At 46.3% G+C, this 144179-nt stretch overlaps 1 protein-coding gene across 2 annotated transcripts; it reads left to right on the top strand.

Annotated features, from left to right (window-relative positions):
• Nucleotides 1–75638: 75638 nt before the first annotated feature.
• GAS2L3 (growth arrest specific 2 like 3) lies at nucleotides 75639–137624 on the top strand. 2 transcript variants are annotated; one of them, XM_069764300.1, is made up of 10 exons: nucleotides 75639–75770; nucleotides 111002–111061; nucleotides 111936–111988; nucleotides 123560–123728; nucleotides 124097–124215; nucleotides 125555–125696; nucleotides 128335–128398; nucleotides 128496–128631; nucleotides 129480–129587; nucleotides 135380–137624. In XM_069764300.1, the coding sequence occupies exons 3-10, from the start codon at nucleotides 111971–111973 to the stop codon at nucleotides 136637–136639; spliced, it is 2016 nt and encodes a 671-aa protein (XP_069620401.1). In that variant the 5' UTR covers nucleotides 75639–75770; nucleotides 111002–111061; nucleotides 111936–111970; the 3' UTR covers nucleotides 136640–137624. The 2 variants fall into 2 exon arrangements, with proteins under 2 accessions (XP_069620401.1, XP_069620402.1); XM_069764301.1 differs by having other exon boundaries at nucleotides 75652–75770; nucleotides 111939–111988; nucleotides 135380–136778.
• The last annotated feature ends 6555 nt before the right edge of the window (nucleotides 137625–144179 follow it).

Genomic DNA, 144179 nt, shown 5'->3' with positions numbered 1-144179 from the left:
ATAAACACTGCCTTAATTTTAACGGAGTAAAATATATAAATTACTAGTTTTCGTTCTTCATGCTCTAAAACGCACCCTGTCTTCTGTAGGGAAATACGCTACTGTGTTGGGTTAGCTTCGGACCCGTTTAATCGAAGCTGGTGGCAGCGATAGTGTGCAGACTTTTGGGTGATGCTGTAGCGACTACAGCGTTGATAATTATTGTTCCTGCCTGAGTGGGAGTAGTTTATCGCGTCGCTGCAGCATGCCCAATAGCCAGTACATAGCAGGCAGCCTGTCTGGCGACCAATTACCCAGGGTGCAGTACCTAATCTGACCTGAGAGTAAGGGGGGGACTGTTATGAAAAGCAATTCAGTACCACAATGGACATAGCGGTCAGAGCACATACAGTGATCTGACAATAACCCAAAATAATAGAACGAACTCTGAGACGTGGGAACTCTGCAGACCGCAATCCCTAATCCTCTCCAAACAACACTAGAGGCAGCCGTGGATTGCGCCTAACTCTGCCTATGCAACTCGGCACAGCCTGAGAAACTAACTAGCCTGAAGATAGAAAATAAGCCTACCTTGCCTCAGAGAAATTCCCCAAAGGAAAAGGCAGCCCCCCACATATAATGACTGTGAGTTAAGATGAAAAGACAAACGTAGGGATGAAATAGATTCAGCAAAGTGAGGCCCGACTTTCTTAACAGAGCGAGGATAGGAAAGATAACTTTGCGGTCTACACAAAACCCTAAAGTAAACCACGCAAAGGGGGCAAAAAGACCCTCCGTACCGAACTAACGGCAAGGAGGTACACCCTTTGCGTCCCAGAGCTTCCAGCAAAACAATTAGACAAGCTGGACAGAAAAAATAGCAAACAAATAGCAAAGAAGAACTTAGCTATGCAGAGCAGCAGGCCACAGGAATGATCCAGGGAAAAACAAGTCCAACACTGGAACATTGGCAGGAAGCCAGGATCAAAGCATTAGGTGGAGTTAAGTAGAGAAGCACCTAACGACCTCACCAGATCACCTGAGGGAGGAAACTCAGAAGCCGCAGTACCACTTTCCTCCACAAATGGAAGCTCCCAGAGAGAATCAGCCGAAGTACCACTTGTGACCACAGGAGGGAGCTCTGCCACAGAATTCACAACAGGGGACGCCAGAGAGCTGCAAGTGTTAAGGGGAACTGTAAGCGGGATATACATAAATCCCTGCAGTTCGTGGTATATTGAAAAGCAGTGGGATACCTAAAATAAGCCCCTGCTGTAAACTGAGAGGTCAATAGCCTTGTGTGTGATGTTTCATCACATTGTGGAGTGGAGGGATAACTAAGATAAGCCCCCCTGCACATGTGATAGCCGTCTGTTGGCCTAAAGTCACCCCAACCCGTGACGTAGGGGTGACGGTCACGGTGTGAATCGTGACAAATTGGTGGCAGCGGTCAGGGATTCCTGACACTGGGCAATATACTACGTGGCTGGACAATATACTACGTGACTGGGCAATATACTACGTGGCTGGGCAATATACTACGTGGCTGGAGAGGAAACCTTCATAGGAATATGACGAGAAGACAACCAAACCAGATCCCCAACACGAAGTCGGGGACCCACACGGCGTCTGCGATTAGCGAAACGTTGAGCCTTCTCCTGGGACAAGGTCAAATTGTCCACCACATGAGTCCAAATCTGCTGCAACCTGTCCACCACAGTATCCACACCAGGACAGTCCGAAGACTCAACCTGTCCTGAAGAGAAACGAGGATGGAACCCAGAATTGCAGAAAAATGGCGAAACCAAGGTAGCCGAGCTGGCCTGATTATTAAGGGCGAACTCAGCCAAAGGCAAAAAGGACACCTAGTCATCCTGATCGGCAGAAACAAAGCATCTCAGATAAGTTTCCAAGGTCTGATTGGTTCGTTCGGTCTGGCCATTAGTCTGAGGATGGAAAGCCGAGGAAAAAGACAAGTCAATGCCCATCCTACCACAAAAGGCTCGCCAAAACCTCGAAACAAACTGGGAACCTCTGTCAGAAACGATATTCTCTGGAATGCCATGTAAACGAACCACATGCTGGAAGAACAATGGCACCAAATCAGAGGAGGAAGGCAATTTAGACAAGGGTACCAGATGGACCATCTTAGAAAAGCGATCACAGACCACCCAAATGACTGACATCTTTTGAGAAACAGGAAGATCTGAAATAAAATCCATAGAGATATCTGTCCAAGGCCTCTTCGGGACCGGCAAGGGCAAAAGCAACCCACTGGCACGAGAACAGCAGGGCTTAGCCCGAGCACAAATCCCACAGGACTGCACAAAAGTACGCACATCCCGCGACAGAGATGGGCACCAAAAGGATCTAGCCACTAACTCTCTGGTACCAAAGATTCCAGGATGACCAGCCAACACCGAACAATGAACCTCAGAGATAACTTTATTCGTCCACCTATCAGGGACAAACAGTTTCTCCGCTGGACAACGATCAGGTTTATTAGCCTGAAATTTTTGCAGCACCCGCCGCAAATCAGGGGAGATGGCAGACACAATTACTCCTTCCTTGAGGATACCCGCTGGCTCAGACAAACCCGGAGAGTCGGGCACAAAACTCCTAGACAGAGCATCCGCCTTCACATTTTTAGAGCCCGGAAGGTACGAAATCACAAAGTCAAAATGGGCAAAAAACAGCGACCAACGAGCCTGTCTAGGATTCAAACGCTTAGCAGACTCGAGATAAGTCAAGTTCTTATGATCAGTCAATACCACCACGCGATGCTTAGCTCCTTCAAGCCAATGACGCCACTCCTCAAATGCCCACTTCATGGCCAGCAACTCTCTGTTGCCCACATCATAATTTCGCTCAGCAGGCGAAAACTTCCTGGAAAAAAAAGCGCATGGTTTCATCACTGAGCAATCAGAACCTCTCTGTGACAAAACAGCCCCTGCTCCAATCTCAGAAGCATCAACCTCGACCTGGAACGGAAGAGAAACATCTGGCTGACACAACACAGGGGCAGAAGAAAAATGACGCTTCAAATCCTGAAAAGCCTCCACAGCCGCAGAAGACCAATTGACCACATCAGCACCCTTCTTGGTCAAATCGGTCAATGGTTTGGCACTACTAGAGAAATTGCAGATGAAGCGACGATAAAAATTAGCAAAGCCCAGGAACTTTTGCAGACCTTTCAGAGATGTCGGCTGAGTCCAATCATGGATGGCTACAGAAAAGAGAAAGAGCCACTCCAAAACACTGCACACCACAATACGTAATCAAAAATATAACAAGACAAACTTTATTGATGTATAAATAAAAACATTTAAAATCAACAATGAAAACATCAAAGAACCCCACAATGATCCATAAAGGTATTAATAGCCAAGCAGAGGCATGTATCCTATGAAGAATGCATATAATGGTAAGAAAATATAGTAACCATACATAGAATACAACACATCAAGGTAGCCACGTATGGCAATGCCTCCTACATATACACACACTGCCGCCAAATAACTAATGTATGTAAAGGAACAAACCTAATACCAAGGTGGAAACAGAGGCTATCGACACTGATCAGTACCTGAAGCAATATGGCCACCTATCTGGGACAGCGCCGGGTAAAGATGAAAACACAAATACAGATATACCCAGCGCTCTAACATATGGAGCTGCAATGCTTATGAACCCAAGGCATATAGACAGGTACCAGGTCCAGCCATATGGAGCAACAAAAGCCGAGCCGTAAGAAGGACAGACAGCGGGGAGGCTAGGATCAGAGTGGGGATAGACCCCACGCGTATCGCCGTTACAAGGACGGCTTCGTCAGGGGAAGGGTGATGTGCACATCATCAAAACCAGTTTAAATACCTTCATATCAGGTCAGGACAAGAGCGCAACACGCCGAGGGCCGGAACCGGAAATGACGCGTGTGAGGGCGGAAAGGAATGTACGGCAGACGTCTCTGCCAGAACTACACAATGCGCATGCGCCCGAGTGTTTCAGCGCAGCGCATTGTGTGTAATATACCATGGATGTACAGGAAGGGGGCAGGTATCTGAGGGCAGCAGAAAAGAGACCCCTTGTAATGAGATTATACCGGGACATAAACAAACCAGACATAAAGGCTACAGACACACACAGATATGAGTCACACACAAGAGAGAATAAATAAAATAACAACAAACACAAAAAGAATATGGGAACAAAATAAACCATAAAAGAGAGAGTAAGACAGCATAATGCACAATAAGTGCCACAGATGAAAAAGTACTATAAACTATACAAAAAAAAGAAAAAACGTAAAGAATGAAAAATAATAATGTATTAACAAACAAATTAAATATTAAAAATAAAAATAAATGCATAAAAGTATAATCTATACATGGACACCATGCCAACTGCAAAAAACAAACAAAAGTTTAATCATGGATGGCTTGGACCTTAACAGGATCCATCTCGATAGCAGAAGGGGAAAAGATGAACCCCAAAAATGAAACCTTCTGCACACCAAAGAGACACTTTGATCCCTTCACAAACAAAGAATTAGCACGCAGGACCTGAAAAACCGTTCTGACCTGCTTCACATGAGACTCCCAATCATCCGAGAAGATCAAAATGTCATCCAAGTACACAATCAGGAATTTATCCAGGTACTCTCGGAAGATGTCATGCATAAAGGACTGAAACACTGATGGAGAATTGGCAAGTCCGAATGGCATCACTAGATACTCAAAATGACCCTCGGGCGTATTCAATGCAGTTTTCCATTCATCGCCTCGCCTGATTCGCACCAGATTATACGCACCACGAAGATCTATCTTGGTGAACCAACTAGCCCCCTTAATCCGAGCAAACAAATCAGATAACAATGGCAAGGGGTACTGAAATTTAACCGTGATCTTATATAGAAGGCGGTAATCTATACAAGGTCTCAGCGAACCATCCTTCTTGGCTACAAAAAAGAACCCTGCTCCTAATGGCGACGATGACGGGCGGATATGCCCCTTCTCCAGGGATTCCTTCACATAACTGCGCATAGCGGCGTGCTCAGGCACGGATAAATTAAACAGTCGACCTTTTGGGAATTTACTACCAGGAATCAAATTGATAGCACAATCACAATCCCTATGCGGAGGTAGGGTATCGGACTTGGGCTCATCAAATACATCCCGGTAATCAGACAAGAACTCTGGAACCTCAGAAGGGGTGGATGACGAAATTGACAGAAATGGAACATCACAATGTACCCCCTGACAACCCCAGCTGGACACCGACATGGATTTCCAATCTAATACTGGATTATGGGCTTGTAGCCATGGCAACCCCAACACGACCACATCATGCAGATTATGCAATACCAGAAAGCGAATAACCTCCTGATGTGCAGGAGCCATGCACATGGTCAGCTGGGTCCAGTATTGAGGCTTATTCTTGGCCAAAGGCGTAGCATCAATTCCTCTCAATGGAATAGGACACTGCAAGGGCTCCAAGAAAAACCCACAACGCTTAGCATATTCCAAGTCCATCAAATTCAGGGCAGCGCCTGAATCCACAAATGCCATGACAGAATACGATGACAAAGAGCAGATCAAGGTAACGGACAGAAGAAATTTTGACTGTACTGTACCAATGGCGGCAGACCTAGCGAACTGCTTAGTGCGCTTAGGACAATCAGAGATAGCATGAGTGGAATCACCACAGTAGAAACACAGCCCATTCAGACGTCTGTGTTCTTGCCGTTCAACTCTGGCCAAAGTCCTATCGCACTGCATAGGCTCAGATTTAAGCTCAGGTAATACCGCCAAATGGTGCACAGATTTACGCTCACGCAAGCGTCGACCGATCTGAATGGCCAAAGACATAGACTCATTCAAACCAGCAGGCATAGGAAATCCCACCATGACATCCTTAAGGGCTTCAGAGAGACCCTTTCTGAACATAGCTGCCAGCGCAGATTCATTCCATTGAGTGAGCACGGACCACTTCCTAAATTTCTGACAATATACCTCTATCTCATCCTGAGCCTGACAAAGAGCCAGCAAATTTTTTTCTGCCTGATCCACTGAATTAGGCTCATCGTACAGCAACCCAAGCGCCAGGAAAAACGCATCGATATTACTCAATGCAGGATCTCCCGACGCAAGAGAAAACGCCCAGTCCTGAGGGTCGCCACGCAAAAAAGAAATGACGATCCTAACCTGTTGAACTGGGTCACCAGAGGAGCGAGGTTTCAAAGCCAGAAATAGTTTACAATTATTTTTGAAACTCAGAAATTTAGTTCTATCTCCAAAAAACAAATCTGGAATAGGAATTCTCGGTTCTAGCAAAGAATTCTGAACCACAAAATCTTGAATATTTTGAACTCTTGCCGTGAGCTGATCCACACATGAAGACAGACCTTTAATGTCCATTGCAACACCTGTGTCCTGAACCACTCAAATGTCTAGGGGAAAAAAAAGGCAAAACACAGTGCAAAGAAAAAAAAATGGTCTCAGAACTTCTTTTTTCCCTCTATTGAGAATCATTAGTACTTTGGGCCTCCAGTACTGTTATGAAAGGTAATTCAGTACCACAATGGACATAGAGGTCAGAGCACATACAGTGATCTGACAATAACCCAAAATAATAGAACGAACTCTGAGACGTGGGAACTCTCCAGACCGCAATCCCTAATCCTCTCCAAACAACACTAGAGGCAGCCGTGGATTGCGCCTAACTCTGCCTATGCAACTCGGCACAGCCTGAGAAACTAACTAGCCTGAAGATAGAAAATAAGCCTACCTTGCCTCAGAGAAATTCCCCAAAGGAAAAGGCAGCCCCCCACATATAATGACTGTGAGTTAAGATGAAAAGACAAACGTAGGGATGAAATAGATTCAGCAAAGTGAGGCCCGACTTTCTTAACAGAGCGAGGATAGGAAAGATAACTTTGCGGTCTACACAAAACCCTAAAGTAAACCACGCAAAGGGGGCAAAAAGACCCTCCGTACCGAACTAACGGCAAGGAGGTACACCCTTTGCGTCCCAGAGCTTCCAGCAAAACAATTAGACAAGCTGGACAGAAAAAATAGCAAACAAATAGCAAAGAAGAACTTAGCTATGCAGAGCAGCAGGCCACAGGAATGATCCAGGGAAAAACAAGTCCAACACTGGAACATTGGCAGGAAGCCAGGATCAAAGCATTAGGTGGAGTTAAGTAGAGAAGCACCTAACGACCTCACCAGATCACCTGAGGGAGGAAACTCAGAAGCCCCAGTACCACTTTCCTCCACAAACGGAAGCTCCCAGAGAGAATCAGCCGAAGTACCACTTATGACCACAGGAGGGAGCTCTGCCACAGAATTCACAACAGGGGACGCCAGAGAGCTGCAAGTGTTAAGGGGAACTGTAAGCGGGATATACATAAATCCCTGCAGTTCGTGGTATATTGAAAAGCAGTGGGATACCTAAAATAAGCCCCTGCTGTAAACTGAGAGGTCAATAGCCTTGTGTGTGATGTTTCATCGCGTTGTGGAGTGGAGGGATAACTAAGATAAGCCCCCCTGCACATGTGATAGCCGTCTGTTGGCCTAAAGTCACCCCAACCCGTGACGTAGGGGTGACGGTCACGGTGTGAATCGTGACAAATTGGTGGCAGCGGTCAGGGATTCCTGACACTGGGCAATATACTACGTCACTGGGCAATATACTACGTGTCTGGGAAATATACTACGTGGCTGGACAATATACTACGTGACTGGGCAATATACTACGTGGCTGGGCAATATACTACGTGGCTGGGCAATATACTACGTAGGCTGTGCAATATACTACGTGGACATGCATATTCTAGAATACCCAATGCGTTAGAATCGGGCCACCACCTAGTATATATATATATATATATATATATATATATATATATATATATATATATATATATATATATATATATATATATATATATATATAATGAATGCAGAGCTAGATAGCATAAAAACCGGTAATTCAATTGCCAGCTTTTGCTAATTCCTACCAAACTTGACAGAATATGAGACATGGTTTGCATACAGTAAACCATTTCATATCCGTTAGATTTTTACATATTCCTCACTAATAATGTTATTTGTGTGCAAAATTTGGGAGCTCTAGGTGTTAAAATAAAGGGTTAAATCACGGAAACCCTTTATTGCGTGGGCTCCCGCACAATTTTCTCCGCCAGAGTGGGAAAGCCAGTGACTGAGGGCAGATATTAATAGCCTAGAGAGGGGCCATGGTTATTGCCGCCACCACTGGCTAAAAACATCTGCCCCCAGAAAAGGCGCATCTGTAAGATACTCCTATTCTGGCACCTAGCCACTCTCTTCCCACTCCCGAGTAGCGATGGGGGTAATAAGTAGTGTTGAGCATTCCGATACTGCAAATATCGGGTATCGGCCAATATTCGCTGTATCGGATTTCCGATACTGAGTTCCGATATTTTTACGATATCGGATACCGGAATCGGAAGTTCCTATAGTGCAATGATGCACTATAATGGAGTGTGGGCGGAGACTGCGTGTCTGTGTGTGCGGGCGGGGTCTGTGCGTGACCGTGGGGGGTTTATGCGGGCCTGCCGGGGGTCCGTACGGGCCTGTCGGGGTCTGTGCGGCCTGCCGGGGGTCTCTACGTTCTGCCGGGGGTCTGTACGGGCCTCTCAGGGGTCTGTGCGGCCTGCCGGGGGTCTGTGCGGCCTGCCTGGGGTCTGTACGGGCCTCTCGGGGGTCTGTGCAGCCTGCCACGGGTCTGTACGGGCCTCTTGGGGGGTCTTTATGTTTGTATACAGGTATGGTCCGATGGGACTACAAGTCCCATCGGGCTATGCCTGCTACAATGGCAGTGATTGACACTGTCACGATATGGTATGAAATATCATAAGTATTTCTCTTGCTAGCCTGCGTGGGCTAAGCCCCCCTTCTTGGAGTGATGCTGCAACAGTGTAGCTTCAAATTCCTTCCTTTTTACTCAGCCAAGAGCTGCTTTGCCAATGTACTGGGGGGAGTTTTATGGCCGAACGGTATTTACGACCAGGTTAGAATCTTCCACTAGCTGGAACTGGAAAAATTTTCCAGAAATACATGAAAGTCCTTTGCTTAGTATTTGTACGGTTTTAGGCACCCCGTTTACGTTACGAACACGAAAATATATATTCGTATTCTCACTCGGTGGACCTACCCATTTCCCGAAACACGGGCTTCTAACTCCGTCTGGTAAAGAAGTAGGGATTTCTCTGTAAATATGTATCCCAGATAGGACATATTTGATCTCATTAGAATGCTCACGTTAATTTGAGATGAATGTTGGGGTTGGTATGACTCTGACATGTTTTGTAGTGAAGTTATAGAACTCAGAGAAAATAGTTTAAAGTTTAGTCAGAATGTAGAGAGAGGAGGGTCTGGATAAGCCAGCCTTTCTGTGATGTCACAGCCTTAAAGTTTTAAGTTTGTGGCAGGCCCCCCAGCTCAGGCTTCTGCTTGATTTCTTCTTCTGGACTTCTTGTCTTCTCCTGAAGCCAGCAGCACGTCCAAATGAGCTGGGACGTATGGTTGCCTGTCATGCTTTGAACATGTGAGTGTTACTTTTTCTCATTTATTCCCTGTTTATTTCATAATTACCCTTGTACATATTTGCAATTGTCTCAATTGTAACATCTTTATAAAATATTTTTGATAAAGCACTGCCTAATTTTTTTAATGGGATATACTATTATATGTTAGTTCATTCTCCATGCTCTAAAAACCGTACCCTGTCTCTTGAAGAGAATTATGCTACTGTTACTGTTGTGTTGGGTTAGCTTCGGACCCGTTTAATCGAAGCTGGTGGCAGCGAGAGTGCGCTGACTTTTGGGTTACGCTGAAGCGACTGCGGCATTGATAATTATTGATCCTGCCTAAGTGGGAGTAGTTATTGCGTCGCTGCAGCGTGCCCAATAGCCAGTACATAGCAGGCAGCCTTTCTGGCGACTAATTACCCAGGGTGCAGTACCTAATCTGACCTGAGAGTAAGGGGGGGCGCCAGAGAGCTGCAAGTGTTAAGTGGAACTGTAAGCGGGATATACATAAATCCCTGCAGTTCGTGGTATATAGAAAAGCAGTGGGATAACTAAAATAAGCCCCTGCTGTAAACTAAGAGGTCAATAGCCTTGTGTGTGTTTTCTCATCACATTGTTAGCAGTGGAGGGATAACTATTATAAACAGGTAATTCAGAACCACAATGGACATAGAAGTACAGAGCACACAAGTGACCTGACAATTACCAAAAATTAAGGACGAGCTCTGAGACGTGGGAACTCTGCTGACCGCAATCCCTAATCCTAACACACCACACTAGAGGTAGCCGTGGATTGCGCCTAACGCTCCCTATGCAACTCGGCACAGCCTGAGAAACTAACTAGCCCTGAAGACAGAAAAATAAGCCTACCTTGCCTCAGAGAAATTCCCCAAAGGAAAAGGCAGCCCCCCACATATAATGACTGTGAGTAAGATGAAAATACAAACACAGAGATGAAATAGATTTAGCAAAGTGAGGCCCGACTTACTGAATAGACCGAGGATAGGAAAGATAGCTTTGCGGTCAACACAAAAACCTACAAACAACCACGCAGAGGGGCAAAAAGACCCTCCGCACCGACTAACGGTACGGAGGTGCTCCCTCTGCGTCTCAGAGCTTCCAGCAAGCAAGAAAAACCAATATAGCAAGCTGGACAGAAAAAATAGCAAACAAAAAATAACACAAGCAAAACTTAGCTTATGCAGGATAGACAGGCCACAGGAACGATCCAGGAGGAAGCAAGACCAATACTAGAACATTGACTGGAGGCCAGGATCAAAGCACCAGGTGGAGTTAAATAGAGCAGCACCTAACGACTTAACCTCATCACCTGAGGAAGGAAACTCAGAAGCCGCAGTACCACTCTCGACCACAGGAGGGAGCTTGGCCACAGAATTCACAACAGTACCCCCCCCTTGAGGAGGGGTCACCGAACCCTCACCAGAGCCCCCAGGCCAACCAGGATGAGCCACATGAAAGGCACGAACCAGATCGGCAGCATGGACATCAGAGGCAAAGACCCAGGAATTATCCTCCTGACCATAACCCTTCCACTTAACCAGATACTGGAGTTTCCGTCTCGAAACACGAGAATCCAAAATCTTCACTATATACTCCAATTCCCCTTCAACCAAAACCGGAGCAGGAGGATCAATAGATGGAACCACAGGTGCCACGTATCTCCGCAACAATGACCTATGGAACACGTTATGGATGGAAAAAGAAGCTGGAAGAGTCAAACGAAAAGACACAGGATTAAGAACCTCAGAAATCCTATATGGACCAATGAAACGAGGCTTAAATTTAGGAGAGGAAACCTTCATAGGAATATAACGAGATGACAACCAAACCAAATCCCCAACACGAAGTCGGGGACCCACACAGCGCCTGCGGTTAGCAAAACGTTGAGCCTTCTCCTGGGACAAAGTCAGATTGTCCACTACATGAGTCCAAATCTGCTGCAACCTATCCACCACAGTATCCACACCAGGACAGTCCGAAGACTCAACCTGCCCTGAAGAGAAACGAGGGTGGAACCCAGAATTGCAGAAAAACGGCGAAACCAAAGTAGCCGAGCTGGCCCGATTATTAAGGGCGAACTCATCCAAAGGCAAAAAGGACACCCAATCATCCTGATCAGCAGAAACAAAACATCTCGGATATGTTTCCAAGGTCTGATTGGTTCGTTCAGTCTGGCCATTTGTCTGAGGATGGAAAGCCGAGGAAAAAGACAAATCAATGCCCATCCTAGCACAAAAGGCTCGCCAAAACCTCGAAACAAACTGGGAACCTCTGTCAGAAACGATGTTCTCTGGAATGCCATGTAAACGAACCACATGCTGGAAAAACAACGGCACCAAATCAGAGGAGGAAGGCAATTTAGACAAGGGCACCAAATGGACCATCTTAGAGAAGCGATCACAAACCACCCAAATGACCGACATTCTTTGAGAGACGGGGAGATCCGAAATAAAATCCATAGAGATATGTGTCCAAGGCCTCTTCGGGACCGGCAAGGGCAAAAGCAACCCAATAGCACGAGAACAGCAGGGCTTAGCCCGAGCACAAATCCCACAGGACTGCACAAAAGAACGCACATCCCGCGACAGAGACGGCCACCAAAAGGATCTAGCCACCAAATCTCTGGTACCAAAGATTCCAGGATGACCAGCCAACACCGAACAATGAACCTCAGAGATAACTTTATTCGTGCACCTATCCGGGACAAACAGTTTCTCGGCTGGGCAACGGTCAGGTTTATTAGCCTGAAATTTTTACAGCACCCGCCGCAAAGCAGGGGAGATGGCAGACAAAATTACCCCCTCTTTGAGAATACCCGCCGGCTCAGGCAAACCCGGAGAATCGGGCACAAAACTCCTAGACAGGTCATCCGCCTTCACATTTTTAGAGCCCGGAAGGTACGAAACCACAAAGTCAAAACGGGAGAAAAACAGCGACCAACGAGCCTGTCTAGGATTCAACCGTTTGGCAGACTCGAGATAAGTCAAGTTTTTGTGATCAGTCAAGACCACCACGCGATGCTTAGCTCCTTCAAGCCAATGACGCCACTCCTCGAATGCCCACTTCATGGCTAGCAACTCTCGATTGCCAACATCATAATTACGCTCAGCAGGCAAAAATTTCCTGGAAAAGAAGGCGCATGGTTTCATCACCGAGCAATCAGAACTTCTCTGCGACAAAACAGCCCCTGCTCCAATTTCGGAAGCATCAACCTCGACCTGGAACGGAAGCGAAACATCTGGTTGGCACAACACAGGGGCAGAAGAAAAACGATGCTTCAACTCCTGAAAAGCTTCCACAGCAGCAGAAGACCAATTGACCACATCAGCACCCTTCTTGGTTAAATCAGTCAACGGTTTAGCAATGCTAGAAAAATTAGCGATGAAGCGATGATAAAAATTAGCAAAGCCCAGGAACTTCTGCAGACTCTTCAGAGATGTTGGCTGAGTCCAATCATAAATGGCCTGAACTTTAACGGGGTCCATCTCGATAGTAGAAGGAGAAAAAATGAACCCCAAAAATGAAATCTTCTGAACACCAAAGAGACACTTTGACCCCTTCACAAACAAAGAATTAGCACGCAGGACCTGGAACACCATTCTGACCTGCTTCACATGAGACTCCCAATCATCCGAGAAGACCAAAATATCATCCAAGTACACAATCAGGAATTTATCCAGGTACTCTCGGAAGATGTCATGCATAAAGGACTGAAACACTGATGGAGCATTAGAAAGTCCGAATGGCATAACCAGGTACTCAAAATGGCCTTCGGGCGTATTAAATGCTGTTTTCCATTCATCGCCCCGTTTAATACGCACAAGATTATACGCACCACGAAGATCTATCTTGGTGAACCAACTAGCCCCCTTAATCCGAGCAAACAAATCAGACAGCAGCGGCAAGGGGTACTGAAATTTGACCGTAATTTTATTTAGAAGGCGGTAATCAATACAAGGTCTCAGTGAACCATCCTTCTTGGCCACAAAAAAGAACCCCGCTCCCAATGGCGACGATGACGGGCGAATATGACCCCTCTCCAAAGACTCCTTCACGTAACTCCGCATAGCGGCGTGCTCAGGTACAGATAAATTAAACAGTCGACCCTTAGGAAACTTACTACCAGGAATCAAATCGATAGCACAATCACAATCCCTATGCGGAGGTAGGGCATTGGACTTGGGCTCATTGAATACATCCCGGTAATCAGACAAGAACTCTGGGACCTCAGAAGGGGTGGATGATGAGATAGACAGAAATGGAACATCACCATGTACCCCCTGACAACCCCAGCTGGACACAGACATTGATTTCCAATCTAATACTGGGTTATGGACTTGTAGCCATGGCAACCCCAACACGACCACATCATGCAGATTATGCAACACCAGAAAGCGAATATCCTCCTGGTGCGCAGGAGCCATGCACATGGTCAGCTGGGTCCAATACTGAGGCTTATTCTTGGCCAAAGGCGTAGCATCAATTCCTCTCAATGGAATAGGACACTGCAAGGGCTCCAAGACAAACCCACAGCGCCTAGCATACTCCAGGTCCATCAAATTCAGGGCAGCACCTGAATCCACAAATGCCATGACAGAATAGGAAGACAAAGAGCAGATCAAAGTAACGGACAAAAGAAATTTCGACTGTACCGTACCAATGGTGGCAGACCTAGCGAACCGCTTAGTGCGCTTAGGACAATCGGAGATAGCATGAGTGGAATCACCACAGTAGAAACACAGCCCATTCTGACGTCTGTGTCCTTTCCTTTCAGCTCTGGTCAAAGTCCTATCGCACTGCATAGGCTCAGGTTCATGCTCAGATAATACCGCCAAATGGTGCACAGATTTACGCTCGCGCAAGCGTCGACCGATCTGAATGGCCAAAGACATAGACTCATTTAGACCAGCAGGCATAGGAAATCCCACCATGACATCCTTAAGGGCTTCAGAGAGACCCTTTCTGAAAATAGCTGCCAGTGCACATTCATTCCATTGAGTGAGCACGGACCACTTTCTAAACTTCTGACAATAAATCTCTATCTCATCCTGACCCTGACACAGAGCCAGCAAATTTTTCTCTGCCTGATCCACTGAATTGGGTTCGTCGTACAGCAATCCGAGCGCCAGAAAAAACGCATCAATATTACATAATGCAGGATCTCCTGGCGCAAGGGAAAATGCCCAGTCTTGAGGGTCGCCACGTAATAAAGAAATAATGATCTTAACTTGTTGAACTGGGTCACCAGAGGAGCGGGGTTTCAGAGCCAGAAATAGTTTACAATTATTTTTAAAATTCAAAAACTTTGCTCTCTCGCCAGAAAATAACTCAGGAATAGGAATCTTAGGTTCTAACATAGGATTCTGAACCACTAAATCTTGAATATTCTGTACATTTATAGCGAGATTATCCATCAAAAAGAACAGACCTTGAATGTCCATGTCCACACCTGTGTTCTGAACCACCCTGATGTAAAGGGGAAAAGAGAGACAGAACACAGTGCAAAGAAAAAAAAATGGTCTCAGAACTTCTCTTTTCCCTCTATTGAGAAGCATTAGTACTTTGGGCCTCCAGTACTGTTATGAACAGGTAATTCAGAACCACAATGGACATAGAAGTACAGAGCACACAAGTGACCTGACAATTACCAAAAATTAAGGACGAGCTCTGAGACGTGGGAACTCTGCTGACCGCAATCCCTAATCCTAACACACTAGAGGTAGCCGTGGATTGCGCCTAACGCTCCCTATGCAACTCGGCACAGCCTGAGAAACTAACTAGCCCTGAAGACAGAAAAATAAGCCTACCTTGCCTCAGAGAAATTCCCCAAAGGAAAAGGCAGCCCCCCACATATAATGACTGTGAGTAAGATGAAAATACAAACACAGAGATGAAATAGATTTAGCAAAGTGAGGCCCGACTTACTGAATAGACCGAGGATAGGAAAGATAGCTTTGCGGTCAACACAAAAACCTACAAACAACCACGCAGAGGGGCAAAAAGACCCTCCGCACCGACTAACGGTACGGAGGTGCTCCCTCTGCGTCTCAGAGCTTCCAGCAAGCAAGAAAAACCAATATAGCAAGCTGGACAGAAAAAATAGCAAACAAAAAATAACACAAGCAAAACTTAGCTTATGCAGGATAGACAGGCCACAGGAACGATCCAGGAGGAAGCAAGACCAATACTAGAACATTGACTGGAGGCCAGGATCAAAGCACCAGGTGGAGTTAAATAGAGCAGCACCTAACGACTTAACCTCATCACCTGAGGAAGGAAACTCAGAAGCCGCAGTACCACTCTCGACCACAGGAGGGAGCTTGGCCACAGAATTCACAACAGATAACTAAGATAAGCCCCCCCTGCACATGTGATAGCCGTCTGTTGGCCTAAAGTCACCCCGACCCATGACATAGGGGTGACGGTCACGGTGTGAATCCTGACCCATTGGTGACAGCGGTCAGGGGAATTGTGACAATTGGTGGCAAGGCGGGGGGATATCTTAGAGCATTAGTGATTTGGTTTGAGTAATCATTCCTCTCACTAAAAACTTGCAGAAAGTTCTTGCGAAGACTCTGCGCAAATAAGTTTGGAGAACGAACTCAGTGTTTTATTAGTCTTGAGACAATTGCGTACTGGTAATTATCCCCTCCCTTTCTCTTCGTTTTTCTATCCTATCTTTTATTTGGCAACCATGGCTGCGAAAGGGGAAGCCTGGTACAACCAGCAGAAGAAGGACATTCTTGCTGGGATATGCATGTACCATGGCCTGAACCCCCAGGACAAGTCCAAGGCTCAAATGGTCGCTGACCTGGTGCAATTTGAAGCCGACCAAGCCAGGCCACAGAGCCCAGAGGCCGCAGAAGCCAGCACAAGCGAACATGGTGCTGCAGCAGAGGTCCAACCACTGAATACGGGCCCTACTGGCAACCAGGGGGGCGCAGACCTCCTCCTGCAGCTGGCTCTGCATCAAGGCTCCGCGGATGACCTAGAGAGACGTCTGCAGCTGATTCAGCAATACCGGCAGGAGGCCCAGCAAGCCGAGAGAGAGGCCCAGCGAGCCGAGCGGGAGGCTGAGAGAGCCGAGCGCCAAGCCCAGCGAGAACATGAACTGGAGATGCTCCGGCAGGGGGGGATGCCCTCCACCGCCCAGAGACGTGAGCCCAGCAGCGCTCAGATACCTAAGCCCCGGCCCGATCACTTTCCTGTTATGGAGAAGGACGGGGACTTGGACACTTTTCTGCGGGCCTTTGAGAAAGCCTGCAGACAGTACCGGCTGCCTACAGATAAATGGGCCCGATACCTGACACCAGGGCTGAGAGGTAAAGCTCTGGAGGCGTTTGCTGCCCTCCCTCAAGAACAAGATGGTGACTATGAGGCCATCAATCAGGCTCTGATAGCCAAGTACCAGCTTACACCCGAGGTGTACCGTAGAAAGTTCCGGACCCTCCAACGTGGCCCACACGACAGTTACAGTGATGTGGTGCATGGACTGGGGACCCACTTTGACCAGTGGACCCAAGGACTGTCAGTGACCACCTTTGCACAGCTGCGAGACCTGATGATTAAAGACCAGTTCTTTCATCTTTGCCCAGCTGAGGTGCGACAGTTCGTGATGGACAGAGAACCCAAAGACGTGACGAAAGCAGCGCAGATTGCCGATCTCTATGAGGCCAACCGTAGATCGGAAGTGCGGAAGCCAGTCACCACCAGCTGGAGAGGGGGTAAGCCTGCAACCAACACCAGTACCCCTGCCAGCCAACACACCAGAGGTCCTGGCCCCGTGGCCAACAGCACCAGACCTACCACCGAACCTCGCAAGTGTTACACCTGCAATCAGACTGGTCATATCAGTCCCTCCTGCCCAACCAAGCAGAAGAACACCCAAGCCAAGGCCCCAGGGCCTACTGCAGCAGTTCTTTGGGTGGGTGGTGTGGTTGGGAGGGTGTGTGACAACGTACAGCACGTCACTGTGGGAGGCCATGTTGCTACAGGCCTCAAGGACACCGGGGCTGAACGAACCCTCATCCGACCCGAACTGGCGGCCCCTGAAGAAATCATTCCGGGGAAAACCCTAACTGTCACGGGGATTGGGGGCATCAGCTGTCCCTTACCGATGGCCCGGGTTTTTATTGATTGGGGTGCGGGGTGAAAGAAGTGGGGCTGTCTGATAATTTGCCCACTGATGTTTTGTTGGGGACTGATTTGGGGAGAATGGTTGCACACTACGTCCCTGACACCCCTCCCCAAACTACTAATAAGGGTAACGTTAACCCTGATGATGATGATGATGATGATGATAGGAAATCGCATGTGTTACCTGACCATGCTTTATCTTGTAATGATGCATCTAATAACCATTTTTTCCCTAGGATTGATGGTGAGAATGGTGTACCTGTGCCAGCTGAACCTGATAATGATTTTTCTGTGAAGGTTAATGTGTCCATAGGTACAGGCGTGCCCAGCCACGTCGCTCTGCGGAGTGAGACGGCTGAGGAACCCCTAACAGGGGCAAGTGTCGGTGCTACAGGAAATGGGGAGATGCATGGGAACCGTGAGGAAGGTGATGCCATGAAAGTGACCAGTGCCACCGAGGAAGGTAACTGGCCCATAAGTAGCACTGCCCCTGGAGTGTTGGGGTGGATGGGGAGGTAGAGCCCATAGCAGCGCCGGCTGATGGGCCTGTAGAAAACCCCGGGGAGACAGCCTACGTAGCTGCTGTCACCCGCAGTCAGAGTGCCCGGAACGCAGATAACTGTCTGCCTTCCGGACCCTCCTCAGTCATTACTGTGACTGAACCAGAGGTGGACCCAGAGCAGGTCCAAGAGGGTTCCCGTGGGGAAGGGACCCTGACGTCGCTTTTGGCTTCCCCTAGCCAGGAGTTTCAGGCCGCTCTGCACACAGATGCGAGCCTAGAGAGTTTGAGACAACATGCCGGGACGCACTTCTCCGAGGCTGATAAGGAGAAGGTGTTCTGGGAACGAGGAAGGTTGTACCGGGAGACAGTACCCGGAGAATCACAAAAGGAGTGGTTGAGGGAAAGACAGCTGGTCGTCCCGCAGCAATTCCGGGGTGAGTTGTTGCGGATTGCCCATGAGATCCCGCTAGCTGGACACTTGGGGATCAGCAAAACTAAGGCCCGGCTGTCTCAACACTTCTATTGGCCTAAGATGGGGACAGATGTGTCAAACTACTGCCGCTCCTGTGTCACCTGTCAAAGAGTGGGGAAGGCGGGGCCTGCTATTAAGGCTCCCCTGATCCCCTTGCCAGTGATAGAGGAGCCTTTCCAGAGGATCGCGGTGGACATTGTGGGCCCGCTGGCTGTCCCCAGCAGCTCTGGAAAGCGATATATTCTTACTGTGGTAGACTACGCTACCCGGTACCCAGAGGCAGTAGCTCTGTCGTCAACTAGGGCAGATAAGGTGGTGGATGCCCTGTTGGCTATCTTTTCACGTGTAGGGTTTCCCAGGGAATTGCTTACTGATCAAGGGACCCAATTTATATCTCGCCTAATGGAGGCTCTCTGTAAGAGAATGCAGGTGAAGCACCTGGTATCGAGTGCGTATCACCCACAGACCAATGGCTTGTGTGAACGCTTCAATGGTACCCTTAAACAGATGCTACGCATGCTGGTTGAGACACAAGGGCGCAATTGGGAGCGGTACCTCCCACACCTGCTGTTCGCTTACCGAGAGGTTCCGCAGGCCTCGACGGGGTTCTCCCCCTTCGAGCTCCTGTACGGCAGGCGAGTCCGGGGACCCCTTGGGTTGGTAAGAGAATCCTGGGAAGAGGAGCCGAACCCTTCTGAAGTGTCCATAGTGGAGTATGTCATGCGCTTCCGTGACAAGATGCAGACCTTGACGCAGTTGGTGCATATGCAACATGACGCAGGCTCAGGCTGATCAGAAGCACTGGTACGACCAGAACGCCCGGGAGCGGACCTACCACGTGGGTCAAAAGGTGTGGGTGCTGGTCCCCGTACCAACGGATAAGCTTCAGGCAGCCTGGAAGGGCCCGTACGTCGTCCACCTACAGCTCAACCCGGTCACTTACGTGGTCACGCTTGACCACGCTCGGGGTAGGCGAAAGGCCTTTCACGTCAACATGATGAAGGCTCATCACGAACGTGAACCTTTCGTCCTACCGGTCTGCAGCTTGCCCGAAGACGGGGAGGAAGACACCCTCCTGGACATGCTGGCCCAAGCCAAGGCCAATGGGTCCATCGAGGACGTGGAGGTAAGCGCCTCGTTAACTGAATCTCAGCGGTTGCAGTTGCAAACCACACTGGAACCCTTCCGGGTCGTGTTCTCCAACCGACCTGGGGGGACTGAGTTAGCAGTCCACGAGGTGGACACCGGGAATCACGCCCCACTACGGCGAACACCCTATCGAATCTCTGACCAGATGCAGCAGATTATACGCCAAGAGATCGATGAGATGTTACAGCTGGGGGTGATTCGACGGTCAAAGAGCGCGTGGGCATCACCTGTAGTTCTCGTGCCAAAGAAGGACCGCACCACCCTGTTCTGCGTGGACTACAGGGGGCTCAACGCCATCACAGCCTCGGATGCGCACCCAATGCCGCGCATCGAGGAGCTGCTTGAGAAGTTAGCTGGCGCAAATTACCTAACAATAATGGATCTGAGTCGAGGATACTGGCAGATTCCCCTGAGCCCTGAGGCACAGGAGAAGTCCGCCTTTATCACACCCTTTGGACTGTACGAGTCCACGGTCATGCCCTTCGGCATGAAGAATGCCCCTGCCACTTTCCAGCGGATGGTCAACCTCCTGCTTCAGGGACTGGAGACGTACGCCGTGGCGTACTTGGATGACATTGCCATCTTCAGTCCCTCCTGGAAGGAACACCTGCAGCATCTCGAGGAGGTGCTCAGGCGAATTCACCAAGCAGGACTGACTATCAAGCCGGGAAAGTGTCAGATGGGCATGAGGGAGGTTCACTACCTGGGGCACCGGGTAGGCGGGAACACCCTAAAGCCAGAGCCTGACAAAGTGGGAGTGATCATGAACTGGCCCACTCCTGTGACCAAGAAACAGGTGATGTCCTTCTTGGGCACTGCAGGGTACTATAGGCGCTTCGTACAGCACTATAGTAGCCTGGCAAAACCTTTGACGGACCTCACCAGGAAGAAGCTACCCCACATCGTCAACTGGACAGATGGCTGTGAGGGGGCCTTCCAGGCGTTGAAAACCGCACTGTGCAACGCCCCTGTGTTGAAAGCAGTCGACAGCAGTCGACCGTACTTGGTGCAGACCGACGTCAGCGAGTTTGGCCTTGGTGTTGTGCTCAGCCAGGTTGACTCGGAGGACCAAGAGCACCCGTGTTATACCTGAGCCGGAAGCTTTTGCCGAGGGAAGTGGCCTACTCCACCATCGAGAAGGAGTGCCTGGCCATAGTTTGGGCCCTGCAGCGCTTGCAGCCCTACTTGTACGGTCGCACCTTCACTGTGGTGACCGACCACAACCCTCTGCGCTGGCTAAACGCCATGTGTGGAACCAACGGCCGGTTGCTACGCTGGAGCCTTGCCCTTCAGCAGTTTGACTTCACCATTGAACACAAAACGGGCAGGGAGCATGGGAATGCAGATGGACTCTCCCGCCAGGGTGAACCTACTGAGGTGCCCATGGAGGCATACCGTGGGGTACTGCCTCCCTAGCGCACACCAAAAGGGGGAGGTGTCACGATATGGTATGAAATATCATAAGTAGTTCTCTTGCTAGCCTGCGTGGGCTAAGCCCCCCTTCTTGGAGTGATGCTGCAACAGTGTAGCTTCAAATTCCTTCCTTTTCATTCAGCCAAGAGCTGCTTTGCCAATGTACTGGGGGGAGTTTTATGGCCGAACGGTATTTACGACCAGGTTAGAATCTTCCACTAGCTGGAACTGGAAAAATTTTCCAGAAATACATGAAAGTCCTTTGTTTAGTTTTTGTACGGTTTTAGGCACCCCATTTACGTTACGAACATGAAAATATATATTCGTATTCTCACTCGGTGGACCTACCCATTTCCCAAAACACGGGCTTCTAACTCCGTCTGGTAAAGAAGTAGGGATTTCTCTGTAAATATGTATCCCAGATAGGACATATTTGATCTCATTAGAATGCTCACGTTAATTCGAGATGAATGTTGGGGTTGGTATGACTCTGACATGTTTTGTAGTGAAGTTATAGAACTCAGAGAAAATAGTTTAAAGTTTAGTCAGAATGTAGAGAGAGGAGGGTCTGGATAAGCCAGCCTTTCTGTGATGTCACAGCCTTAAAGTTTTAAGTTTGTGGCAGGCCCCCCAGCTCAGGCTTCTGCTTGATTTCTTCTTCTGGACTTCTTGTCTTCTCCTGAAGCCAGCAGCACGTCCAAATGAGCTGGGACGTATGGTTGCTTGTCATGCTTTGAACATGTGAGTGTTACTTTTTCTCATTTATTCCCTGTTTATTTCATAATTACCCTTGTACATATTTGCAATTGTCTCATTTGTAACATCTTTATAAAATATTTTTGATAAAGCACTGCCTAATTTTTTAATGGGATATACTATTATATGTTAGTTCATTCTCCATGCTCTAAAAACCGTACCCTGTCTCTTGAAGAGAATTACGCTACTGTTACTGTTGTGTTGGGTTAGCTTCGGACCCGTTTAATCGAAGCTGGTGGCAGCGAGAGTGCGCTGACTTTTGGGTTACGCTGAAGCGACTGCGGCATTGATAATTATTGATCCTGCCTAAGTGGGAGTAGTTATCGCGTCGCTGCAGCGTGCCCAATAGCCAGTACATAGCAGGCAGCCTTTCTGGCGACTAATTACCCAGGGTGCAGTACCTAATCTGACCTGAGAGTAAGGGGGGCGCCAGAGAGCTGCAAGTGTTAAGTGGAACTGTAAGCGGGATATACATAAATCCCTGCAGTTCGTGGTATATAGAAAAGCAGTGGGATACCTAAAATAAGCCCCTGCTGTAAACTAAGAGGTCAATAGCCTTGTGTGTGTTTTCTCATCACATTGTTAGCAGTGGAGGGATAACTAAGATAAGCCCCCCTGCACATGTGATAGCCGTCTGTTGGCCTAAAGTCACCCCGACCCGTGACGTAGGGGTGACGGTCACGGTGTGAATCCTGACCCATTGGTGACAGCGGTCAGGGGAATCGTGACAGACACATTAGCCAATGATGGGACAGTAGTAGTCCCATCATCCGGCTAATGTGTTGAATGTAAAAAAAAACAAAAAACCATACATACATACATCATACAATACATTCATACATTACATACAATACATACATATGTACGGCGGACATGTATGGGATATTGATTTTTATTTTACCTTTTTTTTTTCAGAAGATCGAGGGTTGTCAATTGGATTGAGAGTACAATAAAAATAATAAAACCCCATGTGTTTATTTCATTAATATACTTTATTCTTAACCCCTTCCCGACCTGTGACACCACGTAGGCGTCATGAAAGTCGGTGCCAATCCGACCTGTGACGCCTATGTGGCGTCATTGAGGGATCGCGTCCCTGCAGATCGAGTGAAAGGGTTAACTCCAATTTCACCCGATCTGCAGGGACAGGGGGAGTGCTACTTCAGCCCGGGGGGGGGGGGGGGGCTTCACCCCCTGTGGCTACGATCATTCTAATTGGCTGTTGAAAGTGAAACTGCCAATCAGAGCGATTTGTAATATTTCACCTATGAAAACTGGTGAAATATTGCAATCCAGCCATGGCCGATGCTGCAATATCATTGGCCATGGCTGGAAACCCTGATCTGCCCCCCCCCCTCACCGCCACCGATCTCCTCCGTCCTGTGCTCCGCTCCCCTCCGTCGTCGTGTCTCTGCTCCCCCGTCCTCCTGCCCGCTCCCCCGTGCTCCGTTCCCACCCCACCCCCGTACTCCGATCCCACCCCACCCCCATGCTCCGATCTCCCCCCTCATACTTACCGAGCCTCCCGGTGTCCGTCCGTCTTCTCCATGGGCGCCGCCATCTTCCAAAATGGCGGGCGCAGTACGCCCGCCGAATTTGCTGGCCGGCAGATTCGTTCCAGGTATATTTTGAACACTGTGATAAAACCTATCACAGTGATCAAAATAAAAAAAATAGTAAATGACCCCCCTCCTTTATCACCCCCATAGATAGGGACAATAATAAAATAAAGAAAATATATATATTTTTTTCCACTAGGGTTAGGGTTAGAACTAGGGTTAGGGCTAGGGTATGTGCACACGGTGCGGATTTGGCTGCGGATCCGCAACGGATTGGCCGCGGATCCGCAGCGGATTGGCCGCTGCGGATTCGTAGCAGTTTTCCATCAGGTTTACAGTACCATGTAAGCCTACGGAAAACCAAATCCGCTGTGCGGAAAATACCGCGCAGAAACGCTGTGTTGTATTTTCCGCAGCATGTCAATTCTTTGTGCGGATTCCGCAGCGTTTTACACCTGTTCCTCAATAGGAATCTGCAGGTGAAATCCGCACAAAAAAACACTGGAAATCCGCTGTAAATCCGCAGGTAAAACGCAGTGCCTTTTACCTGCGGATTTTTCAAAAATCGTGCGGAAAAATCTCACACGAATCCGCAACGTGGGCACATAGCCCTAGGGTTAGGGTTGGAATTAGAGTTAGGGTTGGAATTAGGGCTATGGTTGGAAATAGGGTTAAGATTAGGCTTGTGGTTAGGGTTATGGATAGGGTTAGGGGTGTGTTGGGGTTAAAGTTGTGGCTAGGGCTGCGATTAGGGTTGGGGTTAGGGTTGGGATTGGGGTTACGGGTGTGTTGGGGTTAGGGTTGTGGTTAGGGGTGTGTTGGGGTTAGGGTTGTGATTAGGGTTATGGCTACAGTTGGGATTAGGGTTAGGGGTCTGTTGGGGTTAGGGTTGGAGTTAGAATTGAGGGGTTTCCACTGTTTAGGCACATCAGGGGTCTCCAAACGCAATATGGCGCCACCATTGATTCCAGCCAATCTTGCGTTCAAAAAGTCAAATGGTGCTCCCTCCCTTCCGAGCCCTGACGTGCGCCCAAACAGTGCTTTACCCCCACATATGGGGTACCAGCGTACTCAGGACAAACTGGGCAACAACTATTGGGATCCAATTTCTCCTGTTACCCTTGCGAAAATAAAAAATTGCTTGCTAAAACAATTTTTGAGAAAAGAAAAATTATTTTTTATTTCCACGACTCTGCGTTATAAACTTCTGTGAAGCACTTGGGGGTTGGAAGTGCTCACCACACATCTAGATAAGTTCCTTGGGGGGTCTAGTTTCCAAAATTGGGTCACTTGTGCGGAGTTTCTACTGTTTGGCACATCACGGGCTCTGCAAATGCAACGTGACGCCCGCAGACCATTCCATCAAAGTCTGCATTTCAAAACGTCACTACTTCCCTCCCGAGCCCCGACGTGTGCCCAAACAGTGGTTTACCCCCACATATTGGATATCAGGGTACTCAGGACAAACTGGGCAACAAATATTGGGGTCCACTTCTCCTGTTACCCTTGTGAAAATAAAAAATTGCTTACTGAAACATAATTTTTGAGGAAAGAAAAATGATTTTTTATTTTCACGGCTCTGCTTTGTAAATTCTGTGAAGCACCTGGGGGTTCAAAGTGCTCACCACATATCTAGATAAATTCCTTGGGGGGTCTAGTTTCCAAAATGGGGTCTCTTATGGGGGTTTCAACTGTTTAGGCACATCAGGGGCTCTGCAAACGCAACGTGACGCCCGCAGACCATTCCATCAAAGTCTGCATTTCAAAAGTCACTACTTCCCTTCCGAGCCCCGATGTGTGCCCAAACAGTGGTTCCCCCCCACATATGGGGCATCAGCGTACTCAGGACAAACTGGACAACAACTGTTAGGGTCCAATTTCTCCTGTTACTCTTGGGAAAATAAAAAATTGCAGGTTAATAAATAATTTTTGAGGAAAGAAAAATGATTTGTTTATTTTCACGGCTCTGCATTATAAACGTCTGTGAAGCACTTGGGGGGTTTAAAGTGGTCACCGCACATCTAGATTAGTTCCATGGGTGGTCTAGTTTCCAAAATGGGGTCACATGGGGGAGCTCCAACGTTTAGGCACACAGGGGCTCTCCAAACGTGACATGGTGTCCGCTAATGCTATTTTTCATTCAAAAAGTCAAATGGCGCTCCTTCCGAGCCCTGCCACGTGCCCAAACAGTGGTTTACCCCCACATGTGAGGTATCAGTGTACTCAGGAGAAATTGCCCAATAAATTTTAGGATCCATTTTATCCTGTTGCCCATGTGGAAATGAACAAATTGAGGCTAAATGATATTTTTTGTGAAAACAAAAGTACTTTTTCATTTTTTAGGATCAATTTGTGAAGCACCTGGGGGTTCAAAGTGCTCACTATGCAACTAGATAAGTTCCTTGGGGGGTCTAGTTTCTAAAATGGGGTCACATGGGGAGCTCCAATGTTTAGGCACACAGGGGCTCTCCAAACGCGACATGGTGTCCGCTAAAGATTGGAGTTAATTTTTCATTCAAAAGTCAAATGGCGCTCCTTCCCTTCCGAGCCTTGCCGTGTGCACAAACAGTGGTTTGTGACCACATATGAGGTATCGGTGTACTCAGGAGACATTGTCCAACACATTTTAGGATCCATTTTATCCTGTTGCCCATGTGAAAATGAAAAAATTGAGGCTAAAATAAATTTTTGGTGAAAAAAAAAAAGTATTTTTTCATTTTTACGGATCAATTTGTGAAGCACCTGGGGGTTCAAAGTGCTCACTATGCATCTAGATAAGCTCCTTGGGGGGTCTAGTTTCCAAAATGGGGTCACTTGTGGGGGAGCTCCAATGTTTAGGCACACAGGGGCTCTCCAAATGCGACATGGTGTCCGCTAAAGATTGGAGCCAATTTTTCATTGAAGAAGTCAAATGGCGCTCCTTCCCTTCAGAGCCCTGTCGTGCGCCCAGACAGTGGTTCCCCCCACATATGAGGTATCGGCGTACTCAGGACAAATTGTACAATAACGTTTGGGGTCCAGTTTCTCTTTTTACCCTTGGGAAAATAAAAAAATTGTTGCTAAAACATTTTTGTGACAAAAAAGTTAAATGTTCATTTTTTCCTTCCATGTTGCTTCTGCTGCTGTGAAGTACCTGAAGGGTTAATAAACTTCTTGAATGTGGTTTTGAGCACCTTGAGGGGTGCAGTTTTGTGTAAATCAAGTTTATTAAATGAAATCACTTATACAGATACCATCAAAGTGAAATAGCAGATTGATACAACTTAGGATGACATTTGGATTGTTAACACTGTAACCAAAAGAAAATGCAGTAAACATTACCCTACAATCCCATACAATGACTCCATTGTCTTCTTTTGGAAAAAAGGGCTATTCTAGTAACACTTTAGAGAGAACCATAAATCAGTGGGTTAATTCTAGAGTGGGCACCCAAGGACACCCACCCTTTAACCGTGTATTAAGTTATTACCAATGGCAATGAAATACATTTATAGTATGGATCCATATCTCCGGAACCCATATTAGCGACTAGATTCGGGTATATTGCCGGAGTAGGTTATCCGAATTGGTTCCTAATCATAGCCATAACACATTTATAACCAATACAACAATTAACGGACAAAGAGAGGAAAGTGAGGAGAAGCAGAGAGAGAAGAAGAAACAAGAGGGGGGAGGGTGCGGGGGGCAGTTTCCGCTATCCCGTCCAACTCAACCTGGAATTAATATTAATGCATATTAGTTCACAGCCCAAGAGACCATATCCGAAGAAATTAATGGTTTGAGCCAGAGACTCCACTGAGCCATATGGTCAGCCCTGCGGACTCTAAACATTATCCAAGGGGCCCATATGTTTAGGACCTTGTCCAAAGTCCCGGTGTCCTGACCAACTACTTGCTCCACTCTAAAGAGGTGGTTCAATTCTGCCACAAGCTCGGATCTTGAAGGGAAATTCGTCTGCTTCCAGTAACGGGGTATTAAATTGCGTGCAGCTGTCAAAAAATGTCTAAGGAGGCCTTTCTTAAATTTGGCTATGGAAAGATCACAAATAGATAGCAGGGCCACCTCTATTGTGGGTCGAGCTTTGTGCATAGATAACTTATTATGAAGGTCAAAAACATCCTCCCAGAAACCTTTAATGGATGGGCAAGACCACAAAATGTGTGTGTGCGATCCCCTCTCCTTCCAACATCTCCAGCATGTATCTGGAGTATTTGGGAACATAGTATGAATGTTGTCTGGGCATCTACCACTGAGCCAAAAGTCTATAACCTCTCTCTTGATAGTCTCTTGGTAGCACATAATGAGGATCTGAGTGTATAGAGAAGACTCTTATTCCTGTCATCTGGCACTAACGATTTATTCAAGTCGATTTCCCATTTCAGAAAGAAAGCTGGAGGATCTAGTGTAGATATCTGGTACCCCTGGAACATTTTATATAAGAGTGATACTGTGTGTGATGGTGGGTCCCCACCCAGGCAAGCCGTCTGGAAAGAAGTAAGCGGTCGGAATAGATCAACCTGTTTGGATATCTTGAGAACATAGCTTTTGATTTGTTCATAAAGTAGCCATACCCCAGGCGGAGTTTCTGATCCCTCGAAAAAGGGAGTGCAGAGGTTTTACTGATGAAGGGTAATGTAATCATAGACTATTGGATGGCTATCCTTATGTTTATGAAGGAATATGATTTTATCTAGGCCCGCAGGGAAGTCCGGATTGTCGGAGATCGGGGTCAAGGGACCTGGTATAGATGACATATTAAGCTTTAGATTATTGCATTTAACAAAGAGAGTCAGATTTCTAGTAAGAAAGGGAAGGCTCCCCCCCTGAACCCCTGCACCCCCACCCTGCCAGATGTTAACTCTGGGATTGGCCACTGAAATCTTTGTTTCCAAGTCCACCCACTTTTTTTTAAGTTTATTATGATATAGATCTAGTAAACAGGTTCCGATGGAGGCATGATTATAGAGCAGGAAATTAGGCAGGCTCAGACCTCCCTCTTGTTTAGGTCTACTTAATAATTGATATGATAGGCGAGGGCGCTTGCCCGACCATATATATCTCGTAATTGCTGATTTGAGTCTGGAGAAAAAGGAAGCAGGTAGAACCATAGGGATGGTCTGAAAAAAATAGAGAAGACGTGGCAATAAATCCATTTTTATTGTGTTGATCCTTCCAAGCCAGGACAAGTGCAGTTTATTCCATCTCTCCAGATCAAGCTCAGCTTTACGAAGGGCCATTTTATGGTTAGATTCGTATAGTTGTGACGTCTTGGCAGTCAGAGCTATACCCAAGTTTCTGAGGGAGTCAGAGCGCCATTTAAATGGGAAGGATCGTAACTGAGAAGCTAATACAGGAGATAAAGAAATATTTAGCATTTCAGATTTGTGTGAGTTGATTTTAAAATTGCTCAATACCTCCCCACCTATCCTCCTCTGCTGACCTGCTCCTCAACCTCAAATCTGTCCTAAGAAAACATAAAACAAGTCGGCCACTCTCTTTCTCCCACCTGCTCTCCCTTTCTCTGCTTTTCCTCACTGCTGGAGAGATATCTACCAACCCGGGACCCCCACAGCTCATACCTCCCACTACTACCCCCTCCTATCGCTCCCTATCTAATATGAACTACCGCAATCTTTCCAACATAAAACCCGTGCCCCTGACACCCACCTCCCTGCTCCCTCTTTCTGAAGCACTTTGGAATGCCCTCTCAATCTGCAATAAGCTTCACGTGATTCACGACCTTTTTCACTCTCGCAATCTTGCCTTCCTTGGCCTCACAGAAACATGGCTAACACCCTCTGACACCGCCTCCCCTGCTGCGCTGTGTTACGGAGGCCTCCACTTCACCCACATCCCTTGACCCGGCAGCAAACATGGTAGAGGAGTGGGTCTTCTCCTTTCTTTTAACTGCACCTTTAACCCAATCCCACCTCTACCCTCCCTTATCTTCCCCTCTTTTGAAGTCCATTCTGTCCGCATCTACTCTCCCTCCAAGTGGCCATCATATACCGACCTCCATGCCCGGCCACTGCCTTTATTGACCAATTCTCCACCTGGGTTCTTCACTTTCTCTCTGCTGACATTCCCACCATCTTCATGGGTGACTTCAACATCCCCATTGATACTCTTCAGTGGTCCTCCGCAGCCACCCACACAGACAGACATATATTAGACCTGGTATTCACCCGTCTCTGCTCTCTATCTAACTTCACCACCTCCCCTCTTCCTCTATCCGACCACCATCTGCTCACCTTCTCATCCTTGTCCTCATCACCGGTCATCCATGTCCAGGAAAATGCACACCCCTGCAGAAACCTTGCACACCTAGACACCTGTTGTGAGTTCTGTTTTGGAGCTCCCTCCTGTGGTCATGGATGGTACTTCGGCAAGTTCTGTCCATGGGCTTCCTCTGGTGGCTGTGGGTGGAGCTGCTGGTTCTGGGATTCCTTCCACAGATGACCTGGTTTGTTCTTTGGCTGGCTGTTCTATTTAACTCCACCTTGATCGTTACTCCATGCCACCTGTCAATGTTTCAGTACTGGCTCTGTTCGCTCCTGGATCTTTCTGGTTACCTGTTTTCTCAGCAAGAAGCTAAGTCCCTGATTGTTAATTTCTGTTCATTGTTTTTCTTGTCCAGCTTGTTTTGATCATTGTGCCTTGCTAGCTGGAAGCTCTGGGTTGCATAGTGGCACCGCCGCACCGTGAGTCGGTGCGGGGGTCTTTTTGCTCACTCTGCGTGGTCTTTTGTAGTTTTTGTGCTGACCGCAAAGATACCTTTCCTATCCTCTCTATTTAGTTAGTCTGGCCTCCCTTTGCTGAAACCTGTTTCATTTCTGTGTTTGTGACTTTCATCTTACTCACAGTTAATATATGTGGGGGGCTGCCTTTTCCTTTGGGGAATTTCTCTGAGGCAAGGTAGGCTTTATTTTCTATCTCTAGGGCTAGCTAGATCTTAGGCTGTGTCGAGGCGTCTAGGCCTGTTAGGTACGCTCCACGGCTATTTCTAGTGTGTGTGATAGGATCAGGGGTTGCGGTCAGCAGAGTTCCCACTTCCCAGAGCTTGTCCTGTTTCGGTTTAACTATCAGGTCATTTCGGGTGCTCCTAACCATCAGGTCCATAACAGTACAGGTGGCCCAAAGTGTTAATGCTTCTCAATAGAGGGATAAGAGAAGTTCTGAGACCATTTTTTTTTCTCTGCAGTGTGTTTTGTCTTTCTTTTCCCCTTTACCTCTGGGTGGTTCGGGACACAGGTGTAGAGATGGACATTCAAGGTCTGTCCTCTTGTGTGGATCATCTCACTACAAGGGTACAAAGCATTCAAGATTTTGTAGTTCGGAATCCAATGTTAGAACCTAGAATTCCAATTCCTGATTTGTTTTCTGGGGATAGATCTAAGTTCTTGAATTTCAAAAATAATTGTAAATTGTTTCTTGCTTTGAAACCCCGCTCCTCTGGTGACCCAGTTCAACAAGTAAAAATCATAATTTCTTTGTTACGTGGTGATCCTCAAGACTGGGCATTTTCCCTTGCGCCAGGAGATCTTGCATTGCGTGATGTAGATGCGTTTTTTCTGGCGCTTGGATTGCTTTATGATGAACCAAATTTAGTGGATCAGGCAGAGAAAAACTTGCTGGCTTTGTGTCAGGGTCAGGATGAAGCGGAGGTATATTGTCAGAAGTTTAGAAAGTGGTCTGTGCTTACTCAGTGGAATGAGTGTGCCCTGGCGGAATTTTTCAGAAAAGGTCTTTCTGAAACCCTTAAGGATGCTATGGTGGGATTTCCCACGCCTGCTGGTCTGAATGAGTCTATGTCCTTGGCTATTCAGATCGATCGGCGCTTGCGTGAGCGCAAAGCTGTGCACCATTTGGCGGTATTCTCTGAGCATAGGTCTGAGCCTATGCAATGTGATAGGACTTTGACCAGAATCGAACGGCAGGAACACAGACGTCAGAATGGGCTGTGTTTTTACTGTGGTGACTCCCCTCATGCTATCTCTGATTGTCCTAAGCGCACTAAGCGGTTCGCTAGGTCTGCCACCATTGGTACGGTGCAGCCTAAATTTCTTTTGTCCATTTCTCTGATTTGCTCTTTGTCATCCTATTCTGTTATGGCGTTTGTGGATTCAGGCGCTGCCCTGAATTTGATGGACTTGGAGTTTGCCAGGCGCTGTGGTTTTTTCTTGGAGCCATTGCAGTGTCCTATTCCATTGAGAGGAATTGATGCTACTCCTTTGGCCAAGAATAAGCCTCAGTACTGGACCCAATTGACCATGTGCATGGCTCCTGCTCATCAGGAGGACATTCGCTTTTTGGTGTTGCATAATCTACATGATGTGGTCGTTTTGGGGTTGCTATGGCTACAGGTCCATAATCCAGTATTGGATTGGAAATCTATGTCTGTGTCCAGCTGGGGTTGTCAAGGGGTACATGGTGATGTTCCATTGCTGTCAATTTCGTCTTCCTCTCCTTCTGAAGTTCCTGAGTTTTTGTCGGATTACCGGGATGTATTTGATGAGCCCAAGTCCGGTGCTCTACCTCCTCATAGGAATTGTGATTGTGCTATTGATTTAATTCCTGGTAGTAAGTTTCCTAAGGGCCGACTGTTCAATTTATCTGTGCCAGAACACGCCGCTATGCGGAGTTATATAAAAGAGTCCTTGGAGAAAGGGCATATTCGCCCGTCGTCGTCACCGTTGGGAGCAGGCTTCTTTTTTGTGGCCAAGAAGGATGGTTCTTTGAGACCTTGTATAGATTACCGCCTTCTTAATAAGATCACGGTCAAATTTCAGTACCCATTGCCGCTACTGACTGATTTGTTCGCTCGGATTAAGGGGGCTAGTTGGTTCACCAAGATAGATCTTCGAGGGGCGTATAATCTTGTGCGTATTAAGCGGGGCGATGAATGGAAAACAGCATTTAATACGCCCGAGGGCCATTTTGAGTACCTGGTGATGCCATTCGGGCTTTCTAATGCTCCATCTGTGTTTCAGTCCTTTATGCATGATATCTTCCGAGAGTACCTGGATAGATTCATGATTGTATATTTGGATTATATTTTGGTCTTTTCGGATGATTGGGAGTCTCATGTAAAGCAGGTCAGAATGGTGTTCCAGGTCCTTCGTGCGAATTCCTTGTTTGTGAAGGGGTCTAAATGTCTCTTTGGAGTTCAGAAGGTTTCATTTTTGGGTTTCATTTTTTCCCCTTCTACTATCGAGATGGACCCTGTTAAAGTTCAGGCCATTTTTGATTGGACTCAGCCTACATCTGTGAAGAGTCTGCAGAAGTTCCTGGGCTTTGCTAATTTTTACCGTCGCTTCATCGCTAATTTTTCTAGTGTTGTTAAACCGTTGACTGATTTGACCAAGAAAGGTGCTGATGTGGTCAATTGGTCTTCTGCGGCCGTTGAGGCTTTTCAGGAGTTGAAGCGTCGTTTTTCTTCTGCCCCTGTGTTGTGCCAGTCGGTTGTTTCGCTCCAGTTTCAGGTCGAGGTTGATGCTTCCGAGATTGGAGCAGGGGCTGTTTTGTCTCAGAGAAGTTCTGATGGCTCGGTGATGAAACCATGTGCTTTCTTTTCTAGAAAGTTTTCGCCTGCCGAGCGTAATTATGATGTTGGCAACCGAGAGTTGTTAGCTATGAAGTGGGCATTCGAGGAGTGGCGACATTGGCTTGAAGGAGCCAAGCATCGCGTGGTGGTCTTGCAACCGAGAGTTGTTAGCTATGAAGTGGGCATTCGAGGAGTGGCGACATTGGCTTGAAGGAGCCAAGCATCGCGTGGTGGTCTTGACGGATCACAAGAATTTGACTTATCTCGAGTCTGCCAAACGGTTGAATCTTAGACAGGCTCGATGGTCGCTGTTTTACTCCCGTTTCGATTTTGTGGTTTCATACCTTCCGGGCTCTAAGAATGTGAAGGCCGATGCCCTTTCAAGGAGTTTTGTGCCTGACTCTCCGGATGTTCCTGAGCCGGCTGGTATTCTCAAGGAGGGGGTAATTTTGTCTGCCATCTCCCCTGATTTGCGGCGGGTGCTGCAGAAGATTCAGGCTGTTATACCTGACCGTTGTCCAGCGGAGAAGCTCTTTGTCCCTGATAGATGGACTAGTAGAGTTATCTCTGAGGTTCATTGTTCGGTGTTAGCTGGTCATCCCGGAATCTTTGGTGCCAGAGATTTGGTGGCTAGATCCTTCTGGTGGCCTTCCTTGTCACGGGATGTGCGCTCTTTTGTGCAGTCCTGTGGGACTTGTGCTCGGGCTAAGCCCTGCTGTTCTCGTGCCAGTGGGTTGCTTTTGCCCTTGCCGGTCCCGAAGAGGCCCTGGACGCATATTTCCATGGATTTTATTTCAGATCTCCCTGTCTCTCAAAGGATGTCGGTCATCTGGGTGGTTTGTGATCGCTTCTCTAAGATGGTCCATTTGGTACCCTTGTCTAAATTGCCTTCCTCCTCCGATTTGGTGCCATTATTTTTCTAGCATGTGGTTCGTTTGCATGGCATTCCGGAGAACATCGTCTCGGACAGAGGTTCCCAGTTTGTTTCGAGGTTTTGGCGGTCATTTTGTGCTAAGATGGGCATTGATTTGTCTTTTTCTTCGGCTTTCCATCCTCAGACAAATGGCCAAACCGAACGAACCAATCAGACTTTAGAAACATATCTGAGATGCTTTGTTTCTGCTGATCAGGATCATTGGGTGTCTTTCTTGCCTTTGGCTGAGTTCGCCCTTAATAATCGGGCCAGCTCGGCTACTTTGGTTTCACCTTTTTTCTGTAATTCTGGTTTCCATCCTTGTTTCTCTTCAGGGCAAGTTGAGCCTTCGGACTGTCTTGGTGTGGATTCTGTGGTGGACAGGTTACAGCAAATTTGGACTCACGTAGTGGACAATTTGACATTGTCCCAGGAGAAGGCTCAACGTTTTGCCAACCGCCGTCGCCGTGTTGGTCCCCGACTTCGTGTTGGGGATTTGGTTTGGTTGTCGTCTCGTTATGTTCCTATGAAGGTTTCCTCTCCTAAGTTTAAGCCTCGTTTCATTGGTCCTTATAAGATTTCTGAAATTCTTAATCCTGTGTCATTTCGTTTGGCCCTTCCAGCTTCTTTTGCCATCCATAATGTGTTCCATAGGTCGTTGTTGCGGAGATACGTGGTGCCTATGATTCCCTCCGTTGACCCTCCTGCCCCGGTGTTGGTCGAGGGGGAGTTGGAGTATGTGGTGGAGAAGATTTTAGATTCTCGTATTTCGAGACGGAAACTCCAGTACCTGGTCAAGTGGAAGGGTTATGGTCAGGAGGATAATTACTGGGTTGTTGCCTCTGATGTTCATGCTGCTGATCTGGTTCGTGCCTTTCATTTGGCTCGTCCTGATCGGCCTGGGGGTTCTGGTGAGGGTTCGGTGACCCCTCCTCAAGGGGGGGGTACTGTTGTGAGTTCTGTTTTGGAGCTCCCTCCTGTGGTCATGGATGGTACTTCGGCGAGTTCTGTCCATGGGCTTCCTCTGGTGGCTGTGGGTGGAGCTGCTGGTTCTGGGATTCCTTCCACAGGTGACCTGGTTTGTTCTTTGGCTGGCTGTTCTATTTAACTCCACCTTGATCGCTACTCCATGCCATCTGTCAATGTTTCAATACTGGCTCTGTTCGCTCCTGGATCTTTCTGGTTATCTGTTTTCTCAGCAAGAAGCTAAGTCCCTGATTGTTATTTTCTGTTCATTGTTTTTCTTGTCCAGCTTGCTTTCATCATTGTGCCTTGCTAGCTGGAAGCTCTGGGTTGCAGAGTGGCACCGCCGCACCGTGAGTCGTTGCGGGGGTCTTTTTGCTCACTCTGCGTGGTCTTTTGTAGTTTTTGTGCTGACCGCAAAGATACCTTTCCTATCCTCTGTCTATTTAGTTAGTCTGGCCTCCCTTTGCTGAAACCTGTTTCATTTCTGTGTTTGTGACTTTCATCTTACTCACAGTTAATATATGTGGGGGGCTGCCTTTTCCTTTGGGGAATTTCTCTGAGGCAAGGTAGGCTTTATTTTCTATCTCTAGGGCTAGCTAGATCTTAGGCTGTGTCGAGGCGTCTAGGCCTGTTAGGTACGCTCCACGGCTATTTCTAGTGTGTGTGATAGGATCAGGGGTTGCGGTCAGCAGAGTTCCCACTTCCCAGAGCTTGTCCTGGTTCGGTTTAACCATCAGGTCATTTCGGGTGCTCCTAACCATCAGGTCCATAACAGACACCAACACATTCTCTGACTTTATCCTACCACTGGCATCCATATCCTCACTCCACGATACAGACAGTTCCACTGCTTTCTACAATGCCACTCTTCTCTTGCATCAGCTATTGACACAGTTGCCCCTCTCGTCCATCGTACGTATAAATAGACAACCGTGGCACAATAACACCACTAAAAAGCTCCGGCAAGTGTCCAGGGTTGCGGATTGGCGTTGGAAGAAAACACACTTGCAAGACTACTTGACTGCACTCAAACAGGCAACACTCGCTTTTAAATCTGCTCTCACCTCTGCTAAACAGGTCTACTTCACAACCCTCGTATCTTCCCTATCCTACAACCCCAAAGTTATTCAAAACCTTTAACTCCCTCCTCCGCCCCCCACTGCCCCCTCCAACCTACCTCATCTCTGCTGAGGACTTTGCCACACACTTTAAAAATAAGATCGACCTGACAAGGCAAGTCTTCATTGTTCAACCACCACAACCTATTTGTATACCAGACCAATGCCCAAACCCCATAACCTCCCTATCCAGCATCACTGAAGGGGGGCTTAATTGTCTCTCCAAATCGCACCTCACCACCTGTGCGCTGGACCCCATCCCACCTCCTCCCCAACCTCACCACCACACTTATCCCATCCCTAACCCACCTCTTCAACCTATCACTATCTTCTGGCACCTTCCCTTCTGCTTTCAAACATGCCACAATCACGCCTTTCCTTAAAAAGCCAACTCTCGATCCAACTGCTATGTACAGCTATCGCCCAATATCACTGCTCCCATTCGCTTCCAAACTCCTGGAGCAGCACGTCCACTCTGAACTTTTCTCCCACCTCTCATCTAACTTGCTCTTTGACAATCTACAATCTGGTTTCCGCCCCCATCACTCAACTGAGACAGCCCTGACCAAAATCACTAACAACCTACTTACCGCGAAAGCTAATAAACAATACTCTGTACTCCTCCTTCTAGACCTGTCCTCTGCTTTCGACACGGTTGATCACTGCCTCTTACTACAGATCCTCTCCTCCTTTGGCATCAAAGACCTCGCCCTATCCTGGATCTCCTCGTACCTTTCCAACCGCACATTCAGCGTCTCCCACTCCCACACTACCTCTTCATCCCACCCTCTCTCTGTTGGAGTCCCCCAAGGCTCTGTTCTAGGACCCCATCTCTTCTCAATCTATACACTTGGCTTGGGACAACTCATAAAGTCCCATGGATTCCAGTACCACCTCTATGCTGATGACACTCAGATCTACCTCTCTGGCCCAGACGTCACCGCTCTGCTGTCCAGAATCCCAGAGTGCCTATCAGCCATATCCTCCTTCTTCTCCTCTCGCTTCCTTAAACTCAATATGGACAAATCTGAACTCATCATCTTTCCTCCATCCCATAGATCTTCCTTACCTGACCTATCTATCGCAGTCAATGACATCATGCTTTCCCCCGTACCGGAAGTCCGCTGCCTCGGAGTAACCTTCGACTCTGCCCTGTTCTTCAAACCGCACATCCAAGCTCTTTCCACCTCCTGTCGCCTCCAGCTCAAAAATATCTCCAGAATCCGTCCTTTTCTCAACTGTCAATCTGCTAAAATGCTTGTGCATGCCCTCATCATCTCTCGCCTTGACTACTGCAACATCCTTTTCTGCGGCCTCCCTGCTAACACCCTTGCACCTCTCCAGTCCATTGTTAACTCTGCTGCCCGATTAATTCATCTCTCTCCTCTGCTTCCTCCCTCTGCAAATCTCCTCACTGGCTTTCCTCAGCGTATCCAGTTCAAATTACTAATACTGACCTACAAAGCCATCCACAACCTGTCTCCTCCATATATCTCTGAACTAATCTCCCGATATCTTCCCTCACGTGATCTCCGGTCCTCCCAAGACCTCCTTCTCTCCTCCACACTTATTCGCTCCTCATCCAACCGCCTCCAAGACTTCTCCCGAATATCCCTCATCCTCTGGAATTCTTTGCCCCAACACGTCCGACTATCAACCACATTTGGATCCTTCAGACGGAACTTGAAAACCCATCTCTTCAGGAAAGCCTACAGCCTGCACTGACCCCACTGCCTCCTCATCACTACTGAAGCTACCGCCTCACCAACACCGGAGCTCCTGCAACCCTCAACCTACTGTCTCCTTCCCCATAATCCTGTAGAATGTAAGCCCGCAAGGGCAGAGTCCTCGCCCCTCTGTATCAGTCTGTCATTGTTAGCTTACTGTAAGTGATATCTGTAAATTGTATGTAACCCCTTCCCATGTAAAGCACCATGGAATCAATGGTGCTATATAAATAAATTATATATATATATATATATATATATATATATATATATATATATATATATATATATATATATATATATATATATACACATACACACAGTTAGGGCCAGAAATATTTGGACAGTGACACAATTTTCGCGAGTTGGGCTCTGCATGCCACCACATTGGATTTGAAATGAAACCTCTACAACAGAATTCAAGTGCAGATTGTAACGTTTAATTTGAAGGGTTGAACAAAAATATCTGATAGAAAATGTAGGAATTGTACACATTTCTTTACAAACACTCCACATTTTAGGAGGTCAAAAGTAATTGGACAAATAAACATAACCCCAAAAAAATATTTTTATTTTCAATATTTTGTTGCAAATCCTTTGGAGGCAATCACTGCCTTAAGTCTGGAACCCATGGACATCACCAAACGCTGGGTTTCCTCCTTCTTAATGCTTTGCCAGGCCTTTACAGCCGCAGCCTTCAGGTCTTTCCGTCTTAAGTCTGGATTTGAGCAAGTGAAATGCATGCTTAATTGGGTTTAGATCTGGAGATTGACTTGGCCATTGCAGAATGTTCCACTTTTTGGCACTCATGAACTCCTGGGTAGCTTTGGATGTATGCTTGGGGTCATTGTCCATCTGTACTATGAAGCGCCGTCCAATCAACTTTGCAGCATTTGGCTGAATCTGGGCTGAAAGTATATCCCGGTACACTTCAGAATTCATCCGGCTACTCTTGTCTGCTCTTATGTCATCAATAAACACAAGTGACCCAGTGCCATTGAAAGCCATGCATGCCCATGCCATCACGTTGCCTCCACCATGTTTTACAGAGGATGTGGTGTGCCTTGGATCATGTGCCGTTCCCTTTCTTCTCCAAACTTTTTTCTTCCCATCATTCTGGTACAGGTTGATCTTTGTCTCATCTGTCCATAGAATACTTTTCCAGAACTGAGCTGGCTTCTTGAGGTGTTTTTCTGCAAATTTAACTCTGGCCTGTCTATTTTTGGTATTGATGAATGGTTTGCATCTAGATGTGAACCCTTTGTATTTACTGTCATGGAGTCTTCTCTTTACTGTTGACTTAGAGACAGATACACCTACTTCACTGAGAGTGTTCTGGACTTCAGTTGATGTTGTGAACGGGTTCTTCTTCACCAAATTAAGTATGCGGCGATCATCCACCACTGTTGTCATCCGTGGACGCCCAGGCCTTTTTGAGTTCCCAAGCTCACCAGTCAATTCCTTTTTTCTCAGAAAGTACCCAACTGTTGATTTTGCTACTCCAAGCATGTCTGCTATCTCTCTGATGGATTTTTTCTTTTTTTTTCAGCCTCAGGATGTTCTGCTTCACCTCAATTGAGAGTTCCTTTGACCGCATGTTGTCTGCTCACAGCAACAGCTTCCAAATGCAAAACCACACACCTGGTATCCACCCCTGACCTTTTAACTACTTCATTGATTACAGGTTAACGAGGGAGACGCCTTCAGAGTTAATTGCAGCCCTTAGAGTCCATTGTCCAATTACTTTTGGTCCCTTGAAAAAGAGGACGCTATGCATTACAGAGCTATGATTCCTAAACCATTTCTCCGATTTGGATGTGGAAACTATCATATTGCAGCTGGGAGTGTGCACTTTCAGCCCATATCTAATATATAATTGCCTAGAATACTGCTTCCTGCAATTTGTGCCAACTTCCGTGGCTTTGTCCGGAGCTAATGTCCGGAGATTAATTGCCTAGAATACTACTTCCTTCAATTTGTGCCAACTTCCGTGGCTTTGTCCGGAGCTAATGTCCGGAGCTAATGTCCAGAGATAAGTGACGTCAACAGTGTCCAGTGTCTGATTGGTTGCCGCCTGCTGCGAGCGACCAATCAGAAACGTGCCGTACTGTGACACACTCCGCCCGCCATTTTGGTGTGATTTTTGAATTTTTACCTCACAGCAAGTTTCTACTGCGTGGAGGCGGGCCCAGTGACGTTGCTCTTCAAGCTCCTGCCGAATTTCAAGTATATATGGATTCTAGACTCCCGATTCTTTAGAATCGGGCTGCCATCTAGTTATATATATAATTGTATTTCTGAACATGTTTTTGTAAACAGCTAAAATAACAAAACTTGTGTCACTGTCCAAATATTTCTGGCCCTGTGTATGTATGTATGTATATGTATATATATATATATATATATATATATATATATATATATATATATATATATATGTATATATATATATATAGACTGTATATGTTTTCAAGAATATTTGAGCCCATGGATCCATTATATGTCCATTTTGCTAGCTGCCGACGAAATCTCATCAGACAGATGTCAAATAAACGCCCAGATGCGAGGAAATCGCATCCTCGCATTCCAATGGGATGACAGAAGGATCACTGTTCAGGAAACATTTGTGCGATTCTCGTCCGTCTAAAACGGACCGATTTTTTTAGATGTGTGTGATTCCAGCCTAAGGGCTTGTTTCCACATGCGAGGAACACGTCCGTGTCTCGCATGTGGAAACGAAGTTCTGGCGCCGGCACTCCGGAGCAGAGCGTGTGGCCGCATAGGAACACATGCAGCCGCACGCTCCGCTCCGGCGTGCCGGCGCCAGAACTTCGTTTCCACATGCGAGACACGGACGTGTTCCTCGCATGTGGAAACAAGCCCTTAGAAGGAAAGTAGTATGGTGCTAGTTAAGTGTGTGCAACGATAGGTGCAGGGCAGGAGGCATGTTCACATGCACCTTGAACAGGGGATTGGCTTGCATGCAGAACAGCAGAAAAAGCAGTGGTGTCACCCACAGACACTGTTCCTGGACCCTGGGGTTCGGCCCACAAAGTCTGGTGCTTTGCTGCCATGTGCCTGACCATGCTGGTGGTGGTCAGGCTGTTAGGTTTGCTACCCCTGCTGATGCTGGCCTGGCAGGTGGTACAAATGGCCTTTTTGGGGTCTTTAGAGTCTTTAAAAAACAACCACTCGGGAAGAACTAACAGTTGTACTGGCAACTTCCGTTGTGTTGGTGTTACGGGGAACGGTTGCCCACCTTCTGTCTGCGGCTACCACACTGCTTCTTCCTGCCTGTTGGGGTGCTATGCCTCCCTCTCCCTGTCTGCTGCTGTCCTCGCTCTGCATGTCCTCCTGCAAGCTGGGCCATTTACTGTATCGTCCACCACCTCGTCTTCCACTTCTGCACCCTGGTCCTCCTCCTGACTTTCTGGCAATTATGTCTCCTCATGGTCCACCTCTTGTGACACTTTCCCACTGTCACCTTCGTGTGACCGTGGCTGCTCAAGTATTTGGGCATCATTACATACGATCTTCTCTTGCCCCGCTTCAAGTGGACCGGGCAAGAGGCCCGAATCTATATATGGAAAAGTGAACAGCTCTTCGGAGTATCCAAGTGTGGGATCAGTTGTCTCCGGGCACTCGGCATGATGGGAGGAGGATCAGGGTGAGGAATATGCAGTCCAGAGTCACGGCTACTGATACTTGACCGTGTGGAAGTGGCAAAGTGACATTATCCACTATCCAACCAACAACCTTTTGACACTGCTCTGGGTTCAATAGTGTTGTGCTGCGGTCCCCTAGTAATTGGGACAGGAAGGTCGGGTGAGAAGATATGGGTGTTTGTTGAGGAACAATTTCAGCTTACCCACGGCCTTGGTATGCACCATCACATCCAGTTTCCCGTCCCTTGCCACGCGCCTTGCCCATTTTAAAGGGCACCTGTCACCCCGAAAATCCCGGGTGAGGTAAGCCCACCGGCATCAGGGGCTTATCTACAGCATTCTGTAATGCTGTAGATAAGCCCCCGATGTTACCTGAAAAAGGAGAAAAAGACGTTATATTATACTCACCCAGGGGCGGTCCCGCTGCTGGTCAGGTCAGATGGGCGTCTCCGGTCCGCTGCGGCGCCTCCTATCTTCTTTCCATGACGTCCTCTTCTGATCTTCAGCCACGGCTCCGGCGCAGGCGTACTTTGCTCTGCCCTGTTGAGGGCAGACAAAGTTCTGCAGTGCGCAGGCGCCGGGCCTCTGACCTTTCCGGCGCCTGCGCACTGCAGTACTATCCTCTGCCCTCAAGAGGGCAGAGCAAAGTACGCCTGCGCCGGAGCCGTGGCTGAAGATCAGAAGAGGACGTCATGGAAAGAAGATGGGAGGCGCCGCAGCGGACCGGAGACGCCCATCCGACCTGACCATCAGCGGGACCGCCCCTGGGTGAGTATAATATAACGTCTTTTTCTCCTTTTTCAGGTAACATCGGGGGCTTATCTACAGCATTACAGAATGCTGTAGATAAGCCCATGATGCCGGTGGGCTTACCTCACCCGCGATTTTCGGGGTGACAGGTTCCCTTTAAATGGAGGACAATATTTTCCACGTTCACTACAAATGGCTGAATTTGGAGCAAACTTATATGTGATCCGTGTGACAGACAAACCACAGTTTTAAATGTAAATCAGAAAAAGGAAGTTATAGGTTGTAAAATAACAGAATTTTATTGAAACAAAAATATTAAAAACAATTAAGAAAGTAGTATGACATAGGGACAAAATATGCAAGATAAGCCACCCATTAATGGCAATGTGCTGCTAATAGAACAAGTGTAAAAAAAACCATCTCAAATAAGATTATAAATAGGCCTAAAAGTGTAATAACTCTATAGAGGGAGTTAAAACTAAACTTCCTATAATAAGTATAATGGGCCAGAAAAGGGATAGATGGAGATCGGGACACTTAACAAAAACCAGTAACACAGAATTAATCTAAAGGTTCTGGCAAACAGGTGGCATAAATCATAATTAGCAAGTAAACAGTGTGTGGTTTTAAAGCACAAATGTGTCAATAATAAAGTAGCCAAGAGAACCAAATATGAACAAGATGCATGAGAAAAGTACACTGGCACATTACCTGCAAATGGTGGCGATACCCCGACGTGCGTTTCGCGTATAGCTTTATCTCGGGAAGTGTGTGACTGACCAGGTGCAGTGCTTATATACCGTGTTCTTATCACTGGTGACAGCTGCTTGACTGCGGCGCTTCCGCCGGTAAGGCCAGCATGACATCACCACAGGTCGGTGGCATGTGATGCCAGATCACATCCTCGCTCGAAAAGCAAACTGGTGTCAATGACTTCGCTAACACACTGCAACAAAATTTAAATGGAGGCCAGAAATGGCAGAGTTTTGAGTGCAATTATATGTGATCCGTGTGACGAACAAACCACAGTTTTAAATAGCTGGCCTGTGGGTAACTATTTTTTAACAGCAAACTGGTGTCAATAACTTCGCTAACACACTGCAACAAAATTTAAATGGAGGCCAGAAATGGCAGAATTTTTAGCGCACTTACATGTGATCCGTGTGATGTCCAAACCACGGTTTTAAATAGATGGATTTTTAGCGCTGTAATATGGAAAGGATCTCGCTGTATTCTGCAGTGCGAACAAGCAAATGGAACAGAAATACGGTGTTCTCTGGATTGCTTTTTAAGCAAATAATCAGGATTAAGCTGGTCCCTGATACCTGGGGCTATGTCTTGAAATACCTGTAATAGCAGCAGCAGACAGAACTGGAATGGACCCTCTTGCTATATGCACTGCAGTCTGCCACATACACTGCCTAGCACTGATATCTATGCAGCTGGATTAATCTTCAAAAGGACTGTTAGTTGAAATGGATGTGTGTATAGTACACCGTGTTCCAAATTATTATGCAAATTGGATTCAAGTGTCAGAGATTTAATTGTTTTGGTTTTCAAATAAACTCATGGATGGTATTGTGTCTCAGGGCTCAATGGATCACTGAAATCAATCTTAATTCTTAAACACATGTGATAATTAGTTTTCCAGGTGATTCTTATTAAAGTAAAAATATTTAAAAATGATGTTCCATATTATTGAAGGGAACCTGTCACCCCGTTTTTTTAGATTGAGCTATAAATACTGTTAAATAGGGCCTGCGCTGTGTGTTCCTATAGTGTATGTAGTGTACCCCGATTCCCCATGTATGCTGAGAAATAACTTACCAAAGTCGCCGTTTTCGCCTGTCAATCAGGCTGGTCAGGTCGGGAGGGCGTGGTGACATCGCTGGTTCTTCCTCAGCTTTACGTTGGTGGCGTAGTGGTGAAGACACAGCGCGCGATCTGCGCTGTCATCCCTTTCGTCGGTGGGGGCGGCCATCTTCCTGGGGCCGCGCGTGCGCAGATCGAGTGCTCTGCTGCACGGGGCTTCAGGAAAATGGCCGCGGGATGCCGCGCGTGCGCATTAGAGATCGCGGCGGCCATTTTCCCAAAGCCGAGATGCAAACTCGGCTTTGGGAAAATGGCCGCCGCGATCTCTAATGCGCACGTGCGGCATCCCGCGGCCATTTTCCTGAAGCACCGTGCAGCAGAGCACTCGATCTGCGCACGCGCGGCCCCAGGAAGATGGCCGCCCCCACCGACGAAAGGGATGACAGCGCAGATCGCGCGCTGTGTCTTCGCCACTACGCCACCAACGTAAAGCTGAGGAAGAACCAGCGATGTCACCACGCCCTCCCGACCTGACCAGCCTGATTGACAGGCGAAAACGGCGACTTTGGTAAGTTATTTCTCAGCATACATGGGGAATCGGGGTACACTACATACACTATAGGAACACACAGCGCAGGCCCTATTTAACAGTATTTATAGCTCAATCTCAAAAAACGGGGTGACAGGTTCCCTTTAAGCAGGCCACAGGTTTCAAGTAATATGGGAAATAAAATCTCTGCTGCTGAAAAGCGTTAAATAGTGCAATGCCTTGGACAAGGTATAAAAACATTAGATATTTCACAAAAACTTAAGAGTGATCATCATACTGTCACTGTGAAAAGATTTGTGACTGAAACAGAGCACAGACAGAATTCATGCAGATAAAGGCATAATGAGGAAGGTTTCTGCCAGACAAATTCATTGGATTAAGAGAGCAGCTGCCAAAATACCATTACAAAGCAGCAAACATATTGAAGCTGCTGGTGCCTCTGGAGTCCCTCGAACTTCAAGGTGTAGGATCCTTCAAAGGCTTGCTGTGGTGCATAACCTACTATTCGGCCACCCCAAAACAGTGTTCACAAGCAGAAACGGTTGCAGTGGGCCCAGACATACTTGAAGACTAATTTCCAAACAGTCTTGTTTACTGATGAGTGTCGAGCAACCCTGGAAGGTCCAGATGGATGGAGTAGTGGATGGTTGGTGGATGGCCACCATGTCCCAAAAGGCTGTGACGTCAACAGGGAAGTGGAGTCATGTTTTGGGCCGGAATCATGGGAAACAGCTGATAGGGCCCTCTAAGGTTCCTGAAGGTGTGAAAATGATCTCTGCAAAGTATATAGAGTTTCTGACTGACACCTTTCTTCCATGGTATAAAAAAACAGAAACGTGCCTTCAGGAGCAAAATCATCTTCATGCATGACAATGCACCATCTCATGCTGCAAAGAATACCTCTCAGTCATTGGCTGCTATGGGCATAAAAGGAGATAAACTCATGGTGTGGCCACCATCTCCCCCTGCCCTCAACCCTATAGAGAACCTTTGGAGTATCATCAAGCAAAAGATCTATAAGGATGGGAGGCAGTTCACATCAAAACAGCAGCTCTGGGAGGCTATTCTGACTTCATGCAAAGAAATACAAGCAGAAACTCTCCAAAAACTCAAGTTCAATGGATGCAAGAATTGTGAAGGTGATATCAAAGAAGGGATCCTATATTAACATGTAACTTGGCCTGTTAGGTTGTTTTGGAGTTAAATAGCTTTTTTGTTCAGTGAATGTGACCTCCTAATGCTGCAAATTCAACAAATGAGCATTTTCAGTTCTTTAAAACATCAAATGCTTAGAAATTCTACTGGGCCTAATAATTTGGAACAGTGCATTTTGAGTTTATTCATTTTGGAGATTATACTGTTATCATTGGGAGGTTTCTTCAATAAAATTTGATGTATAATCTAACGGATGATGACTTTTATTAGACTGTCATTTGCACCGACTATTTAGGAAAATCTGAGAAAAATATAATTTGCATAATAATTTGGAACATGGTGTATATTGCGGTATACCAACACTAAGAAACAAGCAAATGTCTCCCTAGCTCAGCAGCACCTCTCCTTACACTGCCTGATTCCGGCAGGTTTAATATAGACCTGATGACGCTGTGCGGCCAGCCAATCACTGTAATGCCACAACCAACATGACTGCGGAATTACAGTGTGTGGTAGACAACCCCTGCATGTTCATTGGCTGTCTAAAGAGCGCCAAACATGCAGGGAGGGGGACCAGAGCTCCCACCGAACAACCCCTGAAATACTCGGCGAGCTCCGAGCATTTTGAGCAATGAGATGCTCGGGCGAGTACCAAGTAGTCGTGAGTATGCTCGCTCATCACTAATCCTGACCAAGAAGGTGGGAGATGAAACCATCCAGTGGCTTAGAGAGAACGTGGTCATGATGAGAGGTTGTGGGAATTCAGGAAGAAGAATGTGGCTCCATCTTCTCTGCAAGGAGTCATCGGAGGGGCTTGAGGAAAAGGAGCCGTAAAGGAAGGATAGTGTAACATCTGCTGGTGCCTCCGGATGGTTCCCCTCCCCCACCATGTGGGGATGCTGGCTCACCACCCTGGCTGTAGAAGCGTTCTTGTGTGCCTCTCCTCCCCTGAGCACAGTGCACTGTGTTCTGGCGGCAGGCCTAGTGTGCACGCACCCCTGCTATTAAACGGGCATCTCGTGCACATGGTAAAATGCACCCCAGCTAACAGCTGGGAGGTATTTAGTTAAAGTGATCATCTGCTAGGTGTCTCCCAGACAATAGCTGGGAGGCATCTTGTATAAAAAGTTCCTCCCCATTAGTGAGGTGCATGAGCAACCCTTATAATTTAGTCTCAGGGATGTTGGTGTGTGCACCTGTATGTTGCCAGGTTGCCCATCTCTAGTCTTCTATAGTTATTCCCATGTAGAGTGTCCCGTTGGCCTATTATACCTTGAAACTGAAACCGTGTCTGTGGAATCTATACCCCAGTCTCCAGGTCCCGATGCAGCCAGTCCCTGGTCCTAGTGCGGCCAGTTCCAGAACTGTTTTCTGATAGGTTCCTGTTCACACATGTATATATCTTCAGTATCCAAGTTGTCTGTGCAGTCCGCCAGGCTCCATTGCCTGCTTGTCAGTGACCTCGGTCACGTGTCCCTATGTCATTGAACTTGACCCCTTGGATCGGCAGCTGCAGTCCGGTGCCTGCCTAGGAGTGGCACCTGGGGGCTACCTGCACCCCAGTCTGTTTCAATCAGGAGCGAACATCAGGTACCCGCTTAGCTACGCCTCTTCCTAAACAAGTCCAGCCCTGTGGCACAGTGGGTTCACAAACCATGTGCGCCATCTGTGGGCATGACATTACGCTACACAACTGCTATAAGTTACAGCAGAAGCGTTTTTGATGTTTGCATAGGTGAAGCTGAGAAGTGCACAAAATTCATGAATGAGCACAGTACAGCATTGCTCATAACAGAACTCATGATCAACCTCATTCCTGCTTTTTCTCACAGACATATTATCCTATGTTCAAATTATATGCTACACATCTGGGAAGCTGTCCAACTTTGAGTCATGTAGTAGCATCTGCTGACTAAATTACAGTACTGAGTAACGTACATCCCCCAGGGCTTCAGATAGTGACTAAAATAGTTGCCAATGCTGCAAAAAATATATATTATTGGTCTTCTAAGTTTTCGTATATGGGAGCGAAATGTATCCACGTATTTTTCACTCTAGATCCGTCGCTGCTTACAGCTGTAACTAACAAAGCTTAATGCATATTGCATTATATATTAATAGTTATTCCCCACCAAAAATAGCTTATTGATCATTGGGTGTCTGACCAAGAATAGGCTTCCGCAGCCCCACCCTGAATGGAGCACAAGTGCGCATGTGCAAGCTCGGCTCCATTCATTCATTTTCTATGAATCTTCCAGGAATAGCACTGTCACGATATTGTATGAAATATAATATGATGTTGTAGCATTGTCCTTCAGCTCATGCTGGGGGCCAAACCCCCCCCCTTCTCTCTGTGGCTCTCTTTGTCTCTTGGTGTTGGAATGTATGGGGGAAGAGAGTTTTATTGCCGAAAGGTATTTACGACTAGGCTCAAATCTTCCTCTAGCAGAGAACGGTTTAGAAGTGTCTAGAAGTTTCCAGAAAACCATGAGAGTCCTTTGTTCCAATATGATAAGATATTGGGCCAACTACTGGGTGTAAGAGAATATTAATTAGATATTGCTAAAGTCCATCGGAGCCTCTATCCATCACGGTAAACCTGAGCTTCTAACTCCATCAGGTAAGAAAGTAGGGATTTCTCTGTAATGACGCATCACACATATGACATATTTGATCTCATTAGAATGCCAATGTTTATACGAGATAAATGCTGGATTTGTTATGACCATGACATGTTCTGTAGCGGAGTTACAAGCATTAGAGAAATTTAGGAAGTTTAGTTTAAACTGAAAAGGTTGGAGGATTTGGAATAGTCAGCCCTTTTGGTGATGTCACCAAGCTGAGCTATAACTGATTTGCCAGACCCCAGCAGTGAGTCTTCTGCTGGAGCCTATGTGCGGCTGAGTTCTACATGGGAAGCCCTGACTGCCAGTCCCCATGCATTGGGACATCTGGGCTGTGCATGCAGCATGGTTTTTTTGCCTGATATGAACTGAGAACATGTGAGTTCTACCTTTTCTTATTTAATCCCTTTATTTTATAATTACCTTGTACATATTTTCAATTGTCTCATATTGTAACATCTTTTTATAACACTGCCTTAATTTCGGAGTAAAATATATAAATTACTAGTTTTCGTACTTCCTGCTCTAAAACGTACCCTAAGTCTCCTGAAGAGAATTACGCTACTGTTTTGGGATAGCTTCGGACCCGTTTAATCGAAGCTGGTGGCAGCTTACCGTGTCCCGGCCTTTGGGTGTTGTTGTAGCGACTGCGGCGTTGATAATTATTGTTCCTGCCTGAGCGGGAGTAGTTGATCGCGTCGCTGCAGTTCGCCCAATAGCCAGTACATAGCAGGCAGCTTGTCTGGCGACTAATTACCCCAGGTGCAGTACCTAATCTGACCTGAGAGAAAGGGGGGCGCCAGAGAGCTGCAAGTTTTAAGGGGAACTGTAAGCGGGATATACATAAATCCCTGCAGTTCGTGGTATATTGAAGAGCAGTGGGATACCTAGAATAAGCCCCTGCTGTAAACTAAGAGGTCAATAGCCTTGTGTGTGTTTTTTCATCACATTGTGGAGTGGAGGGATAACTAAGATAAGCCCCCCTGCACATGTGATAGCCGTCTGTTGACCTAAAGTCACCCCGATCTGTGACGTAGGGGTGACGGTCACGATGTGAATCGTGACAAATTGGTGGCAAGGCGGTGGGATCTTAGAGCATTAGTGATTTGGTTTGAGTGATCATTCCTCTCACTAAAAACTTGCAAAGTTCTTGCGAGGACTCTGCGCAAATAAGTTTGGAGAATGAACTCAGTGTTTATTAGTCTTGAGATAATTGTGTACTGGTAATTATCCCCTCCCTTTCTCTTTGTTTTTCTGTCCTATCTTTTATTTGGCAACCATGGCTGCGAAAGAAGAAGCCTGGTACACCCAGCAGAAGAAGGACACTTGCTGGGATATGCTCGTACCATGGCCTGAACCCCCAGGGTAAGACCAAGGCTCAAATGGTTGCTGACCTGGTGCAATTTGAAGCAGACCAAGCCAGGCCGCAGAAGCCAGCACAAGCGAACATGGTGCTGCAGCAGAGGTCCAACCACTGAATACGGGCCCTACTTCCAACCAAGGGGGCGCAGACCTCCTCCTGCAGCTGGCTCTGCAACAATGCTCCGCAGATGACCTAGAGAGACGTCTGCAGCTGATCCAGCAATACCAGGAGCGAGCCGAGCGAGAGGCCCGAGCCAATCGGGAGGCTGAGAGAGCCGAGCGGGAGGCTGAGAGCCGAGCGCCAAGCCCAGCGAGAACATGAACGGGAGATGCTCCGGCAGGGGGGGATGCCCTCCACCGCCCAGAGCCGTGAGCCCAGCAGCGCTCAGATACCTAAGCCCCGGCCCGATCACTTTCCTGTTATGGAAAAGGACGGGGACTTGGACACTTTTCTGCGGGCCTTTGAGAAAGCCTGCAGACAGTACCAGCTGCCTGCACAAGAATGGGCATGATACCTGACACCCGGAATGAGAGGCAAAGCTCTGGAGGCGTTTGCTGCCCTCCCTCAAGAACAAGATGGTGACTATGAAGCCATCAAGCAGGCTCTGATAGCCAAGTACCAGCTTACACCCAGGTGTACCGTAGAAAGTTCCGGACCCTCCAACGTGGCCCACACGACAGTTACAGTGATGTGGTGCATGGACTGGGGACCCACTTTGACCAGTGGACCCAAGGACTGTCAGTGACCACCTTTGCACAGCTGCGAGACCTGATGATCAAAGACCAGTTCTTCCATCTTTGCCCAGCTGAGGTGCGACAGTTCGTGATGGACAGAGAACCCAAAGACGTGACGAAAGCAGCGCAGATTGCCGATGGCTATGAGGCCAACCATAGATCGGAAGCCAGTCACCACCCGCTGGAGAGGGGGTAAGCCTGCAACCAACGCCAGTACCCCTGCCAGCCAACACACCAGAGGTCCTGGCCCAGTGGCCAACAACACCAGACCTACCACCGAACCTCGCAAGTGTTACTTCTGCAATCGTACTGGTCATATCAGTCACTACTGTCCAGACAATCAGAAGAACACCCCAGCCAAGGCCCCAGGGCCTAATGCAGCAGTTCTTTTGGTGGGTGGTGTGGTTGGGAGGGTGTGTGACAACGTACAGCACATCACGGTGGGAGGCCATGTTGCTACAGGCCTCAAGGACACCGGGGCTGAACGAACCCTCATCCGACCCGAACTGGCGGCCTCTAAAGAAATCATGTCACTGGGATTGGGGGCATCAGCTGTCCCTTACCGATGGCCCGGGTTTATATTGATTGGGGTGCCGGGAGCGGGGTGAAGGAAGTGGGGCTGTCTGATAATTTGCCCACGGATGTTTTGTTGGGGACTGATTTGGGGAGGATGGTTGCATTTTACGTCCCTGACACCCCTCCCCAATCTACTAATGAGGGTAACGTTAACATTGATGATGATTATGATGATGATGGGAAATCGCATGCGTTACCTGACCATGCTTTATCTTGTAATGATGCATCTAATAACCATTTTTTCCCTAGGATTGATGGTGAAAATGTTGTACCTGTGCCAACTGAACTTCATAATGAATTTTCTGTGAAGGTTAATGTGTCCATAGGTACAGGTGTGCCCAGCCACGTCGCTCTGCGGAGTGAGACCGCTGAGGAACCCCTAACAGGGGCAAGTGTCGGTGCTACAGGAAATGGGGAGATGCATGGGAACCGTGAGGAAGGTGATGCCATGAAAGTGACCAGTGCCACAGAGGAAGGTAACTGGCCCATAAGTAGCACTGCCCTTGGAGTGTTGGGGGTGGATGGGGAGGTAGAGCCCATAGCAGCGCCGGCTGATGGGTCTGTAGAAATCCCCGGGGAGACTGCCTACGTAGCTGCTATCACCCGCAGTCAGAGTGCCCGGAACGCAGATAACTGTCGGCCTCCCGGACCCTCCTCAGTCATCAGTGTGACTGAACCAGAGGTGGACCCAGAGCAGGTCCAAAAGGGTTCCCGTGGGGAAGGGACCCTGACATCGCTTCTGGCTTCCCCTAGCCAGGAGTTTCAGGCCGCTCTGCGCATAGATGCGAGCCTAGAGAGTTTGAGACAACTCGCCGAGACGCCCACCTCCGGGACTGAGAAGGAGAGGGTGTTCTGGGAACGAGGAAGGTTGAACCAGGAGACAGTACCCGGAGAATCACAAAAATAGTGGTTGAGGGAAAGACAGCTGGTTGTCCCGCAGCAATTCCGGGGTGAGTTGTTACGGATTGCCCATGAGATCCCGCTAGCTGGACACTTGGGGATCAGCAAAACTAAGGCCCGGCTGTCTCAACACTTCTATTGGCCTAAGATGGGGACAGATGTGTCAAACTACTGCCGCTCCTGTGTCACCTGTCAAACAGTGGGGAAGGCGGGGCCTGCTCTTAAGGCTCCCCTGATCCCTTTACCAGTGATAGAGGAGCCTTTCCAAAGAACCGCGGTGGACATTGTGGGCCCGCTGGCAGTCACCAGCAGTTCTGGAAAGCAATACATCCTTACCTAATGGAGGCTCTTTGTAAGAGAATGCAGGTGAAGCACCTGGTATCGAGTGCGTATCACCCACAGACCAATGGCTTGTGTGAACGCTTCAATGGTACCCTCAAACAGATGCTACGCATGCTGGTTGAGACCCAAGGGCGCGACTGGGAGCGGTACCTCCCACACCTGCTATTGGCTTACCGAGAGGTTCCGCAGGCCTCGACGGGGTTCTCCCACTTCGAGCTCCTGTACGGCAGACGAGTCCGGGGACCCCTTGGGTTGGTAAGAGAATCCTGGGAAGAGGAGCCGAACCCTTCTGAAGTGTCCATAGTGGAGTATGTCATGCGCTTCCTGACAAGATGCAGACCTTGACGCAGTTGGTGCATGACAACATGACGCAGGCTCAGGCTGATCAGAAGCACTGGTACGACCAGAACGCCCGGGAGCGGACCTACCACATGGGTCAAAAGGTGTGGGTGCTGGTCCCCGTACCAACGGATAAGCTTCAGGCAGCCTGGGAGGGCCCGTACGTCGTCCACCAACAGCTCAACCCGGTCACCTACGTGGTCACGCTTGACCACGCTCAGGGTAGGCGAAAGGCCTTTCACGTCAACATGATGAAGGCTCATCACGAACGTGAACCTTTCGTCCTACCGGTCTGCAGCTTGCCCGAAGATGGAGAGGAAGACACCCTCCTGGACATGCTGGCCCAAGCCAAGGCCAGTGGGTCCATCGAGGACGTGGAGGTAAGCGCCTCGTTAACTGAACCACAGGAGTTGCAGTTGCAAACCACACTGGAACCCTTCCGGGTTGTGTTCTCCAACCGACCTGGGAGGACTGAGTTAGCAGTCCACGAGGTGGACACCGGGAATCACGCCCCACTACGGCGAACACCCTATCGAATCTCTGACCAGGTGCAGCAGGTTATGCGCGAGTGTTGTGAATTCTGTGGTCAAGCTCTCTCCTGTGGTCATGAGTGGTACTTCGGCTGGTTCTGTCTATGAGCTTCCTCTGGTGGATGTGAGTGGGGCTGCGGCTTCTGAGTTTCCTTCCTCAGGTGACGAGGTTAAGTCGTTAGGTGCTGCTCTATTTAACTCCACCTAGTTCTTTGTTCCTGGCCTCCAGTCAATGTTCCAGTATTGGTCTTGCTTTCTCCTGGATCGTTCTTGTGGCCTGTCTGCCCTGCATAAGCTAAGTTCTGCTTGTGTTACTTTTGTTTGCTATTTTTTCTGTCCAGCTTGTTATATTGGTTTTTCTTGCTTGCTGGAAGCTCTGAGACGCAGAGGGAGCACCTCCGTACCGTTAGTCGGTGCGGAGGGTCTTTTTGCCCCCTCTGCGTGGTTGTTTGTAGGTTTTTGTGCTGACTGCAAAGCTATCTTTCCTATCCTCGGTCTATTCAGTAAGTCGGGCCTCTGCTAAAATCTATTTCATCCCTATGTTTGTATTTTCATCTTACTCACAGTCATTATATGTGGGGGGCTGCCTTTTCTTTTGGGGAATTTCTCTGAGGCAAGGTAGGCTTATTTTTCTATCTTCAGGGCTAGCTAGTTTCTCAGGCTGTGCCGAGGCGTCTAGGTCTGGTCAGGAACGCTCCACGGCTACCTTTAGTGTGGTATGATAGGATTAGGAATTGTGGTCAGCAGAGTTCCCACGTCTCAGAGCTCGTCCTATGTGATTAGCAACTACCAGGTCTATTGTGGTTCTGAATCACCTGTTCATAACACGCGAGGAGATCGATGAGATGTTACAGCTGGGGGTGATTCGATGGTCAAAGAGCGCGTGGGCCTCACCTGTAGTTCTCGTGCCAAAGAAAGACCGGACCATCCAGTTCTGCGTGTACTACAGGGGGCTCAACGCCATCAGAGCCTCTGACACGCACCCAATGCTGCGCATCGAGGAGCTGCTTGAGAGGTTAGCTGGCGCAAAATACCTGACAATAATGGATTTGAGTCGAGGATACTGGCAGATTCCCCTGAGCCCCGAGGCGCAGGAGAAGTCCGCCTTTATCACGTCCTTCGGACTGTACGAGTGCACAGTCATGCCCTTCAGCATGAAGAATTCCCCTGTCACTTTCCAGCGGATGGTCAACCTCCTGCTTCAGGAACTGGAGATGTACGCAGTGGCGTACTTGGATGACATTGCCATCTTCAGTCCCTCCTGGAAGGAACACCTGCAGCATCTCGAGGAGGTGCTCAGGCGAATTCACCAAGCAGGACTGACTATCAAGCCGGGAAAGTGCCAGATGGGCATGAGGGAGGTCCAGTACCTGGGGCAGCGGGTAGGCGGAAACACGCTAAAGCCAGAGCCTGAGAAAGTGGGCGCGATCGTGAACTGGCCCACTCCCGTGACCAAGAAACAGGTGATGTCCTTCCTGCGCACTGCAGGTTACTATAGGCGCTTCGTACAGCACTATAGTAGCCTGGCAAAACCCTTGACGGATCTCACCAGGAAGAAGCTACCCCACATCGTCAACTGGACCGATGGCTGTGAGGGGGCCTTCCAGGCGTTGAAAACAGCACTGTGCAACGCCCCTGTGTTGAAAGCAGTCGACCGTTCTTGGTACAGACTGACGCCAGCGAGTTTGGCCTCGGTGCTGTACTCAGCCAGGTTGACTCGGAGGACCAAGAGCACCCCATGTTATACCTGAGCCGGAAACTTTTGCCGAGGGAGGTGGCCTACTCCACCATTGAAAAGGAGTGCCTGGCCATAGTCTGGGCCCTGCAGCGCTTGCAGCCCTACTTGTACAGTCGCACTTTCACTGTGGTGACCGACCACGACCCTCTGCGCTGGCTAAACACCATGTGTGGAACCAACGGCAGGTTGCTACGCTGGAGCCTTGCCCTTCAGCAGTTTGACTTCACCATTGAACACAAAACGGGCAGGGAGCATGGAAATGCAGATGGACTGTCCCGCCAGGGTGAACCTACTGAGGTGCGCATGGAGGCATACCGAGGGGTTCTACCTCGGCAGCGCAGACCAAAAGGGGGAGGTGTCACGATATTGTATGAAATATAATATGATGTTGTAGCGTTGTCCTTCAGCTCATGCTGGGGGCCAATCCCCCCCCCCCCTTCTCTCTGTGGCTCTCTGTCTCTTGGTGTTGGAATGTATGGGGGAAGAGAGTTTTATTGCCGAAAGGTATTTACGACTAGGCTCAAATCTTCCTCTAGCAGAGAACTGTTTAGAAGTGTCTAGAAGTTTCCAGAAATCCATGAGAGTCCTTTGTTCCAATATGATAAGATATTGGGCCAACTACTGGGCGTAAGAGAATATTAATTAGATATTGCTAAAGTCCATCAGAGCCTCTATCCATCACGGTAAGGCCGGGGTCATACTGGCGTATTGCATCCGATGCGAGAGCATCGGATGCAATATGCTAATGACACTCGGCTCCTGCTCGCAGCAGAGCAGGAGCCGAGTGTCATGCGTCTGTGCTCCGATTCTCTCGAGTGATGTGCGCTGTCTCACTCGCACCCATAGGTTTATATGGGTGCGAGTGAGCCGCGAGTTTTCCTCGGTCCGAGACAATCGCAGCATGCTGCGAGTGTCTCGGACCGAGGAAAACGGCCGAGAAAAAGTCGGCTGGTGGGAGCGGCCCCATATGGTAATATTGGTCCGAGTGCAAAGCGATTTTTTTATCGCATTGCACTCGGCCGTATTACGGCCTAGTGTGACCCCGGCTTAAACCTGAGCTTCTAACTCCATCAGGTAAAAAAGTAGGGATTTCTCTGTAATGACGTATCACACATATGACATATTTGATCTCATTAGAATGCCAATGTTAATACGAGATGAATGCTGGGTTTGTTATGACCATGACATGTTCTGTAGCGGAGTTACAAGCATTAGAGAAATTTAGGAAGTTTAGTTGAAACTGAAAAGGTAGGAGGGTCTGGGATAGCCAGCCCTTTTGGTGATGTCACCAAGCTGAGCTATAACTGTTTTGCCAGACCCCAGCAGTGAGTCTTCTGCTGGAGCCTATGTGTGGCTGAGTTCTACCTGGGAAGCCCTGACTGCCAGTCCCCATGCATTGGGACATCTGGGCTGTGCATGCAGCATGGTTTTTTTGCCTGTTATGAACTGAGAACATGCGAGTTGTACCTTTTCTTATTTAATCCCTTTATTTTATAATTACCTTGTACATATTTTCAATTGTCCCGTATTGTAACATCTTTTTATAACACTGCCTTAATTTCGGAGTAAAATATATAAATTACTAGTTTTCGTTCTTCCTGCTCTAAAACGTACCATAAGTCTCCTGGAGGGAATTACGCTACTGTTTTGGGTTAGCTTCGGACCCGTTTAATCGAAGCTGGTGGCAGCTTACCGTGTCCTGGCCTTTGGGTGTTGTAGCGACTGCGGCGTTGATAATTATTGTTCCTGCCTGAGCGGGAGTAGTTGATCGCATCGCTGCAGCACGCCCAATAGCCAGTACATAGCAGGCAGCCTGTCTGGCGACTAATTACCCCAGGTGCAGTACCTAATCTGACCTGAGAGAAAGGGGGGCGCCAGAGAGCTGCAAGTTTTAAGGGGAACTGTAAGTGGGATATACATAAATCCCTGCAGTTCGTGGTATATTGAAGAGCAGTGAGATACCTAGAATAAGCCCCTGCTGTAAACTAAGAGGTCAATAGCCTTGTGTGTGTTTTTTCATCACATTGTGGAGGAGGGATAACTAAGATAAGCCCCCCTGCACATGTGATAGCCGTCTGTTGGCCTAAAGTCACCCCGATCCGTGACGTAGGGGTGACTGTCACGGTGTGAATCGTGACAAGCACTGATTTATTTCTGGTAGTTCCATTGATAATGGATTAAGTGGACTCCTGTGCCCATAAAGTCTCGGTCTTGGGAGTTGCTGTGAGTCCCAGCAGTCCGATAAAGTTATCCCCTATTTTTTTTTCTGAAGAACTATTAAATGTAGAACCATATGCAGTAAGCACTTAGTCTTCCTCTAATGGTGGCTTCATGTGACTGGTACATAGAACACATTTTGGAGTGATTTACTAAGCTTCGTTTGTTAGAACTTTGCATGAATATTTGCCAAAAAAACTTTTTCCACACTTTGCTTAACCCCTTTACCCCCAAGGGTGGTTTGCACGTTAATGACCGGGCCAATTTTTACAATTCTGACCACTGTCCCTTTATGAGGTTATAACTCTGGAATGCTTCAACGGATCCCAGTGATTCTGACAATGTTTTCTCGTGACATATTGTACTTCATGATAGTGGTAAAATTTCTTTGATATTACCTGCATTTATTTGTGAAAAAAACGGAAATTTGGCGAAAATTTTGAAAATTTCGCAATTTTTCAACTTTGAATTTTTATGCAATTAAAGCACAGAGATATGTCACACAAAATACTTAAAAAGTAACATTTCCCACATGTCTACTTTACATCAGCACAATTTTGGAACCAAATTTTTTTTTTGTTAGGGAGTTATAAGGGTTAAAAGTTGACCAGCAATTTCTCATTTTTACAACACCATTTTTTTTTTTTAGGGACCACATCTCATTTGAAGCCATTTTGAGGGGTCTATATTATATAAAATACCCAAGTGTGACACCATTCTAAAAACTGCACCCCTCAAGGTGCTCAAAACCATATTCAAGAAGTTTATTAACCCTTCTGGTGCTTCACAGGAATTTTTGGAAGGTTTAAATAAAAATGAACAATTAACTTTTTTTCACAAAATTTACTTCAGCTCCAATTTGCTTTATTTTACCAAGGGTAACAGGAGAAAATGGACCCCAAAAGTTGTTTTACAATTTGTCCTGAGTACACCGATACCCCATATGTGGGGGTAAACCATTGTTTGGGTGCATGACAGAGCTCGGAAGGGAAGGAGCGCCGTTTGACTTTTCAATGCAAAATTGACAGGAATTGAGATGGGACACCATGTTGCGTTTGGAGAGCAACTGATGTGCCTAAACATTGAAACCCCCCACAAGTGACACCATTTTGAAAAGTAGACCCCCTAAGGAACTTATCTAGAGGTGTGGTGAGTACTTTGACCCACCAAGTGCTTCACAGAAGTTTATAATGCAGAACCGTAAAAACAAAAAATCATTTTTTCACAAAAATTATATTTTCGCCCCCAATTTTTTATTTTCCCAAGGGTAAGAGAAGAAATTGGACCCCAAAAGTTGTTGTACAATTTTTTCTTGAGTACGCCGATACCCTGTATGTGGGGGTAAACTACTGTTTGGACGCATGGGAGAGCTCAGAAGGGAAGGAGCGCCGTTTGACTTTTCAATGCAAAATTAACAGGAATTGAGATGGGACGCCATGTTGCGTTTGGAGAGCCACTGATGTGCCCAAACAGTAGAAACCCCCCACAAGTGACACCATTTTGGAAAGTAGACCCCCTAAGGAACTTATCTAGATGTGTGGTGAGCGCTTTGACCCACCAGGGGCTTCACAGAAGTTTATAATGCAGATCCGTAAAAAAAAAAAAAAAAATTCCCACAAAAATTATTTTTTCAGCCCCCAGTTTTGTATTTTCCCGAGGGTAAGAAGAGAAATTCGACCTCAAAAGTTGTTGTCCAATTTGTCCTGAGTACGCTGATACCTCATATGTGGGGGGGAACCACCGTTTGGGCGCATGGGAGGGCTCGGCAGGGAAGGAGCGCCATTTGGAATGCAGACTTAGATGGAATGGTCTGCAGGCGTCACATTGTTAATCCACATAGAGCTATAGAATGGGACGGCACTAGAACGATACCATATACAGCAGTCAGGACTTGAGATGGGATCCAGAGTATTAGGCGTCACGCTTACTCCGGGGTATGAGGTGCTCAGCAGCTGAAAACTAATAGTTCATTTGTACTCATAAGTAAGAAAATATGCGGCACTCACCCCAATTTCTGCAGTGGAAAGCGTGAACTTTAATGGAAAACTTCAACAGATAAACATCCGTTACAACATAAGGTAAGCAGGAGGGTGCGGTGTTGGAGCTTGGACGACGGCCGTTTCGCACAGCAAGTGCTTAAACGGGTCCATCTGGACCCGTTGAAGCACTTGCTGTGCGAAACGGCCGTCGTCCAAGCTCCAACACCGCACCCTCCTGCTTACCTTATGTTGTAACGGATGTTTATCTGTTGAAGTTTTCCATTAAAGTTCACGCTTTCCACTGCAGAAATTGGGGTGAGTGCCGCATATTTTCTTACTTATGAGGCGTCACATTGTGTTTGCAGGGCCCCTAATGAACCTAAACAGTAGAAACCCCCCACAAGTGACCCCATATTGGAAACTAGACCCCCCAAGGAACTTATCTAGATGTGTTGTGAGAAATTTGAGCCCCCAAGTGTTTCACTACAGTTTTTAACGCAGAGCCGTGAAATTAAAAAATCTTTTTTTTTCCCACAAAAATTATTTTTTAGCCCCCAGTTTTGTATTTTCCCAAGAGTAACAGGAGAAATTGGACCCCAAAAGTTGTTGTCCTATTTGTTCTGAGTACGTTGATACGCCATATGTTGGGGTAAACCCGTTTGGGCACAATGGAGAACTCGGAAGGGAAGGAGCACTGTTTTACTTTTTCAATGCAGAATTAGCTGGAATTGAGATCGGACGCCATGTCGCGTTTGGAGAGCCCCTGATGTGCCTAAACAGTGGAAACCCCCCAATTATAACTGAAACCCTAATCCAAACACACCCCTAACCTTAATCCCAACAGTAACCGTAACCACACCTCTAACCCTAATCCCAACCGTAAATGTAATCTAAACCCCAACCGTAACTTTAGCCCCAACCCTAACTATAGACCCAACCCTAACTGTAGCCTTAACCGTAGCCCTAACCCTAACCCTAACGGGAAAATGGAAATAAATACATTTTTTTCATTTTTCCCTAACTAAGGGGGTGATGAAGGGGGGTTTGATTTACTTTTATAGCGGGTTTTTTAGCGGATTTTTATGATTGGCAGCCGTCACAAACTGAAAGACGCTTTTTATTGCAAAAAATATTTTTTGCGTTACCACATTTAGAGAGCTATAATTTTTCCATATTTTGGTCCACAGAGTCATGTGAGGTCTTGTTTTTTGTGGGACGAGTTGACGTTTTTATTGGTAACATTTTCGGGCACGTGACATTTTTTGATCGCTTTTTATTCCGATTTTTGTGAGGCAGAATGACCAAAAACCAGCTATTCATGAATTTCTTTTGGGGGAGGTGTTTATACCGTTCCGCGTTTGGTAAAATGGATAAAGCAGTTTTATTCTTCGGTTCAGTACGATTACAGCGATATCTCATTTATATCATTTTTTTATATTTTGGCGCTTTTATACGATAAAAACTATTTTATAGAAAAAATAATTATTTTTGCATCGCTTTATTCTCAGGACTATAACTTTTTTATTTTTTTTGCTGATGATGCTGTATGGCGGCTCGTTTTTTGCGGGACAAGATGACGCTTTCAGCGGTACCATGTATATCTGTCTTTTTGATTGCGTGTTATTCCACTTTTTGTTCAGCGGTATGATAATAAAGCGTTGTTTTTGCCTCTTTTTTTTTCCTTACGGTGTTTACTGAAGGGGTTAACTAGTAGGCCAGTTTTATAGGTCGGGCCGTTACGGACGCGGCGATACTAAATATGTGTACTTTTATTGTTTTGTTTTTTATTTAGATAAAGAAATGTAATTATGGGAAATATTTACAAAAAAAAGTTTTGTGATGTAATTTCTTGGTTCCTCATCACCTTTTTCATACTGATGCAGTGGCATTAGGGTAATGGGATTAGGGCTTGGTGTCAGCACCTGTTATTGACACCTCGCTCTAGGCTTAAGGTACCGTCACACTGAACGATATCGCTAGCGATCCTTGACGTTGCAGCGTCCTGGCTAGCGATATCGTTCAGTTTGACACACAGCAGCGATCAGAATCCTGCTGTGATATCGTTTGTCGCTGCAGAAAGTCCAGCACTTTATTTTGTCGCTGGACTTCCTGCTGACATCGCTGAATCGGTGTGTGTGACGCCGATTCAGCGATGTCTTCACTGGTAACCAGGGTAAACATCGGGTTACTAAGCGCAGGGCCGCGCTTAGTAACCCGATGTTTACCCTGGTTACCAGCGTAAAAGTAAAAAAAAAAAACAAACACTTCCTACTTACCTTCCGCTGTCTGTCCCTTGGCGCTCTGCTTCTCTGCACTGTGTAAGCCCAGCGGCCGGAAAGCAGAGCGGTGACGTCAGGGACAGACAGCGGAAGGTAAGTATGAAGTGTTTTTTTTTTTTTTTTACTTTTACGCTGGTAACCAGGGTAAACATCGGGTTACTAAGCGCGGCCCTGCGCTTAGTAACCCGATGTTTATCCTGGTTACCGGCATCGTTGGTCGCTGGAGAGCTGTCTGTGTGACAGCTCTCCAGCGACCAAACAGCGACGCTGCAGCGATCCGGATCGTTGTCGGTATCGCTGCAGCGTCGCTCAGTGTGACGGTACCTTTAGTGATAAAAAGGTGTCAGCCCGACAACTTCATTACTAAGCCGATAAGTAAACACACATTGTCACCAGCCTATGTGGGAGCATTAACAGAATGAATGTACATAGGCTGTAACCAGACAGCAACTGTTAATTTTAAAGAAAAAAAATTGCATGGGCTCTCGCGTAATTTTCATATCCAGCAGAGGGAAAGCTGACGGCTGATGTTATTAATAGCCTGGGAACCTTTATGGCTATTGGCTCCTTCCCAGAATAATATCAGCTCACAGCTGTTTGCTTAGCCTTTAGGCTATGTGCACACGTTGCGGATTAGCCTTAGGAATTTCTGGTGCGGATTCTGCCTCTCCTGGCAGAAAATGCACCTGCGGATTTGTCACTTTTTTGTGCGTTTTTGCTGCGGTTTTCTTGTGGATTTGCTGCGTTTTTTTACCCCTGCAGTTTTCTATAATGGAATGGGTACAAAAACGCTGCAGATTCCTAAAAAAGTGACATGCTACTTCTTTTAAACCGCAGCGGATTTTCTGCAAAGTGCACAGCATTTTTTTTTCTCATTGATTTACATTGTACAGTAAATCAATTGCAGATCTGCAGCGTTTCTGCACCTCAAAAAACGCTGCGGATCCGCAGAGAATCCGCAACATTTGCACATACCCTTTCTGGCTAGTTTACATGGGGACACCAGAAAAAATTGACGCCATTCTAAAAAACTGCACCCCTCAAGGTGCTCAAAAACACATTCCTAAAGTTTATTAACCCTTCAGGTGCTTCACAGGAATTTATGGATTGTTTAAAAAAATGAACATTTAACTTTTTTCACAAAAAAATTATTTTCAGATCCAATTTGCTTTATTTCACCAAGGGTAAAAGGAGAAGTTGGACCCCAAATGTTGTTGTGCAATTTATCCTGAGTATGCTGATACCCCATATGTGGGGGTAAACCACTGTTTGGGCGCATGGCAGAGCTCAGAAGGAAAGGAGCACCGTTTGACTTTTTCAACGCAGAATTGGCTGGAATTGAGATCAGACGCCATGTCGCATTTGGAGAGCCTCTGATGTGCCTAAACAGTGGAAATCCCCCACAAGTGACCCCATTTTGGAAACTAGACCACCCAAGGAACCTATCTAGATGTGTGGTGAGCACTTTGAACCCCCAATTGTTTCACTAAAGTTTATAATGCAGAGCTGAGAAAATAAATCATTTTTTTTCCACAAAAATGATTTTTTTTTAGCCCTCAGTTTTGTATTTTCCCAAGGGTAACAAGAGAAATTGGACCCGAAAATGTATTGTCCAATTTGTCCTGAGTACGCCGATACCCCAAATGTGGGAGGAAACTACTGTTTGGGCACACGTCGGGGATCTGAAGGGAAGTAGTGGCGTTTTGGAATGCAGACTTTGATGGAATGGTCTGTGGGCATCATGTTGTGTTTGCAGAGCCCCTGATGTGCCTAAACAGTAGAAACCCCTCACAAGGGACCCCCATTTTGGAAACTAGACCCCCCAAGGAACTTATCTAGATGTGTTGTGAGATGTTTGAACCCACAACTATTTCAATAAAGTTTATAAGGCAGAGCCGTGAAAACAAAAATCATTTTTTTCCGACAAAAATGATTTTTTTTTGCACCCAAATTATTATTTTCACAAGGATAACAGGACCTCAAATTTGACCTAAAAAGTTGTTGTCCAATTTATCCTGAGTACGCTGGGATACGTTTGGGTGCAAGGGAGAGCTCGGAAGGGAAGGAGCACCATTTTACTTTTTCAACGCAGAATTTGCTGAAATTGAGATCGGATGTCATCTCTCGTTTGGAGAGCCCCTGATGTGCCTAAACAGTGGAAACCCCCCAATTCTATCTCCAACCCTAACCCCAACACACCCCCTAATCCCAACCATAACCTTAACCACACCCCTAACCCTAATCCCAACTGTAAACGTAATCCAAACCCTAGCCCCAAACCTAACCCTAATAGGAAAATGGGAAAGCATTTTTTTATTTTTCCCTAACTAAGGAGGTGATAAAGGGGGGTTTGATTTACTATTTATAGTGGGTTTTTATATCAGATTTTTATGTTTGGCAGCTGTCACACACTAAAAGACGCTTTTTATTGCAAAAAATAGTTTTGCATCACATTTTGAGAGCTATGATTTTTCCATATTTTGGTCCACAGAGTCATGTGAGGGCTTGTTTTTTTCCTGGACGAGTTGACATTTGTATTGGTACCATTTTTGGGCAAATGACATTTTTCTGATCGCTTTTTATTCCGATTTTTGTAAAGTAGAATGAACAAAAACCAGCAATTCATGAATTTATTTTGGGGAGAAGGGGCGTGTGGTAAAATCGATAAATTAGTTTTATTCTTCGGGTCAGTACGATTACAGCGATACCTCATTGATATCTTTTTTTTTTATGTTTTGGCGCTTTTATTCAATAAAAACTATTTTATATAAAAAATTATTTTTGCATCGCTTTATTCCGAGAGCTATAACGTTTTAATTTTTCCACCCCTGGACTACTCAACACAGCGCGACGGACCGGACGTCTATGAGCGCCATATGCAGCGGCGGATACACGCCCTCCTTCTCCCTTCAGGATCCGTGAGACGTTCCAGGTGCGCTTTCCATCCCGGGTTGCCTAGGCTCATATACCCCATTGTCCTATGCTTCCAGTTTTGTTAAAGATATTTCTGATGAAGGTCTTGTGATTCGACCGAAAACGTTTAAATAATCTTTGAACTGGATGCACAAATAAATGGGATGTTCACTTTTTCATCTGAAAGAAACCATTTGAGTGCCAAGTGATTTATTACTATTGGATTGATGGGCTGGAAACCTGACTTGGGCACCACACAGGATCCTTGAGTGCCGTGTGTTTTGTCTTTGTCATGACATGGCTGTCAGCCCCTCTACCGGCTCAGGAACGCTGCGATCATGTTTGATCACAGCATTCCGGAGGTTGAAGTGCCGGGAGTGGTCCGTGACCGCTCCTGGCACTTAGGGCCGGGTGTCAGCTGTGACATTGATCGCATTGGACATACTATTCCATCCATGGGCATTAAGTCCCAGGTCACATGGACGGAATAGTATGTCCAATGCCAGAAAGGGGTTAACTGTGAGCACAGGCACCGGTTGATGAGACTACATCTCCCATCAGCGGCACCTTCTGGCACTGTTCTCAGTGACAGCAGACGTAACCCGATGGGAGCAGTAGTCTCATCAGCCCACGCCTGCTGACCTGGGGTAATTTTTTTACTGCAGGTCACAGTCATTGCTGCGGGGATCACGCTGACATCTGACAGCATGACCCTGCAGCACTCTGACCAGCAGTACCGGCGGCAGCGTTACCGTGGGTCACAGCTACGGGCTCATGCTGACAGTGTGATCTCGCAGCAATACCGCCGATAAGAACTATCACAACGGTGTTTCACACATGACAGCATGGGAAGCTGGTAAAAGGCAAACAAAAATACAGCAAATCTGCAAACATTTTTATATCTGCGTTTTGCTGCAGATTTGACTGACTCAACTGAAGTCAATGGGTGAAAAACGCTGCAGAAACGCACAAAATTGACATGCTGCAGAAAAAAAAACACACTGCAAATACTTAAGGGAATTTACTGATCATGTGCACAGAACTTCAGGATTGTCATTGAGTTAGCTTACATATGGATTCCGTAGCGATTTTGGCCCATTTCCACGCGGAAAACACCACGAAAAGAGGAACTGGAGTGAAGATTAAATTTTGCTACATTTTAAAAATGTCAAAATCGATGGATCAGGCAAAAACATCTGGAACTGCTGGCCTCCACCCAAGCTGAAAAAAAAAACCAAGACAAACAAACAAGCACATATACAATAAACTAAAAAAAAAAAATAGAATAATGAATATGGTGCAAACAAAAAAGGGCAAAACACAAAACTAGGCAGATAGAGAGAGGTGCAAAGCAATGAGCCATGGGCCAAATAGCAATACATTGTGATGAATATCCATTTGGGTGTCTGGTTTTTGAAGGAATTTTCCTAAAGGACAAACTTGAAAATACAGGAAAACACAATCAGCTCCCAAAAATGGAGCTCCTGCATGCCCATAGACACGGAATGGTGCTTATCACCCATCAGTGGCTGGGTGGCAATACCTTGCTGATTGAGGGAGTCTGGACCAGTTGGCAAAATGTGAAATTGTTAACCACCAACAATGGAGCGGCAGTGGAAATGCTCAGGCACTGCGCCACTCCTTCCCTACGGCGATGCCAGACGCTGACTGCGCTGCTGACCCATGAGTGCGGTCCAGTATGAGCGTGGTGCAGCAATTATATATAGGTGATAACTTGTGTTCAGAGATGCCCGTACGCATGCGCACCTCAGCTCCATCCCAGCTAGTGATGTGTCGTTCGTGAACGATCCGATAGAGAGCCGACTCCTTGCTGATGGGCAGTCCGGCTCTTTTCGGTGATCCAGTTCATTCAGCTCCGCTCACCATAAAGAGTCGGCTCTTTCTGCTCACGAACCGGCTCTTTTTTTTAAATAGAAATACGGTTTACACTGTCATCGTTCCAGGTCGCTGCCTGTACAGTGAGAGCCTCATTATACACCTGTATAAGTATCTAGTGAAGCAGTAAAGACTTTTTTTTAGCATTGCTGTTTCCTCAGATTGTTAGCTCTTGTGAATAGGGCCCTTGCTACTCGGTTGTAGTCTTAACATGTTACTTTCTAGTATGTGGCGTTTTTTGTACATTGCTGATGTCATTCTCTCAGACAATTTATCTGCATCCGTATTTTTTCTGCAAACGGATGCAAACACACGGAACTGCATCCTGATCAGAATTTGGTTGGAAATGTGAAATTCTGACTTCTGGGGCAGAGGGCAGAGAGGAGAGACTGGTGAAAGTGAAAGGAAAAAAATGGGGCTCTGAGCCTGCGCTGTATAGCATCCACATGCAGATTGGACACAGGCATCCTGATTCGGGGGCGTCTACATTGACAATCATAAGTCTTTTGGATGCGCTGCCACGTACCAGGATGTCTGCAGATTTTTTTAACACCCAAAATTCGCAACAAGCTGTATTTTAAGAGCACATGAAAAATCCTAATGCAAACTGATCCTGATGCAAACGCAGGTCCATGCGTCCCTATGTTAAGTATAGGGACGCGCGTCCCTATGTTAAGTATAGGGATGCAATCTGGATCGGGATGCATCAGGATTGCTGCACATCTTACTGTACCAAAGCGCTAGTGTGAAAGCAGCCCTACCCGTGCAGCCCCTAACTAGGAGCCCCCATGTTAAATACATGCTCCCAATACATTTTATTAAAGGGAACCTGTCACCCCCAAAATGGAAATTGAGCTAAGCTCACCAGCATTCTGTAATACTGTAGATAAGCCCCCAATGTAACCTGAAAGATGAGAAAAAGAGATTAGATTACACTCACCTGGGCGGGCGGTCCGATGGGCGTCGCGGTCCGGGGCCTCCCATCTTCTTACGATCACGTCCTCTTCTTGTCTTCACGCTGCGGCTCCGGCATACTTTGCCCTGTTGAGGACAGAGCAAAGTACTGCAGTGCGCAGGCAAAGGTCAGAGAGGCCCAGCACCTGCGCACTGCAGTTCTTTCCTCTGCCCTCAACAGGGCAAAGTACACCTGCATCGGAGCCGCAGCATGAAGACAAGAAGAGGACATCATCCTATGAAGATAGGAGGCCCCGGACGGGACCACGACGCCCAGGTGAGTATAATCTAACCTTTTTCTCATCTTTCAGGATACATCGGGGGCTTATCTACAGCATTACAGAATGCTGTAGATAAGCCCCTGATGCCGGTGGGCTTAGCTCAACTTCCATTTTGGGGGTGATGGGTTCCCTTTAACATTAGCACGCTATAACATAGGGCACAGCATGCAGAGTCTACATTACATCTGCATAAACTAAATAGCAAAGCCACTAGAGAGACTCAAGGTCTACAAAAATTCAATTTTCCACAGCAGAAAAAAAAGGCAGCAACACTTACCTGCCCAGATCTTGGAACAAATGCACTACAGGGTGCAGCCAGCCCATAAAGCTAGATGTTAGCAACACAGGTGCAAAATACCAGATCAACAGCCACTCTCCACATACCCACTCCTGGAGGGGGTGACTGCTCAGTATGCAATTGCACAATAAAGGCCCACATAGGGCGTTGTTCACACAATGGTACTGCATAGTGTCTGGTTCACAGCCTATTAGTCACGCCCCTACTTTTCGATTAGGCGGGCTGGCCAGTACACTCTCAATGCCTCCCAGTGCGAACACCCCTCTTGCGTATTTTGGCCAAAATATCAACCAATACCTCACTATTTTTGTATATTACATAGTAACATAGTAACATAGTTAGTAAGGCCGAAAAAAGACATTTGTCCATCCAGTTCAGCCTATATTCCATCATAATAAATACCCAGATCTACGTCCTTCTACAGAACCTAATAATTGTATGATACAATATTGTTCTGCTCCAGGAAGACATCCAGGCCTCTCTTGAACCCCTCTACTGAGTTCGCCATCACCACCTCCTCAGGCAAGCAATTCCAGATTCTCACTGCCCTAACAGTAAAGAATCCTCTTCTATGTTGGTGGAAAAACCTTCTCTCCTCCAGACGCAAAGAATGCCCCCTTGTGCCCGTCACCTTCCTTGGTATAAACAGATCCTCAGCGAGATATTTGTATTGTCCCCTTATATACTTATACATGGTTATTAGATCGCCCCTCAGTCGTCTTTTTTCTAGACTAAATAATCCTAATTTCGCTAATCTATCTGGGTATTGTAGTTCTCCCATCCCCTTTATTAATTTTGTTGCCCTCCTTTGTACTCTCTCTAGTTCCATTATATCCTTCCTGAGCACCGGTGCCCAAAACTGGACACAGTACTCCATGTGCGGTCTAACTAGGGATTTGTACAGAGGCAGTATAATGCTCTCATCATGTGTATCCAGACCTCTTTTAATGCACCCCATGATCCTGTTTGCCTTGGCAGCTGCTGCCTGGCACTGGCTGCTCCAGGTAAGTTTATCATTAACTAGGATCCCCAAGTCCTTCTCCCTGTCAGATTTACCCAGTGGTTTCCCGTTCAGTGTGTAATGGTGATATTGATTCCCTCTTCCCATGTGTATAACCTTACATTTATCATTGTTAAACCTCATCTGCCACCTTTCAGCCCAAGTTTCCAACTTATCCAGATCCATCTGTAGCAGAATACTATCTTCTCTTGTATTAACTGCTTTACATAGTTTTGTATCATCTGCAAATATCGATATTTTACTGTGTAAACCTTCTACCAGATCATTAATGAATATGTTGAAGAGAACAGGTCCCAATACTGACCCCTGCGGTACCCCACTGGTCACAGCGACCCAGTTAGAGACTATACCATTTATAACCACTATATATATTTTTGCACTATTTTTCGGGGTGCAGCCAAGCCCAAACACGTTTGGTCTCGCATGAGGGGTGTTCGCACTGGGAGGCATTGAGAGTGTACTGGCCAGCCCGCCTAATCGAAAAGTAGGGGCGTGACTAATAGGCTGTGAACCAGACACTATGCAGTACCATTGTGTGAACAACGCCCTATGTGTGCCTTTATTGTGCAATTGCATACTGGGCAGTCACCCCCTCCAGGAGTTGTTATGTGGAGAGTGGCTGTTGATCTGGTATTTTGCACCTGTGTTGCTAACATCTAGCTTTATGGGCTGGCTGCACCCTGTAGTGCATTTGTTCCAAGATCTGGGCAGGTAAGTGTTGCTGCCTTTTTTTTTTTTTTCTGCTGTGGAAAATTACATCTGCATACTAGACCCATACAGTTTCATCACTTTCCCATACAGCACTTCCCTTGCTTCCGAGCATGTTCAGTCCCGCATAACAGATCCCTGCACACGGAATGATACGGATCCGTGCTCCATGTTAATTCCAGACGTGTAGCCACGGGTCCGTGTGTGTCCCTGAGCCTGCGTGTTTTTCAGATGACACAAAACGTTGCGTTTTTGTGCGTCTGGTAAAATATGCAGACACACGGATCCGTGGGAAAACGGTTAAAACTGGATGCACACGCAAGTCCCATCCGTCACCACTGAAAGTCAATGGAGACAAAAACGGATCCGTGTGCAGCCATCGTCACACAGATTGCGAAATATGCAAGTGTGAAACCACTGAATTCTATATGATTGGAGCTGTGCTAGATCTCGCCACAGGTTTTGCCTAAAATCACTTTATATTACCTACCCTACCCTCAACAGCAACAACTGATCCATCCTCCTCCCTGTATGTTCCTGTCCTGATTAACCCCTTCCCGACCCATGACGCCACGTAGGCGTCATGAAAGTCGGTGCCAATCCGACCCATGACGCCTATGTGGCGTCATGGAAAGATCGCGTCCCTGCAGATCGGGTGAAAGGGTTAACTCCCATTTCACCCGATCTGCAGGGACAGGGGGAGTGGTAGTTTAGCCCAGGGGGGGGGGGGGGGGTGGCTTCACCCCCTCGTGGCTACGATCGCTCTGATTGGCTGTTGAAAGTGAAACTGCCAATCAGAGCGATTTGTAATATTTCACCTATTATAACGGGTGAAATATTACAATCCAGCCATGGCCGATGCTGCAATATCATCGGCCATGGCTGGAAATACTAATGTGCCCCCACCCCACCGATCGCCCCCCCCCAGCCCCCCGATCTGGCCGGTACACTGCTCCGGCTCCCCTCCGTCCAGTGCTCCGCTCCCCCCCGTGCTCTTGTCCGCTCCCCCCGTGCTCCAATCACCCCCCCCGTGCTTCAATCACCCCCCCTGCACTCCGATCCACCCCCCTGTGCTCCGTTACACGCCCCCCGTGCTCCGTTACACGCCTGCCGCACTCCGATTCCCCCCCCGTGCTCCGATCTAACCCGTGGTCCCCCACCCTATCATACTTACCGATCCTGCCGGGGTCCCGTCCGTCTTCTCCCTGGGCGCCGCCATCTTCCAAAATGGCGGGCGCATGCGCAGTGCGCCCGCCGAATCTGCCGGCCGGCAGATTCGTTCCAAAGTGCATTTTGATCACTGAGATAGATTATATCTCAGTGATCAAAATAAAAAAAATAATAAATGACCCCCCCCCCCCCCCCCTTTGTCACCCCCATAGGTAGGGACAATAAAAAAATAAAGAAATTTTTTTTTTCCACTAATGTTAGAATAGGGTTAGGGTTAGGGGTAGGGTTAGGGTTAGGGTTTCGGTATGTGTACACGTATGCTGATCCTCTGCGGATTTTTCCGCTGCGGATTTGATAAATCCGCAGTGCTAAACCGCTGCGGATTTATGGCGGATTTACCGCGTTTTTTTCTGCGCATTTCACTGCGGTTTTACAATTGCGATTTTCTATTGGAGCAGTTGTAAAACTGCTGCGGAATCCGCACAAAGAAGTGACATGCTGCGGAATGTAAACCGCTGCGTTTCCGTGCAGTTTTTCCGCAGCATGTGTACAGCAATTTTTGTTTCCCGTAGGTTTACATTGAACTGTAAACTCATGGGAAACTGCTGCGGATCCGCAGCGTGTGCACATACCTTTAGAATTAGGCTATGTGCACACGGTGCGGATTTGGCTGCGGATTGGCCGCTGCGGATTCGCAGCAGTGTTCCATCAGGTTTACAGTACCATGTAAACATATGAAAAACCAAATCCGCTGTGCCCATGGTGCGGAAAATACCGCGCGGAAACGCTGCGTTGTATTTTCCGCAGCATGTCAATTCTTTGTGCGGATTCCGCAGCGTTTTACACCTGTTCCTCAATAGGAATCCGCAGGTGAAATCCGCACAAAAAACACTGGAAATCCGCGGAAAATCCGCAGGTAAAACACAGTGCCTTTTACTCGCGGATTTTTCAAAAATGGTGCGGAAATATGTCACACGAATCCGCAACGTGGGCACATAGCCTTAGGGCTAGGGTTGGAATTAGGGTTGTGGTTAGGGTTGTGATTAGGGTTAGGGGTGTGTTGTGATTAGGGTTATGGCTACAGTTGGGATTAGGGTTAGGGGTGTGGGGGGGTTAGTGTTGGAGGTAGAATTGAGGGGTTACCACTGTTTAGGCACATCAGGGGTCTCCAAATGCAACATGGCACCACCATTGATTCCAGCCAATCTCGTATTCAAAAAGTCAAATGGTGCTCCCTCACTTCCGAGCCCCGACGTGTGCCCAAACAGTGGTTTACCCCCACATATGGGGTACCAGCATACTCAGGACAAACTGCGCAACAATTACTGGGGTCCAATTTCTCCTGTTATCCTTGTGAATCTAAAAAAATGCTTGCTAAAACATCATTTTTGAGGATAGAAAAATGATTTTTTATTTTCACGGCTCTGCGTTGTAAACGTCTGTGAAGCACTTGGGGGTTCAAAGTGCTCACCACATATCTAAATAAGTTCCTTGGGGGGTCTAGTTTCTAAAATGGGGTTACTTGTGGGGGGTTTCTACTGTTTAGGCACACCAGGGGCTCTGCACACGCAATGTGACGCCCGCAGACCATTCCATCAAAGTCTGCATTTCAAAAGTCACTACTTCCCTTCTGAGCCCCGACGTGTGCCCAAACAGTGGTTTACCCCCACACATGGGGTATCAGCGTACTCAGGAGAAACTGGACAACAACTTTTGGGGTCCAATTTCTCCTGTAACCCTTGGGAAAATAAAAAATTCTGGGCTAAATAATTATTTTTGAGGAAAGAAAACGTATTTATTATTTTCACGGCTCTGCGTTATAAACTTATGTGAAGCACTTGGGGGTTCAAAGTGCTCACCACTCATCTAGATAAGTTCCTTTCGGGGTCTAGTTTCCAAAATGGTGTTACTTGTGGGGGGTTTCTACTGTTTAGGCACATCAGGGGCTCTGCAAACGCAACGTGACGCCCGCAGAGCATTCCATCAAAGTCTGCATTTCAAAACGTCACTACTTCAATTCCGAGCCCCGGCATGTGCCCAAACAGTAGTTTACCCCCACATATGGGGTATCACCGTACTCAGGAGAAACTGGACAACAAATATTGGGGTCAAATTTCTCCTGTTACCCTTGGGAAAATTAAAAAATTCTGGGCTAAATTATTTTTGAGGAAAGAAAACGTATTTATTATTTTCACGGCTCTGCGTTATAAACTTCTGTGAAGCACTTGGGGGTTCAAAGTCCTCACCACACATCTAGATTAGTTCCTTTGGGGGTCTAGTTTCCAAAATGGGGTCATTTCTGGGGGATCTCCAATGTTTAGGCACACAGGGGCTCTCCAAACGTGACATGGTGTCCGCTAATGATTGGAGCTAATTTTCCATTTAAAAAGCCAAATGGCGTGCCATCCCTTCCGAGCCCTGCCGTGCGCCCAAACAGTGGTTTACCCCCACATATGGGGTATCAGCGTACTCAGGACAAACTGGACAACAATATTTGGGGTCCAATTTCTCCTATTATCCTTGGCAAAATAGGAAATTCCAGGCTAAAAAATCATTTTTGAGGAAAGAAAAATTATTTTTTATTTTCATGGCTCTGCGTTATAAACTTCTGTGAAGCACCTGGGGGTTTAAAGTGCTCATTATGCATCTAGATAAGTTCCTTGGGGGGTCTAGTTTCCAAAATGGGGTCACTTGTGGGGGAGCTCCAATGTTTAGGCACACAGGGGGCTCTCCAAACGCGACATGGTGTCCGCTAACAATTGGAGCTAATTTTCCATTCAAAAAGTCAAATGGCGCGCCTTCCCTTCCGAGCCCTGCCGAGTGCCCAAACAGTGGTTTACCCCCACATATGAGGTATCGGCGTACTCGGGAGAAATTGCCCAACAAATTTTATGATCCATTTTATCCTACTGCCCATGTGAAAATGAAAAAATTGAGGCGAAAAGAATTTTTTTGTGAAAAAAAAGTACTTTTTCATTTTTACAGATCAATTTGTGAAGCACCTGAGGGTTTAAAGTGCTCACTAGGCATCTAAATAAGTTCCTTGGGGGGTCTAGTTTCCAAAATGGGGTCACTTGTGGGGGAGCGCCAATGTTTAGGCACACAGGAGCTATCCAAACGCGACATGGTGTCCGCTAACGATGGAAATAATTTTTCATTCAAAAAGTCAAATGGCGCTCCTTCCCTTCCGAGCCTTACCATGTGCCCAAACAGTGGTTTACCCCCACATGTGAGGTATTGGTGTACTCAGGAGAAATTGCCCAACACATTTTAGGATCCATTTTATCCTGTTGCCCATGTGAAAATGAACAAATTGAGGCTAAAAGAATTTTTTTGTGAAAAAAAAAGTACTTTTTCATTTTTACGGATCAATTTGTGAAGCACCTGGGGGTTCAAAGTGCTCACTATGCATCTAGATAAGTTCCTTGGGGCGTCTTGTTTCCAAAATGGGGTCACTTGTGGGGGAGCTCCAATTTTTAGGCACACGGGGGCTCTCCAAACGTGACATGGTGTCCGCTAAAGAGTGGAGCCAATTTTTTATTCAAAAAGTCAAATGGCGCTCCTTCCCTTCCAAGCCCTGCCGTGCGCCCAAACAGTGGTTTACCCCCACATATGAGGTATCAGCGTACTCAGGACAAATTGGACAACAACTATCGTGGTTCAGTTTCTCCTTTTACCATTGGGAAAATAAAAAAAATTGTTGCTAAAAGATAATTTTTGTGACTAAAAAGTTAAATGTTCATTTTTTCCTTCCATGTTGCTTCTGCTGCTGTGAAGCACCTGAAGGGTTAATAAACTTCTTGAATGTGGTTTTGAGTACCTTGAGGGGTGCAGTTTTTAGAATGGTGTCACTTTTGGGTATTTTCAGCCATATAGACCCCTCAAACTGACTTCAAATGTGAGGTGGTCCCTAAAAAAAATGGTTTTGTAAATTTCGTTGTAAAAATGACAAATCGCTGGTCAAATTTTAACCCTTATAACTTCCTAGCAAAAAAAAATTTTGTTTCCAAAATTGTGCTGATGTAAACATGTGGGAAATGTTATTTATTAACTATTTTGTGTCACATATCTCTCTGGTTTAACAGAATAAAAATTAAAAATGTGAAAATTGCGAAATTTTCGCCAAATTTCCGTTTTTATCACAAATAAACGCAGAATTTATTGACCTAAATTTACCACTAACATGAAGCCCAATATGTCACGAAAAAACAATCTCAGAACCGCTAGGATCCGTTGAAGCGTTCCTGAGTTATTACCTCATAAAGGGACACTGGTCAGAATTGCAAAAAACGGCAAGGTCTTTAAGGTCAAAATAGGCTGGGTCATGAAGGGGTTAACACCAAACAATGTTTTGAGTCCCTCTTCCTATACACACTATATATGTATATGCCATGGATGAGGCCAGTATAGCTTTATTTGGGACTAAGGTAACTCAGATCCTGACTCCAGCACTGAAGGATGGTGTAACACTAATGCTTGCAGACTGGGGGCCCTTAAAATAGGAAGCCCTCTTTTCCCATCCACCCTGTCCTGTGCTTGTCTGCACCATTTCTCCAGTACTCACCTGCATTTACTAACAGTCCACAGCTACCTCTCTCCTCACCGCTCCTCCCACAGGAGTCAGTCAAGCACCAGCCAAGGATGGAAAAACAACTCGGCTGACTCACTGCAGAGCCGGCTCTCCCGGAGCCTTGTCCTTGGGATTACTCCCCTATGCAGAGAACATAGCCCCCAACCCATTCCCTTCTTGCACTTAAGAGCCTCTGCAACACGTTCCCTCCCGCCCGCCATCACCCCCCAGCAGGCGGCCGGTGCCGGGGCTCGTCTCTGGAGCCTCCAGCTGCGTGCACCGTGCAGTGGCTGAACTTCCCTCCTTCTCCCCGGGTCTCTGCTCTGGGCGGGGCTTCATGGAGTTAGCAACACCTAATCCCTCATTGGATAGTTCGAAGCAGTGTAGTAATAAGCCGCCAATGACGATGAAGAGTGGGGAAAGGGGCGGGGCAGGCGGTTTGTCTGAACTCTGAGTGTGACAGTGTCGGTCGGGTGTGTGAGCTGCTAGTACAGAGGGAGCGTCCCGGGCACGGTGTGCGGTGCTGCGCTGTAGGAGTATACTGCAGGAGCCCGGCTGTCCGTAGCATCCCCGGCCGGTGAGTATCCGCACCAGTCTGCCTCAGTGCATGTCCCTCGTATCTCCGAGCCCAGTCAGCCCTACAGGAGGACCGTGATTTAGGCCGTCGTGCAGCGGCAGGGGGCGCTGTGCTGCTTATGGCTGCAGCTGTCAGGGCTGGCTGTATTGCCTCTGTCACCCGGAGCTGCTCCTCCGGAAACCGCAGCAGCTGTCACTCACATTAGTGATGGGGGAGAGCAGTGTGGTGTGAGGGCCATACACCATCCCCATGGGGGAGAGCAGTGTTATATGGCGGCCATACACCATCCCCATGGGGGAGAGCAGTGTTATATGGCGGCCGTACACCATCCCCATGGGGGAGAGCAGTGTTATATGGCGGCCATACACCATCCCCATGGGGGGAGAGCAGTGTTATATGGCGGCCATACACCATCCCCATGGGGGAGAGCAGTGTTATATGGCGGCCATACACCATCCCCATGGGGGAGAGCAGTGTTATATGGCGGCCGTACACCATCCCCATGGGGGGAGAGCAGTGTTATATGGTGGCCGTACACCATCCCCATGGGGGGAGAGCAGTGTTATATGGCGGCCGTACACCATCCCCATGGGGGAGAGCAGTGTTATATGGCGGCCGTACACCATCCCCATGGGGGAGAGCAGTGTTATATGGCGGCCATACACCATCCCCATGGGGGAGAGCAGTGTTATATGGTGGCCGTACACCATCCCCATGGGGGGAGAGCAGTGTTATATGGCGGCCATACACCATCCCCATGGGGGGAGAGCAGTGTGGTGTGAGGGCCGTACACCATCCCCATGGGGGAGAGCAGTGTTATATGGCGGCCATACACCATCCCCATGGGGGAGAGCAGTGTTATATGGCGGCCATACACCATCCCCATGGGGGAGAGCAGTGTTATATGGCGGCCATACACCATCCCCATGGGGGAGAGCAGTGTTATATGGCGGCCATACACCATCCCCATGGGGGGAGAGCAGTGTTATATGGCGGCCGTACACCATCCCCATGGGGGAGAGCAGTGTTATATGGCGGCCATACACCATCCCCATGGGGGAGAGCAGTGTTATATGGCGGCCATACACCATCCCCATGGGGGGAGAGCAGTGTGGTGTGAGGGCCGTACACCATCCCCATGGGGGAGAGCAGTGTTATATGGCGGCCATACACCATCCCCATGGGGGAGAGCAGTGTTATATGGCGGCCGTACACCATCCCCATGGGGGGAGAGCAGTGTTATATGGCGGCCGTACACCATCCCCATGGGGGAGAGCAGTGTTATATGGCGGCCATACACCATCCCCATGGGGGGAGAGCAGTGTGGTGTGAGGGCCGTACACCATCCCCATGGGGGAGAGCAGTGTTATATGGCGGCCATACACCATCCCCATGGGGGAGAGCAGTGTTGTATGGCGGCCATACACCATCCCCATGGGGGGAGAGCAGTGTTATATGGCGGCCGTACACCATCCCCATGGGGGAGAGCAGTGTTATATGGCGGCCATACACCATCCCCATGGGGGAGAGCAGTGTTATATGGCGGCCATACACCATCCCCATGGGGGGAGAGCAGTGTTATATGGCGGCCGTACACCATCCCCATGGGGGGAGAGCAGTGTTATATGGCGGCCATACACCATCCCCATGGGGGGAGAGCAGTGTTATATGGCGGCCATACACCATCCCCATGGGGGGAGAGCAGTGTTATATGGCGGCCATACACCATCCCCATGGGGGGAGAGCAGTGTTATATGGCGGCCATACACCATCCCCATGGGGGGAGAGCAGTGTTATATGGCGGCCATACACCATCCCCATGGGGGGAGAGCAGTGTTATATGGCGGCCGTACACCATCCCCATGGGGGAGAGCAGTGTTATATGGCGGCCATACACCATCCCCATGGGGGAGAGCAGTGTGGTGTGAGGGCCATACACCATCCCCATGGGGGAGAGCAGTGTGGCGTGAGGGCCGTACACCATCCCCATGGGGGGAGAGCAGTGTTATATGGCGGCCATACACCATCCCCATGGGGGAGAGCAGTGTTATATGGTGGCCGTACACCATCCCCATGGGGGAAGAGCAGTGTTATATGGCGGCCATACACCATCCCCATGGGGGGAGAGCAGTATGTATGTTGTATGGCGGCCGGTTAATAAGGGGAATATGTATTGTACTGGGGTCTTCTCTGTGTCCTATATGATGAGCTGCTGGGATCGGAGATCCTTGTCACCAGCTGAGAGCGACATCTGCTGCGGTTTTTGCAGTTTTTCCTTGCAGGATTGCTGCTTATTTGCCATCCAGTCTGTCATATGTATTGGAAAGGGTAAAAATCTTAAGCAAAGTCTGACCGGCTGTGGGTTTCAGGTCAGATCTGCAGGTCAGTCATCACTGTTTTTTTCCAGCATGTGGTTGATGTATCCACCTGTACTGGGACCAGTCCCATGCGGACATCCTATGGGGTCTACTCACACTCTGTAATGTCAGAGGTGCGCTGTATCTGCAGGCGGTGTGTGTTGTTAGCGCTGCTTAGAGGATAAAGTTAGGGCTCATGCAGACAACTGCGTTATCAGTCCGAGTGTGATCTGACAAAACATCAATCACACCAGGACCAATGTCCGAGGACAAAATTTCTGTATACCCGAGGAGGATCTCGTATTTGGGACTCACTCTGCCATTCAAGGCAGTGAGTCCATGGAAACCATCGGACTGCACTCGGATGACATCTGTGTGCAGTCTGATTTTCACAGGTTGACACAGTGGCAAATTTTTATATTTAATACATTTGGTTTAAATACATCAACATTTAAAATATTTCCAAGACCAAAAATAGTTTCCTCTGATGACTTCAATGTAGCCATAATAATCTGATATTACGTGAGTGATCTGCATGGGATCCTTTCCCCTGACGCCTCCTGCATGGACACTTGGTCTGTATTGAAGAAACTGTCATCTATTCAATGACATTTGCCAGTGTGCTGTCCAATCTTAACACACCTGTATAATACACTTGTCGTAGGCCGCTTTCACACATCAGTGTCTCCGGTACGTGTAGTGACAGTTTTCACATGTACCGGAGACACTGATACGCGTAGACCCACTCAAATGAATGGGTCTGTGCACATGTCAGCGTTTTTTGACGGACCGTGTGTCCGTGTGCAAAACATGCAGACATGTCCGTTTTTACCCGGACACACGGGCCGCAAAACGAACCACACACGTGCACACGGAGAACAGTGCACACACGGACGGCCGCTGGGGAAGCAGCGCTACTGTAAGCTGCTGTTCCCCTGCATGTGGTGCTGAATGCGGCTTTTACCCTGCTCTGAAGGGGACAATGAATGAATAAAAAAACCCGACGTGGGGTCCCCCCTTTGTTAAACCAACCCAGCAAAACACAGGAGCGGGCTGCTATTCTCAGGCTGGTAAGGGGCCATTGATATGGCCCCCCAGCCTAAAAACACCCCGCAGCTGCCCAGAAAAGGCACATCTATTAGATGCGCCAACTCTGCTTTGCTCGATTCTTCCCACTTGCCCTGTAGTGGTGGCGAGTGGGGTAATGGGGGCGTTTAATGTCACCCTCCTATTGTAAGGTGACATTAAGCCCGACTTAGTAATAGAGAGGTGTCAATAAGACACCTATCCATTACTAATCCTATAGTTGGTAAAGGGTTAAATAAACACACACATGCAAAATAAAGTATTTTAATGAACTCATACACCACGCAGTTTTTCCATCTTTATTGTACTGCTAACCCAAGCGACGCCCTCAATCTCCTGTAAAAAGCAAAAGAAACCAACAATATACCCATACCTGCCCGCAGTACAGTCAGTCCCACGCAGTAATCCATATCTGGGGTATATAAAGTTTACAACCGGGAGTGCTGCTAATGCGACCGGCCCAGCTGTAAACTACCTGGGGAATGAATGATACGCAGCGGGCGCAGGCTCAGTAATTAGCGGTGATGTCACAGAGTCTGTGCTCGCTGCCGGCATGAACTCCTGTGACCTCAGGACCGTCGGAGAATGCAAGTAATGAGGTTACGGCAGTTCCAGCTCTGTCACAGTAACCTCATCACTTGCATTCTCACGAGGTTACAGGAGTTCAGACTCAGTGACGTCACCGCTAGTTACTGAGTCTGTGCTCGCTGCGTATCATTAATTCAGGAGGGATGACAGCTGGCATCAGCACAACACGCAGGGAACAGCGCTTACTGTAGCGCTGCTTCCCCGGCGGCCGTCCGAGTGGTACTGATGCGGCACATGGTTGCCACATGTGCGCCGCCGCACGTAGGACACACAGATGCTGATATCTCCAGTACCAGAAATATCACGACATGTGAAACCGGCCTTAAGGAGATTTAATAGCATCATCGTTGTCGGTATGGAGTTTCCAATGTAGGTGATTAGGAACTATGGTGTATAACTCAGCAGCAGCCACTAAACAATGTATGGAGCCGCTCTGTTCTGAATTTATACATTACATGCAGTTGCTGTCACGTGCTCAGTGTCATTTCAGTTAAAGGGATCCTATCCGTAGGATTAACCTTCCAAAGCAGTCTTTATGGTCACACAGTTCTTTGAATGTTGAAAATGATATCTGTGATCTGATGACTAGTGTTGAGCATTCCGATACTGCTAATATCGGATTTCCGATACTGAGTTCCGATACTTTTAAGATATCGGATACCGGATTCGGAAGTTCCTATAGTGCAATGATGCACTATAATGGAGTGTGAGCGGTGCATGGGCGGAGACTGCATGTCTGTGTGTGCGGGTGGGGTCTGTGCGTGACTGTGGGGGGGGGTCTGTGCGGCCTGCCGGGGGTCTTTGTTTGTGCAGGCATCATCCGATGGGACTACAAGTCCCATCAGGCTATGCCTGCTACAATGGCAGTGATTGACATATTAGCCAATGATGGGATAGTAGTAGTCCCATCATCCGGCTAATGTGTTGAATGTAAAAAAAAAACTACATACCTATTCTACATGCATGCATGCATACAATACATACATGCTACATGCATACATGAAAAACTGCATCTGCTGCCCACGTCGTACACAAATTTCACAACGTGCGTCGGTACGTCTGCCCGACGCATAGCGATAGACCCGTACCGACACAAGTGTGAAAGAAGCCTTAATGAGCGTTTAACTAAAAAAAACAAAAAAAACTGCGTGGGCTCCGGCGCAATTTTCTGCGCCAGAGGGGGAAAGCCAACAGCCGGGGGCCAATATTTGTAGCCTGCTACGAATATTAGCCCATAGCTGTCTGCGTAGCCTTGACTGGCTATTAAAATAGGGGGACTCGCCCTCTATTATTAATCCAATACTAGTAAATGGTTGAGGCCGGAGTCACACTACAGCGAGATACGGCCGAGTCTCGCTGGTTAAAAGCAAGCTCTGCCACTGGAACTCCGGAGCGGAGTGTGCAGCTCCATGTATTGCTATGCGGCCGCACGCTCTGCTGTCGGTGCCAGAGCTTGTTTTTAACCAGCGAGACTCGGCCGTATCTCGCTGTGTGTGATCCTGGACTAATAAAACACACACATTAGGAAAAAAGTATTTTAATATTCTTCATTTAACCATACTTGCCATACTTCAGCGCCTGCAAAAAACGTAAAATAATGAACCGTATACTACCTGTCCACCGTAGTCCAATTAATAACGAGTGTCCCACGACGATCTCCCCTATAGAACAGTGACATCGGGTGATGTCACTGCTCTATAGGACCTTCAGTGACACACTGACATGAGACAATGGCTCCTGCAGTGCATCACTGAGAGGTTACTAGAGTTCAAAGTCTCACTTTATGGCAATTGCTGCGTGGCAAAATTTCTCACACAGCAATGCTAAAAGTCAGACTAGAGACTATTTTTCTCTAGTCACCTTCCACGACTGCATACGGAGGTTGCCTCTTTGCCCTAATGGGGAACAGGAAATGGAGAGGTTAAAAGGCCCTCCCACCTCCCTCTCACCAGTGTCTTTCCTGTTCCCCATGGGACAGGAGAGGTTTACTGCGTATGCAGTAGTGGCCGGTAACTACTGCTGCACAGGCTCTGCCTAAATGTAACCGGGCAGCATGGGGTTGTATCTCACCTCCCCTCGTTATGCTGCTCCCGTCGTGCCGCGCTGCGGTGTCCTCGGGACCTGGTCCTAGCCTTCCCGTGCCCCCGTGAGGGCAAAGCAGGCTAGAGTTTCCATCCGGAGTCCTCCTGGAGCTCTCCGGTTTCCTCTCCTCCACATGCCGCTGGCGACCCGGAAGTGATCGCGCGTGTCACTTCCGGTCCTTTCTGCGCTCCCTGGAGGCACTTCCGCCGGCGGTATCTCGTGCAGGACGGCGTCCTCCACCTTGGACCATGGAGGGGAGGAGGATTTTTCGAATCGCTGGGGGCAGGGACATGCCATAATGCATAAAACCTGCCAGAAGACGTCGCAGGTAAGACTATCCTGACATGGAGAGCAGTACCTGCCCTGCGCTTGCAGAGCCCAGCGCTGCCCCTGCCACAGTAAGTGCTGCAGGGACAGGGGGTCCTTAGTGACTTGGGGATATTATTAGTATGACTCTCTCTCCCCTCTCATTGCAGGGAGAAAAGTCTACCCCCAAAACTACCACTAAAAAGAAGTGTGCCATCTGTAACATTAAGCTGCCACCATTATGGGAGAAGAAACTCTGCAGGACCTGTACTGACAAGATTGTCAGGGCAGAGCAACCTTCTTTACTGGAAGAAATACGCTCTTTGGTCAAACAAGAGGTGCAATCCTCCCTAGCGGCCTTTACCCCCTCCACCACTCTCTCCAGCTAAAAAAGGAAGATCCAGGAGGAGGATTCTGAATCTGAATCAGACCTCTCCTATGCCTCATCCTCGGGTCGACGGGAGGAACCTACGGCCCTATAACCGCTGAAGCTAGGAAGTATCTTTTCTCTTCAGAATGGGTTGAGGATCTAGTAGCTGCTGTACGCAGTACTATGGGGCTGGAGGAAGAGCCAGAGCCACAGTCCATACAGGACCAGATGTTTGGCGGTATATCCAAGGGTAAACTGGTGGGGTTCCCAATCCACTCAAATATATCCGACATGATTGATCAAGAGTGGGAATTACCTGAAAAACGTCTCAGTACTCCATCCGAGATGAAGCATAGATTCCCCTTAGAAGGGGATTTGACCAAATGGGATATCCCTAAAGTTGATTCACAGGTGACAAGAGTGGCTAAGAGGACGGCTTTTCCGTTCGAAGACTCGTCTCAATTAAAAGACCCAATGGACAGAAATATAGAAAGTCTGTTGAAAAAATCGTGGGAGACCTCCACGGTAGCCCTCAAAGCCAATATTGCTTCAACATGTGTGGCTAGAGCACTTTTCCGTTCGATAGGTGAACTAGAATCCCACATATCCCAGGGTACCTCTAGAGCTGAATTATTGGAATCTCTACCCAGTCTCCTTAGAGCCATGGGTTTCCTAGCAGATTCTTCTATGGAGTCCATCAGAATTGCTGCTAGGTCCTTAGTTCAGACTAATTCGGCTAGAAGGGCGCTTTGGTTGAAAATGTGGTCCGGTGATATCACCTCCAAGGCCAAATTATGCGCCATACCATTTAAGGGTAACTATGTCTTCGGGCCTTCCCTGGATGACATCTTGAAAAAGGCAACCGATAAAAAGAAAGCCCTCCCAGAACAAAAACCTCCCAAAAAGAAGTTTTTTCGTCCCTTTCAGGGCCAAACCTCTCAGAGAGGGAAAGGCAAGTCCGGGAGGTGGAGTTACCCGAAGGGAGGGGGGAGAAACATCCTTATCCCTCAGCAACAGCAGCAGTCTCAACAAGAGAAGCGGTGACTTCGACCCGGTGGGGGGGAGACTCTCAGAATTTATACTCAAGTGGCAAAAAATCACCAATTGCTCCTGGGTCCTCAAAGCCATCAAAGAGGGTCTTCTAATAGAATTCATTTCCTCTCCCCGACGGGGTCTAAAAATTACCTCCCTTCCCTCCTTGAAAGACCAGTCCATTCTAGAGTCGGGTCTCAGGACCCTAAAGATGTCAAATGTGATATCCCAGGTTCCGGAATCAGAGAGGGATCGGGGTCACTACTCTCGTCTATTTCTGGTTCCCAAACCATGGGGCGAGTCCCGTATTATTATAAATCTGAAGTGCCTCAACCGGCATGTCAAATACCGAAAATTCAAGATGGAATCAGTGAAAAATGCGATTCCCTTGATAAGCCCGCATTCCTTCATGGCCACTATCGATTTGAAAGATGCATACTTTCACATCCCCATTCACCAGAGACATCGCCAGTATCTCAAGTTTGCAGTGCAGAAGGGACTTCTGATAGAGCACTATCAGTTCAACGTCCTTCCGTTTGGGATCTCCTCTGCTCCAAGAGTATTTTCCAAAATAATGGGGGAAGTAGTCTCCTTCATCCGGAGGCAAGGCGTCTGTATAGTGCAGTATTTAGACGACCTTTTGTTAGTGGCTCCCACCAAACAATCTCTGGAGTCTCATGTATCAAAGACGCTCAATATTCTGACATCTCTGGGATGGGTGTGTCCCGAATTTAGAAAAATCTCACCTACGACCCTCCAAATGCAGGAAATTCCTGGGAGTTCTTCTGGACTCTGCAAGACAAATGTCCTTCCTCCCATTGGAACATCGTCTGACTCTACTATCAAAAGTCAAGATGTTCAGAGACACCAGATCCCCTACAATCAGAGAAGGCATGTTTCTGCTAGGATCGATGACAGCCTGCATCCAATCAGTACCATGGGTCCAAGCCCATTCCAGAATTCTTCAGGCACATATCCTGCAGAATTGGAACGGCCAGCCCAGTTCTTTGAACAGGAGGTTGTACACACCGGGCCGTGTCAAGGCCTCACTGGCGTGGTGGATGACTCCAAAAAATTTACAAAAGGGAGTCAGTTGGACACAGGTTCCTCTGACTACGGTTACAACAGATGCCAGCAAAAGAGGCTGGGGGGCCATGATAAATCGCACCCCTTTCCAAGGGCTCTGGGACCAATCGACAAGCAGGAAGTCATCCAACTACAGAGTGCTAAAAGCTGTAGAAGAAGCCCTTCTGATAGGGGGTCATCTTATCAAGGGACATCATGTTCGAATATATTCGGACAATGTGACCACGGTGGCTCACATCAGACATCAGGGCAGTTCAAAAAACAACCTGAAGAACATATCTGCCCGAATATGTTCCTGGGCAGAAAGACAAATATTATCCCTGACGGCAGTTCACCTGAAAGGCTCATCCAACACTCAGGCGGATTATCTAAGCCGTCAGGACATAAATCCCGGAGAATGGTGTTTGAGCAACCGAAGTTTCGAGATGCTGGTGAACAAATGGGGTCTTCCAGAAATCGACCTCTTTGAATCCCGGCAAAATGCGAAAGTCGAAGCCTTCTTCTCCCTAAACCCCAGAGACGGCTCCAGAGGAGTGGATGCATTGGCCCAGGAATGGAATTTTCGACTGGCCTATGCGTTTCCACCAATTCCGATACTGGCAAAGGTCTTGCAGAAAGTTCGGGAAGAACGAACACCAACTATATTGGTAGCTCCATTGTGGCCAAAGATGAGTTGGTACGACTTAATAGTGGATTTACAGGTGGATGGGCCATTCCAGTTTCCGATGGAAGAAAATCTTCTTTATTCGGACTCCCATGACAGCACACGAGAGAGGGGATCCGCCCTTAAGGAACAGGAAACCTACAGATACAAAAGGGCGGCACCTCTCCCCATGCATCAGTTGGTTTCCTGTTCCTGAAGGGACTGGATGCCTATAGAATCTACAGGAGTCCAGGCCGGCCGGACCGATTCTGGTGGCGAGGGGGTCTCCCACTTCGGCCGGTGCGGGTGCCTGATGTAGTCACGGTGGCCCTGGCAGGGCGGCACGGCGGTGACTAGGCAGCGAGGAGCGGTCGCCAGGGGGTGTCCGGTCTCCGGGGCCAGCGTCTGGTAAGTCGCCCTTCCCGTGGGCTGTGGGTCTCTCTGGACAGGGGGGGGCGCGGCGGCATCTAGGGGGCGCCGATCGGATCGTAGCTGGCCGGCCTCGGCGTTCCACGAGGGCTGCAGCGCTGACAGGAAGCGCTGAAAGCTGTGGTGACGTCGGGGGCGGAGCCGGCGACGTCTTCCGGATCGGTGAGCTCCTGCGCATGCGCGGGGGCTCCAAGATGGCGGCGCCCACCGGAGATCATGCCGCAATCCCTCCGGAGTGACGATTGATTCCCCACAGCTGCGGGAGGGCGGGAAAATTAAACAAGCAAGCTGGGCAGGATGCGCTGACCGAAGGAGGGGCTTTATAAGGCGGCTCCAGCAGCATGTTCCCGGGTTCTGGCTCCAATTTACTGGAAATGGATTCAGATCAGGATCAGCAGGTTGTGCTGCTGGAACAAGCATCCCAGAAACCCAAGGAGAAGGAACATGAAAAGAGGAGCGATGGTTCGGGCCGCAGAAGCTCCTCCAGACAGGGGTCTGGAGGGTCAGCCAAAAAGGATCCCCCTCGTGCTTCGGTATTTCTGGGTGTGAGCAGCCACTGGTAAGTGATCTTCGAGAAAGTTCACTTAGTGACTAGTCTCCCCTCATGTGTTTTTATGTAGGGAAGGAAAAACGTCAGTAAGGCGAAGCATAGGGAATGTGCCATCTGCGGGGTTCCCTTGCCTGACTCACACCCTAAAAAACTATGTGACCCCCTGTATCCAGCAGACGGTGAGGTTCTGGAAGGAGGGGAGGGGGTATAGCATGTAGATCTTACACTCTAGTCTACCTTACTTATCCCCGTAGGTAGCCGAAGAATCCTCCTCTATTACGGCCAGTCTCAAGGAGATGATTAGAATGGAGGTTAAAGAGTCCTTTAAAAACCTTTCACAGTCAGGAGGTTCTAGGCAGAGAACTGAGTGGGCATCTGATTCGTCTATGGAAAAGGACAAGTCCGAAGAATCAGACAATTCAGCAGCATCATCCTCCTCTTCGGAAGAAGACGCTGCTCGGTTTTGCCTACCCCTAGAAAGGATAGACAAATTGGTAAAGGCGGTCAGAGGCACAATGGGTATATCGGAACCCAAGCCTCAACTATCCAAAGAACAAATGATGTTCAGTGGATTGGAGCAAAAGAAGCGCAGAGTGTTTCCTTTAAATGAGAAAATACAAGATCTTATTAATAGGGAGTGGAGAAAACCGGAGAGAAAAGGCTCCTTACCACCTGCGCAAAAACGTCGATACCCTTTTGATGACCCAGCAGTAGGTAACTGGGAGAAAGCACCAAAGCTGGATGCAGCAATTGCCAAGGTAGCTAAACGATCTTCTCTCCCATTTGAAGATATGGGAACACTTAAAGACCCCCTGGATAGGAAAGTGGATACCTTCCTGAAGGGAACCTGGGAGATGGCAGCTGGCTCCTTAAGACCTGCGGTAGCTTCAACCTGCACGGCAAGGTCAATGATGGTCTGGCTGGACCAGTTGGAGACCCAATTAAAACAAGGGGCCTCTAGAGATTCCATTCTCTCAGCATTACCTGTAATCCAGGAGGGGGCGGCTTTTTTATCAGACGCCTCAATTGACTCCGTAAAGTTGGCAGCTAGAGCAGCAGGACTTTCTAATGCTGCAAGGAGAGCCCTATGGCTGAAATGCTGGCCGGGGGATATGCAGGCAAAAGCGAAGCTCTGCGCTATCCCTTGTAAAGGCGAGTATTTATTTGGGCCTACCCTGGATGAACTCCTGGAGAAAGCAGGAGATGATAAGAAAAAGTTTCCCAACCTGTTCAATCCATACCGTCGTCCCTTCGACAAAAGAAGGTTCAACCGGGGAGGAAAGCGAGCCTTTTCACCAGGGAGAGATCGTCCCAGATGGGAGGATAGGCGAAAGCGAGGTACAGGTCTCATGTTTCGCCGTAACCAGACGGAAAATAAAAAACAAGACCAATGACTGGCAATTCCAGTGGGAGGGAGACTATTGCGTTTCTCGGCAGAGTGGTCGAAAATCACAAACAGCGTTTGGATAAAAGACACTGTTTCCCATGGTCTCAAGCTGGAATTTGTTCATATTCCACAGGACAAATTTAGTTTAACACCCTGGCGCTCATCTCCCACTGAACAATTCGCCCTAGAAGAGGAAGTGAGGACTCTTTGTTCCAAAAATGTTTTGGTAGAAGTGCCGTATTCTCAGGCAGGGGAAGGGTTTTACTCTCCCCTGTTCCTAATCCAGAAGCCTGATAAATCTTACAGGACCATTATAAATCTTAAGGGTCTCAATAAGTTTTTGGTGAAACACACTTTCAAAATGGAGTCCATCAATTCGGCAATAAAAATGCTTTTCAACAACTGTTTCATGGTAGTAGTGGATTTGAAAGATGCCTACTATCATGTACCCATTCATGCTGATTTCCAACGGTACCTGAGGGTAGCGATACTAATGGGGGGTAGGATTCAACATTTTCAATTCAGAGCGCTCCCCTTTGGGATCACCTCGGCACCTAGGGTGTTTACTAAAATAATTGCGGAAGTCATGGCGCATTTAAGAGAGTCAAATATCCTTATAGTCCCCTACTTAGACGATTTCCTCATTGTAGGTAACTCGGTAGATCATTGTCTGTCACAATGGGAGATTGCTAAAACCAAACTAGAACGGTTGGGTTGGATCATAAACTTTGAAAAATCAAAATTACAGCCCCTAAATGTTCAAAAATTCCTGGGGTTAATGTTGAATTCAGTGACACAGCAGTGTCTCCTCCCTATGGAGAAAATGGACCAAATTCAGAGTTTTGTATTAAGAGCAATCAATACACCTTCCATGACACTTAGACAAGCAATGTCTCTACTTGGGTCACTCACATCTTGCATCCCAGCAGTTAAGTGGGCTCAGTTCCACACCAGGTCCCTACAAAAAGAAGTCCTGTTCCATGACAGAGCCTTAGGAGGCGCATTGAATGGGAAATTGACATTGAGGCCGATAACATTGAATTCCCTTAGATGGTGGCTAGATAAACAAAATTTATCAGCAGGGGTTCCCTGGATGGTAGATGTCACCCACGTGATAACCACGGATGCCAGCTCTTCAGGGTGGGGAGCCTATATGGGGGACATGGTGGTCCAGGGACAGTGGGAACCCTTCACAACATTTTCATCAAATCAAAGAGAGTTGTTGGCGGTTGAACTGGCTGATAAAAAATTCCTCGTATATCTGCAGGGCCAGCACGTCAGAATTCTGTCGGACAACAGAGTGGCGGTCGCTTACATAAACCGGCAAGGGGGAACTCGTTCCGAAACTTTAATGCAGATTACGGATCGGTTGTTCCAGGTGGCAGAGCTCAATTTTCTATCTTTGACAGCTCTTCACATCAAGGGAAAAGAAAATGTGGCAGCAGATTTCCTCAGCCGAAATGTGTTAAAACAGGGAGAGTGGTCTCTCAACGAGGACATTTTCAATCTCGTCGTCCGCAGATGGGGTCAACCAGTGGTGGATCTATTCGCCACCAGAAACAACAGAAAAGTAAAACTTTTTTGCTCCCTAAATCCCAGGGAGAATCCCCTGGCGGTAGACGCGTTTCTCATAAAATGGGATTTTCCACTGGCCTATGCTTTCCCACCACTGAACCTGATACCTCTAGTGGTGAGGAAAATCAGGGAGGATCGAGCGAAAGTCATCCTTATCGCCCCCTTTTGGCCCAGAAGAACCTGGTTTGCCTGGCTCAAGACAATGTCTGTAGCGGTCCCCTGGGTACTGCCAGAGATCCCGAACTTGCTTTCTCAGGGACCGATCTCCCATCCACAAGTGGCGGGGCTCCATTTGACGGCATGGAGTTTGAACGGTCACTATTAGTGGGGAAAGGCTTCTCTCCAAACTTGGTGGAGACGCTCCTAAAGAGTAGAAAGCAAATAACTACGAGAATCTACTCTAGGACTTGGAGAAAGTTCTTGTCTTGTTCAAAGTTTAATGTCCAAGATGGGGTGCCAGTACAACAAATCCTAGAGTTCCTACAGAAGGGGTTCGAGTTAAAACTCTCTCCTAGTACCCTTAGGGTACAGGTCTCAGCTTTAGGTGCCCTATTTTCCTGTAATATAGCGAATAACTACTGGATAGCGAGGTTTATGAAGGCAGTTAGTAGATCTACACCACTGCATAAAGACAGAACAGTTCCATGGGATTTAAATTTAGTTCTGTCCTCTCTAACTAAACCCCCCTTTGAACCTCTGCAGGAGGCCTCGATCAAAATGTTGACACTTAAGACAGCCTTCCTGATCGCCATAACCTCAGCTCGCAGGATAGGGGATATACAGGCACTTTCCAGAGCTCCTCCATACACTGAAATCTTGTCAGACAGAGTAGTCCTTAGACCAGACCCAGCATATCTGCCAAAGGTGGCGACACGGTTCCATAGATCACAGGAGATAGTTTTGCCGTCCTTTATTCCTAATCCCTCTAATCCTAAAGAGCAGGAGCTTCATACGTTAGACGTCAGGAGATCTCTTCTTCAGTATATTTCAGCTACTGATAATTGGAAGAAAGATGGGGCACTGCTTCTTTCCGTCCAAGGAAAGGGTTTAGAGTATCGAAATATTTACTGGCTAAATGGATTAGGAAAACTATCTCTCTAGCTTATACAGCAGGTGGGGGGCCAGCTCCGCAGAACCTAAAGGCACATTCCACCCGGGCCATGGCGTCATCCTGGGCAGAAAGATCTGGAGTGTCAGTGGAGCAGATATGTAAGGCGGCCAAATGGTCATCCCCTTCCACTTTCTTTAAACACTATCGGTTGGATTTGGGGTCCTCCTCTGATCTTTCCTTTGGGTTAAGGGTGCTACAATCTATAGTCCCTCCCTAAGGTAGCTTACATCTCTGTAAATCTCTCGTGTGCTGTCATGGGAGTCCGAATAAAGCATTAAGCTACTTACTGGTAGCGGCATTTTTCGGAGGCCCATGACAGCACCCTTAGTTCCCTCCCTATTCACGTGGGGGTAGCACTTCCTGATATGTATATAGCGTAATATGTAAATCTCACGTATGGTGTCTTATTACAATAATGGGTTATTTTGTTTCAAATGTATATAATGTATATAATGTATATTTGTGTACCACTAACCGCGGCAGTCCTCTCAGGCTCTGAAATACAACTGATGCATGGGGAGAGGTGCCGCCCTTTTGTATCTGTAGGTTTCCTGTTCCTTAAGGGCGGATCCCCTCTCTCGTGTGCTGTCATGGGCCTCCGAAAAATGCCGCTACCAGTAAGTAGCTTAATGCTTTCTAAAGGACCAATCCATCTCCTAGACGTCCACAAATGGAATCTGGCGGCATGGCTACTGAAGCCCAGGTGTTGAGAGCCAAAGGACTATCAGAAGCAGTGGTTTCCACACTTCAAAAATCAAGGAAACCGGTAACCATTGCTATATACAATAAAATCTGGAAGAAATTCTCATCTTTTTGTCTTCCTGAAGTACCAGATCCCTTTAATCCGAATCTGTCGCAAATTCTAGATTTTCTGCAAAAAGGCTTAGAAATAGGCCTAGCACCCTAAAAGTCCAAGTTTCCGCACTCAGTTCAATATTTGATCAGGATCTGGCAAATCATCGCTGGATTAAGAGGTTCATGATTTCAGCCTCTAGGATGAATCCTAAAAAACAAATAACGGTACCATTATGGGACCTGAATCTGGTATTACAAGGACTTACAGGTGCACCCTTTGAACCATTATCCTCCTGTTCTCAGAAAAATCTGATTTATAAAACAATTTTTCTAGTGGCCATTACCTCAGCAAGGAGGGTAGGAGAATTACAGGCTCTCTCAATGAGAGAAACATACTTGTCTATCCGAGATGACTCTATAATACTGCACCTTGACCCCTCCTTTCTTCCAAAGGTCGTATCAGATTTCCACCGCTCTCAGGAAATCATTTTACCTTCTTTTTGCCAAAATCCAACGAATCCAAAAGAAGAAAAATTTCTTACTCTGGATGTCAGACGCATTGTATTTTACCTAGAGCAGACCAGCTCTTACAGAATTGATCAGAATCTATTTGTCCATCCATCAGGACAAAATAGAGGAAAGAAAGTAGCAAAAAGCACTATTGCCAACTGGATCAAGAAAGCGATAGCAGAAGCATATCTTGCTCAAGATAAAACCCCTCCAGTGGGAATCAAGGCTCATTCGACTAGATCAACCTCAGTCTCCTGGGCAGAAAAAGCAGGTGCATCAACGGAGCAAATCTGCAGGGCAGCCACATGGTCTTCGTTGCATACTTTCTCCAGACATTACAGACTAGATGTAATGCCCAACAAGGATTTGGCCTTCGGCCGGAAAGTACTCCAAGCCATTGTCCCTCCCTAGCGCCAAAATTAGTTGGTATTCCTCCGTATGCCGTCGTGGAAGGTGACTAGAGAAAATAGAATTATTCTTACCGTTAATTTGGTTTCTAGGAACCTTCCACGACGGCGCTAGTTCCCTCCCTATATACTCCTGGATTTTAATCTGGGATTCAAGGTAAACCGGTGCTATGGTTTTCAGTTATAAGTCACTGGTGAGAGGGAGGTGGGAGGGTCTTTTAACCTCTCCATTTCCTGTTCCCCATTAGGGCAAAGAGGCAACCTCCGTATGCCGTCGTGGAAGGTTCCTAGAAACCGAATTAACGGTAAGAATAATTCTATTTTTTTTTTTTTTTTTTTTTTTACAGCGGTGGAAGAATACAGTGCGGAAGGATACCTTCCTCCCTTCATTGTATTCCTGGAGCGCCTAGAGAGCGGTCGCATCAGCTGATGCTGCTGTTCTCCACGGGAGATCGTCGTGGGACACTCGTGGATTTCTGCGGATCAGGGAGTATATTGGTTGTTTGTTGTTTTAATCTTTTTTTTTTACAGATGACACTGGCTTCGGGGATCTAAATGACAAGTGATGGTGAGTATGTACTGTTATATGTACTGTATGTCTATACATATGGAATGTATGTATGTAGTATGTATGTAGTATGTATGTAGTTCTTGTGTTTTGTATTTTTACATTCAACTTATTAGCCGGATGATGGGACAACTACTGTCCCATCATTGGCTAATGTGTCAATCACTGCCATTGTAGCAGGCATAGCCCGATGGGACTTGTAGTCCCATCGGACGATGCCTGCACACAAAGACCCCCGAGAGGCCCGTGCAGACCCCCCATGGTCCCACACAGACACGCAGTCTCCGCACACGCACCGCCCACACTCTTTCCCCCCCCCCCCCCCCCCCCCTCCGGAACAGGATGTGCAAGGAAAGAAAGGGCTTATTTTTATTCAGATATTTGTGTCCCATTGACTTGCATTGGTTTCCGGTATCGGTATTGGCGATATCCGATATTTTTTGGATGTCGGCCGATACAATCCGATCCCGATATTTCCGAATATCGGAAGGTATCGCTCAACACTACTGATGACGTATTCCTGAGAAATCCACATTTTTCTTATTATGTAACTGAGCTGTTCAGATCTATGGGCTGCTCATAGATCTTCCTGAGAATTTGTTTCCAGAGCTTATTTTAAATGAAATGGGGCATTACTAGTGTGAGACATGGAAAGCAGACTGTCATTACATGTATCACACTGGTAACTCTCCCTTCATGTAAAATAATCCCTGGTCACAGATTTTTCTATGATGTACATGCCTGTATATATGGCATAAAAACGTTCCCTTTAAAGTCTGTATGAGGCCGGTTTCACACGTCGGTGGCTCCGGTACGTGAGGTGACAGTTTCCTCACGTACTGGAGCCACTGACACGTAGACAGTGAAATCAATGCATCTGTGCAGATGTCATTGATTTTTATTTTTTTATTTATTTATTTATTTTTTTTTTTTTGCGGACCGTGTCTCCGTGTGCCAAACACAGAGACATGTCAGTGTTCGTGGGAGCGCACGGATTACACGGACCCATTAAAGTCAATGGGTCCATGTAAAACACGTACCGCACACGGACGTTGTCCATGTGCAGTCCGTGTGCCGTGCAGGAGACAGCGCTACTGTAAGCGCTGTCCCCCCCCACTGGTGCTGAAGGCGCAATTCATATCTTCTCTGCAGCAGCGTTTGCTGTAGAGAAGATATAAATAATCGTGTTTAAAATAAAGCTCCATGACCCCCCTCCCACCCCCTGTGCGCCCCCCACTGATGTGCCACAGAAACGCACTGGCACACGGATAATTCCGGTACCGTTTTTTTTTTTTCCGGTACTGGAATTATCTGGTCGTGTGAGACTGCCCTGACAGATACTGCCAAGCATGTTTCCCTCTTTCCCATGGACCATGATATGAGTAGAATGATTTATGCGCATCGGTCTTATAAAACTTTCTCACTGTAGTTCTGTGTTGAGGAGAAACGAGGGGCTCATTACTTCTGTTCCAGTGGTCTGTTTGGGGTCCTAGTGATCAGTGATGTAAGCTAGCCTAATGTGGCAAGACTCCTTTAATAATGAGAGCTTTTTAATTATTTAGAACAAAAACCCCGTCCTGAATGTACCCAACAATTTAAGTCCTGCTGCATGTAACCTGCCTGTGGTGCTCAAGCCTGTACCTGGTCCTGTCTGATGTGTGTCCCGCTCAGGAGGAGTATCCGTGCTGCAGTCGTGTCGCTGGTGGCAGAGCGTCACTGTGCTGTTTGCACCATGTGTACTGTGGGTGCTGCAAGGAGAGGAATTATTTTTTACAGATTTACGGTAACTCAGTCTTTCTAACACTTAATGGGGTTGTAACGTGTCACGTAAAACACTCTCTACTTGCCTCCTGCACCAGGATCTGATTTCCCAGTGCCTGAGTGACATTGTGACATGTGAGCCCTGCAGCCAGTCAGTGGACACTAATGGGATGCAATTCTCACACTTCCTATAAGTAACGGAGTCTGAATTATATATTTTTATGGTTTCCTTGTGGATTTTCCGCTACCTTACTTACCAGGCAGTTAACACAAATTACATATGTACCGTAATTGCCTATTGTCTTGAAAATGGGGACAGTGGGAGGAGGGTGGCACACGCTTGTGATGGCTCTAGTTCTTGTGTACATGTGCCGTGCTTACATGGGTCACCTAGGCAACCATTACGTCTAGCCGGCGTTTGCGCAGTTGAATTCCTGGTGGCGCCTGCGCGCACTATCTGTACCGACGCCATTACCTCACACCGCTTGTTTGTGAACCTCATGTTTATCTGGGTTGCCTTGGTAACCTTATATGTCAACAGACGCTTGCGCAGTGCACTATGGTAATTGTTTCTTGCGCCTGCGCCCTGTGGTTTTGTGCACGCCATTTGGACTTCCTGTAAGCCGCGGCCGCAACCTCTCTGCTCACCTGGTATGTGTTATTAAATCTTATGTATACTATATAAAGCAGGTCCACACCACCAGACGATTGTGGACCTTGAGGAAGACGCCTCCAGTGTCGATACGCGTGGGTCATGCATTATTAGGGTCTTGGAATTTATCTAAATCGGCTATATGTTCTTGCTGTGGGTAGGGTACTTTATTCTGGGCAGCTCTTTTCTCATCTTGTAGTCGATCCCAGTTAGGTCCCTCTGGATTTTTTAGCACACCCATATAAGTCTGCATGGGTAGCATGTGTCCCACGCCTTTGAAATATAGGTTGGGAGGCTAACCAGATTATTATAGGTGACACATCATGCATATAGGGGTTGTGTTTCATGTATATCTCACAATTGTCTTATTTTCCCATTATCCAGACTGTTTAGCCGGTACTATTTTGTTGTGATTAGACTCTAATATGCTTTTGTAGTATTATACTGTGTATTGCATGGACCCTTATCTCCCATTGTTTGTGGGAGTTTTTAATTGTTTTTACTACGTTTGTTTGTGTGGTGTGGTTCTAATAAAATTTGATATATTTTTGTGTAATCGATTTGTGGTGATCCCATTCTTGTGATGCTGCCTTTTTTCTGGTTTAGTATTTGATGACTTTTGCATGCATCAGGTGATCCCCTTTTCAATTTGGTAGTGGATGGTGCCCGCTCTACCTTTTGTTATCTGCACTTTATGTACATGCTCAATAGTCAGGCAGTGCTGTGGAGTCGGGAGTCTGAGTTTGAGTCTGAGGTTTGGATTACAGCTTCCAAAGCTTTGGATGCAAACCCAGCTTTCTGACACTGGGCACATTGTGAGCCAAAATCCTTTTGTAATCTTCAGATTTCATGATTGCTTGCACAAAGCCAAGTCACCCAGAGGCATCAAAACAACCTCAAAACCTATTTGAACATCCACCATATTTCACTGTAGGCAGTGTTCTTTTCTTTGTAGGCTTCATTCCGTTTGCGGTAAACAGTAGAGTGATGTGCTTTACCATCTGTGAGACAGATCCATCTCATCTGTCCACAAGATGCTTTCATGGAAGAGTTTTGGCAAACTACCGTGGATTTTGGTAAAGTCCCATCTATCTTTCTTTTTTGTCTGTCAGCAGTGGGGTCCTGCTGGGTCTCCTGCCATAGTATTTCATTACATTCAAATGTCAACAACGTTTGCGCTGACACTGATGTACACTGAGCCTGAATGACAGCTTGAGTTTCTTTGGAACTTTATTGGGGCTGCTTATCCACCATCCGGACTATCTTGTGTTGCAACTTTTTCATCAATATTTCTCTGCCTTCCAGGGAGATTAGCTACAGTGCCATGGGTTGCAAAGTTCTTGATTACTCACTGTGGACAAAGTAACATAAAGATCTCTGGAGATGGACTTGTAACCATGAGATTGTTACTATTTTTCAGCAATTTTGGTTCTCAAGTCCTCAGTTTTCCTCTCCTCTTTCAGTTCTCTAAGCTTAGTGTAACACACACACAATCAATATTGAGTCATCTCCCCTTTTTATCTAGTTTTAGGTGTGATTTCCATATTGCCCACACCTGTTACTTGCCACAGGTGAGTCTGAACGAGCATCACCGGCTTGAAACAAAGTTGTTTACCCATAATTTTGGAAAGGTGGCAACAACTTTGTCCAGTCCATTTTTGGGGTTGTGTGTGAAATTGTCAAATTTGCCTCCTTTTTTTTTTTTTTTTTTAAAGGCCAGGTTCACATTGCGTTAACAGCAGCCCGTTCAACACATGCGTTAACAGGCTGCTGTTAACGCAAGTGCCGACATGACATCGCGCTAGCGCAGTTGGAGCTAACAGATGCTCTATCTGCGCTAGCAGTGACTGACCCGGAAACGCTGCAACCCGCGTCCCAGGGTCCGTCACTCAATGACGGCACATCGGTAGCGCACGCCCATTGTGGGCGTGCGCTAGAGATGCGTCCGACATTGGACTTAATGGCGACATTAACGGGCTGCGTTACACCGCGTTATGCCGCGGTGTAACGTAGTCCGTCTAACGGACGCCTCTAGCGCAATGTGAACCCAGCCTTAGCTTTGTTCCAATACACACTAAAGAAATACTTAAAGGGAACCTGTCACCCCCAAAATCGATGGTGAGGTAAACTCACCGTCATCAGGGGCTTATCTACAGCATTTTGTAATGCTGTAGATAAGCCCCCAATGTAACCTGAAAGAGGATAAAAAGAGGTTAGATTATACTCACCCAGGGGCGGTCCCTCTGCGGTCCGGTCAAATGGGTGTCTCAGGTCCGCTCTGGCGCCTATCTTCATTCCATGACGTCCTCTTCTGGTCTTCACGCCGCGGCTCCGGCGTACTTTGTCTGCCCTGTTGAGGGCAGAGCAAAGTACTGCAGTGCGCAAGTGCTGGGCCTCTCTGACCTTTCCGGCGCCTACGCACTGCAGTACTTTGCTCTGCCCTTAACAGGGCAGACAAAGTACGCCTGCGCCGGAGCCGCGGCGTGAAGACCAGAAGAGGACGTCATGGAATGAAGATGGGAGGCGCTGTTCCGGACCTGAGACACCCATCTGAGCAGGACCGCCCCTGGGTGAGTATAATCTAACCTCTTTTTCTCCTCTTTCAGGTAACATCGGCGGCTTATCTACAGCATTACAGAATGCTGTAGATAAGCCCCTGATGACAGTGGACTTACCTCACCATTGATGTTGGGGGTGACAGGTTCCCTTTAATATGGGAGTATTGGAATTTATATGTGAGTCCAGAAAATGCTTAAATACTTCATGACATCTTTCTGAGGCACCTTTTCTTAAAAATGACATTGTGCCATTCCTGTTATTCTTAGAAATGTATGAATAAATGGGTGACAATTAGTGTGTCCCTGCATGCTCACACTGTCCAGTCACTGCTGACTGTCAGATTATGTCGGCACACCCCTTTGACAGGCAGAATGGTAACACTGCGGTTTCAATTTATTTTTAACTGTTCAGGAGGAATGGAACATCAGTGGGAAAAATGTAAATAAAAATAGAAAATGCGTCTTTTCTTTCTCTCTCATATTAATATTTTCTTTTTTTTTGTTGATTTGCCTGTAACTAGGGCTGGTATATTTATTAGCTTCCAGAGAAAGTTCAATCTCCTTCTAGACCCTTGTAGCTAGTGCTCTTTCCCTACACCCAGTGATCAGAGGATCACTGGACTCAGGGGTGGAAGAGTCTGCAGCGCTTATCACACTGTATACCTTGCACTTGTTCACCACTGTGCATACAGCGATTGAGAAGGGAGACAGTAAGGCTATGTGCCCACGTTCAGGATTTTTCGCGTTTTTTTCCGGCGGTCTTCCGCTATAAAAACACTTAATTTAAGCATCCCCTCATTTTAATGCATTCCGCAATTTTTGTGCCCATGCTGCTTTTTTTTTTTTCCGCAGCGGAAAAAAATGCAGCATGTTCATTATTTCTGCGGAATCGCGTCGATTCAGCAGCCATAGGATTGCATTGAAACGCTCACTCTACGCATGTGGCTATGCCCACTATGTGTAAAGTGAGCCCTTCATGTGCGAATAGTATCCAGGATCTGCAGGAGAGGAGACTCTCATCCAGGTCCTGGGTACAATATTCTTGTTAAAAAAATAAATAAATAAATAAAAAATAGGGATATACTTACCTTGCGATGCCCCACGGAGTTCTCCCGCCTCTCAGCGGTGCACGCGGCAGCTTCCGTTCCCAGGTATGCATTGCGCGAATCACATGGGATGACGTCGCAGTCATGCAGGTCCTTCGCGCAAAGCATCCCTGGGAAAGGAACGTACCGGGAGCGCCACTGAGGAGATCGGGGGGCCGTCGGAAGGTGAGAATAACGAGATTTTTAAATTATTTTTAACATTCTATCTTTTACTATTGATGCTGCGTAGGCAGCATCAATAGTAAAAAGTTGGTCACACTTGTCAAGCACTATGATTGACAAGTGTGACCAACCTGTCAATCACTTTTCCAAGCGATGCTTCAAATCGCTTGTAAAGCGCAAGCATTCTGCAAGCTAACAACACTTGTGTTTTGCGGGAAAACGCATGTGAATTCCGCATGCATTTTACCCGCGGCAGGGAGTTGCGGAATTGCGTGTGGAGATAATAAACCAATTTTTGAGCCTTCTCTGTAGGAAGTCTGGCTGTGTCTGACACCCGACTTCTAGCCCCCATAGCTGCAATATTTCATGCAAGCTTCTTACTCTGCATTGGCTTTTTAGAATGTCATGGCAAAGGAAAGTGCGGACCTACCGAACGTGTAAAGTACAAGGGGCAAGGTTCTCTTTAATGTGTAAAGGCATCTTCTTTAGCCAATTGATCTGTAAGTAGTATCAACCCATTTAACATGTTTATATGGCCATGTAGCTCATAGAAAATTTTAAAAAATGATACCTTGATATAGTCTTCCATAGAAATCCACATTTTTCTCAATATGTAAATAAGGTGTTAAGATCTATGGACCGGTGTAGGCATTGGGTAGCGTTCACACCTGCAATGCTTTTTGGTCCAAACAGGTGCAGTTTTATTACTTTTCGTAAACCGTCACACTCAACGATGCTGCAGCGATATAGACGAGCCGATCGCTGCAGCGTCGCTGTTTAGGTCGCTGTAGAGACATCAAACACAGCAACTCCAGAACGATGCAGGAGCGATCCAGTGACGCAACGGCGACTCGCTTATCGTTCTCGCTGGTTGTTAGCTCCACGTAAAAACATTGCTGGCATCGTTGCTTTTGCTGTCACACATGACGATACACGCCGACCTGACGACCAAATAAAGTTCCGGACTTTCAGCTCTGACCAGCGATGGCACAGCGGGATCCAGATCGCTGCTGCGTGTCAAACACGAGATCGCTATCCAGGACGCTGCAACGTCACGGATCGTTGTCGTTCTCGTTGTAAAGTTGCGGAGTGTGAAGGTACCTTAAAACTCTTAAGGGTTTCAAAACTAAAACAGCCTCTTCTGGGCACAAATGTATCTTGGCAAATAAACAGTTCATTTAGCAGGCACACAGCTCTGGCAAAAATTAGGAGACCACTGCCAAATGTTCAATCATTTAGAAACTCCAATACTAATGTTTTAACTCAGGAAGAGTTCAGAAATCAATATTTTGTGGAATATCCATGACTAGATGGTTGCCTGATTCTAATGCATCAGGTATTCTAGAATATGTACCGTATTTTTCGCTTTGTAAGACGCTCCGGTTTATAAGACGCACCCCAAATTTTGAGGAGAAAAATAGGAAAAAAACTTTTTTTAATAAATTGGTGGGGCGTCTTATAATCCATGCGTCTTATTACTCACCAGGGGTTGTGGCTGCAGTGGATCAGGGTCCCAGGGTCGTTGCTGGAGGCAAGAGTGGAGCATTGCTTCAGGCTGGGATGAGGGGGTCTGCAGGGGGGCTCCTGTGCTGCAGGGGTGCTCCTGTGCTGCAGGCTGGGATGAGGGGCTTCTGTGCTGCTTGGGGGCTCCTGTGCTGCTTGGGGGCGCCTGTGCTGCATGGGGGCTCCTGTGCTGCAGGGCTGTCTCGGGGCTGCAGGGCTGTCTCGGGGGCTCTGGTGACATTTTGTGAAAGACCAGAGCCCCCCGGCAGTTCATCCATGCGTTCCTGTATGACTGACTTTGGGAGAATGGCCGCCGGAATCTCGAGAGATGAGATCTCAGCACTGAAATCTCATCTCCCGAGATTCCGGCGGCCATTTTCCCGAAGTCATTCATACAGGAACGCATGGACAAACTGCCGGGGGGCTCTGGTCTTTCACAAAATGTCGCCAGAGCCCCCCGCAGCACCGGATTTTCCAGGATCTCCCGGGGCAGCAGCGGACAACCGCGGCAGCGGTGGCGGGCGACAGCGGACACCCCCTCATCCCAGCCTGTAACGGTAAGCGATATATCCGCTTTGTAAGACGCACCTCCATTTCCCCCCCAAATTTGGGGGAAATAAAGTGCGTCTTACAAAGCGGAAAATACGGTATGTTCACGTAGTATGTTGCCCAGCGCCACGTAGTATGTTGCCCAGCGCCACGTAGTATGTTGCCCAGCGCCACGTAGCATATTGTCCAGCTATGTAGTATATTGCCCAGCCACGTCTGACACAGGTTAAAAAAATAAAAAAAACATATACTCACCTTCCGCAGGCGCGTTGTAGCACTGTCGCCTGTGTGGGGTGCAGGCGGCATCTTCCGGTCCCAGGGTATGCTGACGTCGCGGTCACGTGACCGTGTAGCGGTCACATGACTGTGAAGTCACGACAGGTCCTTTCCGTGCAGGACTTGTGATGACATCGCGGTCACGTGACCGTGACGTCATGGCAGGTCCTTCTGCCAGACCATCCGTGCGACCGGAACGTGCCGGTTGCATCGCGAGGAGCGGGAAAGGCGGCATAGGTGAGTATATAATTTTTTATCTTTTTTATAATTTTTTAACATTCGATGTTTTTACTATTGGTGCTGCATAGGCTGCGTCAATAGTAAAAAAAAAACTTGGTCACACAGGGTTAATAGCAGCGGTAACGGACTGCATTACACCGCGGCATAACGCGGTCCGTTACCACTGACATTAACCCTGTGTGAGGGCAGTCTGGAGGGGAGTATGCGGGCATCGGGCAGTGAGTGCGGGGAGTAAGGAGCAGCCATTTTCTTCTGGACTGTGCACGTCGCTGATTGGTCGCAGCAGCCATGACAGGCAGCTGCCGAGACCAATCAGCGAACGAATAACCGTGACAGAAGGACAGACAGAAAGACGGAAGTACCCCTTAGACAATTATATAGTAGATTTGTAATCACAGCTTTCATGCATCTTGGCATGCTTTCCACCAGTCTTTCACACTGATTCTGGCACAAAAATGTAAGCAGTTATTCTTTGTTTGATGGCTTGTGACTATCAATCATCCTCTTGATTACATTCCAGAGGTTTTCAATGGGGTTTAGGTCTGGAGATTGGGCTGCCCATGACAGGGTTTTGATGTGGTGGTCTCTTAATTTTTGCCGGAGCTGTATTTCACTGCAAGCTCACTTGAACAGATTAGTTCTTTATCCAGCCGCAAACATCTTACACAGAAAAGGCACAATCCCGCCAGTCTCCTATAACCTTCAGATCAAGCACCTTCCAGCGCCAAATAGAATAATTCAACTCTGGGCACAGTTCACACTGAACAGGTTGCAGCTCCAACACACAGACTGCTTAGCTTTCCTATCTGAGCCATGCAGTCTCCATTCAGAAAGAGCTCATATTTTGTGGCTGATCTCTCACCAGCAGCACACACTACCCTGCTTCATTCAGAAGACTGACACACCTAGTGAACACAGGCCTAGGTTTTTATTTAAAAAAAAAAAAAAAAGCTAGGCAAATGCATCTAATTAAGACATAATGTGGATAATACCACAGATTCTGTGCAGGGGGGAAACAAAAGGTATACAGAGAAAACAGCACAAGATCACAGCTGATTGTGAAGTAAAGCCTTGTTTAGAAACAGGTGTAATGTGTTGCCTCACAAAAATAACCAGCTGTGATCTCCTGTGTTCTTGCTTGAATCCTGTTTTGCTTCCTCCCCTCCTGTCCAGGAGCTGTGGTATGATCAGAATATTTTCCTGCACAGTCAGACACAGCCATTACACAGTACAAAGCACGGGCACATTTATAAGATCACCTCAGCACAGGAACATATATTTATTTTTTTAAATCCCTTCCTATTGTGGAAATTTTCATTCCAAGATCGAATGAATAAAATTTAACTTTTGTTAGTGGAAAAACACCTTTTTAATTTTAATGAAAGGGTACATTAGAAATGTGGGACATGTAGATTAGGAAAGTAGACTGTCATCGTTACCAGTGTGAGACATGTAATGACTAACAACCCCCTTGCATTTAAAATAAGCAATGGAGGCTGATTCTCAAGGAGATCTGTGCCTGGCCCGTAGCTTCTATCAGCTTATTTACATATAAGAAAATTTCTCTTGAATAAGACATTGGATCACAGATATCAAGGTATCATTTTATTCAAATTCCTGTCATCTGTATGGCCAAACATAGATGGCTTAGAAGGGTTGCTCTTATAGACAGATTCCCTTTAAAGGAGATCTGTCATGTCCTTTATATTGTACCTGCTCCTTTAGTCATAGGGGTGTGCTTCATTACGTTCAGTCAGGGTTGTTGCCGGCCACACAGTTTGACTTATGTTCCATAGGTTTGCGTCGACGTCACTTCAAATTCTACCCTTGCGCAGTGTGCATTGGGGAGGAACATTTGCGTATTGGCAAGCCACGCATGCACTGTGACGAGCTGCTCTCCCCATGTGCTCGCTGACGCTGTGAGTAGTTCTCTGGTTCACTGGTGCCGGCGCATGCGCACCCAATCAGTGAAGCTGGGAACTACTCAGGGCGCATGCGTAGGGTGCCACCCTCCCCAATACATAGTGCACTAGCGCGGGATTTCGAGTGACTTCGGCGCCAACCAGGGAACATTATTCAGATTGTGTGGCTGGCAACAACCCTTTTGCTAAGGATTACAGCGCTAATTTTTATGAAAAAAAAGTGTTAGGGTGCGTGTCCACGGTCTGGATTGTCGGCGCAGAAAACCCTCTACTCCCACAGCACCGGCCCCCTCTGTACGCATGGTGATTCCGGATGTGTTCATTGAACACATCTGGAATCGCCACTCCCTATAAATAGGACTGTTATTTACTTTGCGGCAACGAAGCGTCGCTGCAAGGTAAACAGGCATGCTGCGTCTTAAATGACACATGGCCGCTGGATTTGTGTTCGCACGCATAGTGGAGACTGGATTGGACGCTGCGGGTTGAACGCTGCGGCTGTATGCAGCGTTCAACCTGCAGCTAATCCGGATGTAATCCGGCACGTGGACACATACGCTTAACCCCTTCATGACCTTGGGATTTTTCGTTTTTCCGTGTTCGTTTTTTACTCCCCTCCTTCCCAGAGCCATAACTTTTTTTTATTTTTCCGTCAATTTGGCCATGTGAGGGCTTATTTTTTGCGGGACGAGTTGTACTTTTGAACGACATCATTGGTTTTAGCATGTCGTATACTAGAAAACGGGAAAAAAATTCCAAGTGCGGTGAAATTGCAAAAAAAGTGCAATCCCACACTTGTTTTTTGTTTGGCTTTTTTGCTAGGTTCACTAAATGCTAAAACTGACCTGCCATTATGATTCTCCAGGTCATTACGAGTTCATAGACACCTAACATGACTAGGTTATTTTTATCTAAGTGGTGAAAAAAAATTCCAAACTTTGCTAAAAAAAAAAAAAAAATTGCGCCATTTTCCGATACCCGTAGCGTCTCCATTTTTCATGATCTGGGGTCGGTTGAGGGCTTATTTTTTGCGTGCCGAGATGACATTTTTAATGATAGCATTTTGGTGCTGGTATGTTCTTTTGTTCGCCCGTTATTGCATTTTAATGCAATGTCGCGGCGACCAAAAAAATGTAATTCTGGCGTTTCGCATTTTTTTTCTCGCTACGCCGTTTAGTGATCAGGTTAATGCTTTTTTTTAATTGATAGATCGGGCGATTCTAAGCGAGGCGATACCAAATATGTGTAGATTTGATTTTTTTTTTTTATTCATTTATTTTGATTGGGGTGAAAGGGGGGTGATTTAAACTTTTATATTTTTTTCATTTTTTTCACATTTTTTTTTAACTTTTTTTTTTTAACTTTTGCCATGCTTCAATAGCCTCCATGGGAGGCTAGAAGCAGGCATAGCACGATCGGCTCTGCTACATAGCAGCGATCATCAGATCGCTGCTATGTAGCAGAATTGCAGGTGTGCTGTGAGCGCCGACCACAAGGTGGCGCTCACAGTTGCCGAGGATCAGTAACCATAGAGGTCTCAAGGACCTCTATGGTTACCATTCTGAAGCATCGCCGACCCCCGATCATGTGACGGGGTCGGCGATGACGTCATTTCTGGCCGGCCGGAAATGGTAGTTAAATGCCGCTGTCTGCGATTGACAGCGGCATTTAACTAGTTAATAGGTGCGGGCGATTCTGCCCGCGCCTATTACGGGCACATGTCAGCTGTTCAAAACAGCTGACATGTCCCGGCTTTGATGCGGGCTCACCGCGGAGCCCTGCATCAAAGCAGGGGATCTGACCTCGGATGTACTATCCCGTTCGAGGTCAGATAGGGGTTAATGATGCACTGGGGACTAGTGATGAGCGAGTGTACTGTTGCTCAGGTTTTCCCGAGCACGCTCTGGTGACCTCCGTATTTGTTATTGCTCGGAGATATAGTTTTCATCAGTTGCATGATTTACAGCTTCCAGATACGCTGAATACATGTGGGAATTCCCTAACAAACAGGCATTCCTCACATGTATTGAGTGTATCTGGAAGCCATAAATCATGCAACTGAGGCGATGAAAACTATATCTCCGAGCAATAACAAATACTCGGAGGTCACCAGAGCGTGCTCGGGAAAACCCAAGCAACAAGTACTCACTCATCACTACTGGGGACAGTTTACATGCTACATAGGACATGACAGGTTCCCTTTAAGGCTTCTTTCACACTTCCGTCTTCCAAATCTGCACAGGATCCATCAAGACGTTGAAATGACAGATCCTGTGCAGATTGTGGAAAACGTGTGCACTGGGCCCGTCTTTCTGACGGACCCGTCGAGCTTATGTGCACCTGTTGTGTATGCGTCGTCTTAGCGGTTTTCCACTTTGAAAACACATACACAGCACAAACCAGGTTAAAAAAAAATAAAACACAGTATTCTCACCTACCGGCGTTCCCAGCAGCTAGCGTTACTTCCTAGTACATTGCAAAATCTTGCAAGAAGTCGCGGTCGAGACCGACTTCTCGTGAGACTTTGCAATGTATTACTAGGAAGTAACGCTAGCTGCCGGAAACATCATTGACGCTGCGCCGGAACGCCGGTAGGTGAGAGTACTGCAATTTCTTTATAACCTGGTTTGTGCTGTGTATGCGTTTTCGCAGTGGAAAACCGCTAAGACGCATACACAACAGGTGCACATAGCCTCGATGGGTCCGTCAGAAAGACGGGCCCAGTGCACATGTTTTTACATTATATCTTGCTACTGTTGATGCTGCATAAAAGAGACAGCGAGCGAGACAGAATTTCCCTGACGGGAAATTCTTCCACGCATGCTCTCTTTGAACAGGCGGGACCCATCGCTGGATTCCTGCTTTTCACAGGCAGCGACGCTGACCGATTTTTCTGACGTGCAGAAAAAACGTTCCTCTGAACGTTTTCTCTGCCCGACGGACCGTTTTTTTATGCAGGATCCAGTGAAAGACGGATGAAATGGATGGCCATCCGTCACAATCGCTAATACAAGTCTATGATAAAATGCAGGATCCCGCATTCTCAAAAATCGACGGATTGTGACGGGAGCTGAAAGACGGAAGTGTGAAAGAGGCGTAAGGAGGGGATTGAGGTCAGGTCTCTTGATCCTAGAAACATATCCTCCCAAAACTAACAAAATATGGCTGGCATAAGTGGAGGTACATTGAGAAAATGTTGCCAACAGTGGCCACCACTAGGGGCAGCATATTTAGCTCCCTATAACTTTAAAGAGGTTGTCCAGTACTTTTTATGATTGGTGGGAATCGGACTCCCTGCACCCCCACCAATCAGCTGTTCTCGCCTCCAGTGGTGGCTGCCTGATGTAAACGCTGTGCGGAGCTGGACACCACAGATCTGTACACTAGGTTTCCACTGCAGGACAGTTCTCATTGAAATGAATAGAAGCTGGTCTGCAGCGGCCATTAATCAGCGCTGTTCGACTCCAAATGTTTGCACCTGATTACCACGGGTGGTGATAACAGCTGGGTGTGTGGTCCCACCAATCTTATGTGGGTCATCAGTAAAGTTCTGTGACATATAAATACATATACAATGAGGTCGGCACGTGGCTGCTATCAGTATATTCTTTCATACTTTATTCCTATTCTGATGCTTGGCTTTTCCAGACAGTGACTGAGGATGCCATTTCCCAATTGTGACAATGAAGGTTCTGTCTTAAATGTCATAGAACAGTTTTCTGGTGCAGAAATCATTCTTTGGCCTTCGGATGTAAATCCCTCCATTCATCTGTAGCCCATGTGGGTGGCAGCACTGGGTGTTTTATCTTATTGCTGGGGGGTCTCTCACATTCCTGCGCCAGATGGTCACTACTTAGACTCTCCATTGCCTAGTTTCTTACTGATTTTCTTCGTTATGCCAGCATACAGCACAGAAATCGACCTGTACTTCCTGCAGATGTTTCTGGATTCTGGGAGGAAATGAACACATTGAAAACCTATACGGTATATGCATTCAATGCAGCGACTTCCCTTTTGCTCAGGCTCTAGTGCCCAACACTGCAAATCAGCCCCCTGCGTACAACCCAGGTTAAGGCCACATTCAGATGGCCATGGTGCAAGTACATGTTATATCTGTTTTGTTATTTTTTTCCCAAGGATACAACGCGCACCCTTTATAATCTATGGTGCAATTCACATGTCTGTTTTTTCCGGTATCACAGATTAAAAAGGCTGATACAAGTCTATGGGTTTGTAAAAACATGTAGCACATGGATGACACTTGTGTGCTGCACTTATTTAATGTTACAAAGTATAGGAGACGATATGGAATTTATATATTTCTTGCAGACCGCACACTGATGTAAAATACTGACACTAGTAAGATTTTTTTTTTTTCACGTATGTGAATATAGATGAGTGAATGAGGGCTTAGGGTATTTGCTGCGTTTTTGTCACAAAAACTGAAGGATTTCCCAGGACCAGCAAAGTGAGTAAGATTATTTTTCCTTGCAGATTTGAAGCTGTTTCAAATTTTTTTTCTTGAGAAGTTTTTCACCTATTTTAATGAATGGGGAAAAACTTATTTTATGCTGCGTTTTTCTTGCCAACACTCCAGTATTTGCAGCAGAAATGTCTTTCATCAAATAGTTAATGTGCGCACATACCCTAAAGCAGGGATGGGGAGCATAGTGGTGGTGATCAGAAGCACACTTTTTACCTCTGGTCACTGCCTCTGGTCGGCAGTAAGATCGTTACCTGCGGTCACAGCTGCAGGCTTATGCTGTCATCTGACAACCAGGGAGGCGTAGTTCTCTGCCGGCGGTAATGATCTTGCCACTGATGAGAGGCAGTGTTTTCCGCGTGATCATGCACATGACAACATCACAAACACTGGATGTTCGGGTCCCCATTCAAGTGAATGGGGTTCTGGTACCCAAACAAAACTTCGGCCTAACCCGCTGTACCCGAATGTCTAGGGGTTCACCCATCACTAGCCATGTGTGATTTGCGCACTTGTGATCACAAGTTGATGATTTTCTCTACTGGTCTCGAAAGAAACTGAAGACAAAGTGGTCATAAGTATGATAAAAGTAAATGGAATATGGTCAGTCATGTGACGAGTACTGGATCTGTATAATGGAGCATATATTACACGGCTAGGATTCCTCATGTTACAGTACCTACAGATTTTCTATATGTCCCTCAAACTCCTTTAGCCTTCCCGCATATGACTGCAGCTGCTGGCTGTTATCCCAGTACACGGACCTCCATAATTGAGGCTTGTGTGATCTCATGCACTATGTTTTGAACTTGTCATTCTTTTATAATGAAATGATGTGGCATGTGCAGAAAGGCATGGAAATTGTGCTGCGAGAACAAATGTGGTATTATGTTTTGTGTGCCATCCTAAATATCTGACCCCGTGTCTCTCTGATTTCATATGCTCGGCTAGCTTGTGTGGGTGTAGTGACATGCATGTTTCCAGTCCGGCATGGGGCTGGGAAAGCGAACGCTCACTGACTCTTAGCACAAGCATTCCCAGTGTTTACTACCAGATGCATGAATAGTGGGTTTGTTACAGGAACAAATCCTCTGGAAAAATGTGAAAAGGTCCCAAATGGAACGTAATCTTTCAACTGAAGAGAAGTAGTTGATTGGAATGATGCAGTCAGCTTTCTACACTGTAATGACCCAACGGCATCGGTCGCCAGTAAAGTTGGCATGGGTGTTGGGAGGCATCAGTCCCATTGTCACGGGTGTATAAAATCCAGCCCTGGTCATGCAGTCTGCCTTTACTTTAGTGAAAGAATGCTTGTTCTAAAGCGTGGTCCTGTAAGTAGGACACCACTGGGGTAAGCCAGTTTGTAATCCATTATTGAAAAAGTGATTGGTGTTATTGAAAGTGTAAGAACAGTAACTCGGCCATGATGATAATGATGATGATAATCTTTTTTTTTTTTATATAGCGCTAACATATTCCGCAGCGCTTTACATTTTGCACACATTCTCATCACTGTCCCCGATGGGGCTCACAATCTAAATTCCCTATCAGTATGTCTTTGGAATGTGGGAGGAAACCGGAGTACCCGGAGGAAACCCACGCAAACACGGAGAGAACTCTTTGCAGATGTTGTCCTTGGTGGGGTTTGAACCCAGGACTCCAGCGCTGCAAGGCTGCAGTGCTAACCACTGCTCCACCGTGCCGCCCTGTGGAGACCACGTAAAGTTAGTGGGGTCGCTGAGTGCTGAGGCCCATAGTGCATACGTCACCAATGCTCTGACTTAGTAACTGCACAGTCCACACCTCCTCTGGCAGTAACATTGGCATAACCACAATTCATAGTGCATTTTGTGGCATGAGTTTCCATGGCCGAGCAGATGTCTTACATCCCCAAGCACAATAAGTGTTGGATGGAGTGGTGTAAAGCATGCCACCACTGGAATTTAGAGCAGTCGAAACCTGTTCTGTGGAGCAATGAATTGTACTTCTTTAATTTGCAGTCTAATGGGCGAGTTTGGTGAATGCCAGGAGCGCATTACTTGTCTGGCTGCATTGTGTCGACTGTAAAGTTTGGAGTGATAATGCCATCTAGTTATTGTTCAGGGTTTAGTTTAGGTCCCTGTAGAACGTAGTAGTATGTCCCATGCCCGGTACCTGTGTAATAAGCTAATCCTGCACCATACCCAGGAGTTGCTACCTGTGCCACACAGCCATCTGTCCGTAAAAGTCAGCCATATAAAAATAATAAACTGCATGGAAACGTCTGTAAAGTGAAAAATTTAAACTCATTATTTTTTTTATTTTTTTGCCACCATACCTCCCTAAAAAGAATTTCAATAAAATTTTTAAAAAAAGTTAGTAGGCCACGCAAAAAATGGCCTCACACTGCTCCATTGACTGCAGAAAATTGAGTAATAAAGTGACAGGTCTCAGAAACTGGAGATATAAACTTGTTGCATTTTTATAAATTTTCAACTGTTTTTCACAAAGTCTGGGACTTCAGAAATCTCATGCACACAGCTTGTATTTTTGTGCCCAGTATTTTGTGCAAAGCCTTGGGTTTTGCAGAATGAAGCATGTCTCTTTTTTCAAGATGTTTTCAGCCTATTTCACCCATTGAAAGCAATGGGTGGTGAAAAAAAGAGGTATCAGGTTTTGCTGCGTTTTTGGTACCAAAATCTGATGAAGTAGAAAGATGTACGACCATGGCTGGTCCGTGCTTTGTAATCTGACTGTGAAATGCCAATGTGTGAATCTGGCCTTAGACACTGAAGTTCTTGTGGATCTTGGAAACCTGTAGTCATTTTTCTGGTGTCCATTTTTCCTCTTACACTAATGGTGTGTAATGGAGCTGGATGCTAATGTGTGGTCTCGGATTACCTTTCGGATCTCTTTCGACATTTTGATCAGTTATTGGTATATTTTCAAGCAAAACCAAAGTACGTAAAAGTATAAAACTCCTGCTTTAGTATATAGCTACAAAATCGGCACTTGTAAAAGTGGCGTTATTCTTTTGCCCACACAGTTCTTACTTCATGTAGCCATAGTCCTCTGAGGGTTATTGCTAATTTTAGTTTTGCTCGTTGGCTATATAGTTAAGCAGTGTTCATTTATCTGTGTAATGTTTTTCTCCACAGGTCATGGCGGCCAGTGTTCACTTGTAGAACAGCCCATGTTGGAAAGTTCCTGAAGATCAGGTGAGTTTTCTCCTTGGGTCTGGTCTCGAGACTGGAACAAGCCATTTTTCAAGGTATAAGGCTAGGAGCACACGGAGTTTGGGAGCTTTCCCACGATAAATATAGCCTTTAATACTCTCATTGGTTGACATTCACCAGAGATGGATATATATGGTGGCAAATGTCTTAACATCCACCCTGACTGAGGCGTAGACCTTCTAAGTATATGTAACTCTGCGTTTTCTCACAACCGTGATCGCTCTAGCCTTATACAGTGAAGAAGTGGCTGGTCTTGTCCTAAAACTGGTTGATTATTGTACACCCTAATATTCTAGGAATCAAATGAAAGATCATTTACACTAGACAGTTGTATGTTAGCCATAAAATGTGGGGTATCGCTACGTTATAGTCTTGGTGTAAGATCCCCACTGATCTAATATCAATGTCCTATCCCGTGGATAGTTCATCTATCTGAAATAACCGGACAGCCCTGTCAAGATGAGCACAGTTCAGTAAACGGTAATCGCTGCTGAGAACTACAGATCCGCTTCCATGCATTTGAATATGAGCTGGTTGTCTGTACCCGGTGGTGGCTGCTACTCTATGAATGCCGCTGAATATCACCGCTCCTCCGTGTAATGTTCACATTCTTATAGAACTCTGATTAAATCCTTGGTGTAAATCAAATTCAGATTTCCTTCCACATGGGCGCTATCGTCATTGCTTGTTGGGAAGTCCTATATATCTGGACTAACAGTGGGTTCATGGTTGGCTGCTCCCTTGGATTAGCTACCAATAGTACTGAAGCACCAGGGGACCTATATATTGAACTGTTTGCTACCTGGAGTTCATTTACATCTGTAAGTAAACTTTTATACTTTTTTTTTTTTTGTAGCAGTTTTAGAAATTGAGCGTAATCTGAGGATAAATATGAATCCAGCAATTCAGGTAAATATTCCCCATTTTACAACTACTACATCTTTTGAAATGCTGCAACTACTAGTACTCCCTGACGGCAACAAGCCACTCCGTGCCAATTAATGCTTCATCACTGTTTTGCCTAAGCATTGTTTTTAATTCTTGCGTGTAAAGCCCGCCATGCAAATTAGATGGCTGTCGGCTGAACGATGCTTTGGCCGATCATTCGGCTAGCTGCCATCTCTAACCCATAGACAGGAGCACTCATTCGGCCAAGTACCCCTGTGTTCTGCATGTGGGAGGTGGTGACTAGAGTTGAGCGACTTTTAGTTTTTTTAGGGTCGAGTCGGGTTTCGCGAAACCCGACTATCTCAACAGTCGAGTGGAATCGGCCGATTATCGCGAAAAGTCGGGGATCGACCGAAACACGAAACCCAATGCAAGTCAATGGGGGAGCATAGTCGGCAGTGAGTGGAGGCCAGGAAAACATGTACAGTGCCCATTTTAATGGCAAAAACATCCATTCTTGTTACTGAAGCTTGTCGATCTTAATTTACCTTATAATAATAGAAAGGCATAAAGGCATTGGAAATTGGGGGTCATTTGGCTAAAGTTGTGGGGGGTAGGGCAGGTTCAAGTATTTAGTGGGCCCAGGAAATCTGGACCACGTCACGGCAGTGGAGCAGGGAGAGGTAAGCATTTCAACTTTGCAAGTGCTGTGATCCTGAGCAAGCAGGGGGGGCCCCACTCGTTGGCATTGGCACTGGCACAGGGCCCCTCAAAGTACAGCGGTGTGTTTGCACGGCGGGGGCGCCTCCCACCGGCAGCGACACTTTTGCTTACTATGAGGGGCCCTGTGGCAGTGACGTCGCCAACGAGTATTCCTCCCTCCACCTGATGAAGGAACCTGCACTTTAACCTGCACCTTCCTCTTTGTCCCCGTGTAAGGTGGTATGGTATGCGGGAAGAGGAACCTGACTTTCAGCAGGGTCACAATCTTGCTGTGTAGCGTGCACGGGGAATGTTGCGTTATGGGTCAATGTACCAGCAGACTCATCTATCACTGCCTGGGCAATGGGCAGGATGAGGAGGAAACACAGATATAGGCCCAAAGAATAAAGTGGGCTAAATGCAGTTCAAAATTGGTAACAGGACTAACCAGGGGGCATTGCAGTGGAGGACAACTGTAATGAGAGGCTGACACAGAGAGTAGGCCCAAATCAGTAAGTAGTCTAAATGCAGTTCAAAATTGGCAACAGTAGTAAACAGGCGGCACAGCTTTGTTCAGTGGAGGAGAACAGCAAGTAGCGGCAGACACCGATAGTAGGCCCCAACCCAACTAGTAGGCCAAATGCAGTCTAACATTAACAACTACTTAACGAGAGCCTGAAAATGGAATTTCAGGACAGGAAACCAGGAGAACCTCAAGGAGCGGCAGACACTGTTAGTAGGCCCCAACCCAACTAGTAGGCCAAATGCAGTTGTTCCATTTAACAACTATTTAACAAGAGCCTGAAGATAGAAGCTCAGGAAAGGCAACCTGGAGAACACCTTGGAGCGGAAGACACCATCTCTACAACCCAGACCCAACTTGTAGGCCTAATGCAGTGTTGTTTCAACAACTACTTAACGAGAGCTAGAAGATCGAAGCTATGAAGAGGCAACCTGGAGAACACCTTGGAGCGGAAGACACCGTCTCTACAACCCAGACCCAACTTGTAGGCCTAATGCAGTGTTGTTTCAACAACTACTTAACGAGAGCTAGAAGATCGAAGCTATGGAGAGGCAACCTGGAGAACACCTTGGAGCGGCAGACACAGTTAGTAGGCCCTACCGAAGTAGTAGCCCCAATGCAGTTTTCAAATTCCTATAGGCTGAAAACCAGACTATTGACGCTCAGCTTTTTTCAGAGGAGGACAGCTGTATTGAGTGGCGCAGACAGACACAGATAGTAGGCCTTAAACAAAAAATTTGGCTCAATGCAGTTTAAAAAAGGTTACAGGGGTACACAGGCAGCATTGCTCTGGTCAGTGGAGGACAATTTCAATTATGGACCGCAGACAGACTTAGTACGCCTACAATTAAAAAAAGGATGCTCTATGCAATTTAAAATAGGTTCCAGGGGTACACGGGCAGCATTGGTCTGGTCAGTGAAGGACTATTGGAAGGAGGGACCGCAGACAGGCTTAGTAGGCCTAACATAACAAAAGTAGGCTGTAGGCACTTTAAAATAGCTTCCAGGGGTACACGGGCAGCAGTGGTGTGGTCAGTGGAGGACTATTGGAAGGATAGACCGCAGACAGGCTAAGGCTACGTTCACATTTGCGTTGTGCGCCACTGCGTCGGCGACGCAACGCAAATAAAAACGCGCAAAAACGCTGCGTTTTGCGACGCATGCGTCGTTTTTTGCCGAAATTTGGACGCAAGAAAAATGCAACTTGTTGCGTTTTCTGCGCCCGACGCTTGAGGCAAAAAAAAAACGCATGCGTCGCACAACGCAGCACAACGCATGACCATGCGTCCCCCATGTTAAATATAGGGGCGCATGACGCATGCGTCGCCGCTGCGTCGCCCGACGCAAACACGCAAAACGCTAATGTGAACGTAGCCTTAGTAGGCCTAACATAACAAAAGTTGGCTGTAGGCACTTTAAAATAGCTTCCAGGGGTACACGGGCAGCAGTGGTGTGGTCAGTGGATGAGTATTGGAAGGAGGGACCGCAGACAGGCTTAGTAGGCCTAACATAACAAAAGTAGGCTGTAGGCCCTTAAAAATAGCTTCCAGGGGTACACGGGCAGCAGTGGTCTGGTCAGTGGAGGACTATTGGAAGGATGGACCGCAGACAGGCTTAGTAGGCCTAACATAACAAAAGTTGGCTGTAGGCACTTTAAAATAGCTTCCAGGGGTACACGGGCAGCAGTGGTGTGGTCAGTGCAGGAGTATTGGAAGGAGGGACCGCAGACAGGCATAGTAGGCCTAACATAACAAAAGTAGGCTCTATGCACTTGGAATTATCTTGCAGGGGTACACAGGCAGCATTGGTGTTGTCAGCGGAGGCCGATTGTAATGAGTGTCTGACAGTTAGTACTCCCAAAAAATAAATAGATGTTAATGTCTCGCAATACAACAAAACCAAAAAACAAAAGGGTGGCATACTTAGGTACAGGGGTGGGCTCCTCTGCTGTGTTTCTGACCTAGTAATTTGGCGCAAAGTATTTACTGGTGTAAACATAGGACACTGCCCCAGACTATTTTAAGTAGCATCATACATGTCAACACATTGGTATTGTCAGTGCCAGGCATTGAAGGATGTCAGCGCATAGACTAAACATTGGTGGAGCTGTGAGAGATAATTTTGCAAATCGTAGAGCACTGTTTAAGCTGGGGGGGGGGGGGAACTGTCTTGTGGCCGGCGGTACAGGCCCAGGGCCGCTCATGTCACAACGGTGTGTTTGACGTTGGTTGCGCGCCACCACCGCCAGAGACACTTTATTGTACTATGAGGGACCCAGTGGCAGTGCCGTCGACCAAAAGCGTGCACACCCACCTCTTCAGACAAACGGCACTCTCACTGGTGCTTGCGCCAAGTGGCGAGACCACGGCCCCGTGGGGGGGAGTTTGGCCATTTAGGGAGGTGTAAACATGTCGTATGCTGGACAAACAGCTGCTGCAAATTACGAGATTGGAAAAGTCAGTCAGAGTAGTCCACAAGCAAGACCTTTTCATTGGAAAGCTAGGTGTCAGCCGGGAAAGGTGGGGCAAAATAATTTGAAATCCAGTAGTGGTTCATTTTAATGAAGGTTAGATCATCAACATTTTGGGTAGCCAGACGAGTCCTTTTTTCGGTTAATATTGAACCAGCAGCACTGAATACTCTTTCTGATAGCACACTAGCTGCTGGGCAAGCAAGCTCCTGCAATGCATATTCTGCCAATTCTGGCCAGGTGTCTAATTTAGATGCCCAGTAATCAAATGGGAATGACGGTTGAGGGAGAACATCAATAAGGGATGAAAAATAGTTAGTAACCATACTGGACAAATGTTGTCTCCTGTCACTTTGAATTGATGCTGCAGTACCTGTCCTGTCTGCGGTCATAGCAAAATCACTCCACAACCTGGTCAGAAAATCCCTCTGTCCAACGCCACTTCTGATTTGTGCACCTCTAACACCTCTGGTCTGCTGCCCCCTGCAGCTCGTGTCAGAACGATCACGGGCGCTGTGTGCTGGGAATGCCTGAATCAAACGGTCAACAAGAGTTGATTGTTTGATTGCTAATATTTGTTCCAGGTTCTCATGTGGCATAATATTTTGCAATTTGCCTTTATAGCGAGGATCAAGGAGGCAGGCCAACCAGTAATCGTCATCGGTCATCATTTTAATAATGCGTGTGTCCCTTTTGAGGATACGTAAGGCATAATCCGCCATGTGGGCCAAAGTTCCAGTTGTCAAATCTGCGGTTGTGCTGGGTTGAGGGGCAGTTTCAGGCAAATCTACGTCACTTGTGTCCTTCAAAAAAACAGAACCCGGCCTTGCCACGCCACCAATTTCCAGTGGTCCCGGAGAAGCTTCCTCATTAAAAAAATACTCATCCCCATCATCCTCCTCATCCTCCTCCTCCTGTTCGCCCGCTACCTCGTCCTGTAGACTGCCCTGACCAGACAATGGCTGACTGTCATCAAGGCTTTCCTTTTCCTCTGCTGCAGACGCCTGCTCCTTTATGTGCGTCAATCTTTGCATCAGCAGACGCATTAGGGGGATGCTCATTCTTATTATGGCGTTGTCTGCACTTACCAGCCGTGTGCATTCCTCAAAACACTGAAGGACTTGACACATGTCTTGTACCTTCGACCACTGCACACCTGACAACTCCATGTCTGCCATCCTACTGCCTGCCCGTGTATGTGTATCCTCCCACAAAAACATAACAGCACGCCTCTGTTCGCACAGTCTCTGAAGCATGTGCAGTGTGGAGTTCCACCTTGTTGCAACGTCGATGATTAGGCGATGCTGGGGAAGGTTCAAAGACCGCTGATAGGTCTGCATACGGCTGGAGTGTACGGGCGAACGGCGGATATGCGAGCAAAGTCCGCGCACTTTGAGGAGCAGGTCGGATAACCCTGGATAACTTTTCAGGAAGCACTGCACCACCAGGTTTAAGGTGTGAGCCAGGCAAGGAATGTGTTTAAGTTGAGAAAGGGCGATGGCAGCCATGAAATTACTTCCGTTATCACTCACTACGTTGCCTGCCTCAAGATCTACAGTGCCCAGTCACGACTGCGTTTCTTTCTGCAAGAACTCGGACAGAATTTCCGCGGTGTGTGTTGTCGCCCAAACACTTCATAGCCAATACAGCCTGCTGACGCTTGCCAGTAGCTGCCCCATAATGGGACACCTGGTGTGCAACAGTGGCAGCTGCGGATGGAGTGGTTGTGCCACTGCGGTCTGTGGACGAGCTCTCGCTTCTGCAGGAGGACGAGGAGGAGGGGGGCGAACGGCTACAGCCAACTGTTTCCTAGACCGTGGGCTAGGCAGAACTGTCCCAAAATTGCTGTCCCCTGTGGACCCTGCATCCACCACATTCACCCAGTGTGCCGTGATGGACACGTAACGTCCCTGGCCATGCCTACTGGTCCATGCATCTGTTGTCAGATGCACCTTTGTACTCACAGATTGCCTGAGTGCATGGACGATGCGCTCTTTAACATGCTGGTGGAGGGCTGGGATGGCTTTTCTCGAAAAGAAGTGTCGACTGGGTAGCTCGTAGCGTGGTTCAGCGTAGTCCATCAGGGCTTTGAAAGCGTCGCTTTCAACTAACCGGTAGGGCATCATCTCTAACGAGATTAGTCTAGCTATGTGGGCGTTAAAACCCTGTGTACGCGGATGCGAGGATGAGTACTTCCTTTTTCTAACGAGAGTCTCATGTAGGGTGAGCTGGACTGGAGAGCTGGAGATCGTGGAACTAGCGGGGGTGCCGGTGGACATGGCAGACTGAGAGACGGTTGGAGACGATATTCTTGCTGGTGCCCTAGATGCAGTGTTTCCTACTACGAAACTGGTGATTCCCTGACCGAGTGCTTTGGCCTGGCAACGAAACCTGCACAGATACTGCAGATGGTGCGGAAAATGGTGGCCTTACAGTGACGGAAGGGATGTAGCGTTGCTGACTAGCTTCATTGGCCGAGGGTGCTACAACCTTAAAGGACGTTTGGTAGTTAGTCCAGGCTTGCAAATGCATGGTGGTTAAATGTCTATGCATGCAACTTGTATTTAGACTTTTCAGATTCTGACCTCTGCTTAAGGTAGTTGAACATTTTTGACAGATGACTTTGCGCTGATCAATTGGATGTTGTTTAACCCCTTACCGGCATCGGACGTACTATACCGTCCGATGCCGGCTCCCCTGCTTTGATGCAGGGCTCCGCGGTGAGCCCGCACCAAAGCCGGGACATGTCAGCTGTTTTGAACAGCTGACATGTGCCCGTAATAGGCGCGGGCAGAATCGCGATCTGCCCGCACCTATTAACTAGTTAAATGCCGCTGTCAAACGCAGACAGCGGCATTTAACCACCGCTTCCGGCCGGGCGGCCGGAAATGATGTCATCGCCGACCCCCGTCACATGATCGGGGGTCGGCGATGCTTGTGAATGGTAACCATAGAGGTCCTTGAGACCTCTATGGTTACTGATTGCCCGTCGCTGTGAGCGCCACCCTGTGGTCGGCGCTCACAGCACACGTGCAATTCTGCTACATAGCAGCGATCAGCAGATCGCTGCTATGTAGCAGAGCCGATCGTGCTATGCCTGCTTCTAGCCTCTCATGGAGGCTATTGAAGCATGGCAAAAGTTTAAAAAAAAAAAAAAAGTTTAAAAAAATGTGAAAAAAATAAAAAAAACATAAAAGTTTAAATCACCCCCCTTTCGCCCCAATCAAAATAAATCAATAAAAAAAATATCAAATCTACGCATATTTGGTATCGCCGCGCTCAGAATCGCCCGATCTATCAATTAAAAAAAAGTATTAACCTGATCGCTAAACAGCGTAGCGGGGAAAAAATTCGAAACGCCAGAATTACGTTTTTTTTGGTCGCCGCGACATTGCATTAAAATGCAATAACGGGCGATCAAAAGAACGTATCTGCACCGAAATGCTATCATTAAAAACGTCATCTCGGCACGCAAAAAATAAGCCCTCAACCGACCCCAGATGATGAAAAATGGAGACGCTACGAGTATCGGAAAATGGCGCAATTTTTTTTTTTTTTTTTTTTTTTTTTTTTTTAGCAAAGTTTGGAATTTTTTTTCACCACTTAGATAAAAAACAACCTAGTCATGTTTGGTGTCTATGAACTCGTAATGACCTGGAGAATCATAATGGCAGGTCAGTTTTAGCATTTAGTGAACCTAGCAAAAAAGCCAAACAAAAAACCAATGTGGGATTGCACTTTTTTTGCAATTTCACCGCACTTGGAATTTTTTTTCCCGTTTTCTAGTACACGACATGCTAAAACCAATAATGTCGTTCAAAAGTACAACTCGTCCCGCAAAAAATAAGCCCTCACATGGCCAAATTGACAGAAAAATAAAAAAGTTATGGCTCTGGGAAGGAGGGGAGCGAAAAACGAACACGGAAAAACGAAAAATCCCCCGGTCATGAAGGGGTTAAAAAAAATGCCAGACTGCACTTTCTAGCATCGGATACCTTTTCAGGCATTGCAGACTGAGCTTCTTTAACCGGATGGCCACGCTGTCCTCCAACTGGTTTTGGCTTTGCCACGCGTTTTGGGCCAGATACGGGCCCGGCAGATGGAACCTGTTGCGATGTTGATGCCTGCTGCGGCCCCTCCTCCTCCGCTTCCGAACTACTGCCGCCTGCACCCTGTTCCCCCCCAATGGCTGCCAATCAGGGTCAACAACTGGAATCATCTATGACCTCCTCTTCTATCTCATGTGCAACTTCGTCTGTGTTACAGTGTAAGCCGGTGGTATAGCGTTTGTGACGGGGCACCATAGTCTCAACAGAGTCTGATTCTGGATCAGTACACTGCGAGGGCAATGTGGTGGTCTGAGTCAAAGGAACAGCATAGTAATCTGGCTGTGGCTGTGCATCTGCGCACTCCATGTCCGATTCAACTTGTAATGGGCATGGCCTGTTAACTGTTTCACTTTCTAACCCAAGAATGGTATGTGTAAAGAGCTCCATGGAGTAACCCGTTGTCGCCTGACGCATCCTTCTCTGTTGTTGTTTTTGCTGAACAGGACAATGGAGCGACTTGTCCCTGAGCGTGAACATCCACTAACGACGCGCTGCTTTTACATTTACCAGTTTCAGAAGAGGAGGCAAAAGCGCTAGGGGCTGAGTCGGCAAGGAAAGCCAAAACTTGCTCTTGCTGCTCCGGCTTTAAAAGCGGTTTTCCTACTCCCAGAAAAGGGAGCGTTCGAGGCCTTGTGTAGCCAGACGACGAATCTGGCTCCACAGCTCGAGACTTAGGTGCTATATTGTTTTTCCCACGACCACCTGATGCTCCACCACCACTACCTTCATTACCAGCTGGCAATGAACGCCCACGGCCACGACGTCTTCCACCAGACTTCTTCATTGTTTTAAAAACGTAACCAAAGTAACGGTATTTGTTACTGTAAAACAACTTACAAGGTGAACTCAAACTTCTGTAGGATTTAGATATCCCTTTATAGGTGGGTGAGACTGCAAGGAAAATCAGGCACAATGTTACACACTCGGGTTTTCTGTGGCACAAAATGAGAAAGATGCCACACACGCAGGACTGGCTCTGAAGCACAAATGCCAATATTAATCTCCCACTATTTTTTTTTTTTTTTTTTCAGGGAGAATTTAAAAACCAAAATAAAAAAAAAAGACACTAGGCTTTCTGTGGCCCACAATTTGAGAGAGATGCCACACACGCAGGACTGTCACTCAAGCACAAATGCCAATCTTAATCTCCCACTTCTGTTTTGTTTCTGGGAGAATTGTCAAGAAATCAGGCCCAGTATTACACACTAGGCTTTCTGTGCCCTAAAATTGGAGATAGATGGCACACACAGGACTGGCACTCTAGCACAAATGCCAAGATTATTCTCCCACTATTTATTTTTTTTCAGGGAGAATTAAAAAAAAAACAGGGACTGTCCTACAATTACTATCTCCCTGCAGTAATCTCAGCAAGGTATGGCAGGCAGCAATAACAAGGAGTGGACTGCTGCACAAATTCAATCAAAAGTGTGGACAAACAAACAAGATAGCTGTGCAGAAAGGAAGGAACTACAGGATTTGTGCTTTGAAAAAAGCAGTTGGTTTGCACAGCGGCATACACACAGCAATGCAGCTATCAGGGAGCCTTCTAGGGCAGCCCAATGAGCTACAGCGCTGAGGAAAAAAAATGTAGCTTCCACTGTCCCTGCAAACAAAAGGTGGTGTTGGACAGTGGAAATCGCTACAGCACAAGCGGTTTGGTGGTTAATGGACCCTGCCTAACACTATCCCTGCTTCTAACGAAGCGGCAGCAACCTCTCCCTATGCTCAGATCAGCAGCAGTAAGATGGCGGTCGGCGGGAACGCCCCTTTATAGCCCCTGTGATGCCGCAGACAGCAAGCCAATCACTGCAATGCCCTTCTGTAAGATGGTGGGGACCAGGACCTATGTCATCACACTGCCCACACTCTGCGTCCACCTTCATTGGCTGAGAAATGGCGCTTTTCGCGTCATTGAAACGTGACTTTGGCGCGAAAGTCGCGTACCTCATGGCCGACCCCACACAGGGGTCGGGTTTCATGAAACCAGACTGTGCCAAAAGTCGGCGACTTTTGAAAATGAACGATCCGTTTCGCTCAACCCTAGTGGTGACGCCTTATCTCGGGGAGAGCAAACGTATCAGCAGTCTGAATTCAGACATGCCGAATCATGTCTCCCCCGACAATCAATGACGCTCCCATGCACATTTGACTGTTGACAGGACATTAATCGGTGTATGGGAAGCTTCAGACACATGCTCACTACACCCTATTTTACTGAAACCGTTACCATATGCAATTAATGTCAGTGACCTCATAATACATACTATGCTGATGATGTCATTCTGAACTCATGATGATGTCACAATGATATATGGATTTAATATATCATGACCTCCTTATATAATCCTGGCATCTTTAATATAGCATTATGACATTACTGACAAAAAATAATAGCATTGACATTATCAATATAGCATTATAATATCAGGATATTGTGAAATCAATGTAGCATCATCATGATATCACTAATATGGCATTATGACCTCATTAATATACGAATGATGTCTTGATTCAACACACTATTGCCATCAGTGTCATGATGCCATAATGCTTTTTTAAGAATGACAATGTCACAATGCTATATTGATGCCACGGTGGTCATTGTACTTTTGACAATTTCAGAAAGCTATTTTGATAACATCATACTATATAGATGGTGTTACAGTGGCATTCTTGTACATTGATGTTGTGATGGTTTTCATAATGCCATATTGATGGTCACCATGATTCATGATGCTAAAGTTATGAGATTTCATAATGATGTCCTAATGCTATAATGTTGATTGCAGCATGTCATAATGCTATAATGATGATGATGATACCATGTTACGATGCTGTGTGATGTCTTGATGTAATGTAGTCTGGTTTTATGCATGGAAATCTACATAAATATAGTACGTACAATGAATGCAGTATAGTGAGGGGATCACCTGAGGCATTGGATCAAGTATAAAAGTGCAAATTTTATTTATACTGTACAACACAAAGAAACCCACGAAACACATGTTAAAAACTTTTAAAATGTTCACACATGTGACCTAAACACAATACCACATGGCTCATAATAAAGCCAACCCCCTGACCAAACTTCCCAACGATAATACAGTAGAGTATCCTTGTTAATACAAGGTCTGGTATCTATGTGAACAGCACTTTTAGCTCAAAAAGATCAAAATATAGGATCACTGAGAAAGACTAAACTGTAGCAGATTGATGCATAAATGTACAATCCGTAAATTACAGACCTGACGAAACACTGTGCAATAATACAAAAGCTCAAATGAGCCATGCAAGGGTAAAGCAGTTTGTAAAGTACAACAGTATGTAATAAATATACATCAGAAATTAGAACTGTTCTGTTCACATAGATGCCAGACCTTGTATTAACAAGGATACTCTACTGTATTATCGTTGGGAAGTTTGGTCAGGGGGTTGGCTTTATTATGAGCCATGTGGTATTGTGTTTAGGTCACGTGTGACCATTTTAAATGTTTTTAACATGTGTTTTGTGGGTTTCTTTGTGTTGTACAGTATAAGTAAAATTTGCACTTTTATACTTGATCCAATGCCTCAGGTGATCCCCTTTCTATGATCTATTTCATGTTGTTCATTTTTGCATTGTTGTTCATAGTATAGAGCAGGTAGGATCCCTGTATCTCTGTGGTGCCCCCTCTCATTTATCACGAATGCAGTATAGTGGGTGCAGTGATGAAGTGACACATGTGTAATCATTTGGGAATCGCTTTTCTTAAAGTGGAAAAACCCCTTTAATTTAATGTATTGTCTAGGTTTGGTTTGGAGAGGATCTTCCATTAAGTCCAAGAAGCCCTCTCACTCCAAGACATGGCCCAGGTCTGTCGGATGTTTCTCAGTATGATCAGTGGTTGGCTGTTCGCCATGAAGCCTCCCTTGTACCTATGCAGGAAGATCTGGCAATATGGTTAAGTGGCTTGTTAGGTAAGTCATCGATGTCACAATTTGGTCACTGTGATAGGAAACCGGTTACCAGCACCTTGTGTGTTTAAGGCCAAGTTTTTTTTTTGTTTGTTTGTTTGTTTTTTGGTGCATTCAAAATAATGGATTTCTCAAGTTAAATGCTGCTCCTTTGGGAAGTTTTTTTTGTAGGAGTTTTTCACTTTCTGGTCAGTTGCTGCTGCAGTTTTTGGCTTTACCGTAACTGGAATTATTTGTATGTAAGATGATCATTCCTTTTTTATTAAGATTGTCAATATGTAATTTATTCACATATCCCGATTTTTGCTGTTAATTCTTTAATGTATGAATAAACCCTATAGCACCTATGCAAAATGATTGTGTTTTTCTAGGTGTAGAGGTTAGAGCGGAGCGTTTTATGGATGATCTTGACAATGGTGTTCATCTGTGTCAGCTAATTCATGTTGTGCAGCACACGATGAGACAATGCTGCACGGCTGACGAGCTAGTGGTAAGTGTATACATTGAAGACGTATGCAATTTTAAAAAAAAAAGTCGTACAAAACATCGGTTGCAATTCCTAAATTTAAACTATATTTAATAGGTAACAAACGCAAAAACCTAGAAAAGCCAAATAATAAAATATTTAAACATATGTTGTATCTCCAGAACATGTTTCCTAAGCCAAAAACTGGCACTGGTTCACAACCCATATGACCGTCATGATAACCAAGAGCCATGTGATTGTAATGGATATTTGCCATGGTCATGGATAGACACCACCACTGCATTGGCAAATTGTAATCAATAATGATGCAATGCACATATACAGATAATACAGAAATATTGCAGCATCCAAACAATATAAGGGGTCAGTTTGCACTAGCATGCCATGCATAGTCACCCAGGTAAATTGGCTCATAGTAAAGCATCATGTGGCATTGAGGACACCTGCTTTTATTTCTTGGCTAGGTTTTTGTGTGTTACATAATATTTACGGTATATTGATTAAATATAGAAAGTTCCACCTTTCTTCTGTCAGCATCGTCCCTTTAAATTTTCAAGTTGCAACTTCCCTTTAAATTTTCAAGTGTGCCTTTCATCCATATTTCATCCATACTTTTCAGCCGTGTTTTCGTCTGAGACCTCCCCATACTCCCAGTTCTTTTTCATGAAGTGCAGTTTCTGAACTACCACAGTAGGTGTAAGGGAGTGAGGCATCTGACAGTTATGATGACTTTAAGCTATTACAAAGCTTCTTTTTACATACACCAATGGTAAATGAGAAAGACTGTGTTTAGATATATGTAATAGGTTGATCTTATATTCCATTTAAATATGTGCCTTTTTTTCCATTTTCTGTGTCATTAGTAAATAAATCTTGCAGTTTCACTTTGATTCCTGAACCTTGCAATTAAACTTTTCAGCAGGCATACATTGGAAGGTGGCGCCTAATTATATAGATGTCTACTATCCAAACTGATTGATCGCCCCCTATGTTCAGTACAATAAAAAAAAATAAAAAAAAACCAGATAAAAAGGTTTCACTGTTGGGTTAGAACTGTCAAGAAAAAGATAGGTGATGCATTACCTTTACATTTATGAATTGAATTTTATTATTTCTAATGTTTAATTGTTTCACTACAAATGGCAATCCTTCTCCAGTTCTTAATCTATATGTACGTAAATATGTAGCTCTTTAAATGTAAGTGTCCTATGGCCATCATTCTGTTTACTAAGCAAAGTCAGATAGTGTACCTCTCAGTTCCATCTTTTTTTAGGTATACTGTAAAAAGAGCTTATTTTATGTATTTTGTATAGTACTTTAAAATTACTTCTCTATTTTGCAGGGTATGCCCATGAGGAGGGTCCCATGCAGAAAAGATGCACCACCCGGGTCATTCTTTGCCCGAGACAACACAGCTAACTTTCTTCGTTGGTGTAAGAGTATTGGGGTGGATGATGCCTACCTTTTTGAATCTGAAGGTCTAGGTAAGTGTTTTGTCTTTTTTTAGTTAGTTCTGTGGACTTGTGTAGTTTTAACGGAACTATTAAGATTCCATATTTTGAGAACAGACTACGGAGCCAATTCATCGTGTCTATATCCTTTTTACCTCCTATTTGCTCCAAAGCAGACTGAGCTTGGTGGAGGGCAGTGAGGTCATGAATGGCCAGGCAGATTGACTCACTGTGACGGTCATGATTCCGCAGAGTGATTGCAGGTTTTTTTTCTCAGCCCGGAAAACCTCTTTAACGTGTTTGCTTTAACGGCAATTCTGTTTGTGTTTTTTTTTTTTTTTTTTCCATCCCTCCGCCCACCTTCTTCCATAACCTTTTTATTTTCTCATCAATAAAGCCATATGAAGGCTTTTTTGTAGTTGTAGTTTTGATTGGTACCATTCAATGTATTGGAAAACGAAGGTGATTAGACTCCAAAGCACTCTCAAATTTCACAAAAAATGTGCAGTTGTTTTGGGGATTTTGTTTTTTACAGTGATCATTGTGCTGTGAAACTTGACTTGCATCACGAATCTAATGGCCAGTACAAATCCAGGGATACAAAACTTGTATAGCCTTTTTCTTATTGTTGATTAGATGGTGTGAGGGTGAGCTCTGAGGGGGGCTACACAGGCATAGGCTGTAGTGCTGACGTCACAATCCTAGGGTTATAGAGTGCTCAGGGTACTGTATGTCATTAGGGTACAGTAGTAGTATTTGTGCTGCTCCCATGTGGGCTCATCTGGCCCCCTAATGCCACTTGTTGGGGAACACTGACGTACAGTATGTATGAATAGACAACAATGTAACGGCTCAGGTCACAGCTTTGACTGTACTACGTTCATAATTCTATACATTCCTAGACATCTGGTCATCTTTACTGTTACTTGGTCACATTTGAAATAATCTATACAGTGATGTGAAAGTGTTTGCCCCCTTCCTGATTTCCTATTCTTTGGCATGTTTGTTAAACTTAAATTTGTTTGGTCATCTGAAACATTTAAATATTAGACACAGATAACGCAAGTAAACACAAAATGCAGTTTCTAAATTAAGGTCTTTATCATTAAGGGAAAAATAAATCCAAACTTACAGGGCCCCTTTGTGAAAAAGTGATTGCCCCTATACCTAATAACTGGCTGGGCCAGCCTTAGCAGCAACAACTGCAATCAAGCGTTTGCGAAAATTGGCAATTAATCTTTTACAATGCTCTGGAGGAATTTTGGCCCACTCATCTTTGCAGAATTGTTGTAATTCAACCACATTGGAGGGTTTCCGAGAATCAACCACCTTTTTAAGGTCATGTCGCAGCATCTCAATCAGATTGAGGTCAGGACTTTGCCTAGGTCACTCAATTCTTAATTTTGTTTTTCTTAAAGGGAACCTGTCACCCCCAAAATCGAAGGCGAGCTAAGCCCACCAGCATCAGGGGCTTATTTACAGCATTCTGTAATGCTGTAGATAAGCCACCGATGTATCCTGAAAGATGAGAAAAAGAGGTTAGATTATACTCGCCCAGGGGCGGCCCCGGTACGATGGGCGTCGCGGTCTGGGGCCTCCCATCTTCTTACGATGACGTCCTCTTCTTGTAGTCACGCTGCGACTCTGGCGCAGGCATACTTTGTCTACCCTGTTGAGTGCAGAGCAAAGTACTGCAGTGTGCAGGTGCCGGGCCTCTCTGACCTTTCCCAACACCTGCAAACTGCAGTACTTTGCTCTGCCCTCAACTGGGTAGACAAAGTATGCCTGCGCCAGAGCCGCAGCGTGACTACAAGAAGAGGACGTCATCGTAAGAAGATGGGAGACCCCAGACCGCGACGCCCATCGTACCGGGACTGCCCCTGGGCAGGATAATCTAACCTCTTTTTCTCATCTTTGATCGCCTTTTCACAAAAGGTCCTGTAGCTATGGATTTCTCTTTCCATTAATAATAATAAAGACCTTAATGGAAAAACTGATTTTTGTGAGTACTTGTGCTATCTTTGTCTAATATTTACATGTTTGGTGATCTGAAACATTTACACTAAGTGTGCCAAACATTCAAAAGAATAGGAAATCAGGCTGGGGCATCATTTTTTGGGACTTATTTTTGGTTTGTTATCATAAGAATATAAAACAAAGCCGTCACTAATCATCAGAAGTGGGTCAAACAAATATTCACAATTTATTTAAGGAAACATGTACAAAACCTGATCCATCTGCCACATGACATCCATTCAGAGAGGCCATTTTGAATCTGCTATACTTATATGAAATCTCGTGATTGATACCTGAGAACGGTCAGGAGAAGCTCGATCTTTACTATAACTTTCCATACTTCAGATTGCAGCGCTGTAAATTCTGCCTTTAAGGTACCGGCTACAGCTGCCACGTAGGATTTGTCAGACTGCATGTCAGCTCATTACCAGAGTGTATGTTTCTGCTATTGCAATTAAATTTCTCTGCATCAATAGTTCTTTTCAAGACTTCTTTTTGTGTGACACCATTGTATTTTGATTGACACAACTCTTGTTGTTCGAAAATAAAAATCCATAATGGCAACATTTTATATTGGTGATTGTGTTTGGTTACAACAATCTATGGAGTCTCATTGGTAATTTAGTTTCTGAATTCTGATTTAAATATTTTCCAGTGCTCCATAAAGACCCCCGACAAGTGTGTCTCTGCCTCCTTGATGTTGGCCGAATCGTATCTCGGTATGTTGGTTTTTTTTTAATACTTTATTTGCATACCTTTGAAAGGCTAATCTAACAATGGAACTCAAACTACCTTCTATTTATATAATTTTTTAAGATATGGAGTGGAACCACCTGTGCTTGTAAAGCTCGAAAAGGAGATTGAACTTGAAGAAACCATGTTAATGGAGTCTGGACCTCTAGCTCCCACCACTAATGAGAAATCCTGTTGTCACCACGAGCTGCATGAGGCTGTAAGATGCCATCATAGTACAAATTCTAGCTTGGTATAGCTGTAGCAATAAAGATGAGTAGCAACTAGTGATGAGCGAACGTGCTCAGATAGTGCTAACCGAGTGATTTTGGCGTGCCCGAATAATATCGACAGCCGCGAGTCATGCCTTCATTACCTGTTTGTTAGGCATTCCCTGCATGTGGTGTTGCTGTCGAACAGCCGTGAGACATACAGCTACGGGGACTTAACATATTTTTCAAGCATGCCGATCACATCTTATCTGAGCATTTTCGCTAATCACTAGTAGCAACTAAACATGTTCTCCCTTTGTAAATGTCATTTCCCCCAGAACCAATGCTCATACTTGGGGTCCTAAACTGATAGGGGCTTATTTGCTGGGTGTCACTTACTTTAGTCATATTTTTCATGGGTGTATACAGTCAAACTTTCCATCAGACCCTAGAATTCCGAAGTAATATTTTCCATGTCCCTACGTGCTGTCAGGCCAATGTACTATCAAAACCCTCACAGGACAGTCCTTGCTTTGTCTTGAAAACTGTAAAGACCCTTACCAACAGCACAATCTGAAACTTCTGCTTTCAGGCCGAAGAAATTTGAAAATTGCTATGGAGGTTAGAAGAATATATGGGAAAATAGACTTCATATATATGATTACAATAAATTGCTCGCTCATCTGATAAAGTCCTCTGAAAATATGTAAGGTGGAGCCTTTTAACTTTGTCTCCTATATGCTCTTCTGCTCATTAAACCCTGGGCAAATAGTCATCATAATCGGACAACTGAAAAGTGTTTCTTTTTGGTTTTCTTGTTAGTCTTATGCATTTCTTAATTGTTTTCTCTTTGCAGGTGACCCACATTGCTCAAGATCCTCCCTGCAATTGCTCACACAGATTCTCTATTGAATATTTATCAGAGGGCCGCTATCGTTTAGGGGATAAAATCCTATTCATAAGGGTAAGTTTTTAAAGCGTTATTAGCAACATATGTCTTCCTCCGCACATAGGTCTCCCGTCTCTTCAACTCCTTGTTACTGGGCAGGGATGGACATTCCTACTTGCGTGACACTTGGGTCTGTCTGTGTACTTGTTCTGGATTATACACCATCATTATATTTACATTTAGAGACTAGAGTGCCTTAGAACAAGCACATAGCCCAGGAAAGTGAGAGCACTGATTAGGAGACCTGCCTTGGAACAGTGACAGACAGAAGGGGGTCACTGGCTTGTGATTTTGCAGGACTGATAACATCCGCTCCAGGTTTTATTCTGACTGGGAGATTGTTGGAGAGAGGTGACGGGTACTTGGTACTGGTTTAAACTACTGCCATACTTGGTCAGACTCTGGTGGTCGATCTCCTTGGCAAAGGGCTGTAAACTAGTAGTAAGACAAAAGCTCTTCTAGCAGGAGAATGACATCTGATAGAAGATGCAAGTTTGCTCATTATCATGCTGACTAACTATACCAACTTCATAACTTGAGAATAACTCTTTAGGGAGTTTAAAACATGACTGCAGATTCTAGAAGAAATGTACAAGTATCGTCACTACTAAAATGTCCTCTCTAAAATTCCATTTCACAGCCATCTCTCAACGTTTTAGTACATCTATCTTGAATCCACATCAAAGCAATTGCTTTGCATTAATTATGAGATGTCCATTAGAAGGTCGTAAAGATCAAAAATCACTGATAGAATTTCCAACATGCAAACATATTTTGGAATTACCACCTAGGCGTAAATAATTATTTTGCAGCCTCAAGGCACTGTTGTTTTTAATAAATGGGTTCCTTAGCATTGCTGACTTACTCATATTGCAAGAAGATATTTCAGACAGATCAGCAGGTAATTTTGTGTACAGTGAAGAAAAGCTGGCCTAAATTACGTAATGGTGTGCTAAAAGGGCACATCGGCCTTTGTTTCTTTTCTTTCCATGAATTGCTGGAGCACAGACCTAGCAGCAGTTTCCTGGAGGAAGCATCTGTGTCAGTAACCTAATCTCAACACACAGTGGGTAAAGGGAACTGTGAAATTAATGGAGTGTTAAAGCTTCAGAAAAGGAAGCAATGCTCCACTTATAATATACTAGCCTTTATGTGTTGTGCTTCCTGATTTATGGTTTGCTGTGTAGAATTTTTTGTTTCATCTGTTGTAATAAAGGGTTGTGTTTTACTGGGCTTTTCACTCAGTGGTAAATGAAGCTTAAAGATGACATTTTGCTGCGATGTGGCCTCTGAGGTGAAGCCAAACTGTGTAAAAACATTGTGGCAAAAATACACACATTTTATGTTTTAAAATAAAACTAAAAAAAAAGCAATGTCCACAATATCATTATGCTTTTAAAGGCAATGCACACGAGGTCCCCCTTCTCATGGCAGCACATGTCCATGCCCGCTTGAAGTTAGCCAAAGACCATCTGGATGATCCGGAGGAGGCATGGGAGAACGTCATGTGGTCAGATGAGTCCAAAGTAGAACATTTTGGTATGAACTCCACTCACCGTGTTTGGAGGAAAACAAATGAGTACAACCCCAAGAACAACGTACCAACCATGAACCATGGTGGAGGAAGCATCATACTTTGGGGTTTCTTTTCTGCGAAGGGGCAGGACAACTGCACCATATTGAAGTGGGGATGGATGGGGTATGTATTGTGAAATTTTGGCCAACAACCTCCTTCCCTTAGTGCATTGAAGATGGGTCGTGGCTGGGTCTTCCCGCATCACAATGACACGAAACATACCGCCAGGGCAACTAAAGGGAGGCTCCGTTAGAAGCATTTCAAGGTCCTGGAGTAGGCTATCCAGTCTCCAGACCTGAACCCAGTAGAAAATCTTTGGAGGGAGGAGAAACTCAATGTTCCCCAGTGACAGCCCGGTAACCTAGAAGATCTGTATAGATGAGTGGGCCAAAATCCCTGCTGCAGTGTGTGCAAACTTGATCATGAACTACAGGAAACGTCTGACCACTGTAATTGCAAACAAAGATTTCTGTACCAAATATTAAGTTCTGTTTTTCTACTGTATCAAATACTTATTTTATGCAAATTAATTATGTAAAAATCGTATAATGGGACTTTCTGGATTTTATTTTTAGATTTTCTCACAGTTGAAGTGTACCTATGATACAAAATTACAGACGTCTCCATTCTTTGTAGGTGGGAAAACTTGCAAAATAGGCTGCGTATCAAATACTTATTTTCCCCATTGTGCGTGTATATTATATTGCATATAGGTCATAGAAAGTTTGAATAAAAGGATACCTTGATATCTGCGACTCAAGGTCTTATTTCAGAAAAATCCATTTTTTTATGAGCTGTTAAAATTTATGGACCGGACACAGATCTCCCTGAGAATCTGCCTCCATGGCTTATTTTAAATGAAAAGGTGCAATACAAGCATGAGATATGTAATGGCTGAGCTATGAAGAGCAGATTATTGGCTATTGCTTGGTTCACACTGGTAACTGCACCTTTCATTTTAAATAAGCTCAGATTCTCAAGGAGATCTGTGTCCAGCCCATAGATCTTAACAGCCCATTAATATATCAAGACAAACAGGATTTTACGAGAATAATACATCGGATCACCGATTTCAAGTATCCGTTTATTCCACTAGCTATGACTGCTGACAGATTCTCTTTTAATAACACTGAGGCAGCATTAATTGTCTCCTAAGGAAGAAGATACCAGGTGGATAACTTTTTTTTTTTTCCCCCATGTTTTTAAGTTTCTGAATTTTAGCAAAAATGCTTCATTTGCTGACCACAAGCTGAAATGTTGCCGGTGGTGAGGGATTAAAATATGCAGTAGTAATTTCAAGTTTCAATTACAGTGGGAGAGGCCAAAATGGAGATGACATTAATGCTCTTCATTTGATACATTCAGACTGCTTTTTTTTAATGGCATTTTCATATTACAAATGAACGGATACACACAACACGTTGCCATGGCCTCATTCTGTCCAGTTACAGAATCTAGTAAAGACACAGATACATTCTGAATACAATCACTTTGATTTCTGGTACATACTTGAAGAGAGACAATTTGTAAGCAAAACTATATATGTTTAAGAAAAATATAATGTAAAAAAAAAGTTAGTCAAGTGTGTGTGTGTGTGTGTGTCTATATAGTTTTGTTAAGAAATATTTTGACTGTGACACAAGTTTTAGCATTTTAGCTGTTTACCAAAACGTGTTCTAGATACCTATAGAATCAATATGGGCTTAAAATGCAGACTCTGAGCTTCACTTTGAGGGTATTCACATCCTAATTGTAGTAAGGGTTTAGGAACTACAACTGATTAATATGTAGCTGCCTCTTTTTAAAGGGACTGAAAGTAATTGGACAATTATTTCAAAAGCTCTTCAATCGACTATCCTCTCGTTAATCGTTCCTCAGTTTACCAGGTAAAGGGTCTGGCGCTGATTCCAGGTGTGGCATTTGCATTTGGAAGCTATTGTGATCCCACAACATGTGTTCAATTGAAGGGAAACAGACCATCATTAGTCTAAAAAAAAAACAAAACAAAAAAAACAAAAACACTCAAAAAGGACTGGACGTCAACAGCAGACAACATTGGTGAATGTTCTCAGAATCCTTTCCATGGTGAAGAAAAACCCCTTCACAACCTCCGTCCAAATGTAGAACACTCTTAGGAAGAAGCATAAAGAGAAGACTTCATGAGAGCAAATACAAGAGGTTCACCACAAGATGCAAACCATTAATCTCCTTTAAAAGGAACCTGTCTGGTCCTTCGTGCCCCCAGAACCACCCGCAGTTGTCTGCATAGCTAAATACCGTGCCCAACAGTCCCTTTTGTTACATTACACAACAAAAACAGATGTTTAGAAAACATACACTTGATTTCAGAGGATCTATACAGTGAGGGAAGGAAGCTGCACACATGTGCGAGGTATGTATAGCGCTGACTGTGATGTCAACGCTTGTAAGCTATATTATTACTCCTGGGGCGTGATGACGTGCTAAGTGGGCTGACTAGACTGGGGACACTTAATGTGCCATCAACTAGTCAAAGGCTTCCTTTACATATCATTAACGGACTTTAGAAATACTTTTTATATAGATCTGTTTGTGTGTAATGTAATAAATGGACTCTTAGGCAGGATATTTAGCTTTGTAGACACAATGCTGGTGGTTCTGGGGGAACTGGGGACCTGACAGGTTCTTTTTAGAAATAGAAAGGTCAGATTAGACTTTGCCAAAAAAAATTCTAAAGAAACCAGTCCAATTCTGGAAAAGCATTCTTTGGACACCAAACGAAGATCAACTTGTACCAGAATGTTAGGAATAAGAAAGTGTGGAGGAGGCTTCGAACGTAGCATGATCCAAAGCACACCACATCGTCAATAAACCATGATGGAGACACTGTGGTGACATGGTCATGCATGGCTTCCAATATCAGTGGGTCACTAGTGTTTATTGGTGATGTGACTGAAGACAGAAGCATCCGGATGAGTTCTGAAGTTACAGGGCTATGTACAATTTCTGCTGACATTAAACCAATTGCGGTAAGGTTGACTGGATGATGCTTCACAGTACAGAGAGACAATGGCACAAAACATACTGCGAAAGTAACCAGGCGATTTTTTTTTTTTTTTTTTTTTTTTAAGGCAAAGAAGTGAAATGTTCAGCAGTGGCCAGGTCAATTACCAGATCGCAAACCCATTGAGTGTGCATTTCACATGCTTAAGACAAAACTTAAGGGAGGAAGACCCACAGAGAAGCAACAACTGTCATCAGCTGTAAATGCCAGTCAAAGCATCACAAAAGGGGAAACCCGACGTTTGGTCACATCCATGGCTTCCAGATTTCATGCAGTCCTTGCCTGCAAGAGGTTCTCTACAAAGTGTTAAAAATGAACATTTTATTTATGGTGAAGTTAACTTGTCCAATTACTTTTGAGCCCCTGAAATGAGGAGATTTTGTAAAAAAAAGTGTGCAATTCCTAAACTTTTCACAGGGTATTTTTGTTTAACCCCTTTAATGATATCTTAAAGTCTACACGTCAATTGCATCTGTTATTTCTTTTTAAATCCAAAATAGTGGTATGCAGAGCGCAAATTGTGAAGATTTGGTTTCTCTCCAAATGTTTCTGGACCTAACTGTACTATATTATGCAAACACATACATATATAACTGTGCCATGTATATTTGTATATAGATTTGATGACCGAATCGGTGTATCTTAGGAATATAAAAATGCTGTTTTGTTTTTTGTTTATTTTTTTGTATTACATTTGAGTAAAGTGAGGCCTCACATTTGAAAGTGCTGCAAATAAATATGGGAACCTGAAGTGGAAAATACAAAGAATAAATTTCCTTAGCACTTAACCTTTTTAACATTAGTCCCATATGTCTACGCTCTATAACCCTGTATGTAACCCCTTTCTCATGTACAGCACCATGGAATTAATGGTGCTATATAAATTAATAATAAGATATAGAATCCCTTCATGATCATTGTGTGTCTGACCACTAGGGCACCATCCAATCTTTAAAATTAGCAGCTCTTTAGACATACATTCCCTTTTTGCGCAGTAGCTGTAGGAAAAACTGCGTAGAAGCTTTGGCCTCTTCGTTTTCAGGATTGCAGGAGTCTGAGATCAGGCCTCCACAAGGGATGTCATTTCTTAGCATTGCTTTCTAAGACTGTGGTAACCCTTTAATATAATTTGGTGGCTGGATTCTTGTTACATGCTAAATCAGTATGTTTGCTGTATTTCTCTTGCAGATGCTACATGGAAAGCATGTCATGGTAAGAGTAGGAGGAGGATGGGATACTCTTCAAGGATTTTTATTAAAATTTGACCCTTGCAGAGTCCTTCAGTTTACAACTTTGGAGCAAAAGATTTTACAGTTCCAGAAAGGGGTACAAAGTGACAGCGTGTCAACACCAACCAGCAAATCTCTACATCCTCCTGTAATGAACCCTATATCTGCAATAAATGCTTCGCAAAAACTGGCATCTACCCCATCGCCGCAAGTAACCCCTTCCCGTGTTAATCTCAAAAGTCAAAAATCCCCTACGTCAACTACTCATAGGGGAACGAACAATTCACCACTGACGTCGGTACGTCCCAAAATTCAAGTCCTGCCAAGAAAGGGGTCTCCATTACTCCCTGAGCCACAGAAAAAGGTAGCAAAGAAATCCAGTTCTCCACCTCATACTGCTAGGCCTGAAGTGAAAGCTACACCGAAAAACCTTAGTTCACCTACTAATGTTGGGAAAACCAATGGCTTACATTCTGCTAAAATGGCTCAGAATGGTAAAAACATGCAGTATGGGGGCACAAATGAGAAGATGCCGACTCCTAGATGTTCTCCCACATCTTTGGCCCGTCATATGACGAAGTCTAAGGGTGTCCCTGACCTTCAGACTAAGCCGGGACCACTAAATATACCAACCTCTAGTAAACCAGCTATTGCGTCATCCATTAAATCTGATTTCTCTAAAAGGACTGAGATTGTAAAACAGAACTACAAAAGCACTACCAATCTGAAGTCTCTCCCTGCTACAGTTGCCTTCAAGGATGTGAAAGTAAGCAAAAAAACAGAAATGCCGAAGAACAATCTCCAGGAGAGGAAGCCCTTTGTGGTATCTTCTCGTGTGCCTGACAAAATCCCAATTTATCCGTACCTTTCTCACCCATTGTCCAAACCGCCAACTGCCATTATCCGGAATACTACTAAACCGGTCCAGTCTGCCAAAAATTGCCCCAATAAGAGTGCCCCTGATAAGACTGCAATGTCTGGACGCACCCCACTTTCTGTAGTTAAACTTCCACAGTCTGCACCCAAAACACAGCCTGTACCAAAGACAAAATCCTCTACCAAAACTCAGCCTATAAGCCGTACTGTAAAGAAAGATAAAGCACCAACTGTGTCTGATCAGGTGGGTTCAAGAGCAAAGTTGTCTCGCCAGGCCGCTCCTGAATCCACGAAAGAAAAATTGGTTAAAAATAAGGAGGACCACCTTACTCTGGCAAAGTGATCCATTATACCTTTCCACTGTCACTAATGGTCATTTCTTCACACAATGTGGAGAATTAATGAATCCATGTGTTTTTACTGTAGGGATAATCTGTTTTATTCTCTAAACTTAAAGCCAAGTACAATCCTAAATTTCTAGCTATGACACTATGCAAGAATCGCATCTATAGGTCGTGTTCCAGTATCGCTACAATTAACCAGGAAGATGTGTACATGCTAACTGTGCTCTATATGGAAAACTCCTGCTGGCAGGAACGGAACCATTTTATATAGACTTTTACAAAAAGCTGCCTGATTTGTGAAGATTGTAATATTTACGTGCCTTCCCATAAGGGGTTTAAAGGAATTTATAGATGGGTAATTATGACCTGGATCTATTTTAAGTAAAACAAAAAAACTGTAATGTTGCAATGTTTGGTATAAAACTGTGTGTAGAAATTCTGCTACATATTTGTTCACTTCATGTGAGTATCGACCTCTATGCATACTGCTATAAGGGGAGCTGCAGAAATTTGAGTCCTGCTGCTTCGCTTTATTGCTTGAATCAGTCTAGTTCCCCTTATAATTTTTAAAATTGGTCCAAGCTGGAGAATCACTTTATGAAACGTTTCTATTTGGTGATTAAGTTTTAAAAGAATCACTTGGGTGAGTGGAGAGAACCTAATAATGTATTTTCTTCTTGCCATAAATAAGAAATGGCCCTTTTTAGTAGTCCTATATAAAAAATAAAAAAACTATTTATACTGCATGAAGATTCCTCCCCTCCTCACTGTTTTTAGGTTTCTATCATACATGTGCTTTTAACAGCTCTAAAAAATAAATCCTAGTTCAGATACTCAAATCAATTTTGCTTATTTTTCTTTTCCTTCTCTGAAGGTATATAGGGCTTAATGTTTGTCTTGTTTACATTTTTTTCCCCTAATAACAGAAAAAAAGGAAATGTTTGTGTTTTTAAAGGACCACCTAAGACCACATAAGACAACTAGAAAAAAAAAACAACTTTAAATTGCCTTCTATAGATTTTTTTTTTTTATGTATTGGGCATATTCTTTCATTGGCGGTATTGGCAGTATCTTAGTTTTTTGCCTTTTTATTTTTGTATTTATTTATTTTTTTATTTTACACAAAGATCTTAGGGGTTACAAAGATCTTTCGGGGACATTTTAACATATTAATACAATCCTTTTGTTGCGGACTTCCCCTGTAACTGGCAGTTGTAGGGGAAATTTAACCTCCTGGGTGCATAGCAGAGCTGACTTGGTCTCCTTGGATCTAGCAGCTCCTGCTCCCTCCCTGCACCCAGCGATCACATGATCACTGAGTCAGGTGGATGAAGTGGCACTGTTTGGTGCTTCCCAAATCTTTATACACAAGTGCTGGCTCAGTGGTGTCTATGCAAAGATTGAAAAGGTAAACTTGGTAATAAACCATGTTTCTTTTCTGTGAAGAGTCTGGCTGTGTCTGACAGCTGGTTTTCTTCCCCCACAGCTGCACAATCTCATGCAAGCTTTTTACACTGCATGACGTTTTTAGAACGTCTCTAAAGAGTAAATAGTGGACTCCCCAGACGTTTATAGTCTACTAGATGGTGGCCCGATTCTAACGCATCGGGTATTCTAAAATATGCATGTCCACGTAGTATATTGCCCAGCCACGTAGTATGTTGCCCAGCCACGTAATATATTGCCCAGCCCACGTAGTATATAGCAATGTGGGCATCATATCCCTGTTAAAAAAAAGAATTAAATAAAAAAATAGTTATATACTCACCTTCCGGAGGCCCCGGATCCAAGCGAAGCGGTTACCGACGCTGATCGCGCGCTCCGGTCTCAAGAGTGCATTGCGGTCTCGCGAGATGATGACGTAGCGGTCTTGCGAGACCGCTACGTCGTCATCTCGCTAGATCGCAGCATGGACCGGTTACCAGAGCGTCGCGAGCGGGAAAGGCCTGTTGTGGATCCGAGGGGCCGACAAACAGTGAGTATATAACGATTTTTTTTTTTTTTTTTTTTTTTTAAACATTAGATCTTTTTACTATTGATGCCGCATAGGCAGCATCAATAGTAAAACGTTGGTCACACAGGGTTAATAGCAGCGTTAACCGAGTGCGTTACACCGCTTCATAGCGCAGTCGTTTAACGCTGCCCTTAACCCTGTGCGAGCGCTGACTGGAGGGGGCACAGACTGCGGGGAGGAAGGAGCGGCCATGTTGCCGCCGGACTGTGGCTGTCACTGATTGGTCGTGGCAAATCAGCGACTTGGATTTCCATGACAGACAGAGGCCGTGACCAATGAATATCCATGACAGAAGGACAGACAGACAGATGGAAGTGACCCTTAGACAATTATATAGTAGATGGTCAGTCCAAAAATAGTTAACTTATGATCCTAAAAAACTAAATGAAATTTGGTTCAAATCACCCCCTCTTTTGCCCCATTGAAAGTAAAACCACAACAAAAAACACATTTGGTATCGCTTGGTTCAGAAATGTCCCAACTATCAAAATATAAAATAAATGAATCTGATGACTGGTAAACAGCGTAACGAAGGGAAAAAAAAATCTCCGAATTACATTTATTTTTTTTTTGTAGGTTGCCTCAGCACTGCAATAAAATGTAATAAGGCTGGGTTCCCATTGCGTTATGGGACCGCGTTAAATGGACAGCGTTGCACGTGATTCCTGGCACGCCGCGGACGCTGCTTGCAGCGTCCGAGGCGCGTCCGCGGTCCGTTCCCCGCTCTCGCAGATCGGGGATCTGCGAGAGCGGGGACGTTACCGCGACCCCGACCGCAGCCCCATAGAAAACATTGCGTTAGTGCAATCCGCTAGCGCTAAACGGATTGCACTAACGCAATGTGACCCTAGCCTAAGAGTTGATCAAAACATAGTATCTACCCCAAATGGTGTAAATAAAAATGTCAGCTTAGGGCATCAAAAATAAGCCCTCTCCCAACTTCAGATCTTGAAAAGTGAAAACATAACGGTCCCAGAAATTGGCGACAAAAGCAAAAACTTTTTTCGTACAAATGTTAGAATTTTTTTTCACCACTTAAATAAAAAATTAACTACTTGTTTGGTATCTCTGTACTCGTACTGACCTGGAGAATCATATTGCCAGGTCAGTTGTACCATATAGTGAATATGGTAAATAAAAAAACAATTGTAGAATTGTTATTTTTTCTTTTTCGCACACAATTTTACCGCACTTGGATTTTTTTTCCCCATTTTCCAGTACACTAAAAAATTACTGGTGCCATTCAAAAGTCCAACTCGTCCCGCAAAAACAAGCACCCATATGGCTATATTGACGAAAATATAAAAAAGTTATGGCTCTTATAAGGGTAGGAGGAAGAAATAAATAAAGGAAAATGGCCCGTGGTGAATGGACTAACAAGCCTTACCACATGGCTTTGGTTAAGTTTGCATGTCCAGTAGTCATTCCATTGAAAGTTGAAGTTGCAATTAACATCGCAGTGCCATATAACTCATTACTGTAAGGGTATGTTTCCACGGTCAGGAAACTGCGTGTTTGACGCTGTGTAGAGCCGCAGCGTCCAGATGTTACAGCGTAGTGGAGAGGATTTCATGAAATCCCGTCTCCACTATGCGTTAAAACACGCATGTGTCAGACCTGCGTAAACGGACATGCTGCCTCTTTTCAGAACGCAGCATGTCTGTTTACAATGCGGCAACGCTCCGTCGCTGCACTGTAAATTTCCCGTAGATAATAATTAGATGCGGTAAAATCACATCTAATGATTAGTCACATGTGTAGTAAATGCATAAAGGCAGCTTACTACGCATGTCTCCCAATTTTAATAAGCTCTTACCTGTCCCGCTGCCGGAAGTCCGCCTCCACTGCAGTTCTCGCGGTAAGCTAAGTTCTTGCGATAACTTGGATTACCGCGAGAACTGCCGTGCACGTGACCGGGGGGTTATCTCCGGTCACTAGTCTGGTTCTCACGATCAGCTGATTGTGAGAACGCTGCAGTGTAGGTGATCGCTATGTCTGGATGTCAGGCATCCAGATGTGGCAGAGCTGGACTCCTCGTGGGACACTCAATATTAAGGACTACGTTGGACTCGGGGAGTATTCTGTTGGTCTATTTTTCTTTTTTTCCAGGAGACGAGGGCGTCGCGGGAATGAGCTTACAATAAAAATATGGTCAGAACGGTGTGGTGTTTCATTAAAATACTTTATTCTGCATGTATGGTTTTTTTATTAACCCTTTCACTAGTATTGGATTAGTAATGGTAGGAGTCTTATTGACGCCTCTCCACTACTAAGCCAGCTTAATGTCACCTTACAAAGGTGACATTAGCCCTTTATTACCCCATATCCCATGGCTACATGGGAGTGGGAAGAGAGGGGCAAAGCACTGGAATTGGCGCATCTTACAAATGCGCCATTTCTGGGAGGGCTGGTATTTGTAGCCGGGATGGGGGGGGGGGGGGGCGCAATATCCATGGCCCCTCTTTAGGCTATGAATATCAGCCCGCAGCTGTCTGCGTAGCCTTTCTGGCTATAAATTATAGGTGGACCCCAAGTTATTTTTTGGGGGGTCCCCCTATTTTTATAGCCAGTAGAGCCTAATTATACAGCTGTGGGCTGATATTAATAGCCTGGGAAGATCCATGGGGATTAACTCCTTCACAGGCTACAAACATCAGTCCCCCAGTCGTTGGCATTCCCTCTCTGGTGCAGAAAATTGCGCGGGAGCCCACGCCATTTTTTCCACTTTTTTTTTAGTTAAACAGATATTGCTTTTAAGGCTGGGGTCACACTTGCGAGAAACTCCGTCTCGCCTCAATACCCGGCACTGCTACTCGGGAGCGGAGCGTTCAGCTACATAGAAATACATGCAGCCGCACACTCTGGTCCCGCATGCCGGCGGCAGTACCGGGTATTGAGGCAAGAGACTCGTGTGAGCTTCTCGCAAGTATGACCCCGGCCTAACTCTTTATTAACATCTTATTATGTTTATTACTAAACATCTATCTATTGTATCTATCTATCTATCTATTATCTACTGATATATCTATAGATGGATATATCTATAGACAGATACCCTAGACAAGATACCCTAGACGGATAGATAGAGCTATCGCTCGCTCTGTGTGTCTAAACATTATTCTTCAATGGAGTATGTAAATGAAGAGGTTGGACAAGAAATGACATCACATATCGTTTTTTTTCTGTATAACTTTATTTAGCTTACAAAAACACACATCCGCATGGAAAACGCAGGTGACCTGCCAGTGACCTCAGGTGCAGATGTTACCTGCGTCAAATCCTGATGCAATCCTGACCGTGGAAACATGCCCTTAAGTGCCGGTAATCCCTTTTTATTACGTTTGTACCCAATTGTGCAATTTAAAAATATTCTTGTGAACAAGCTATTTTTATATTTATCTGACTAATGCGTTTAAATTTAATCTTTGAGGAAAAAGGTTCTATAGTTGGCCATCTAACCTCCTTGTGAACACCAGCTAGATTTTTGCAATCACTACCCATTACTGGTGGGTTTAACCCCTTCCCGACCTTTGACGCCACGTAGGCGTCATGAAAGTCGGTGCCAATCCGACCCATGACGCCTATGCGGCGTCATGGAAAGATCGCGTCCCTGCAGATCGGGTGAAAGGGTTAACTCCCATTTCACCCGATCTGCAGGGACAGGGGGAGTGGTAGTTTAGCCCAGGGGGGGTGGCTTCACCCCCTCGTGGCTACGATCGCTCTGATTGGCAGTTTCACTTTCAACAGCCAATCAGAGCGATTTGTAATATTTCACCCATTATAACGGGTGAAATATTACAATCCAGCCATGGCCGATGCTGAAATATCATCGGCCATGGCTGGAAATACTAGTGTGCCCCCACCCCACCCCTCCGATCGCCCCCCCACCCCCCCGATCTGGCCGGTACACTGCTCCGGCTCCCCTCCGCCCTGTGCTCCGCTCCCCCCCGTGCTCGTGTCCGCTCCCCCCGTGCTCCAATCACCCCCCCGTGCTCCAATCACCCCCCCTGCACTCCGATCCACCCCCCCGTGCTCCGTTCCACCCCCCCGTGCTCCGTTCCAGCCCCCCCGTGCTCCGTTCCACGCCCCCCGCGCTCCGTTCCACCCCTCCCGCGCTCCGATTCCCCCCCCCGTGCTCCGATCCCCCCCCCCCGTGGTCCCCCCCCCACCCTATCATACTTACCGATCCAGCCGTGGTCCCGTCCGTCTTCTCCCGGGCGCCGCCATCTTCCAAAATGGCGGGCGCATGCGCAGTGCGCCCGCCGAATCTGCCGGCCGGCAGATTCGTTCCAAAGTGCATTTTGATTACTGAGATATAATCTATCTCAGTGATCAAAATAAAAAAAATAATAAATTACCCCCCCCCCCCTTTGTCACCCCCATAGGTAGGGACAATAAAAAAATAAAGAAATTTTTTTTTTTCCACTAATGTTAGAATAGGGTTAGGGGTAGGGTTAGGGGTAGGGGTAGGGTTAGGGGTAGGGTTAGGGGTAGGGCTAGGGGTAGGGTTAGGGTTAGGGGTAGGGTTAGGGGTAGGGTTAGGGTTAGGGCTAGGGTTAGGGCTAGGGTTAGGGTTAGGAATGTGCACACGTATTCTGGTCCTCTGCGGATTTTTCCGCTGCGGATTTGATAAATCCGCAGTGCTAAACCGCTGCGGATTTATGGCGGATTTACCGCGTTTTTTTCTGCGCATTTCACTGCGGTTTTACAATTGCGATTTTCTATTGGAGCAGTTGTAAAACCGCTGCGGAATCCGCACAAAGAAGTGACATGCTGCGGAATGTAAACCGCTGCGTTTCCGTGCAGTTTTTCCGCAGCATGTGTACAGCGATTTTTGTTTCCCATAGGTTTACATTGAACTGTACACTCATGGGAAACTGCTGCGGATCCGCAGCGTTTTCCGCAGCGTGTGCACATACCTTTAGAATTAGGCTATGTGCACACGGTGCGGATTTGGCTGCGGATTCGCAGCAGTGTTCCATCAGGTTTACAGTACCATGTAAACATATGAAAAACCAAATCCGCTGTGCCCGTGGTGCGGAAAATACCGCGCGGGAACGCTGCGTTGTATTTTCCGCAGCATGTCAATTCTTTGTGCGGATTCCGCAGCGTTTTACACCTGTTCCTCAATAGGAATCCGCAGGTGAAATCCGCACAAAAAACACTGGAAATCCGCGGAAAATCCGCAGGTAAAACACAGTGCCTTTTACCCGCAGATTTTTCAAAAATGGTGCGGAAATATCTCACACGAATCCGCAACGTGGGCACATAGCCTTAGGGTTAGGGTTGGAATTAGGGTTGGGGTTAGGGTTAGGGGTGTGTTGGGGTTAGTGTTGTGGTTAGGGGTGTGTTGGGGTTAGGGTTGTGATTAGGATTATGGCTACAGTTGGGATTAGGGTTAGGGGTGTGTTGGGGTTAGTGTTGGAGTTAGAATTGAGGGGTTACCACTGTTTAGGCACATCAGGGGTCTCCAAACGCAACATGGCGCCACCATTGATTCCAGCCAATCTCGTATTCAAAAAGTC

Source organism: Ranitomeya imitator, chromosome 4 (assembly GCF_032444005.1).
Source record: "Ranitomeya imitator isolate aRanImi1 chromosome 4, aRanImi1.pri, whole genome shotgun sequence".
Taxonomy (NCBI): domain Eukaryota; kingdom Metazoa; phylum Chordata; class Amphibia; order Anura; family Dendrobatidae; genus Ranitomeya; species Ranitomeya imitator.
The sequence above is the reverse complement of the archived record's forward strand: the minus strand, read 5'-3'. Positions and strand labels throughout refer to the sequence as shown.

What these genes read in the sequence shown, in the direction of transcription:
- GAS2L3 (XM_069764300.1), top strand. An exon ending in ATGGTTAAGTGGCTTGTTAG is followed by an intron (nt 123,729 to 124,096) that starts GTAAGTCATCGA and finishes GTGTTTTTCTAG; the next exon opens with GTGTAGAGGTTAGAGCGGAG. An exon ending in ACCACGAGCTGCATGAGGCT is followed by an intron (nt 128,632 to 129,479) that starts GTAAGATGCCAT and finishes TTCTCTTTGCAG; the next exon opens with GTGACCCACATTGCTCAAGA.